The following is a 144,179-nucleotide window of genomic DNA, read 5'->3' on the forward strand; positions in this document are numbered from 1 at the left end:
AGGAAGGGAGCACTGCCAACAATATTTCCAGTTAGAATGGACAGTATATACATGCTGTTCTGGTAATATATATACATATTCATATGGTGAACAAAATCACTCCAAACTTGGGGAGATTTGAGAAATTAAAGGAAAAGAAGGAATGTACTATAATTATATATTACATTATATTAATACAGTGATGGAGGGTTGTTGTTTGTTGAATAGCCACACTTTGTCTGGCCTAGCAGACCCATCAACCATAGGCAAGAAACTGCCCCTGCAGGTCCGTCCTGTGCAGTGAACTGATGGTACGGGCATACCCTGATATCCGGTGGTGTTGTGTACCGGTGGGAGTGTTCAGATAGCGAGCTGCTGGATACTTAAACAATTTTCCCCTTAAGATACTGAAGAAAAACTAGAGATGCGTTCCAGGCCCAAACCCAAACTTTCATATACCTTACTCAATCAACAGAAACTGACACAAAACATCACAGGTAATGTTAGCATCCTAATAAACCATACTATTGCTAAAAAAGAGAACATCAAACATCGTATACAAACATGTTATGGCGATTTATTGATGACAAACCAAAAATATACAAGTCTGTGTAAAGAAAGACAACATTTTCTTACTAGGCTGTTGCCTAAACATTTTGGAATGGTGGTGGTGGTGCAGCACGTGGCAGTGCAGGAAGGCAAGGTGGTGGGAGGTGTGTTGCTGAGATGCACTCAGGGCAACACAGCGAGAGTGGACAGGTGTGGGCCTGGCAGCTGAGGCAAGCAGTGCACTAAGCAAGGGTCAGGGAGAGCAGGGAGATGGGGAGGGAGACATACCTGGCAGTGCTGAGCATGGCGGGGATGGAGGAGGGACGAGGGGAGAAGCAAAAGGATGGAGGAGGGACGAAGGGAGAAGCAAGGGGATGGAGGAAGGACGGAGAGAGCCACGTGCACCACCACATCCACATTCAGGCACGCGCATTTCAAACCTAGGGAGCAGCTGAGTGTTCGGACTAGGGAATCGACAGCCGTTCAGATTGTGGGAATGTTCCTCGATTTCTTTTGTTTGGTGTAGCGAGTGTTCAATTACTGGGTTGCCGGATATCAGGGTATGCCTGTACTTTGCGGTAGACAGCACCTCACAACAGTAAGGTGGGAGGAATAGTGTGGAGGCTTGATTCCAATACAGATGCCATATTTATGTCTCTTCATCCAGTTAACAGGGACACTATAGTAGGCTCCACATCAATCCATTATTTGGTTACCACCCAGCATTGTAAATGGTTTCTTGAGTTACAGGAAACCATAAGGATGTAACATTCAGTGTTGAGTCACATAAGGATGTAGTAGACAGCACTGCACTGAGTGAGTGGATGATGGTTGCCTCCACATACCACCAGATATTGGAAGGCAGTTAGCGCATATGACACATGAAAGTGGAATGAAAAATGAGTCACCGTATACATTGCACAGCACCTCCATGTCTGTACATAGAGCTCTCTCTCTCTCTCTTTATAATATATATATATATATATATATATATATATATATATATATATTATGCAAGAAAGAAGGTACCAAAGGCTAGAAGCCCACAACACTGTTCCCTCAAAGAAATAATAAAAGCAAAATAACAAAGAGCCAAATTGAAGATCTGTTCATTTTGTGATGCCTGGATACAGTGCATTTAAAAGACTGGAGGTCACTGGCAGCAGGAAATATGGACAGAGGAAGACAGTTCCAGAGATGACCTGTTGCATATATGAAGGAATGGGAGTAATGGTTATTAATGAGCTGGACAGGAAGGGGACAAGTGTTTGCTGCAAGACGGGTGCTACGCGCCTGCTTTAGTGGTGGAAGGATACAAACAGTTTCAGATGAGAATGACCACTTAATTTGTGATAGAAAAGTGATAAAGATGCAACAGTGTGTCAAAGAGACAGAGGTTGAAGGGAGTCAGTAAGATGAGGAGAGTTAATGAGATGAAAAGCCTCTGACTCCACCTTGTTGAGAAGAGCTGTTGTGGGAAGCATTCCCCACACATGAGAGCTATACACAACACAGGGGTGAATAAAACTTTTGTATAAAGTCAACTAATGTGAAGGCATAAAGAAGACATAAAGTCAGCATAGCACACCTAATCACTTGGAAGACGAATTTACAAGAAAGGTAACATGATCTTTCCAAGATAAATTATGGGAGAGTGAAACCCCAGATATGTTCAGAGACAATGCAGGGTTGAGTTGAATATTGTTAAAAATTAAACATCTACCTATCTATCTACCTGTCTACAGACAGATAGCTAAACATATAGAAATTCGTACGGGGAAACTGACATAGAGCTTTTATTATTTTGAATAATGTCAAATAATTAAGTTAGCTGGGGGAAACCTACTTACCCTGAGATTGTTAATGGAAAGATGACGGTGTATTCTTAATCATAATAGCAATGACTGAATGTTAAACGAAACAAAAATGTTGTCTAATTGCCTTAATCCTATTATGGGTGGCCACAAACAAATCGCCTCCATGTCGCCCTCTCTCCTGCCGTTTCTCTACCCCCTCCCCCCAGCTCACAACCCCTCTCTCAAATACTTCTCTACTCCATCCCGCCATCTCATCCTCAGTCTCCCCTTCCTTCCCCTCCCCTCCACCCCTCTCACCCTCAGTCTCCTCTTCCCTCCCCTCCCCTCCATCCCACTCATATACACTCTCCTCAGGCTCTCATTCTCCATCCTCTCCACGTGGCCAAACCACCTCAATGTATTTCTCCTAATGCTTTCTATCACATTCACATCCATGCCACAACACTCCTTCATTTCCTCATTTGTCAGTCTGTAACTTCACATGCTCCTCTCAAATAACTCATTTTCACTGCTTTCATTCTTGACCTTTGTCCTTCCAACAAGGTCCAAGCTTTGTTTCCATACGTTAGAGTTGATAACACGATATTATCACACAGTGACTTTTTTACTTCCATGCTCACCTCACTATTTCCTATCATTACTTTCAAAGACCTAACAACCTTTCTTCCCTGCTGTATCCTTTCATGCAGTTCATTTTCTAAACTTCCATCCTTACTCATCACACTGCCCAAGTAATTAAATGCACTCACATTCTCCATTTTCTCACCATCCAGTCTTGTTGTGCATTCATTGATTTAATTTCGCTCAAAGACCAAAACTTTACTCTTTCCTACATTCAACTTTAGATTGCACTGCCTACATGCTTTCCCAAAATTACTGACCAAGCCTCACAGTTCCCCTTCGTCTTCACTTAGCAACAGAGTATCGTCTGCAAACAACAGTACAGGAAGTTTTCAAACAATGCCCTCTCTCATTTGGGCCACACCAACATCCACTACCCTACCTGGTGCCTCTTTTATAACCTCATCTACGTACGTATTGAACAACAATGGAGACATGACACATCCCTGTTTCAATCCAATGGAGAGAGTTCACCATCGACACACACTGCAGCCCTAACGCCCTCATACATACTCTTCACGTCATTCAGCATCTTCCCATTTACTTCGTATATTCTTACAATTTTCCACATTCCTTGTCTATCCAACCTGTCATATGCTTTCTCCAAATTCATGAAGGCAGCATACAATTTCTATCTCTTCTCTAGAAACTTTTCAACTAAAGACCTAAGAATGAATATCTGATCTACACAACCTCTTCCCTTCCGAAAATCTGCCTGTTCTTCTCCAACTAATTCTTCTGTTATTTCCCTAACTCTGTCAGTAAGTATCCTACCATATACTTTTCCTGTTACACTAGAAAGACAAATGCTCCTATGATTACCACATACTTCTTTTTCCCCTTTTCCTTTGTACAGCGGAATAATTATACCCGACTTCCAATCATCCGGGACTATACCTTCCTCCCAGGCCAATCTGCACATCTTCCACATCCATTCTACTACTATCCCTCCCCCGTGCTTCAGCATTTTATCACACACTATGTCAGTTCCTGGGCTTTCCCAATTTTAACTTTCTTCATTGCTTCCACTACTTTCATCCTGCTGACATCTTCCTCCCTTCTCATCTCCCTCCTTCTCCTAGCCATTTCCCAGCCACTTATACTTATATTACTTTCATTGTCTATGCTTAACAATTCCTCAAAGGAAATAGAGAAATTTAAAGAAAAGAAAACGATATCTGCTTAATAAGTGCTAAAGTCAGTAACAACTGGAGGAACTAGGAAGATTTTGCACCCCTTTATCTCACAGCCTGACTGTGTGACTTCCTATTTACATGTCAGAGAGGTGTACACTCTTCTCCCTTCCTTCAATAAGTCACCCTAATCACACTATAGGATAGGGTTATTTCTGTTGTCTTAACATCGCCACTTTGGTCCCTTTCTCCTTCCCTGCTCCAAATGCATCTGCCTTTTCACAATTACTGGCCTTCTGTGATTACAGCGTAAAGGTTACAGTACTGCAGTATGACAGTGACAGTGGTTTGTTCATTGTTTTCCCTCATATTTCTCCTAATGGGATTCATTTAGTCCATTTGTCTTTCCTCATTATTTCTTTTTCCCTTATATCATCTATAATGTAGCACCCTGCATATGTATTGCAGTACTTTAAATATTAATCACAACTTGGATCGAGTAGCTTGGAAAGCTGCCATTTGGTGACCAAGGCTGATGCATGCAGGCATGTTGAAGCTTTTTAACCCTTTCAGGCACAGTCGCGCGATTCGCGTGATGTCGGCTTGCACTCCGCCAGACACAGTCACGCGACTCGCGTCCTTAAGGCCCCTTCAAGGCCCAAAAATATTCGTCAGAAAAAAACTTATAGGCCGATTTGCGTGATTTTTTGGCGCGTCTTAGGGTAGCCAAGGCCTACTGGAGGTAAGTCATTGGCAACACTGCTTTGCCTTATCAGCCTCAGCCCGCTCCCTCCAACCTCAGTGTTTGTTGAGCAGTCAGCCAGTGATGTTTGACAGCTCGTGGTTCCCTTTAAATCGTCCATAATTCTCCTCCTCTTGCCCAAGGCAAAGACCCTATTGAATCAGTGAGATAATACATTGTATGTGAACATATAGTGATGTGATATTGTTGATGGAACATTCATATATGTATTGAAAAGCAATTCTGGCCGTTAGCAATCGTTGGGCCTTGGAGCCAGACACATGGTCAGTGTAGCGGGGTTGCACCACTCCACCCCCCCCCCCCGTAGGCCGTATGGCGTGAGTGGAAATACGTATATAAATGAAGCCAAGGCATAAATATATATTGTGTGAAACATACTGTGGATGGCTTGGTGAAATTATGGAGCCAGCAAGCGTTATGTGTGGCATGAAACAGTGTTGTGAAGGGGCAAACCTGAAGTTGGGAGGGGAGAATTACCGGTGTTTTTAGGGCTGGAATTATTGTGATTCTGATAGTGTAAATGCGTATGGAATTGTATGAAATATACGTCAAACAAGCTGCGAGTTTCCGTGAACGAGTGTGGTGTGTGCTAAAAATAGCGTTGCCTCATACTCTCAGGGAGCAGCTGACTCACACACACACTACATAACTCCTTATCTTCAAATCCGTGGTCTAACTGGATCAACACCCCTGGAGGAAGTGAGTTCTGCAAATCTTGTTGATATATGTAATAATCTATTACCATTACCTCTCACACTTTCAGACAAATATCCATTTTCTCCTACAGATTACACATGAAAGAAAGTAAATCTCCACAGCAGTAACTATAGAAGAGTTATGTTTATGTGTAGTAGGTTATAACAATAGAAAAAAACATCCATGGAAGATGTAATAGTCTGTACAGATAGGGGAAAAGAAAGTTAGTAGCATAGTCTTCAGGCCGGTGTGCGAGGAAGAAACAGTGTGTAAAAGTTGGTAGCGATCGGAAGAGTAACCTCACTTTGTCGGCCAATTACTCGAAAACTATTAGACTTATCGATTTCCTGTTACAACCATCATCAATACCACTAAATTCTACGTAAGATCAATACCAGAATGTAAGCCTTTGGTAGCGTTTTGGGGGTAAAAGGCGAGAGAAATGTTTTTGTTCCTAGCGGTTGTTGTGTGACATGACAAGCGCTCGGAGTAATAACATCATTTTGTCGGCCAGTTACTCGAAAACTATTAGACTTATCGATTTCCTGTTACAACCATCATCAATATCACTAAATTCTATGTATGATCAATACCAAAATGTAAGCCTTTTGTAGCGTTTTTGGGGGAAAAAGGCCGAGGGAAATGTTTTTTTCCCCTCGCGTTTATCAGTGACATTCGCTCGGAGTAATAACCTCACTTTGTCGGCCAATTACTCGAAAACTATTAGACTTATCGATTTTCTGTTACAACCATCATCAATACCACTAAATTCTACGTGTAATCAATACCCGAATGTAAGCCTTTGGTAGCGTTTTGGGGGTAAAAGGCGAGGGAAATGTTTTTCCTCGCATTTGTTATCAGTGACAAGCGCTCGGAGTAATAACCTCACTTTGTCGGCCAATTACTCGAAAACTGTTTGACTTATCGATTTTCTGTAACAACCATGATCTATACCACTAAATTCTACGTATGATCAATACCAAAATGTAAGCATTATGTTACGTTTTGTGCGATAAAAGACGGTGGAAATGAGTGTCTCTTCCCGGCTGTTACCATTGAGAAAGGCTCGTAGTAATACTCTCATTTTCTCTGCCAATTACTCGGAAACTATTGGACGTATCGATTTCACGTTTGAACCATGATGAAGAGCAGGAAATTCTATATATGTACAATACATAAAAATGTAATATTTCTCATAAGAATTCGTGGTTACGTAGACGGGAACATTGCGTACGCCATGCGCGCATCACGAAAGTCAATCACGCACGGAGTGCCTTGTACCTTTTTTCGATTTACTCGAGAACTATGAGGCGTATGGGGTTTTCCCGTCACAGTGGGAAAGCTGGATAATGGGGGCATATTACTATGTAATAAAAACGTTAGGTCCCTGGGAAAACTTAGCTCTCAGAGGTCAGTGAAAATTTTTCGAAAATGGCTCTCAGTTTTTGACCATTTTCTCGAAAAGTATACATCGTATCTAAACCAGATTGGTTTCGTTAGAAAGCTGATGAAATTCTCTATGAAAAAATATTAGATCATTTTCCTGTAGGATGGAAAACATTCAAACGGTGATGTTGGGAAGTCAAAAATGTTTACTCGACATGCCTTCCAGGGCTCATAACTTTCTGTGCTGTTGTTTTCCTGTGTTTTGGTCATGTTTATCAGATAGAACAAACATCCATGCATACCTGGACATAGGTTTCATGGGAATACATTGATTTTTTGGGGGCGAAAATAAGGCAAGAATGTGTTTCATTCGCTCAAATTTGCTCAAATTTGCCGCGCGCGCGCTCACCGGCCGGGCGGCTTCGTAGTCGAAATTCCGGGATCAGAAAACTTATTGAAACTTATCGTGCGCGAAAGGGTTAAAATGAAACAAAGTGAAACTCACCAAATAAGTGCTCGCAGTGGGAAGATATAATGCATGTAAACAAGCGATATTTTATTGATGTTCACCTCCATCCTTATGCAAGCATATATTAATCTAGGGAACCTGTTCAGTATGGGTCAAGTTTGTCTTTGGTATTTCTTCTTCCTCCCGTCCCATCACTTGATGGGCATAAAGATCAGAATGATGATCATGAGTAACACTTTCCCACCTGGATGCTTTGGATTCACAGAACAGAGTCTGATAGAGTGGTAGTTATTGTACTGTCATCATTTACAGGTGTAAGAAGTATGTTTAGAGATTACCAGTATTGTACTTTGCAGTGGTCTGTCATATGCTATGGTCTGGTATGACCTCGGTCCCAAAGATGCCAGACTACAGAAATTACTTGTAAAAATTTGTGCTACTCTGTGTTGAACAGCACTGGCACTGTTATAACCTGTCATAACCCTTGAATCTGGATGATGTCCATTTTATTCGTGCTGCATGACAATTTTATCGAACCAAAAGATCTCTTGTATTGAAAAAGAGTATTAACCTCTCCTGTTAAAACTTCTTCCTAAGGTGAATAAAATCATCAGGATATGGCAAGAATAAAAGAAAGACATCCCCAGCACAGTAAGTTAAATGACTTGTACTACCACAGTCAATCTACAATGCTAAACATGTGTGGCATAATAAAGAGATATCACAGCTAGTCTTATTATTCAAGCCTTTCTTTACCCCAACTCCATTTCTTATGCACAGTACAGGGGGGCCCGTAAATATCATTCCAATCACCTGGTAGTGTCTTATGTACTGCGGAGATAGCTCGATCTACTGGTGTGGGTTGGTAGTGGGAATAGGAAATGAATAAATGAAGCATGGTAGATACTGATGACATTGACTGAACCGTTCCAACAACACATGACAGCTTACCTGGCAGAGCAATGGAGGAGTGTTGTATGGTATATGAGCCACCCTGTATATAATTTCACTCTTACAAACTACCTGGTGGTTTAGTGGGTAATTAAGGCACTTCAGTTGGACTGAGTCAGTGCAGGTTTATAACCAACGTGTGATTGGGGTTTATTTCTCATGTAATGCCACTCAGGGATGAGTGAGGCTGGTCACTTGTCTTAAAAGTCATGATCATCTTGCCTAGCCCTGGGCTCTTACGTTCCTCATGGGGCAACACAGGATTAGATGATGGTGATAGTGGTGTACTGTTTCTAATAATAAAGGTTTAAACAGCACTATTGTATCTCACAGTAGCTACAGTACTGTATATAATGTAAAAAGTTCCCAAATGGCACCTCAATTTTCCTGGTTGCCAGACACTTGTATAGTATCTGTATGGTATATAGGTAAGATTTGTATTCTCCATTCAGTAATGCTATGCAGGTTACAAGGTTTCTCACTAGCACCTTATGTATTCCTGTCTATTACCCACTTACTGCTACACATGACACAGATTAGCTTCATTTTGCATCAAAGGTCGTATGCCGAAACCTGGAATCAAGAAGTGGGATGCAGACCTCCCAAATTTGACAATACAGTAATTTTTGAAGTACTTGACAATGATGGAATTCATCTGGCCTTCCTATATGGTTGCTGACTGCATTCTGTAATGAGATGCAGGCTGACCATAACTAACAATCACAGGTGTTCCATAAAGGACTGTCAAAAAGTAATGTTTTGGAATTCACTTTGCAATGTAATGTTTAAACATACGACCTTTCCACTCAGAAGTATCAGCCACACTAACTAATAACATCATCTGTCCCAGCGATCACTGTGAACACTATCAGAACCAATGGTGTAGGAACCAAATTTTTAGGGGCAGTAGGCTGCACTCCATCCACTGTGGCATCAAAATAACCTAAACATTGTAAAATATTGTTTCAAGAACTTTTAACACTAGTAATTTGACCAAATGTGCTTGATTTTAAATTACACAAAACAGAATAGCACAAGTAAGTCAACACGATAATTCCTTTTGTTTCAGTCTCATGGAAAAATTAATTTTCATAAACTGACTTCACTGCTTTTTACCTTAAAGATTTATCATACAAACTCAAAATATACTTAAGTTAATACAGCATGAGTTCAATGTCATTGCTGATACAGTGAAATTTCTACCTCTTTTCAGAAGTTATGTTGGGAATAGCCTATAACTTATGTACAGTGTGATTATTTTGTTGGCTGAGGTGCAATCTCATTCAGATATGTTTTTGACTGAAACTGTGACTTACATCCTGCAGGTGGAGTGAGGTGGAAACCAGTGAGGACTGAACCAGTTGCTAACATGAACTGCTGATAATGGGATGAGGCAGGACCCCAGTTCAGCTGAAGTTGACTCACAAGAAGGTTAACACACAGCCACAAACACAAGCTACTGCCAGCACCTAACAGACTCATGAAGGACTGTCCTGTGTTTGACAAGTGTAGCACCAGACCTTGTAGCTTGTGTGTGGTTAGATAACATGGATCAGAGGAGGTCAAGTTTTATTAGTGAAAAAGTGACTGTATATTGTTGTGGTGAGGGAGGCTACTTGGTATAACAGGCAAGAACTAATTTTTAACTTTAATAGTGGACGTGTTGGTATGGATACACAACAAGAGGAAGGTTGGAGTGGGATGGTCGGTAGGGAAACTGGGTCAGGAACTGTGGCCAAGTGTAAAAAGATAAGGAAGAAAAAGAAGCACACATGTGAAGAGTGTGGCAAGGAAGTGACACATATATCAAGTCACAGACAAGTGCACAATGGTGAGAGAGATTATGAGTGTGAGGAGTGTGGGAAGCTGTTTAGTAGGAAAAGTCACCTTGATGATCACATTCGCACTCACACTGGTCAGAGAATTCACATGTGTAATTTGTGTGGCAAGACATTCAGTCAGAAGAGCCACTTGAATACCCACACCAAGGTTCACACAGGGGACAAGAGATTTAAGTGTGATCTGTGTGACAAGACGTTTTTACATGATGGTAACCTCAAGAAACATTTGGTTATCCACAGTGGTGCCAGGGACCATCAGTGTGGGGAGTGTGGCAAGTGTTTCACTCAGCGGAGCAACCTCACTACACACAGCCTCACTCACACAGGACAGAGGAGGTTTACCTGTGGCCACTGTGGTAAAGCATTTGGTCTAAAAACGTCCCTCAGAGTACATACTCGTATCCACACTGGAGAGATGGTATATGCGTGTGGTGTGTGTGGCAAGAAATTTAAGAGGACAGTAAGTCTTAAGATGCATACATGTACACATAATGGGGAGTAGAAGTACAAGTGTTTGGACTGAGATAAAGGGTTCCGTGCGGGAAGTCTGGCTGACCACCTGTGAAAAAAGTAGGCTGTCCTAGAGTGTGACAAGGACCAAGATTCACAAACAGACCTATGATCAATTCACTGTCATATGTGGAATTTGTTTTTACAGGAAGAAAAGATGGTGGTGATTCCACAGTTCCCTTTCCTTTTCTTTCCTGCAAAAACAAAACAACTTGCAATCATTTTTCTCATTTTCTATCAGTTTTGGCAAGAACACAAGGGATGGGAAAGATAATGAACTCCCCTTGTCTGGCCTACAAAAACAAATCACATTTACAAGGAAAAGCTTATGTTTGTTTGTGAATCCAGAATCAAAGTGGCAAGAATTACACATCAGAAGTGGCCTACAAGTCACACACTGAAGTACATGTGATTTACTGGATGATATTTTATTTGGCAAAGGAGGCTTTGCAACACCTCTTCCTTTGCAGATTATTTTGTGTTGGGGAGAGCATGCGGAGACCGTCAGGCATGATATGATTGATCTTGTTAGTGAGTCTCTTGAATGTGTGGAAGTGTTTTGTTACCTGGAAGACATGTTATGTAATGGAGGTGAGATTAGAGTGAGGAGTGGGTGGTAGAAGCTCAGGGAGCTGTTGCCTCTCCTGACATTGAGAGGGCTATCCCAATGTGCGAAGGATCTTTGTATGCAGCATGTGTTAGGAGTGTAATGCTGTATGGTAGTGAGACTGGGCAGTGAAGGAAGAGGATATTTGCAGGCTCAAATGCACAGAAATGACAGTGATCGGGTGGATGTGCAGTGCATCCTTGAATGTGAGGCCTGGGGGGGGGGAGCAGCTAGGTTTACAATGGAAGAGTTGAGAGGAAGGATGGGGCTGGAGTGTATTTGTGTTGTGATGAGGAAAGTTAAATTGAGATGGTTCGCGCATGTGGAGAAGATGGAGGATGACAGCTGGGTGCAGAAAGTGAGAAGTGTGAACACTAGGTGTAGAGCTGTGAGAAGCAGTTCGAACAAGACCTGGGACGAGGTCCTAGAGTGTGATCTCATGGATAAGGGACTGAACAGGGAGGCTGCCAGAGATCGAGTGGCAAGGGAGAGCTGCCACTGGGTGACCAAGGCTGACGTATACAAACATATTGCAGCCTTTATAAACGATATGAAATGAAATGAACCCATAGTGCCGGGGTAATACCTTTTTATATACCGGTATTGTTCTTGCCATCTCCTGACAGTTTCATTTAAGGTAACTTAGGACAAAGTCTTTGAACTTGAGGAGTCAGATACAGCCTTAATAAATCTCCTCAATACAAGAGGCCTTTCCTAAGCAAACTGTAACTGCCTGCTAGCAGCATGATTAAGTTAAATAGGACGCCACCTGCAGTCAGTGGGTTCAAACTTGACATTCTCTTGTATGGTATTTATATGATTCTGATACTGACATTATATGTAACAGTAACATATAAGAGTATTTTAAGGTGTAATGTACAAAATAAACTGCTATAGAAGAGGTTTTACAAAATCTCCAAATCCACATAGAATCTGACTTGGTAACCCTGGGTGGGAGAAGTGCTTGAAAGGGTACAACAAGGAAGAAAGGTTGCTGGCTCCTTGAAAGCAGTGATAAGAAACAGGGAAGTGAGCATGGAAATGAAAAGTTACTACATGACAGTCTTGTGATACCAACTCTAAAGAATGGAAGTGAAGCTTGGACCTTGTTAGAGGGACAGAAGTCAAGAGTGAGAGCAGTGGATAAGTTATTTGAGAGGAGCATGTGGAGTCATATGGATAGACAGACTGACAAATGAGGAAGTGAAGGAGCATTGTGATGTGATGTGGATGTGATAGGAACCGTTAGGAGAAACACATTGAGGTGGTTCGGCCATGTGGAGTGAGATACTGATGAGGAGAGTGTATGTGAGTGAGGTGTAGGGGGGGAGAGGGAGGGGGAGGCAAAGGATGAGATGGAGGGATGGAGTGGAGAGGTATATGAGAGAGGGGGGTGTGAGCTGGGAGCAGGGCAGTGAAATGGTGGGGGACAGGGCAAAATGGAGGCGATTTGTTTGTGGCCACCCCTTATGGGATTAAGGCATCTGGCAATAGATAGATAGATGGAACCCTGGGTGGCATCTATATAACCAACATGTCTGGTGATTTGGTGGGTTAAGGTGCTCCAACTTGATGAAGCCTGTAAGGATTCCATATGAGGGATGACTGGGGTTTCTTGCTCACATAATGACACTCGTGGGCAAGTGAGGCTGGTAACAATTGCCTTAAATATTGGGACTAGTAACCTACTCCGAGGCCCATATGCTCCTGTTTATACATATATTGGGCAAATTGGGACTGGATGATGATGACAGTGGTGGATTTCAGCAGGAATGGTCTGGGTGTCAATCTTGGGGCTCTGCTTATCAGTGATTCTTTGACTGGTGCAAGACACTACCCTTCACAGTGGCGACATAATTTCTGTTTTATTCATGGTATGTACGGACAGTTGTAATCAGCTTGGGAGAGACTTACAACTGTACCAGCCAGCTTTCACTGAACCCTTCAATATGAAGGGCTTTTCTTAACTCTTTAAAGCTAGGTGATGTTCTTTTAAGTTCATTCTACCTTCTACCAGACTATTTTATTCAGCCTGGGAGAGCCCCCTGGTAGTGAAGAAGTTAAATGGGTCTACATCTATCCCTTTCAGTTTGACAAGTCTCTCCAAACCTGAACATAATCACCTGGAGATAGAAAGAATAAAATTAAGAACACATTGCCAGCTTCAGGGAGATAAATGAAATAATCACAGAGTAGCAACAATAAAATACAAAAATACATCACCAGATGGAGGGGGTTAACTGTACTGGTAAAATACTGTATAAGAAAGAGGAATAAAAGTAAATGAATTCATACAGTATGTTTATCTTTCTATCCATTGCCAGACACCTTCATTCCGTAAAGGATGGCCACAAACAAACTGCTTTCATGTTGCCCTGCCCAATGCCATTTCACTGCCCTGCTCCCAGCTCAACCTCCCCTCCCCTCTCATATACCTCTCCACTCCATCCCTCCATCTCATCCTTGGCCTGCCCCCCCCTCCTCCTCACTCACATACAGTCTCCTCATCAGTTTCACGCTCTCTGTCCTCTCCATATGGCCAAACTACCTCAGTGTATTTTTCCTAATGCTTTCTATCACATCCAAATCCACATCACAAAGCTACTTCACTTCCTCTTTTATCAATCTGTCTCTCCATATGCCTCCACATGCTCCTCTCAAATAACTCATTTCCACTGCTATCACTCTTGACTTCTGCCTTTCCAACAAGGTCCAAGCTTCACTTCCATACATTAGAGTTGGTATCACAATACTGTCATGCAGTGACTTTTTTACTTCTATGCTCACTTTCCTGTTTCTTATCACTGCTTTCAATGAACCTGCAACTTTCTTTCACGTTGTACCCTTTCAAGTATTTCACCCTCTAAACTTCCATCCTTACTCATCACACTACCATAAGTACCGTAAGTACTTAAATGCACTCACATTTTCCATTTCCTCCTCATCCAACCTAACTGTACATTCACTGACTTCATTTCTCTTGAAGACCATAACTTTATTCTTCCCTACATTCACCTTTAGATTCTGTTTCTTACACACTCTCCTAAACTCACTGACCAAGCCTTGCAACTCCCCTTCGTCTTTGCTTAACAGCACAGTATCGTCTCAGACAACAGTACAGGGAGTTTCCAAACACTGTTGCCTCTCATTAGGGCCACTCTAAAATCCACTGCCCTACCTTGTATCCTTTTAATAACCCCGTCCATATACAGATCGAACAACTGTGGAGACATGTCACAACCCTGTTTCAATCCAACCTTCAACAGAAAAATTCACTCAGTTCACTGTCCTCATGCACTGCAGTCTTAGCACCCTCATACATACTCATTACGGCATTCAGCAACTTCCCATTTACTCCATATATTCTTAATACTTTCCACATTCCTTGTCCATCCACCCTGTTATGCGCTTTCTCCAAATCCATGAAGGCCGCATGCAAATTCTTTCCCTTCTCTAGAAACTTTTCCACTAAAGACTTAAGAATGAATATCTGATCTACACAACTTCTTCCTTTCCTACAACCTTCCTGTTCTTCTCCAACTAATTCCTCTGTTATTTCCCTATCTATATCAACAAGTATTCTATCATATACTTTTCCTATTACACTAAGAAGGCAAATGCCCCTATGATTACAGGGGAATAATTGTACCTGACTTCCAATGCTCCGGGACTTTACCTTCTTCGCAGGCCAATCTGCACATCTGCCACATTCATTCTACTACTATCTCTCCTCCCTGATTCTGCATTTCACCACACACTCTATCAATTTCTGGAGCTTTCCCCATTTTAACTTTCTTCATTGCTTCCACAACTTCCATCCTACTAATTTCTTCCACTCTTCTCACACTCCGTATTTTCCCAGCCATTCCCCAGCCATTTATATTTGCATTACTTTCATCCTCTATGCTCAACAATTCCTTAAACTGTTCTCTCCATCTACTCACTTTTTCTCCCTTCTCCACTGGCAATCTACCATTTTTATCTTCCATTCCCAACTAACTTGTTTACCACCCTTTCTAACTCTCTCTACCTCTTTCCAAAACATTTTCTTACGTTCCTTTCACTTTACACTCAAATTCCTTCCAAATTCGTCATCTACTTTCTTCTTACTCTCTCATTAATCTTTTCACCTCTCTCTTCCTCTCTACATATAGCTCTTTCTTCCATCTCTCAACTTCCTCCATGCCCCTGTTTCTCATCCAATCAATATATGCTTTCTTCTTTTGTGTGACAGCTTCTCATCTCTTCATTCCACCATGCTGTTCCTTGCACCCCCTTTCATCTTCTCATCACCCCACACACCACTTCACATGCTGCACAGATTTCTTCTGTGAATATCTTGCACCATCTGCTTCTAATCATATTTACCCAATTGCTTCTCCATGTCTCTCTTATATTCTGCCTTTTTTCCATCCTTGTATGAACTCCTTCCTCATGTCCTTCCCTTCTTCTATTCCTCCATTTCATTTGAACCTTGACTTTCACCACCACCAAGTGGTGGTAAGAAAGTCCACTCTCCCAACCCCTACAAGCTCTTGCATCCATTCCACACCCTCTTATTCAATCATCCACACATGTAATCAGTCATTGCCTTCTGTTCATTCAGTTCACCACCCACCCTTCTCATTACTCGCCATGTATACCTGTGCATCATTTTGTGTCTAAAGAGGGTATTGGCTATCACCAACCCCCTCCCTGCATGAACGTCCACTAGAGCACTGCCATTCTCATCCACTTCTGCAGGCACATCCCACTCACAGACTACATCCACCTTCACATTCCCTGCTTTTCCATTCATATCTCCAATCAAAAACACTCTCTCATTCCTTTCAAACTTTTCCATGCACGCATCCACATTTGTCCAGAACTCTTCTTTCACTCTACTTGCATGATTTTGCATTGGCACATACATACACAATCACCCACATTTGTAGTCCGACTTACAATCTTATCCACACAGTCCTTGAGCCAACTGATCCATACTCTCATATATTCTCCTTCCATCTCTTGCACACAACAATACACACTCCTTTTGCTCTCTCATTCTCACCCACTCCTGCACATATACCCCATCCATACTCCCATTCTCTCACACTCTCACCTCTCCATTTAATCTCAGTTATTCCACACACATCCATTTTTGCACTCTCAAGCACCTGGACAATCTCTCTCTCTCTTTCATCTCATCATTCGCACCCATTACATTGCATGATACAATCCGTACCATGTCCTTTGTTCAGCCGTTAGTTGTCACCTGTTGGTCAGTCCTGTTCTGAGGCTTCTTGTTCGTATTTTTTGTTGTTTTCTGGGGAGGGGCACTAACCCTCCACCAACCCACTTACTGTAACACAGGGAACATATGTTGGTTGGTTATGTCATCTAGACTATTACCATCAACATCCAAGCATAGCTTTTCACATTAATATGAGGTTGTTGCTGTTGCTGCTGAATAATCTGTCTGTCTAGCTGAGCACACCTGTCAACCGCAGGCAAGCTACTACTCCTGCAGGGCCATCCCATACAGTGAACCAATGTTCCCTGGTGGTAGACAATGCCTCCTTATGGCAATGTGCTCACAGCATGAAGGGATTTTCATGCCACCTGGAGCCAAACCTGTTATTTTGATGCATATCACTATTTTGCCTCTATCTGTAGTGAACACTGGATATGATCCCAATAGGCGATGAAAGTGGGGGTAAAAGTTCTGCAAAGTTTAGCGAGAATTTTGCTTGGGGAGAGGGGGGCTGAATTTGGCCAGATTCCTCCCCTCCCCCCCAACAACCACCTATGGAGGATGTCTAACCTTCTTGGTGACGTACACCCTGTTAAAAAATATCTGGCACCCTTTTGGTGTAAGCCAATATGAAATAAAGGCCTAGGATTCCATATTAACATCACTGCCAAATGCACAAGGATTCACTTTTACAAATTTTGTAGTTCACTACACCAAAGGGTGCTGATTAATCTTTTAAAATGGGTTTACGTACAAATTTTCCTGCTCAAAATCACCAGTTCTGAAACCATCTTCAAATTGGAGAAAGGCTAAAAGCATCAGCATTCACTAGTGAAAAAAATGTGATTTTACTTAATGTAACACCTTCCTAGCTCAGTGGTTTATTGACAGACGATTCATTCTTATCATATCAGAAAGGTTAGTCATTCTACTTTCAAGCCTGGCAAGTACACACATATATTGCTATTACTTATAAGGAAATACTTTTTAAAAATAAAAAAAAAGAGAGAGAGAGAGAGAGAGAGAGAAAATCATCATCTCTAGAGAGAGAGAGAGAGAGAGAGAATCTCTGACATCTTGTAACTTGACTGGCAATCATGAATATTTTTATTCTTCACCAGGGCTTCAGGATTCTGAGAAACTGTAGCACAGTGTTTTGGCTGTTGAACAGTAAAAACTTGATTTTTTTTTTTTTCTGTTCACAATGAATTTTTGTGTTCATTTTCTGTACACACTGAAAGTTTCTACCGTCCAACTAAATAGCTGTCACTGACTGGATAAAGTGAATCAGTGTAAATTTATCAGGGGTTTATTTGTTCAAAATACAGTTATGTTGGTGTTAAATCTTTTCAATTCCAGCTTCCACCCACGGTTGCATGTTCAGTTTGTTTTGAAACTAAACAACTTTCTATGGCTGAGATTGTCAAACCATTCAGTAATTTAAACATTTCAATGAGCTGACGTTGGGTCTGGTTAGTACTTGGATGGGTGACCGCCTGGGAACACCAGATGCTGTTGGCATAACGTTCTCCCTACGTGTCAAGTGGGGTTGGTGGAGGATTAGTGCCCCTCCCTGTAAAACAATTAACTCTAAGCCCTTGGCCACCCTGTTTGGGATACATGGCGTCTGGCAATGAATGAATGAATGAATGAGCTGACCTCAAAGTCTATGAGTTTCTAAAAAAAAACAGCCCCACAGCCCTCAGCTGATCCTGATGACTCAGTTTCCTGATGGATGGAACAATTTTTGCAGCTGTAGCTGAACTCATTCAGGTTGATCTGTCTTTCCTAAATGTTGGTGACCAGAACTATACAGCCTACTCCAGAAGCAGCCGTATTAAGGAGTTATAGAGTGTAAGAAAACTCTCTCTATATTTTTATAACAAAACTGAATGTTGCCCTTGCAATTTCTAGGACTTTTTTCTACTTTGATACACTGTCTGGAAAATGTTAGGTCAATATTGTACTGATCAATACACCAAAGTCATTTTCCAAAAGTAAATACTGTAGTCTGACCTAGAATCTGCATGGCCAATAAGTACCATCTTGCATATCTCCATGTTAAATGGCATTTGCCATGTTTCAGACCATTCTACTAGACTTCACAAGTCTGCCTGGAGTTCTTCAATCCCTTCAAGACAGCTCAAATTTGCTCAAAGTGCAAACTTCTCAGCTGCAGCCCTCAACTTGGTCTCACGTACAAGCACGCCGGGTGATTTTGACCAAACGTTAGGGATCCATACAGCCATTCTCGCTCACCTTGTGGGTTAAAGTCTATTACCCATGTGTGGACCGAGAGGCCGGTGAAACATGGAATGAATTTTTTTTTACTTTGTCAGCTGCCCAGCTGCTGAAGCCAGAGCTTTTATATCCAGTCATGGACAAATAAATCTGGTTACAGTTATAATACAGTAATCCCCGTACTTTCCGGATGCCCACTTTCCAGACACCCCACTTACCGGACATTGTGGGCCTGGACCTTCGGAACCCAAAAAAAAAAAAAAAAAAAAATATCCCCCAAAAATCCAAATTTTTTCCCACCCGTAATTTGAAATTGCCGCGCAGCACCGAACAGCTGGTTTACACCACAGCCCCTTCACCCCTTTCTTCCTCCCCCCTCCTCCTTCCCCTGTCAGGGTTGCCATTTGGTATTTTTCATTACCAAATGTGGGCCAATTTGGCAATGAAAAATTCGTTTGGTCATGAATCAGAATAATGCATTACCAAACGGATTTTTCACAAGTATGAGGATACACTGGATGAAGATGGTGGATTGTTTGCTCTCTCTGATTAATCTGCTAGCCAACATAGCGTGAAAATAATCAACATGCTGTTAATTATGAGAAGAATGATTACATGTATTTCCACTTGTATATATTATTAGTGAAGAATAAATGCTAGCTTTATGAATTTGGTAATGAAAAATTAAATTTGGTAATGAAAATTGAAGAGTTTGTGGCCATTGTGATCTGGCAACTCTGTTTCCCCATCACCAACACTCCAACCAACAATTACTGCCTAACTTTGATGGCGAGTAGATGCCTGTCGCAATGGAAATCACACGTGCTCATTTTTTGTGAATAAACTGCAGTACCTTGCCACTAGACCATACGGGAATTTACAGTGTTGTGCAGTGTTAAGAAATTAAAATTTAGAGCGCAAAGGATTAACTTTGGAGTGCCAATTGGCGGTTGAAACTGGCGGTTGAAACTGGCGTGGTGCAGTTAAGAACAATGTGCAGTGTTAAACAATTATAACTTACAGTGCAAAGAACTAAGTGCAGCACAACACTGGATTACTGTACGTACTTCAAGAGCATTTTCACCACTTCCAAAACCTTAGAAAAGGCAGCCACAAACGTGCTGTAAGTACCCTGGCTGAGGTACAGTCACTTCTAATTCCTCATTCTTTGGTTCCTTTTCATTTATTTCATGCTTTATGTCCATTATTGGTGTGAATACGGTCTTAAATAGGTTTAAATAGGTGCTATGCATGTCCGGTAGGGAGTTGTTTAGGTGGCTTTCAAAGTTAGGCTGGGTTAGGGTCCTTAAGTACCAGTCCAGGAGCTAGGGGCCCACTTTCCGGAAGGGACCACTTTCCGGACATGCCTTTGGCTCTCTTACATCGGATAGTAGAGGGATTACTGTATAGCCAAGGCACAATGAACAGATACAGAGCATGACTGGATATGAGCTGTATGGATTATCGAGGTTTTACTGTATACTTACATATATATATATATCATTCATTCATTCATTGCCAGACGCCATGTATCCCAAACGGGGTAGCCAAGGGCTTAGAGTTAATTGTTTTACAGGGAGGGGCACTGGTCCTCCACCAACCCCACTTGACACGTGGGGATGCCAACAGCATCTGGTGTTCCCAGGCGGTCACCCATCCAAGTACTAACCAGACCCAACGTTGCTTAATTTCGCTGATCGGATGGGAAGCAGTGTACTCAACGTGGATATATATATATATATATATATATATATATATATATATATATATATATATATAATTAAATAGTGCATAAGAGTACATGTAATCATGATTGTAATCATGATTACTTCTTATGTAATCATAATCGTAATCGATTACTCTTACTTTTACTGTAATCATAATCTTAATCGTAATCTGAAGTTTGCAAAGTAATCGTAATTGTAATCGATTACAATACCCCTGTAATCGCCCCATGCCTGATATATATATATATACAGTATATATATATATATATATATATATATATATATATATATATATATATATATATATATATATATACACACACACACACAGTAATACCCTGATATATGATACCCCTAGATGCGATACCCCGGCTTAGCAATGAGGGTACAAATACCACCACACCCTGATACCCGATGGGCGAGCCCTGGTTTAATGATGGACCCTCCGATGTCGCGTCCACAGACAATGGGCTGAAATTTTGAATCGTGCAAGTTACAACGGCCAGCTGAGCCAGCCCGCCTGCCAGGATGCGCAAAAACATTCGCACAGGCCCCAGAACCATCACTCACCCTGTGCTCACCCATATCGCTCTTCTCGCACCGGCCATCTCAGAGTGAGGATCTCCCTTACACTCACCCACCATGCATTGTGTTGTTCCACCAATGTTACGCAAGTTGGTATCGTAGTGCATCGTAACTATGTTCGAGCAGTGCTGTGAGTAGAGCTGTGATACGAATCGTGTGTGGAGTGCAATATTGTGTGATTTTGGGCCCAAATAAGTGAGACAATGTCTGGTAAGGGTGCTGTATGTGGGGGGCTAGTGGTGGTGCTAGTGGAGGCCCTAGTCGTGGTGGTAAGCGGCCTGCTAGTGGTGGTGCTGGTGATGTTCACGCGAAGCGTGTGCATAAGACTGTGTCACTGGAGGTGCAATTAGAAATCCTTAAGCAGCACAAGAAAGGAGAGGGTGCGCTTGCTATCGCCTTGGCTCTTCACCTGGCCCAGTCAACTGTCTCCACCATCATAAAGAAGAAGGAGGCCATTAAGGCTGCTGCTGGGGAGGTTGCAACCTTATCTGCCTCCTGTATCACCCACCAGCGAGAGCTTGCGATGGAGGAGCTGGAGCAGATGTTGTGCACGTGGGTGGAAGATCAGAATTGGCGCAAGGCACCCATGAGCCAGGCAATAATATGCACTAAGGCTCTCTCGCTCTGGGATTAGTTAAAGGTCAGGCGTGATCTTGATGAAAGCGAAACCTTTAAGGCGAGCCATGGTTGGTTTGACTGGTTCAAGAGGCGGGCAAACCTCCACCACGTGAAGATGTATGGTGAGGCAGTGAGTGCAGATACGGTGGCAGCGTCAGTGTTTCCTGACTAGCTGAAATGCATCATTGCGGAGGATGGCTATAATGCGAAGCAGGTGTTGAATTTTGACGAGACTGGGCTCTTTGGGAAAAGAATGTCCTCTAAGACATATCTTGCAACAGAGGAAAGGTCTACGCCAGGATTCAAGGCCTCGAAGGACTGGCTGACACTGCTGCTGGGGAACAATGCCGAAGACGACCTCAAGTTGAAGCTGCTCCAAGAACCCCAGGGCTCTGGTGCGGTATGTTAAGGAGGACCTTGGGGTTATCTGGAAGTCGAACAAGAAGGCTTGGTTTACTTCAGATATCTGTTCATTGTATTTCCACTCGTACCTCTCTCGTGTGCTGAAGAGGTATGTGTCACATGAAAATTTGGTGAATAGATTGCTTGTGATGGTGGATAACGCGCCTAGCCACCCGCCCATGATGGAGGAATGGGCCAGCAATATTGAGGTGGTGTTCCTGCCCTCCGACACCAAGTCTTTGTTGCAGGCGACGGACCAAGGCATGACTGCAGCCTTTAAGGCTTACTACCTCCACCGCACGATGAAGCAGTTGGTAAGGGCCTGCAACAGTGATGACAGGACAACAGTGCAGCAGTTCTGAAAGGGGTACAACATACGCCATGCCCTTGAGAATATTACCGCTGCATGGGATGAGGTTAGCCAGGTGGCGATGAATGGTGTGTGGTGGAAGCTGTGGCCAGAGTGTGTCCACTCCTTCACCGGCTTCCCCGAGGGAGTGCAAGCTCTGCCTGTCGAGCGTGTGCAGCAGGATATAGTGGAACTGTTGCACGAGGCGGGCTTCGGGGAGGCTGACAAGGATGATGTGGAGGAGGTTCTCAAGAGCCACAGGGAGGAGCTCAGCAACGAGGAGCTCCTCAATAAGGAGATCCAGCGGGCGCACCAGGAGGCAGAAGAGGAGGAGGTTGTGCCTGAGGTCCGAGCTCTCTACATCAAAATCCTGAAGGAGATGCTAATGAAGCTGGATGAGAAAATTGACCTAATGAGAACACACAACCCTCACCCAGGATGAAGCAGGGACACAGCTAATCGGCTCAAGGAGAGGATGAAAGTCTACAGGAAAATGCTGGAGGAGAAGAAGAGGGTGGCCAGGCAGACTACGATCAAAGCCTTCTTCAAGCAGGCTCCTACCACATCAGCAAGTCACACAGTATCTCCCCAGCCCTCGACAAGCAGATTATCTCCCCAGCCTTCAACCAGCAGAGTATCTCCCCAACCTTCAACCAGCAGAGAAACACCGAGGGACACCTCCCACCGAGGACATGCTCGCCCCGTTGTGCTGGACCTAACCTCCAGCCGATCGCTGTCTCCCATGTCACCTGTGTCTCCACTACGGGACTCTGCTACTCCATCGCTGCCTTCCTCGTCCTGGCCTCCATCTCTCACACCACTTCGGCCACTGTCTCTGTTTCCCTCACCACGATGAGAGCCACTGCAACTAACTCCATTGCCACCTCATCATTCATCACAGCAGTCTCCCTCACCACCTCACCGAGATTGCAGCTGTCTCCCTCACCATCTCCTCTATCATCACATCGTACTCCAATGCCACCCCCCGAGCCATCACATCGCACCTCATCACCATCGCCTGAGCTAGCACATCACACCTCATCACCTCCGCCTGAGTCATCGCATCGCACTCCATCGCCTCCGCCTGAGTCATCACATCGCACTCCATCGCCACCCCCCGCGAACCCTCCTCTGGAGATCGGGTTTGAGGGCTTTGAGGAGGAGGATTGAGTGTTGGGGAGCACCACATGTCCCCTAGCCTTGGGGAGGATGGCAAGGATGATGACCAGGACCGGACATGCACTTACAAGAAGTAAGTGATGAGAGGTGTTTGGTATTTTCTAACCTATTCCTTATGATTTTCAGGCTTTTAGTGAGTTATTTACAGGTGTTAGGCTTGGGTTAGCTTCCTTGACAGCTGTTAGGCCATTTAGATTGCTTTTAAACCTGTTTTTGGGCTCATCTGGGTGGATTTTGGACTTGGTTTGGGAGGAAACCCAAGGCTGATAAACGGTCCACATTGAAATACATGTTTAAAGTACTCCGACATACGATACCCCGCCTAACGATGGGGTTTTACCTAACCAATTAGATCGTTATACCAGGGTATGCCTGCATATACAGTAATCCCTCTAATATCCGAACGCCCAATATCCGAACATCCCCACTAACCGGACATAATTGTCCCGGGATCCAATATTCCCAAAATGGTCCAAAAACCGCAAAAAAATTGAAAAAAAAACTAATTTTTCCCGCCCATAATTTGAACTTGACGCAGAGTGCAACACTTATTAAGTTACAATGGAGCATAAGTTAGACAAGAGTGCGCACTGTGAAGAGAATGGACTTCTGAGTGTGAATGACTAAGTTCAGTGCAAGACTTCATGAACAGTGTACTGCAAGTGCTTCAGGAAATCCTTCTTACTGTCAGAGTCCGAGAGGAGGCGGTTATTCATCGAGATGGCCATGGACTTGCTGTAAGTAGGCAGCATGTTTCATACTGTACTCTACTGTATTTTCCATACTATACTTACCTCAAACACCTCATTTCACTCTTTTATGTCCCTTATTGGTGTGAATATTCTGTGTCATAGGTTCTATGCATGTGCAGTAGGAAGGTGTTTTTCTGAGTTAGGCTAGGTTAGGGTCCATAACTACCAGTCCAGGATCCAGGGACTTGTAAGTACCCAGAATGTTGAATATTGTATGAACCTCCCTCAAAAACCTCATTTGATGCTTCTTTTGCATTTATTTCAGTCTTTTATGTCCCTTATTGGTGTGATTTGGGTCTTAAATAGGTGCTATGCATGTCCAGAGGAAGTTGTATAGGTGTTTCTCTGAGTTAGGGTCCATAAGTACAAGTCCATAAGCTGGGGTCCAATATCCGGACAGGACCACTATCCGGACATGCCTATGGCTCTATTACGTCAGATATTGGAGGGATTACTGTATATATATAATCTGCAGAATTAGTAGAGAAGCGGCCTGCATTCCTAATGGACCAGATTCAAATCCCAGCTGAGGCAGGGAACAATTAAGGATTTAGATTTCATAAAAAGCTGACTTTTCTGATCTACCTTGAGGTCCGCTGACATGTCATAAAAGTACCGCCACTAATACCAGTACACCAGTCCTGAATGAGACAGCCTTAGCATGTATTCAGTATGGATGGTGGGTGTTAGTGTCGAAGTGGTGACATGTAGAGATGTAGGAGGACTACTGGGCCCCAAGGAGGACTACTGGGACTTGGGGATAGGCCCTGATGCCTTGAGTTGGACACGTAAAATATATACAGTATATATATATATATATATTCATTCGTTCATTGCCAGACGCCATGTATCCCAAACAGGGTGGCTACGGGCTTAGAGTTAATTGTTTTACAGGGAGGGGCACTAATCCTCCACCAACCCCACACACGTAGGGAGAACGTTATGCCAACAGCATCTGGTGTTCCCAGGTGGTCACCCATCCAAGTACTAACCAGACCCAACGTTGCTTAACTTCGCCGATCGGACGGGAAGTGGTGTACTCAACGTGGTATATAGATAGATAGATATAGATATATAGATATATATATATATATATAGATAGATAGATAGATAGATATAGATAGTGTAATGCTAGGTGTAAATAGGCTCGACTTCTCGATCCTAGAACACCTAACGTGTAGCAAGGTCCTCTTTCAAGACCGGAGCTTGGTGCAATAAAGAGAGGCAGGACACAAAAACTTCAGGCAATAACCTTTACACGTATATTACCACAGTCAGACACAGGACAAAGTCAGCAGATATTACAGCACAATATAGAGCAAAGAAATAAAACCTTATCTAGGACATGTGTATCTCGCAGGATACTTGCTTATCTGATATTAATGCCAACACGATTAAGTCTAGTGTATTCAGGGTACAGTGAATATAGGCGCGCGTGCGGCGCGGGGAGTGAGTCTCACAGAGGGGGGGGAGGGGGGAGTGACTTGCGGCGGGCCAGGACAGAGTTATGGTAATACTGGGGATGGGTAAGTATTAACAATTTCAATTAAATATTTTCCAATAGCACAAAGACTTTGGCAATTGATTCTATTTCTGGTTTACATTCACACTAGGTACTGGGGCGGGGAAGTGCCCTAGAGAATTTACGGGTAATGTGAGTGGGGGGAATATTACGAACACTTTCTCGTATTATTTCTTTAGAGCCTACAGTAGTAGGGGTGTATTATTACAGAGAAATTTCCAGGCGGCACAGTCTCACTAGTTTTATATAAAGGACGTCACTCATAAGTCTAGTTCATCAGATCTTGGTTTATACACTCGTCCTTTACTCCTTCACTGTGATCTTACTTGTCCCGATATTCACTATATTAAGTCACTGAATGATATTACACTAGGTTCGGCAAAGTCACACTTAAACTAAATCACTTTCACTATTTCTGGGGCATCACGACACTTATTGAGTCACTCATCGTGGGGGGCAGGGAGGAAAACGCCGGCGGCAATTCTGCCGGGCTAGGGGCACCGCCAAGGGGAGGCGTGCTGAGGGGACACGGGACGACTCGTAGGGGCGTCCTCTCGTGTCCCGGACTACAGGTGGCAAAGGGGCCCGTGGCCTCCGGGCTGGGCTCGGGGGTGTGGCCCTCAGGACTTGGGCCGAATAGCTCCAGAAACCTATGGTGTAAGTCTCAGCCGGAGGTGGGAGTCTTACATCGTCATGGGGGCGTAGGGAGATCACGCCCGGGCGTCCTGGGGAGGGTCGGGAGAGACTGCAGACTGCGGTCTCCAGAGTCTAGGGGCACCAACAGGGAAGGACTGCAGCACTGGCTTACACTGGGGTCCGTCAGGTGAGTCTGCTCCAGAGCCAGGCATAGGGAGCGGAGGCCAGGGGAGGCTGTGAGGCCTGACTGGGCTGCTCTGGTACAGGAGGTCCGGACTCTTGTCTCCTGCCTGGGTGATGACTTACTCCCTGCCTCCTTTCGTCCATGGGACCCGGCAATTGGCCGTGGCTGCCCATGGGCAGGACTATCAAGTGTCAGGGCCCGGCAATTGGCCGTGGCCAGAGTGGGGGAGTCAGCGCACCTCTGTACACCTTCAGAGCGGCAGTGGGCCGTCTGATGAAGGCGGGAGCGGCAGTGGGCCATCTCCTGCTTCAGGAGGGAGGAGCGGCAATTGGCCGTCTCAGGGGCAGCACCTTCAGAGCGGCAGTGGGCTGTCTGGCGAAGGCGGGAGCGGCAGTGGGCCATCTCCTTCTGCAGGAGGGCGGAGCGGCAGTAGGCCGTCCCAGGGGCACCGCCTTCGGAGCGGCAGTGGGCCATCTGACGAAGGCAGGAGTGGCAGTAGGCCATCTCCTTCTACCAGAGGGAGGAGCGGCAGTAGGCCGTCTCAAGGGCACCGCCTTCGGAGCGGCAGTTGGCCATCTGACGAAGGCGGGAGCGGCAGTAGGCCGTCTCCTACGGCCGGAGAGGGGAGCGACAGTAGGTTGTCTCCTTCTGCAGGAGAGAGGAGCGGCAGTAGGCCGTCTCTACAGGGGCGCCTTCAGAGTGGCAGTAGGCCGTCTAGCGAGGGTGGGAGCGGCAGTAGGCCGTCTCTACAAGGGCACCTTCGGAGCGGCAGTAGGCCGTCTGGCGAGGGCGGGAGCAGCAGTAGGCCGTCTCCTGAGGGGCGCTGTCTGGAGTGCTGAGAACAACTCCACCCCTAGCTGATTCAACAATCCCACTAACGGCTGCATGACATAGGGGCGCATGGCCCGGGCTGACATATGTCGTTGTTGCTGGGGATTGCTCCGACTGATGGCGGCTACTCCGTGGGGTCCGTGTGGGGGTGTCGGTATGTTCCTGGGCACACTGGGCTGTGTATCACTTGCCTCGTTGTTGGGGGCACTACGGTATTCCTCTTCTGTTTCCATCTCGGGGGCACTAAGTTGTAAGTCAAGCATTTTACCACCCTCCCCCTGTGAAAAGTCACATCCCCATGGCTGGAGGTGGAATACTTGCGTGTCATGGGTGGCGTACGCAGGCTGGAGGTGTTGCAGCATGGTTTGCCAGGCGATGGTATAGGGGTTTTCCTCCTGCTCCGCGTCGCAGGTGAGGAAGAGCATGGAGGCGGTGGTGGTGGAATGGAGAAGGGTTAGCAGGTGGTGTGGTCCGTGGAGTCTTTGGCTCCTGCCAAGGGTAGGCGCCCATATGGCCCGTCTCATTCTCATCTTGTTTGGTGTGGCTGTTGGTGTGGTCGGAAGCTGAATGCTGGACACCGAGGGTAGGGGCCGGGTTTTGTGCCATGGTAATGCGGCGTTGAGTCTCTGGGGAGGACAGGTGGAGGGGATTTGGGCCTGATGTAGCTTGATGGTGTGAAGTCGTGGGGAGGTGGGTGGTGTAGGAGTGTGGGTGTATCGGGTGGGTGGGCGTGAGAAGTGGCCAGAGCGGGTGGTGGTGGTCTTGAGGGTAGGGGTGGGAGGGGAAGCGGGCGTATGGGGTGGGCAGTGTTGAGTAGGGCGGGTTGTTGCGCGTGTTGGGGGCGTGGTGGGGCGTGATGTTGGTGGAGTGGGTGTACGTATGGGTGTTGGGGAAGGGGTGGTGGTAGTGGGTTGGGGTGAGGGTGTGGCGGCATGGGTGGAAGATGTGGGAGTGGGTGTTGAGGGGGGGGGGCAACGGAGGGAAGGGGTGAGGGTGAGCAAGGGATGGCGGTGGAGGCATCAGGTGAGGTGCGGGGGGTGGTGGCAGCCGGGGAGGCTGAGGTAGTAGGGGGGGTGGAGTGGGAGGGTGAGGAGGAAACGTAGCACTCATATGTGAATGTAGAGGGTGGTACGGGGGCTGGAGGGGGCTGGGGGTGTGGGGCCGGGGCGGGTGAGGTGGGCGTGTGGAAAGGGCGCACATGGCGATTGCGGAGGGTATGGGGAGTGCCGTGATAGTCTATGACCACCTGGTACGGGTTGGGGACGCAGGTGATTGTATGGGGCCCCGTGAAGCGGGGGGCGAGTTTGTGGGGAGTGGGGAGTTGGGCGACAACGACGGTGTCGCCTGGGTTGAAGGGGTTGGAGGCTGTGTCGGGCCCAAGGTCCAGATTCTTTTGTAGGTGGTGTATCCAGCCTTTTGGCAGGTGTAGTGGGTCTGTAGTGGGAGCGGAAGCTGGGGGCTGCAATTGGTGGCATAGGGGTAGTAGGAGGGGAGTTTCCCCAAAGATTCTCTCATGGGGGGAATCCCCGTCCTCTCAGGGGCACGAATTCATGCCCCACTAGACGATTTTCACGTGAGCCGGCCAGTCGTCGTTCTTCGTAGCCTCGATTCGGGTGTGTAACTGATTGATAAGGGTACGATGGCTACATTCACATACGGCGTTCCCTTGTGGCCAGTATGGTGAGGAGTGGGAGATCCTATATCCGAAGATTCTGGCTAGCTCCTCCCAGATCTTTCCAGAGAACTCAGGGGCATTATTGGAATGGATGGTTTGTGGGATGCCAAAATAAGGGAACACGTGTCGGAGAAGGGCATCGGCGACGGCGACGGCATGATGTTCTTTTAGCCGGGCAGGCTACTATGAATTTTGAATACGTGTCCACAAAAGTGATCACATATTTATATCCAGATTTGGGGGGAAGAGGGCTTACTACGTCTATCGCCAGGAGTTGCCAGGGCTTGTGGGCGGTGATGTGGCCCGATGGTCCGGGGATCCGTGTGACATCTTTTCCAAGTGCGCAGGCGCGGCAAGTCTGAATGATTTCCTTGGCGAGGGTGGAGGGATTTGGGGCCCAGTAAGTGTCGTTAAACACCTGTAATATTTTTTTGGTGCCCAGGTGGATGCCATTATGGGCATGGAGGTGGCGCAGGGTGTCACGTGCCGCACTGGGGGTCAGGAGGATATGTCCGGAAGGGGTTAGGAGGTGGTCGCCCTGTCAGCATAACTTGGTGAATAGGTGGGCGGGGATCCAGCGGGGCTGTTCTTTGTGGTGCCAGAGTTGTAGGAGATCCTGGTCTGGCTGTACCGCGTGGATGGGGAGGCGGGAGAGGGCATCGGCATTGGTGTGGAGCTTTCCGGGCCTATAGGAAATTTCGTACTGAAACTCCTCCAGGGTGTTGCGCCACCTGACGAGTTGGGCATTGTGGGAGTACGATTGGCGTAACCACTGGAGTGATTGGTGGTCAGTGATTATTGTGACCTGGGTCCTGGAAAGATAAGCCCTAAAATCTTGGAGGGCCCAGATTATGCCGAGATATTCTCGCTTAGTGGTGGCATAATTCTTTTCAACCGGATTCAGAGTGCGACTGGCGCACGCAATGATGTGTTCTCTGCCGGCTTGTACCCTATCACAGTGAGGGACACATCGGTGTAGAGGCGAAAGGGGAGGGCATGATTGGGAAAGGCTACGATGGGGGCAGAGACGAGCTTGTCTTTTAGCTGTTGAAAAGCAGCTCGCCGGTCCTCGGTCCAGATAAAGGGTTCCCCTTTTCGCGTCAAATTGTGAAGAGGCTTTGCAATCTGCGCGAACCCCTTCACGAAGCGACGGTAATAGGACGTGAGTCCCAGGAAGGCGCGGACGCCGTGGACGTCCTGCAGCGGCGGTATGTCCGCTATGGCACGGAGCTTGTCGGGATCTGGGGAGATTCCTGCTTGGGAAATAGTATGCCCCACGAACGAGATGGTTCTGGCGGCTAGGACACATTTAGAAGGGTGTAGCTTGAGGCCTGCCTGGCGAATTCTAGTGAAAACTCGGCGGAGGCGCTGCAAGTGGTCGGCCCAGGTTTGGCTAAAAACAATGACGTCATCCAGATAAGCTAAACATATTTCCCAAGTAAGGCCGCTCAAGACAGATTCCATTAGCCTGGAGAAAGTGGCAGGGGCGTTGCAGAGGCCGAATGGCAGAACATTAAATTCATAATGTTTGCCATTACTGGTGGAAAAGGCCGTCTTGCCTCGGTGGTCCAGATGGACGGGGACCTGCCAGTATCCAGACTGGAGGTCGAGGGTAGAAAACCAAGACGCCCCGTAGAGGAAGTCGAGGGAATCGTCAATGCAGGGGAGGGCGGTGGCGTCTTTAATGGTAACGTCGTTCACGCGGCGGTAGTCGATAGAAAACCGCATTGTGCCGTCTTTCTTTTTTACTAGAACAACGGGGAAGGACCATGGGCTGGTGGAGGGGGAAACAACACCGGCCTCTACCATTTCGCGCACCTGGCGGTCCTCTTCTTCTCTCTGTCGGGGGGTTCTAATGTCGGGAAGGATGTTGTATAGGTGGGCCTGTCGTATGAATTTCATGCGACAGGTACATGATATGCCCTATATCTGCTGGTCCTGTCGCAAACAAATCCTGGAAATCCAGGAGGAGGCGATGTAGGGTGTCTGACTGCTGGTCAGAGAGATGGTCGGGGATGGGGGGTAAAGGGGTAGGGAAGTGGGAGGAGGATGGAGCACAGGGCTCGGCTTCCTCCATCTCTGCGATAATGAGCCCTTTGGGGAGGGTGAGAGGGGATGGGGCGAGGTTGGCTATGCGGATGGTGGTGTGGTGGGTTGGGAGGAAGGTGGGAGATACAAGGCAGGCAGAAAGGGCTCCGAATGGGAGGAGGGGGGAGAACAAAACGGAGGGACCTCAGGGCCTGTTAAGGGGCACCCAAGCCTCGTGGTGAGAGGGGATGGTAACAGCGGTGGAGACGGTGGCGGGGAAAGGAGCAGGGGTAGTGTGAAAGGGCACTGGAGGGGGAGGAGAGGGGGGGCAGGGGGAGGGGAGGGGAAAGGGGGCACTGGAGGAAGGAAGGGGGCGAATCCTCCGGCCGGGGCAGTGGCGTACATGTGCAAACGGCCAGGGTGGAACGGTGTGGGGGGCGAACTGGAGTTGTCAGTGGCAACAGTCGATCGTAGCTCTGAGTTTTTGGAGCAAGTCCAGTCCTAAATACCTGTCATAACTCTGGCAGGAGGAATAAAAAATGATGAATTGATGTTGGGTGGACACCGGTTGGTGGGTGTCGACCCGTAGGGCCAGAGTCTCCCCACAGATGGGCAGGGGGCCATCCCCCGTGTCCACAAGGTGAGTGGTAGTAGGGTGGAGTGGGCCAAACAGCGATCTGTAGCGGGAGAAATAGTGGCTGTAAAGGTAGGACCAGGCCGCTCCCGTATTGACTAGCAGAGTGGCCTTCACACCGTTTATTATTATCTTGTGGTATACTGGGGGGCGATACTTAGGGGTAATGGCCCCCGCCACCGTGGGTTGGTGCGGGGGCGGGCCTAAAAATCCAGCTGTCTAGGGCTTTCATTCTCCTGTTCCTGCTCCGGTTCTCCTGAATGGGGCTCGTCCATGGGAGTCAGTTCGTCCCCTGGGGCCTCGCCTTCTAAGGACACTTTATGCGAACCCGGGGCTGTGATTCTGCGGCAAGCAGCTTTAAGCTGGTCCCGTATGTCATGAAGGGGGCAGCGGGAGTTGCAGGCTGTGAATTCCCAAGGATTGAAAAGAATCAGATTCGGATTTTCCCAGGGCCGTATCCATGCTGACTTTTTCTGGCCAGGAATGGGACCGGAAATAGATAGTTTTGTGCGTTCCTGCAATGTGTGTCCACGTACCACCAATCAGGGACATGTCCTTCCTGTGCCATATGAATCCACACCCATAATCTCTGAAGCATGAGAGACAGGGCAGTGGTAATGTGGGTGCTGACCTGACGTCTTGCCCATTGGCCCCACATGACACATTATGTCCAGGGCCTGTACATACATGTGTACCGTAGGTTAAGGGGGAAGTTCTAGTATCCCATAGGGACAATCCGAGGCTGTGTTTTAATTACCTTGTGGTGTCTCAAGCTGTGGGCCTCTCTGAGGATTCCCAGAGAATGTCCATTATCCACATGAGTGTTCACGCCCACGTTGGGTGTTAAAATGTGACCTTCCCGAGAATGCACAGAGATTCTCAGCTTGCTAATGTTAATCGTAAATGTAGAGTAGGGTTTAACCAGTAAACTGGGTCCTTTGGCTTAGTGAATTGCAGCGTTTGATGTCCTGCACAGGCGCCCAGTCTTTTCACTCAGTTTGACCACGTTTCCTGGTTAATAATAATGTAGGTTTAGGGTTTAACCAGTAAACTATAAGGGTCTTTTGAGATACTGTCCTGGGACCACGTTTCCTGGTTAATAATGTATCCAGTACAAAAATAATGGCAACCTCGAATGTACAAAGCTTGGCTGTCACTTAAAATTTACGGCTAGGGCGTACTTTTTGTAGCATACATACTGACTGCTAGGCAGAGAAATTGTAAATTAATAAAGATTGTTTGTCTCTCTGACAATTTTGATGCTCCACCTTGATTGCTTTCGCAGGTGCAGCTGGCAGGTGTAGCATTGTCGTGCAAATCAGCTGATCATCTCTGCCGCATGCTGCCACCTCTTCTCTTCTGCCTCGTCGTCATAATTTACTATTGATTTGTATTACATAATTTTACATGTAGGCAGAGTTACATCATAACTATCACACCTACACCGTGTGTTACATACATCACGTTACATAACAATTAGTTGTTAATGTAAATATAGCGAACTTTTTGCCCAGTTTGACTGAGTACAGGATTTTTCACCGTCGTCACGGAGTTTTTTCCTCAAGCTTGCTTCTATTAACGTAAATACGAGGTTTTTACGCTCATGGGCGACTGTGATTTTCTCCTGTGGCAGGGTAGTATACACACCACAATGTGAATCTTGTGTGACTGAGTTAGGATTTTTATGTATGTATATCGAAAAAAATTTTCTGAAAAAAATTTGATTTTGATGAGGCGTAATGTCACAAATTCGTACAAGCGTATTTATAAATTCGTGACATTGTACATCAGTGAGAACACCATGAACTCTAGTGGAATTCCCACTGCGCATCACTCAGTTCAACCGTCCTCGTATTCACTCCGATCGGGATGGTTTTCAGAACATTTCTCACTGTTGCACAAGTGATCGTTCTTATGCATGACATTAGTGCCTTCACTGAGTGATTTATTGTGAGTGTATATCGCTCACTTTCCGTTGACCACTGAAGTTCGAACACGGCCATCCCTCGCCCTCTTTCATAGTTTGAAGTTAGTCAGCTTTGAGTCATCGCGAGAGTAGGATCGTTTGTGCCCAGCGTAAGGCAGCACCACCGTTGTACAGAGAGTTCCTGAATCTCCACCTAGATGGTGAATTGGCAAAGAGGGTTTAGCGAACTGCAGCATCTGATGTCCTGCACAGGTGCCCAGTTCTTTTCACTCGGCTCCCCTCCACTGACCAGTATTTCTTTTCACTTTTTCTAAGCTTAAGTGTGTTAGCTTTTGAATGAGCGAGTGAGTGTATTATTCTTGTTATTTTGAATTCATTTTTGAGACTCATGTAACGTAAATTTATTTAATTGTAATTAATAAATTTACAGTTCTTTTCCTTGAGCTTAATGTAAACTCGTGTGTTATTTCTCCACGTTAAGCTTATTTTAGTTGCTGCTCCTAGTTTGCACAAACACTTTACATTATTCATTACTGGTACTTAGGCCAGTTCTTTTGTATCAAGTTTAAATCCGTTGTGCCAGCCAGGAGTTAATGCACCAGCAAGAACCTGTTTATTATTATTAGCATTAGTTATTGATTATCAGGGGTGGAGTCACTTTCTCAAGAGGCTAACAGTACTACAAACAGCACTGGTGAGAAATTAGTCTCTGCCGTGTACTGTTGAGAAAGTTTATAAATTCTCGTCCTTAGAGAATCGGCAAAGTAAGCTGGAATAAAGTAAAACTTACTGCTTGATTTTCACAAGTCAATTCCTTGTCTCTATTTTCAAGCAACATCTAAGCATTTTTAATATATAAACTCACATCCCCCCATGACAGTCCAACCCCTTTCACCACCTCAAGAGGTGACTGCACCAATTGCTGAAGCATCAGGACCTGCAGCTGGACATCGCCCCATCCATCCCCTACAAACCAGGTGACTCAGTAGTCGTGGCCAAACTACCAATGCCCAACAAAGTCTCGCCACGGTTCATGGGACCCTACACCATCACCCACGTCCCCAACCCGTACCAGGTCACCATCGACTGCCATAACACCCAATGCACTTACCATAATCGTCACGTACGCCCATTCTCAACTGACACCTCCCCACGACACCATCCCCCTACCCCCACTCGCCACACCATCTCACCACCACCCGCCGCTCCAGACTCCGTCAGACTCATACACCTGCTACTTCACACCCTCCTCCTCCCTACCATCCTTCCCCACTCCCTCCTCTCCAGTCAACTCTCCCGCCACACCTCACATCTCAGCTCCTGCCACCACACCACCCCCACAAGTCCAGCCACACGGCCCAGGGACCCCCAGCCCACCACTGGCCACCCCACCATGGCTCCCGTACCACACACCACCCGCTGCCACCTCTACACCAACACCATCCCCTCCCCCTCTCCATCCTCACTCCACGGCCCGACCCGCACCACCTGCCCACCCCCCAACCACCATCCCCGCCGCCCCACCACCAAACACCTGGACCACCTCAGCACACCCAGCCACCACACCACGAGGCAGCACTCCCCCCTTGCCACTCACACCCACCCTTATCATCACCACGACCCGTTCCGGCCGCCTTTCGTGCCCGCTGGCCAGATACTCAATCACACCATCACCCAGTCCCCCACTCTCACCTACACCACCAGGACAGCCCATCCCTGCCCCCAACACATCCCCCATAACATTACCTTTACCCCAGGCCCAGTGGAAACTCCAGCCAGCCCCACTCCTCAAGGAGAAGAGCTGCACCTACCCTCGGTGACCATAAAACCCTGACCACCTCACCAGTTGCCAGCATTCAGCTAAGAAGCACCAACCACATACCACCACCAGCCATGAAGGTATGGTGTATAACCTGGGCCCCAGCCCACGGGAAGAAACGGCGCATCCGTGGGACACGCCACCTCCTCCAACTCCTTCAGGAGACATCCCAGACCTCCACCTTGTACATCACATATGCACACCACCAAGACCCAGACATAGCCACCCCCCACTGGACCACCCTCCACCACCACCTCACACCAGCCCACAGTACCACCACCACGGACACTAACTACCTCTAGCCATGGAGATGTGACTTTCCCCCCCAAGAGAGTGGTACCACCATGATGAGACACCACAGGGATGTTGTGACACCCACTCCAGGAGGAGACCATGGAGGGGCTCTGAGGGTGCCTGCAATACCCAGGCAGTATGGGTCTATGTCCCCTACTACCTTGTGCCCCTATTCCCCGCAACGGACCCAGCGAGAACTACACAGTGCTGGTGCATTACCCTCCAGCCAGACCAGCCCTCGCCAGGTTCGGAGTGGGGCTGATACTTCAGTCCCAGACAGCACCCGAGTGACGGCCACTAGCCGCACTAGGCTTGAGACGGCCACTAGCCGCTCACTAGCTGCATCTCTCCCTCTGTAGAAGCCAGTAACAGCCACTAGCTGCACTCCTTCTGCAGCTGCCTCTGGGAGATGGACCACGGTGACGGCCACAAGCAGCACCAGCAGGCAGATGATGACCACTAGCCGCACGTCGTCTGCCGTTCCCTGGCCTCACAGGACCTTGGTGATGGCCATTAGCTGCACCTGTGAGCAGGTGACGGCCTCCAGCCGCACCTAGCCCACAGTCCACTCGGAGAATGAGGCCTCGGCGATGGCCACTAGCCACACCAAAGGACAGGGCGATGGTTACTAGCCACGCCTCCCCTCACAAGACATCAGTGAGGGCCACTAGCCGTACCTCGCCCACAGTCCTGCCAAGAAGTCGCTCCCCGGTGACGGCCATTAGCTGCATCGACATGAGAGGGACGGCCACTAGCCGCCTGACTCCTGTTGCCCTTGAGTCCTTGGCAACGGCCAGGGAGAGACCAGAAACCACCTGACTCTTGCCCCACCTGACTTCCCCTCCGGACATCGTCCCTTGCTTGGCCCACCCCTCCTGCATCCAAGCAGGCTGCCCCTTCTGTTTTCCCGACAGAGGCAGCCTCCAGGAGGAACTATGCCTGGAGAAGGTCTGGCAAGGCCCTATTATGACCCCAGGGGTTCGAGCAGTGCAGCCGGCGCCCAGGCGAGACCACCGGCTGTTGGATCCCCGAGGGAGAGGATGTCACAGACCACCCCTGAAGGCGACCTGACCCGAGGGAGGCAGCAGTCCCCGGATTCCCCGAGGCACCCCCATAACCCAGGGGTGTGACCTCCCCAGCCCCATTGGATGACAACCTCCCTCCCCAGGGTGGGTGCAGACAAGTGCGCCTACTCTCCCTATTCAGTCCTAGTCCTAGGTACCGAACTCCCCACCGAGGCCTCACTAGGAACAGGTCCCTAATCACGCCGCCCAGCAGCCCAACCCAGATGACGCGGCCCCCGAGAGTGGTCCCGTGCCCTCCAAGGGAAGGCACACCTGACGGGACCCCTCCCACACCTGGCCATCATCTATAGACAGCTTGAGGTCTCAGCAGCCCTGACAGAGTCCTCCAGTCCAGACAGTGCCTTTGAACTTGTATAGTGTAGTGTCTAATTTGTAATTACATTGTATTCAGTGCTGTGTGAATGTGAGATAATATACGTGTAAGGTTGGTTGACCCGAGTTTTTATGCCCTGTTCCTCTCACAGTGTATTCTAGTTCTGGTCTTGAAAGAGAACCTCAGCTCAGCAGCTAGTGTCTCTAGGACGAGAAGTCGACCTAAAAACACTAGCATAACAGTTAGTGTGGCTCTGGAGTTGTGAAGTTGACAGTGTAATTATTTGCTAATTAAAGACAACGAATGTGAGAAGCTTGTGTTAACATGCGAGCACAATGCCCTAGCTGACCTCTTGTTGTACACCTAAAGGCTGCCTCTAGGAAGAACAACTCACTGGGCAACATCCTTTCTACACTGATTTACTGCTGTTGCAGCCTGTGGCAGTGTGGAATGAGGACATAACAAAATGAAAGAAAGATGTAATCATAAATAGTATATTTATATTATATACAATATATACATTAATACTGAGTTCCAGTTAATCTCACTGAATCCACATTAAACTCCTATATTACATTAGCTACCATAAGATAAACTATCTGAATTTAATTTCTGTATAAAGAACTTAAAGGACAACAAAACAATTAAAGTGCTTGGCAAGGCACTGAAAAATTTACATTTTAGAGAAGCCACATCGTTCCACTGTCAAAGATTTCACATGCAAAATCAAAAGAAAAGTTGTTGTAACATTCAAGACTGTTTACACTGGGTGTCTGTTTACTCAGCTATGGTATACAAGATTTGTGCTAAATGCAAGTTGTCCTGGCTCTGTAATTACAGTTATCCAAGCTACATTTGAACACATGGATGTTCTTGGCTTACACCACCTCCTATTCCAAACTGTTCTAAATGCTTTCAATTGTATTATGCAAACTAAATTTTTGCTGCATCACTTAGGCATCTACTCTTCTTCAGTTTATATTCATATCATCTTGTCCTTCCATGATCTATCACAAACAGTCTCCTCTGTCCACTTTTTTCCAGTTTTCTAACTTCTTTAAACCTCTTCCCTCACTTTAGGTTGGTAACTTCAGTTTTTTCAGTCTCTTTTCACAGCACACTTCCCTCAAGCTGGGATCATCATCTGGCCATCATTTGCATCTTTTCCAATTTTTTAATACACTCCTTTAAATAGGGTGACCATACCACAGCTGCACATTCTAGTTTCAGTGTTATCATGGGCAATATTGCCAACCTTACTATCTCCTCATCCATATACTGACTGTAGTTGAAAGCCACTCTTATGTTAGCCTTTAGTCTACAAGATTCTCTAGTGAAAGATCATCCTATCATCCTGAATGGTCACTCCTAGATGTTTCTCCTCCTTCCATTTACTACCATAATTCTTTCTCATTTTGTATTCATAGCTTAGTATTTTGCCACTTATTCCTGTTTCCAGAACACAGCCATGTGGAGAGGATGGAGAGCGAGAGACTAACGAGGAAAGTGTATGCGAGTGAGATGAAGGGGGGGAAAAGGGAGGGGGAGGCTGAGGATGAGATGGAGGGATGGAGTGGAGAGGTATATGAAAAAGGGGGGTGTGAGCTAGGAGCATGGCAGTGAAGTGGCACTGGACAGGGCAACATGGAGGTGCTTTGTTTGTGGCCACCCTTAACAGGATTGAGGTGTTTGGCAAAATATATATATATATATATATATATATAACTTGTTACATATTCAAATAACCCAGGGGTTCTTAACCGGGGGTATCCATACCCCTTGGAGGTATGGGGACAAAAACCTGGGGGTATGGGACTCATTCTCTGAAAAAAAAAAATATAATCATCTGCCATTCTTCCACAAGGAAATATATAGGATTAAATCCTAATAATTTTCTTTCCTGTTCTGTTATTAGTTATCTATATGTTACATAAAACCAAGCTATTGGCATCTTTTGAAGTCATACTGGTGCCTAATAGGACTGGTGATGATGATGATTTCAACAGTCTGGCGAAGAGGGTATGGGGACATTGTGGACAATATACTGGGGGTCTGGACAAGTAAAAAGGTTAAAACCCCCTGATATAACCAGTCTCCTCCATTACCTCTATAGATCAGCACTACAGGTGCACTTTTCCATTTCAGTGGCAATCCTTCTCTGTAAATGAGCATTTAATAATACAGTACAATGAATGAAGTTACAATGGCAGTCAAGCTGGATGGTCAGGAAATGGAAAATGCTAATGCCCTCAAGTATTTAGGTAGCAAGTGTGATGAGTAAGGATGGAAGTTTGGATGATAAAGTGCATGACACTGTACAACAGGAAAGAAAGTTTGCAGGATCACTGGTAGCAGTAATAAGGAATCAGGAGGTAAGCATGGAAGTATACAAGTCACTGCATACCAGTACAGTACAGGTACTGTGATTATCAAACATATCAGAGTGAAGCTTGGACACTGTTGGAAGAACATAAATCAAGAGTGAAAGCAGTGGAAATTTGCTATCCAAGAGAAGCATGTACAGTTATATGATGAGACAGATGGGCAAATGAGAAGGTGAAGGAGCATTGTGGTGTTGATGTGCCAGAAACCACTGGAAATACCATACTCTGAAATGATTTGACCAAGTGAAGAGGGTGGAGATTTTATTTCTTTTTAAATGCAAGGGAGAAGGAACCAAAAGCTAGAAGCCTGCAAATCATTCCCTTGAGAGAGAGAGAGAGAGAGAGAGAAAGAGATCGGTTCATTTCAACATGCCTGGACACGCTGCATTTGAAAGACTGAAGGTCACAGGGAGTAGAAAATACAGACAGTGGAACACAGTTCCAGAGTTGACCTGTTGCATACATGGTGGATTGGGAGTAACGGTTAACTTTTGCATTACAGAGCTGGATGGAAAAGGGATAAGAATTTACTGCTGCTAGATGGATGCTAGGTGCCTGTCGGTTAGGAGGGGGGATGGAAGCACACAGTGCAGAGGAGCAGTGACCATTGAAGTAGTGACAGAAAAGAGATGAAGATACAACAGTGTGGCAAGCCAGTAAGGTGAGGAGAGTTAATAAGAAGAGAAGCCTTTGACTCCACCTTGTTGAAGAGGTGTATGTGGGGAGCCACCCCACACATTAGAGTTGTACTCTAAACATGGGCTGACAAGGAGAGTGTGAGTGAATGAGACGGAGGGGGGAGGGGGAGACCAAGAATGAAATGGAGGGACAGGGTGGAGAGGTATATGAGAGACAGAGGTGTGAGGTGGTGAAAGGGCAGCCTGATGTCAGATGACAAGGTGATATGGAGGTAATTCATTTGTGGCCACCCCTTTCATGATTACGGCATGTGATAACAGAGAGATACTGGTTGTGAACCAACTTCACCAACTGATCTGCATGCTCTTTCAGAGTCAATTTGGTCCTATTGCTTTTCTTGCATCTGTTTACATAATCAGTTGCAACATCTTGTTTCTGTCAACTACTACTCAACTAGCTGATGTCCTCACTTTATCAAGTTCTATACATTCATCTTCCATTACAATTATACAGTACATCCCCCTAATATGCGCCTATATGGGCGGCAGAGGATGTCGGGTAGTAGAAATTCGCATACTGTGAATACACAAACTTATGGGAAAAATTACATATGGGCAGCACCCCCCTTCATGGGCAACCCTTGAGACACCTTTCAGACCTAAGTATTGTACTATACAGGGAAACTACCTAAGACATATTACCTAAGATAATGGAGGGATAGGGGGAGGTAGGAAGTGGGGGTAAAGAGGGAGTAGGAGAGAGGAGGAATGGTGAAAGGGGGAGATGTTGAGTGTAGAGGGAAGGGGGAGGAGAAGCTGTGGGAGAGTGGGAGTGGGGATGAGAGAGCATGGTGAAGGGGAATGATGGAACATGGAAAGTGAAAGAGAGAAAAAGGAAGCAAGAAAATGGCTTTACTAGGTAAATCAACAAGGATATGGCTTAACTAAACCAACAAAAATATGGCTGCTCACCTTTACCCATTATCGCTTCTTGGGGGGGGCAATGTTGCGTACTCGGGGTAACCCCCGGATTTGGGCCACTCTTCGCTGCCCGTCTCGCTTACAAGGAGTTCAATTCACGTACTAATAAAAAATACACTAAAATAAAACAGAAAATAGCTCCTCGCGTACAAGGGGGATCGCGTACTCAGAACTCGCGAACTGTGGGGATGTACTGTATAGTAACTGTTGACATTTCTTCATTACCTACCTCATTTCCTCATCCTTTTCCTTTATCACTGCCCCACATCTCAGTGTCACTATGCTATCCCTTGTCTCCATTTTGCTCCTGACATATCTATAAAACAACTTTGATTCCAACTTACCTTTAGTCACTATATCCCTATCATATTTGATTTCTTCTTTGCTTCGAATCTTTACATACAATAGCCATTTCTTGCCTCCTTGTATTCATTCCATGTTCCCTCAATATCTGCTTACCTTGCTTCCAATGCCTTTACACGCTGGTAATTACGGTACCTTAAACCATCAGTTTTCTTTTCCATTTTAACAGCATTTATGGGACATGTTTATTTATACCCTCATCATAAATTTTCACCAAAACTCAATTCTCATGGATGCTGTTGGTCATTTCCATACCTCCTCAGTTTATGGCTCAAATATACTCTCTTAGGGTGTTAAAATCTGACCTTCCAAAATTAAGTCTATGATGTATATTTCTCGTCTCATATCTCTCCCCAGTACTGCTAGTTCAACCACCAAGTGATACCTTTTCTCCTGGGGCCAATGATAACTTATATAATGCACATCACTAGGATCATTAGTATGTACCACGTCCAACAATGATGATTCATTGTTCCCTCTAATTCTTGTATTTTCCTCAAGATTCAGAGTTAGCATGATTTATAACACCAAATCCATTAATCTGTTCCACAGTAACTCTCCACTAACCCCTGCATTCATTCATTCCCAATTTACCTCCTTGCAGCTGACATCTCCACTAAACACCATTTTGTTCTTTCTTCTAGACAACTCTGCTAACTCATTTAAGGAATCTCATCAGATGTTCATATTCCTCTCATCTCCATGTTCTTATCTGAGGAGGCGTATACAGTACATTACAACTAGCTATATCTAAGGCCGCTTTCACACTAGGCCACTGGTGGCTGCCTCCGATGGCCTCCACTGGTGGCCCACTGTGAAGGGGCCGGCAACTGGTGGCGCCGTATGAATGCTCCGATTTGAAAAAATGCTTTACAGCGAGTGGAAGCAACCGCCAGTGGCGGACACTAGTTGCACGAGTGAGCCACCGCCGGGAGCTGGTTGTCGGCCGGGCAACCGCAGTGGCCTTGTATGAAAGGCTCCATTGAAAACTATGGGAGGCAACTAACTGAGGCCACTGGTGGCGGCTACCGGTGGCCTCGTGTGAAAGCGGCCTAAGTTTCCATCATGTTCCTCTTGCATTTCCACTCCAACACTTCTGTTTTGTTAGCACCAAGATTTACCCTCCTTGTTGTTGTTACTATTATTATTACAGTACAGTATTAAATTTTAGTCATACCCACACGTCTTACAAATTTTCATTCCCTGTTCTTCCGGCACGCGCTGCATGTCTTTGAGCACAGTACCTTTATGCTGATCTGGCTATTTATTTAGTTTCAGTTAGACATATAACATCCAGCTTCAGTTTAATGTAATCTCTGAGCTTGTTTTCTTGGTTATAAACTAGTCCACATTACAGTATATAATTTTGAGGTCATGCAATTCACCTACCTTAACTATTTCCTTTGCTGTCCACTGCCTTAATCCCTTTTGTGTCATTTTTTTTTTTTTTTTTATACCACTTCTTGATGCTCATGCCAACTGATATATATATATACAGTATATATATATATATAAAATAAATAAATAAAAGGAAAAAAATCTGTTCTTCATTCATTCTCATTTTTTTTTAGCTGCATTCTTCAACAGTGTTCTATCCACAAGGAACCTTTATATAAAATTTCCTCAGCAACTCTTTCTGTTTTCAATCTGACTCTTATTGGACCTGTCTCCCCTTAATTTCATCTATCTCTCGCTCCCCATCTCTCTCTTCATTACTGCTTCTCATTGTCCATCTAACCCTTTCTATCTCTTTCTACTGTTTGCTTTCTGTTTTTTCTTATCATCACTATATACAGTACATCCCCACAGTACGCGAGTTCTGAGTACGCGATCCCCCTTGTACGTGAGGACCTTATTTTTTATTTATTTCTTTTTTTAGTGTATTTTGTATTAGTACGCAAATTGAACTCCTTGTAGGCGACGGGCAGCGAAAAGTGGCCCAAATCCTGGGTTACCCTAAGTATGCAACATTGCACCCCCAAGAAGCAATAATGGTTGCCTATGCTCTGCCCACGCTGAACAGTAGATAGCAGCAGAAAAGCCAGCAACACCAGTGATGAGGAGTGAAGATTAAACCATGATGGAGATCACCCAGGTATTGTGTGCCCTTGATAAATTCAAGGAAGAATTCAAGGACATCGAACACTCACATTTGCGAATGGAGGAGATGTCTTCACTGGACAGAACCTTCCGCTACTACACCGACAAGCACAACCAAGAAGTAAACAGACGGAAGCAAACACTCATTACCCGTTACCTTCAGCTTGAACAAAGTGAGGAATCACTCCCTTCAACATCAGAAGAGCCATATCCTGAGGTGGATCAAGAGGCTGATTCGATGTCTGAGGTGTCAGAAATAGACTTTGAAGGGTTTATGAACGAAGTGAGTGCATTAGGTAGTGAAAGTGTTGAAAGTGCTGGTGACGAAAGTGGTGAGGAAGGTGGTGTGTTGGGTGGTGTGGTGGGTGATGCATGCTAGGTGCCTCATCCTGCCTCGGATCCTCTTCTTACCTCCATCACGCCTGTTGTCCTCTTGGGTAAAGGTGAGCAGCCATATTCTTGTTGGTTTAGTTAAGCCATATCCTTGTTGATTTACCTAGTAATGCCATAATCTTGCTGGTTTACTTTATCTTAGGTAATATGTCTTAGATAGTTTCCCTGTATAGTACAACACAGTACTTAGGTCTGAAAGGCGTCTTAAGGGTTGACCATGAAGGGGGGTGCTGCCCATATGTAATTTTTCCCATAAGTTTATGTATCCAGAGTACACAAATTCCTAGTACGCGACGTCCTCTGCTGCCCAGAAAAGGGTGTATTAGGGGGATGTACTGCATATGGTTACACGTATCTTTCTCTCCACTGTGTCTCTCACCACTTTTTATTCTGTGCACTCTTAATAACTTCATTTTCTAATCTTCCCTTTTACATATCAGTTTTACTCTAAATTTTGAGTTGCTGATCAACAATATATAATTTTCCTGAAGTTTATCAACAATTACTTTTCGTCATACTGCCAATGTCTAATTCATCGGGTTGGTCAGGATCACTTGATGGTCATGATCGTCAGCTTTTGCCCTCCCAAATGGGAACTGAGAGTTCATATAGTCCGATCTAAGGGCAAGGCTGTGACCTTTACACATGCACATACCTGTCCCCTTGCTCAAGGGGGACAGTAACAACCCACTTCGTCAGTGAAACTTTTCACAACCTTAGAGGCGCGAACTCCCGGCTACCAGATGGCAAACGAGAACACTACCACTGAGCCAGTGAGTGGTGTGTGTGTGTGTGTGTGTGTGTGTGTGTGTGTGTGTGATGGGCCAGTGTTTATAAAATGTAACAAGAATGTACTTCACAGTAAAAAGTGTACTGCACTGGTAACTGACTTTCTTTTACAAATATATAAATAAATAAATAATGTATAAATAACCTAGTGTATGTGATCCATTTTCACTTACAAAACTATAACACTAGCTACAGTGCATTACCATCTGAAATTCCTACAGTGTACACGTGCAAGTGTCTTTTAACCCTATCAGTCCCATGACATGTTTTTTATCTTATTCTTCCAATCTCCAGTCTCTTGTAATCAGCTTGGGAGAGAGTTTTCAGATAGGAGGGATTATTTTTCAACACCTTCACTAACGGAGATCCTTCCTAAGCTGAATAAAATCAGCTGGTAATAGGATAAATAAAATTTTAAAAAGTCACTGGACTGCAGGGTTTAAAAGTACTCTATTAAAGCATATAACGATCCATAACCATGCCACTCACATCAGTTGCTTGTGCTTGAGAAGGTGTACTCTCAGGCCACTTGTTGACTTGTATTTCTTGCCACACTGGGCACACTCCAGGTCTGCCTCCCCTTCCATGTGGTGTCGCTGGTGGTCCTCCAAACACACCTTATGATTGAACCCCTTGCCGCATTCTGGACAGTGATACTTCTTCTCACCAGTGTGTGTGTACATATGGCTCCGGAGATTGCTTCTGTGACTGAACTTCTTGCCACATAAACTGCATTCACACACCATCTCTCCCGTGTGGACACGAGTGTGAGATCTGAGAGCGGACTTCAGAGTGAATGCCTTACCACAGTGGTCGCAGGTATAATTCCTCACACCTGTGTGCAAGAGTGCATGTGTGGTGAGGCTCCTTCTCTGAGCAAAGCTTTTACCACACTCTTCACACCGATAGTCTCTGGCACCAGTGTGGACAACCTGGTGCTGCATGAGGTGACTTTTCTCTGCAAATGCCTTACCGCACTGGTCACATTCATATCTTTTGTCTCCTGTGTGAACCTTGAAATGCCTGTTCAGGTGGGACTTTTGAGTGAATGTCTTCCCACACACATGACACTTTTGGTTTCTCTCGCCATTATGGGTACGTGTGTGTATATTAAGATGACCCTTTCTACTGAACTGCTTCCCACACTCCTCACACTCGTAATCTCTCTGACCACTGTGAACCAGTCTGTGCATTTTAATGTTCATCACTTCCTTGCCACATTCCTCACATTTGTGCATCTTTTTCATACCCAATAACCCTCCCTCGGCCTCAGTCTCTGACCCAGACTGAGCATCCTCCCTACTGGTCATGTCACTCCAACTTTCCTGTAGTTGCATATCCAGGGCAACACTTCCACTGGCCATCCCACCCCATCCTTCCTGTAGCTGGGCATCCATGGCAACACTTCCAGTGGCACAGTATAAGTGTATATGTACAGTATAATAGTTCTTGCCTGCTGTACCACACTAGCCTCCCTCACCACAACAATATGCTGACATACTCATTCACTAATAAAACAATGACCTGCACTGATCCATGTTAAGCTACAAGGTCTGGTGCTGAACTTGTCATACACAGGACAGTCCTTCAAGAGCCTGTCAGGTGGTGGCAGTAGCTTGTGTTTGTGGCGGAATGTTAACCTTCTTGTGGGTCAACTTCATCTGTACTGGGGTCCTGGCTCAGCCCACTGTCAGCAGTCCACATCAGCTGGTGTGGAGAGCAGACAGTGGAATTCTAGAAGCATTGGTTTTCACTGTTCCCCTTGCCACTCTACCTGCAAGATATAAGTTGCTGTTTCAAAGCTGCTGTTATGGACCTGACCTAGCTCAGAAATGTGATCACACACTATGAAGGTTAAAACCTTGCCAGTTATATGTGACTGTGTCAGCAGATAAGGTTGGTAAGGGCAAAACTGTCATTTCATTTATACACAACATGTAAAGATAACATTCCAGATCACAGGTAAATACTTGATATTATTCATTATATGGCAAAGTAACTCATAACTCAGTGGACAGAGATCTACATCTTTTAATTTTCTTACATGCTGCTGAGCTCCAGGTATTAACCTTGTCTAAAGAAAGTCATCTAGCTAACACAAGAATATAATTATGTAAGTGGAAAAATGGTACCAACCGCAGTTGCCAGACACTTTGGTGTTATTAAATCTCTCCTGCCCATGATGTCTACAACCCTACTTCCTACACAGTGTGAATAGGTCATCAGCACTAAACACCTAGACATCATGGCATGTTTTAAATATGACGTTCGGTGAAACTGTTAAGTCACAATTTACACAGGTGGAGCTAAAGAGGAAGAAACATAGTAAAAAGGATGATTGCAGAAAGCTGTAAAAATGAAGGCTGTAAAAATAAAGTGAGGTTGTAAAGAGGAACATTGTGGCTTTGGGATGAAGAAAAAGACTAAGATTAACCTCTTCTGTCCAAAGACGTATTATTATTTTTCTTCCTGTCCCCAGCTAATATTATTCAGATTAGGAGAGACTTTTCAAAAAGGAGGAATTCAACTCAGGCTTCATTAATTCCTTCAGTATGAGAGGCCTTTCCTGAGCTGCATAAAACTGTTTAGTGCTGAATATAAAAAAAACAAAAACAAAACTAATTGCACTGAAAGGGTTAATAATTGTATGTGGGAAATTATTAATGCAGACAACTGTTTTGCTAGGTCCATATCCTTCCCTTGAATATGACCTGCTGCTGTTGTACTGTCGAAGAGAGAGAGAGAGAGAGAGAGAGAGAAACTCACTCACATGCTTGCTCACTCACTCAACTCACTCTCTCACACACACACACACACACACACACACACACACACACACACACACACACACACACACACACACACACACATGCAATCAAGTTTGGTCTATCTATCTATCTATCTATCTATTGCCAGACGCCATAATCCCGTACGGGGTGGCCATTTGACTCTGAGTTATTTGTTTTACAGGAAGGGGCAATAACCCTCCACCAACCCACTTGACACATAGGGAGCACGTATGGTTTGGTTATATGGTTACCACCCAGCGTTGTAAATGGTTTCTTGGCTTACAGGAAACCATTTGGCTTGTCACTCAATGTAAAGCCACCTGTAACGGAAAGAAAAGCATTAAGTAGTGACAGGAAAGATGGGAGAAATAGGAAGAGAGGAGGGCAGGCACAGAAAAAGAATGATTATTGCTAAGGAAGAAGTAGGCAGCACTACATCAAGTGAGTGGATGATGGTCACCACCTTGGTAAAAGTGGAAAAAAAACAGATCAGGATTATAAGTTAGGAAGTAAAAACCCACACACATCAGAAACAGAGAAGGACCTAGGAGTGATTATCAATAAAAGACTATCTCCAGCTGACCACATCAGTGAGAAGGTACAGAATATGTATACACTGCTTGCAAATATGAGAATAGCGTTTACATACATAAATGAAGACATGTTGAGAAAGATAATATCATTCATTAGACCAACCCTGGAGTATGCATCAGCAGTCTGGAATCCTCATCTCAACAAACACATAGATAAGACTGAAAAAGTTCAAAGGGCTGCTACAAGATGGGTACCAAGCTAAAGGGATCTAAGCTATGAAGAAAGACTACAAAAACTGAATCTGCCAACACTATATTAATCCATATCAGGGAAAGAGAAAATAGACATAAATGAATATATAACCTATGGGGAGGCATCCGAAAGAGGACACTCCAAAAAACTGCATAAAAAGAGAGGCAACAGAGACACAAGGAAATTTAGTTTCCCAAACAGGGCAACTGATCAGTGGAATGCATTGCTGAATGAAACAGTGTGTGCCAAAATAATTAATAAATTTAAGGACATGTATGATAAAAATGGTTAATGCATAGGACAATACGAGCTTGACTCATTCCTGTAAAGATACAATTAGATAAAAACACACACACACACACACACACACACACACACACACACACACACACACACACACACACACACACAGTTCTGGCTGAATGGTGATAAGGCAATGTGTGGTGTGGCAGTGTGTTGAGGCAGTGTGTGATAAGGGAGTGTGTGTTAAGCCAGTGTGTATTGTTTTAGTGTGAGTTGAGACAGCGTGTGTGTGTGTTGAGACAGTACGTGTATTGAGGTAGCGTGTGATGAGGCAGTGCATGTGTTGAGGCAGTGTGTGATGATGCAGTGTGTGTGTTGAGGAAGTATGTGGTGAAGCAATGTGTGGTGTGGCAGAGTGTGGAGTGGCAGTGTGTGGTGTGGCAGTGTGTGTTAAGGCAGTGTGTGGTGAGGGAGTGTGTGATATGGCAGTGTGTGGTGTGGCAGTGTGTGTGTTGGGGCAATGTATAGTGTGGCAGTGTGTGACTGGGCACTATATTGAGGCATTGTGATAAGGCAGTGTGTAGTATGGCAGGTTGTGGTGAGGCTGTGTGCAGTAAGGCAGTGTGTGGTATGGTAGTGTGTGGTATCGCAGTGTGTGTTGGGGCAGTGAGTGGTAAGACAGCACTGTGAGGCAGTGTGTGGTGAGGCAGTGTTGTGGCACTGTGTGGTGATGCAGTGTGTGGTGAGGTAATGTCTGGTGTGGCACTGTGTGGTAAGGCAGTGTCTGACGTGGCAGTGTGTGTTGAGGCAATGCGGGGTGAGGTTGCAAGTGCTGATGCAGTGTGTGGCAAGGCATTAACTGGTGAGACAGAATGCAGTAAAGCAGTGTGTGTTGTGGTGTGGCAGTGTGGTAAGGCAGTGTGTATTGTGTCTGTGTGAAGTGTGGCAGCATGTGGTGAGGCAGGGTGAGGCAGTGTGTGTGATGTGGCAGTATGTGGTTTGGTAGTGTGTGTTGAGGTAGTGTGTGGTGTTTCACAGTGTGGTATTTCAACATGTGGTGTGGCAGTGTGTGGTGAGGGAGTGTGTGTGTTAAGGCAATGTGTGTTGAGGCAATGCGTGGTATTTCAAATGTGGTGTGGCAGTTTGTGATAAAAGAGTGTGATGATGCAGTGTGTTTAGGCAGTGAGTGTTTAGCAGTGTGTGTTTAGCAGTGTCTGTTGGGTCAGTGTGTGCTGAGGCAGTGTGTGAAGAGGTACAAGTAACTCGCACGGAACACGTGGGTTTCGTTCCTACCGTGCCGTGTTAGGTGCGAAATCGCGTATATTTAAACTACTCCGTATTTTGCTCCCTAGACCCCCCAAATGTGTTGTTTTGCTGTTATCTGTCACTGGTAATCACTAGAAAGCACTTTAAGTGGTTAGAAGGTTTATTTAATGTTATAACTCACAATTACAGTACTCCAGAGCAAAACTTCAACACACAAATACTGTACGTAAACACAAGGAAACATTCCGACGCCGATCATAGGTAATCATATAAATCAGGTTAACTGGTACCAGTGCTTTAACTTACAAGTACATACCAGAACAGTACATATTTAACTTAGAAGTGCAGTACTGTGATATCGAATGATTTCAGTACATAATCTGTTAGGAATGGCTGAAAAAAAAAAATGTTATGAATACATTTTCACCTTTTTGATATATATTTATGGTAGTTTCGAGTTATTTTTTACGTTATCGTTGTGCCCATGCTTGGAAAAGGGAGCAAGAGTTGAATTTTCAGTCCTAAATGAGAAAACTGCACGTCCTCCAAGGCTAGACTCTGCCACGGGAGAATAAAGTGGAGGGTCAGTCCGATTAGCAATAAGGAAGTTGTGTCACAACTTCCAGCTCCCACACCACGAGAATGGCTAAAAATAGAATCGTAATGCAGTTTCAGAACTAACGATAAGTCTAATTATTACGAATACAGATACAAAGCAGAAATAAATACGTTTACAGACGGGGAAAACGTACTTCTTCCGTCATAACATGTTCATCTTTCTCTATCATTTTACGTTCATCTTTATCATTTTACCTTGTTATTTTCACAATATATATTGCTGTCTCGTAAACAGGGTGGTTGTTTGTGTTTTGCAAGGGAGGAAAAAGATTGTATTTACTGTCTGGGCTGAGATAATGGGTGTACCTATGTGTGGTTAGGCATGGCCACGAGTGAAAAAATCGTACATCCACTCATCATGACAGCAGGTGGTGAACTGACAGATGATACTTGAGAGGGTGAAGTCAAGATCAGTCTCATGTCCCAGATTTTCGTTCACTTCCCGAAAGTTTATTAACAGTTTTCTACAAGTTGCATTGCATCAAATGATCCAAACCATTACAGCAAACCTGAACAAATAGGTAAAGATACCAAGACAAAAATGTATTTTTCTTTTATTATAAGTCTTTAACGAACAAACAAAAAAGGCAATATTCCGACACCGATCATGGGTAATCATATAAATCAGGTTAACTGGTTACAAGGCTTTATTTAATGCTTTAATTGCTTACAAGTACATACCAGAACAGTAAATATTTAACTTACAAATACAGTACTGTAGAAAAGCAGTACAGTAAGAGTTTAACGAACAAACAAAAAAGGCAATATTCCGACGCCGATCATGGGTAATCATATAATTCGGGTTAACTGGTTACAAGGCTTTATTTAATGATTTAACTTTATTTAAGTGCTTACAAGTACAGTACATACGAGAACAGTAAATATTTAACTTACAAATACTGAACAGTATTGTGGAAAAAACGAACAAATAAAAAAGGCAATATTCTGACGCCTATCAGGTAAACTGGTTATAAGACTTTATTTCTTGCTTTAACGTTATTTAATAGTACTTTAAGTTGCACATAAACTTACCAGAACAGTACAGTACTGTAAATATTTAACTTACAAATACTGTGCTACTGTACTCGGGAATGTCTCACTCACTGAATAATTTCCCGCCTAGATCGTCACGTAATCAAAACAAACCGCGCGCTGCGGTGACGTTCGAGGATTTGATCTTTCAAAGGCCTCTCCTGTGTTAATTTGTAGTTTTCATAATGGTTTTTTAATCTTACGTTGTCTTATATGTATCCCAGCCCTTACCGTGTATAATTGCGAGCGCGTTCCGTGAGATCGTGTTCCGTGCGAGTTACCTGTACTGTGTGGTAAGGCAGTGTGTACTGATGCAGTGTGTGGTGAGGAAGTGTGTGGTGTAGTAGTGTGTGGTGAGACAAGTGTGTTGTAAGGCAGTGTGTATTGAGGGAGTGCATGCTGAGGCAATGTGTGTTAATGAGGTGCATGCTGAGGCAGTGTGTGATGTGGCAGTGTGTGTTGAGGCAGTGTGTGGTAAGGCAGTGTGTGCTGAGGATGTGCGTGTGTTGAGGTAGTATGTGGTGAGGCAGTGTGTGTTGATACAGTGCGTGCTGAGGCAGTGTGTGGGTTGGAGCAGTGTGTGGTAAGCAGTGGTGGGCAGCGCAAACGAAGAAGGACCTTGCACAAGCGCAAAGCGCAATCCACAGTTCACTACCTTGCGCATGCGCAAATGCGCAATCTGACAAATATTTAGCTTGCACAATGAGTTACTTGAGAGGAGCATGTGGAGTGACGTGAAGGGACAGGTTGACGAATGAAGAAGTGAAGGAACGCTGTGGGGTGGATGTGGATGTGGTTGAGAAGATTAGGAGAAATACACTGAGGTGGTTTGGACATGTGGAGAGAATGGAGAATGAAAGACTGACTAAGAGGGTGTATGTGGGTGAGGTGGGAGGAGGGAGAGGGAGAGGTAGACCAAGGATGAGGTGGAGGGATGGAGTTGAGAGGTATATGAGGGAGGGGGGGTGAGTTGGGGGGAGGGTAGTCAAATGGCGGGTGACAGAGCGACTTGGAGGCGTTTTGTCTGCGGCCACCCTTTGCGGGATTAGGGCGTCGGGCTATAGATAGATAGATAGACAATGTCGCAAAGTGCAAACCATTTGCATATATTTTTGGGAATTACTGAAAAATATTGAGATATTTAAATAAAACAGCATACCTACTTTTCATTCATTCATTCATTGCCAGACGCCATGTATCCCAGACAGAGTGGCCAAGGGCTTAGAGTTAATTGTTTTACAGGGAGGGGCACTAATCCTCCACCAACCCCACTTGACGTAGGGATGCCAACAGCATCTGGTGTTCCCAGGCGGTCACCCATCCAAGTACTAACCAGACCCAACGTTGCTTACTTACTTTTATTTATTATTATTATTTTCTATTATTTGTAATTTGTACAAGTGCGCAATCTAATATTTAGCTTGTGCAACGTCGCAAAGCTAGCACAAATCATTTGCATATATTTGTAGGAATTACTGTAAAATATATATTGGTATAATTAAATAAATTACTAAAGTAGCAACCTGCCCACCACCCACGGTGACTGAGGTACAGTAAGTCACTGTCCGGGAAAAACAGCCTATATTTACCAAGGCATTGGCAAAGATCACGTGATTACTGTATCATCAACTCTCTCTCTCTCTCTCTCTCTCTCTTTCCGACAGAGGAGGGAGGGAATGGAGAATAAGAGAGAGAGGAGGGAAGGAATAGAGAATAAGGGAGAGAAGAGGGACGAAGTTTATGCCTTATCTCCTCACTCAAAGGGACGCTCTTTTGCCATCCCCGTATTCATTCTCTCTCTCTCTCTCTCTCTTGTCTTGTCAAGACAATTTATTTAATAATTCAATATAGATATACAATAGCATATGTAATTCTTTACAAAATATAAAAAATCATGAAAACAGAGTATTTAAATCAAATATCCACAGCCTAATAAATTATTAGGCTGTGGATATTTGATTTAAATGTTTTAATGGTTTTTGTAAGGATCTGTTTGTGGTAGGTGGTGGCGACCATCATCCACTCACTTGATGTAGTGCTGCCTACTCCTTCCTTAGCCTTTATCATTCTTTTTCTGTGCCTGCCCTCCTCTCTTCCTATTTCTCCCATCTTTCCTGTCACTTCTTATTGCTTTTCTTTCCTTTACAGGTGTCTTTACATTGAGTGACAAGCCTAATGGTTTCCTGTAAGCCAAGAAACCATTTACAATGTTGGGTGGTAACCATATAACCAAACCATACATGCTTCCTACGTGTCAACAAGTGGGTTGGTGGAGGGTTAGTGCCCCTCCCCATAAAACAAATAACTCAAACTCAAATGGTCACCCCTTACGGGATTATGGCGTCTGGCAATAGACAGATAGACAGTAAGGAATTGCATATGCTAATCTTAATAAATAATGTATTTATTATTATTTACTAATAATAATAATAACAATTTAAAAATGATTAAAAATACATTATCTCTGTTGATGCATATTAAGAAATGCTACTACCCCTTTCTCTCCCGGCTCCCCCCAACAACCAGTGTTACCATATTGTAATGCTAGGTGAAAAAGGCCTGACTCCTCGGTTCTAGAACACCTAACGTGTAGCGGGGTCCTCTTTCGAGACCGGGGCTTAGTGCAATAAAGAGAGGTAGGACACAAAAACTCCAGGCAATAACCTTTACACGTACAGTATATTACCACAGTCAGACACAGGACAAAAACAGCAGATAATACAACACAGTATGTGACAGAAAATAAAACCTTAACTAGATAATTAGTATCTCGCAGGATACTGGCTTAACAAATACTGATGCCAACACTGTAATTCTAGTGGACAGATATACAGGGAATACAGGATTGCAGCGCGCAAGGGAGCGCAGGAGTGAGTCTCACACGGGGGGGGGGGGGGACGTGCAGAGGGTCAGAACAGAGTTATAGTAATATTGGGAGAGAATAAGTATTATTAATCTGAACTTAGTATTTTCTGATAGCAAAGGGATTTTGACAATTGATTCTATTCCTCATCCAGGTTCTCACATACACACTAACTGCTGGGAGGAGATTCTTAAAGGGAGGGTGGAGAACACTGGGAATTCACTGTTTTATGGTAATACAAGTGGGAGAATACTGTTAACACTTTTTCTCTGCTGTTTCCTGGTAACAAAGGACATCTGTATATTTTACTATAGAGAATCTCTCAGGGTAGTAGTCTTACTGATTTTCTACAAGGGCGTCACTCATGAGTCTGATTCACCAGAACTTAGTTTCTGCACTTGTCCTTATTCATCCGCCCGTGATTTCACTCGCCCCGATATTCAACATACATCAAGTCACTGTATCACTGTTACACTAATTCTGGGGCAACGTCACACTTAGCATAAGTCCTTACTAATTCTGGGGCAACAACACACTTAACGTAATTCACTCAAATAGTGGGGGCGGCGGGGAGACACGCCGGTGACAGCTCTGCTGGAATAGGGGCACCGCCAAGGGAGGGCGTGCCGAGAGGGCACGGGACGACTCACAGGGGCGTCCTCTCTCGTCCAGGGCTGCAGGTGGCAAAGGGGCCCGTAGTCTCCAGGCTAGGTTCAGGAGTGTGGCCCTCAGGACTGGGGCCAAACAGGTCCAGGAATCTCTGGCTCAAGTCTCGGCCAGAGGTGGAGGTCTTTCGCCGTCTCGGGGGCGTGGAGAGATCACGCCTGGGCGTCCTGGGGAGGGTCTGGAGTGACCGAGGACTGCGGCCCCCAGAGTCAAGGGGCGCCGTCAGGGAGGGGCTGCGGCACCAACCTGAGCTAGGGTCCGTCAGGTGGGTCTTCTCCAGGGCCAGGCATAGGGAGCAGAGGCCAGGGGAAGCTGTAGGGCCTCTCTGGGGTCCTTTGGTGCTGGAGGTCCGGGCTCTTGTCTCACGCTGGGGCGATGACACTTCCGAAACCTCTCTCTGGCCGTGGGGCCTGGCTATCGGCCGTGGCTGCCCAAGGGCGCAACTATGAGGCGCCAAGGCCCGGCTACTGGCCGTGGCCTGAGTGGGGAAATCAGCGCGCCTCTGGACACCTTCGGAGGAGCTATCGGCCGTCTGACAAAGGTGGGAGCGGTTCCAGGCTGTCTCCTGCAGGAGGGAGGGGGAGCAGCTGCAGGCCGACTTGGGGGCAGCACTTTCGGAGTGGTTATCAGCCGTCTGACGAAGGCGGGAGCGACTAAAGGCCATCTCCTTCTGCTGGAGGGAGGAGTGGCTACAGGCCGACTCCAGGGCAACACCTTTGGAGCGGCTACCAGCTGTCTGATGAAGGTGGGAGCGGCCATAGCCCGTCTCCTTCTGCCAGAGGGAGGAGCGGCTACAGGCCGACTTGGGGGCAACACCTTCGTAGCGGCTACCGGCAGTCTGACGAAGGTGGGAGCGACTACAGGCCGTCTCCTTCTGCCAGGGGGAGGAGTGGCTACAGGCCGACTCCTGCAGGAGGGGGTGTAGGGCGGCTACAGGCCGTCCCTGGAAGAACACCTTCTGACGAAGGCGGGAGCGGTTACCGGCCGTCTCCTGATTACCCTCAGGTCGATGAGACACCGATTCCCTTACGAGGGGTGGGCGGATACCGGCCGTCCCAAAGAGGAAGACACCTTCAGAGAGGCTACAAGCACACTCCTGTTGAAGGCAGGAGTAGCTACAGGCCAACTCCTAAGGGGTGCTGTTTGGAGCTGGATAGGCAGCTCCACCCTGATCTGATCTGGCGGTCCCACTCCTCGAAGGTAGTGTCATCTTCCTGCTAGGGCGACGGTGCGACGGCTGGGTGCTATAGGGGAGCACGGCCTAGGCTGACTTATGCCGCTGTCGCACGGCATCCCATGGTTCGGCTGCGGCTACTCCTCGGGGTCCGGGAGGAGGTGTCAGTGAGTTTCTGGGGGCACTATGCTGTAAATCACGCATTTCACCACTATGCTGTAAATCATGCATTTCACGTATCTAGCATAATTTTATTCTTTTAGCATAATTCTGATCAAACTTTCGAGTCTGGAATATTTTTTAGCATATCACAAGTTTTAGCATAATTCTAGCATAATTAATAATGGAATGGAATAAATTTGGAATAATTTTATAAAAGCTATACATCAGAGAGAGAGGGAGAGAGAGAGAGAGAGAGAGAGAGAGAGAGAGAGAGAGAGAGAGAGAGAGAGAGAGAGAGAGAGAGAGCTGGTCGGGTAGCTGATTGGCGAATGAATGTGTTGCCATACTGATACCTTGAGAACGATATTATGAGAGTACTCTGTAGCTCAGCCAACAGTCTATGAGAAACCATGAGGCAGTTGACTGCCATTCTTTGATTAAAAAAAAAAAAAAAAAAAAAAAAAGTTACACCAGTAGTGGAGTACCACTCCATGCAGTAACCTAGCTATTTCATGATGTCGAGCAAGAGGAAGAAAGTTTGTCAAGAGGATCCAGGATCTAGTACTTCAAAAGCTTCATTTGGCAGTGATTGCTGAATAGCAGTGACCATGATTCTGACGTACCCGAGAAGAAAAAAGAAGCTAGTAAAAAAAGTTACAACCAAACTTTTCGCCCAGAATAGCTGGCTGAAAGTGGCTCATCAGATATACAAAAAACAAAGCATTTTTTAAGTAGTGCAACAGCAATGTTTCTATTCAGCTAAAGTTATGTGCCATCAAGGCTCGGATGGAGAGAGAGAGAGAGAGAGAGAGAGAGAGAGAGAGAGAGAAATGTATTCTCTTATGTAGGGTTCAATTAAATATTTTCATAGTAAACACAATACATAATTAATATGTTAACATGAAGAAATATAGAATTTTATTATTTAGCTTCAAGTTAGCATAATTCGTTTTTTACTTTGAATAATTTTGCTCAATTTAGCATAATTTTTTTCACTGCCCTAGCATAATTTCGTTGTTCAGATATGGCAACACTGCTACCAACTCACCCTCGTGACCTGCCCCAGCCTCCCCCATCCATTGTCCAGCCATGCGGGAAGCTCCCAAGACCACGAGTCCCCTGGAAGACCACGTGTCCCTTGGATTGCACAGTTTGAACCGGGTGGGCTGTGACATGGTGTGAGTCACACAGCCTCACAATACTTCATGTCACTCCCGCCAATCACGCTCTGCCCTTCTCGCTCTCCCAGCCACCCGACCAATCAGGACCCCCCTACCTCCCTCCGCCTCCCGTGTTCCCCTCTCGGCCCACTCCAACTCATACCATCCTCCTCAGCTTGCCTAGTGTTCTCCCTCTCTACCTCATCTCCCGTGACGTGTGTCTGCTCTTCTCCTCACATAATGTCCGATAAATAAAAAAGTCCTATTGACCTAATGTATTTTTTATAACCGTATTAATGCTTTTAGAATGTTTAAATTTGGGGTATAAAAAAAATTTTGCACCACAAGGGGGAAAAAGTGGACTCTAGGCAGGGGTGTGGAGGGAAATAGGGGTTTTCAGGAGTCCCTCTAACATGATATTTGCCTAACGTGAGGTCGGTGCAGAAGCAATAGGGGAGGAATGACTATATACAGTAAAACCTCACCATTAGAGACTAATTGGGGTCCAAACCATTCCGAGAAAAGCGACATCCACACTTCCCCATGCTAATCTGGACTTTTTCCAATATATCGGACATTAGTACGGATAGCATGAACAGTTTTTAAACTGTTTTGACTACCACTGCGGTACTGTACTGTACTGTGTTATAACTTCACTACATTAATCAAATGGTATAATATTAATAATAATACTGTACTGAACACTGATAAACATGTCTTTAATTTACCTTATTGTGGTGAACATAGCTAAAGTGGTTAGGCAGTCCGGACTGCTTCTGGCTTTATTGGACTTTTTCCAATACATAGGAATTTAGTCCGGTAGCTCCTCAAGTCTGATAAAAGCGAATTCCTGTCTATTGAAACCTGTTATATCAAGGTTTTACTGTATACTGTATATTTATATACAGTATATATATGGAGCCTATGTGGTACAGTGGTAGAGAGTGCGTTTTCGTACGAGGGAGAACAAAGGTTCGCGTCCCGCCAGGATAACAAACTTTGGGAGTGTTCACCCACCCACGTACTGCTTTGACAGACATAAGGGTTGAGCCAGTGTCGCGTATGCTTGCACCCAGTCGCCTTGGTGGGCCAATTACACGTGGTTCACAGACTACACACACATCCAAAGCCACTCCAACATTACAATTACACTTACAAGCACTTCTCACCCTACATACAATCTCTACCAGACAGCCTGAGCCACTTGGTAGAGATACAGGTACATAGGCTGCATCATCCCCACTTCGGCTGGGATAGGCTGGTCCTGCAGTGGACATTCAATGGCTGATGATCACTGTGGTGATGATATATATATATATATATATATATATATATATATGTATAAGTGATCCCTCCAATATCCGACGTAATAGAGCCAAAGGCATGTCCGGATAGTGATCCTGTCCGGATATTGGGTCCCAGCCTCCTGGACTTGTACTTATGGACCCTAACTCAAAAAAACTCCTATACAACTCCCTCTGGACATGCATTGCACCTATTTAAGACCCAAATCACACCAATAAGGCACATAAAAGACTGAAATAAATGCAAAAGAACCATAAAATGAGGTTTTAGAGGTGAGTTTATACAATATTAACCCGCCCCATCTCGACGATTTTGGACCTTTTTTTTTTTTTGGCTCAAACATCCGCTTTTGGTGAGAAACATCGAAAATTCATAGAGAAATCGCTCACCTGAGGTTTAAAATACTTGATTTAGGTACGAGTACTTCCTTACCTGACTGGGTTTTCTAACAGGCTGGCACCAAAGAAAACGAGTTCTATGGGAGGGTAACTATTTTATCCACTCATAAACAGTATTTATTTATTTATTTGGTACGAATTTATATGTAGTACAAGAGTATATTGGTTTTCAAACAGTAATATAGGCATTATAAGCATTGTTTCACTCACTAACTCATCACCATTCATGACCTTTTTTTTCCCACATTACCTGATCATCATTTCTGACCGTTTCTTCCTCTAATGCTATGTAAACCTTGTCCTCCACATTGTCATCGATTGGGGAATCACTCTGGCCCTGAATGTCTTTATTGGCCAGGTCACTGGTAACAGGTGCATTGCCAAGACAATGGCGTGCAGGGGGGGGGGAGAGGTTATGCGGCGTAAGGCATTGTTCCTGCTTGGCATCTTGTAGAGGAATAGAGGAAGGTGTCCCGTGTATACATGCCAAAAATCACTCGCGAAATCACTCACGAAAATTGAAAATTGTGCAAATTAGGGACCTTGCAATGTTGCCGCGTTAATTCATGTCGCCAGGACGGCGAGGGTTAAACATTCTGGGTACTTACAAGTCCCTGGCTCCTGGACTGGTTTGAACCGCCAGTTTGCAGTCCACAGTTAATACTCTGCACTCTAAATTCTAATTTCTTAACACTGCACAACACTGTAAATTCCCATGTGTTCTAGTGGCGAGGTATTGCAGTTTATTCACTGTTTATTCACAAAAAACAAGCACCTGTGGCTTGCACTGCTATGAGCAACTGCTCTCGATCGGAGTTTGGCTGTGACTGTTGATGATGGCGGGGTAACAGAGTTGCCAGATCGCAACGGCCACATTACCAATCTCCTCAACTTTCATTACCAAATTTAACTTTTCATTACCAAATTCGTAAAGCTAGCATTTATTCTTCACTAATTATATATACAAGTGGAAATACATGTAATCACTCTCCTTATAATTAACAACATGTTGATAATTTTCACGCTATGTAGGGTAGCAGATTAATCAGAGAGAGCAAATAATCCACCATCTCCATCCTGTGTATCCTCATACATGTGAAAAATCCATTTGGTAATGCATTATTCTGATTCATTACCAAACGAATTTTTCATTACCAAATTGGCCCACACTCGGTAATGAAAAATACCAAATGGCAACCCTGACAGGGGAGGGGGGAGGGGGAGGAAGGAAGGGGTGAAGGGACCGTGGTGTAACAGCTGTTTGGTGCCACGCGGCAATTTCAAATTACGGGAGGGGAAAAAAGTCAGATTTTTTTTTAATTTTTTGCGGTTTTTGGCCCATTTTGGGAATATTGGATCCAGGGACGATTATGTCTGGTTAGTAGGGATGTTCGGATATTAGAGGGATTACTTATATATATATATATATATATATATATATATATAATCCCTCTGCTATCCAATGTAAAAGAGCCAAAGGCATGTCCGGAAAGTGGTCCCGTTCGGGAAAGTGGGCCCCTGGCTCCCGGACTGGTACTTAAGGTCCCTAACCCAGCCTAACTTTGAAAGCCACCTAAATAACTCCCTACTGGACATGCATAGCACCTATTTAAACCTATTTAAGACCCTATTCATCCACTCACTTGATGTAATGCTGCCTACTTCTTCCTTAGCCTTTATCATTCTTTTTCTGTGCCTGCCCTACTCTCTTCCTATTTCTCCCAGCTTTCTTGTCACTACTTAATGCTTTTCTTTCCGTTACAGGTGGCTTTACATTGAGTGACAAGCCAAATGGTTTCCTGTAAGCCAAGAAACCATTTACAATGCTGGGTGGTAACCATACAACCAAACCATACATGCTCCCTACGTGTCAGGTAGGTTGGTGGAGGGTTATTGCCCCTTCCTGTAAAACAAATAACTCAGAGTCAAATGGCCACCCCATACGGGATTATGGCGTCTGGCAATAATATAATAATATATAAAAGACCCTATTCACACCAATAATGAACATAAGGCAGGAAATAAATAAAAAGGAACCAAAGAATGAGGAATTAGAAGTGACTGTGCCTCAGCCAGGGTACTTACAGCACGTTTGTGGCTGCCTTTTCTAAGGTTTTGGAAGTGGTGAAAATGCTCCTGAAGCAGGTACAGTAATCCAGTGTTGTGCTGCACCTAATTCTTTGTACTGGGAGTTATAATTGTTTAACACTGCACATTGTTACTGAACCAGGCCAGTTTCAACCACCAGTTTCGACCGCCAATTTGCATTCCACATTTAATCCTTTGTACTCTAAATTCTAATTTCTAAACACTGCACAATACTGTAAATTCCCGTGTGGTCTAGTGGCAAGGTATTGCAGTTTATTCACTGTTTATTCACAAAAAATGAGCACGTGTGGCTTCCTTTGCGATCAGCACCTACTTGCCCATTTTGGGAATATTGGATCCAGGGACGATTATGACTGGTTAGTAGGGATGTTCGGATATTAGAGGGATTAGCCTACACCTCCCCATTCTGAACCTGTCAGGGTGACCCGATGGCACTTTGACAGGGCAGACTGGGATGGATTTAGAAATTATCTTGCTGATGTTCCATGGCAGTCTTTCTTCTCTAGTGATCCCAATTCTACCCAGTCCCACATTTGTGACTTAATACTAGCTGGTATGGATTTATTCATACCAAGTCAACAATTCACTAAAAGATCAAACTCTCCAAAATGGTTTGATGGCAATTGTGCCAGAGCAACAGCCCAAAAGTCATTAGCATATAACTCTTACTTAAAATCAAAAACACCTGAATCACTCTCCCAATTTAAAATTGCTAGAAATCATGCAAAAGCTGTATTAAATCTATCTAAATCAAACTTTCTTCAAAAGCAAGCATCAAAACTTCTTAACAACCCTAATGACAATAGAATATTCTGGTCAACTCTTAATTCTTTCAATAATAACTTTAACAAGTCATCTTCCATTCCCCCACTAAAATCTTCAGATGGCAATATTACAAATGACCCACGTGGGAAAGCAGATATCTTTGCTAGTACCTTTGCAAGTAACTCTACCATAGATGATACCAGCCAGAATGTCTCAGTACTGGAACTTGATTCTCCCGAAATTGCCCCACTTAAAATACAGACAAGATTTGTAAAATCCATCCTAGACAATTTACCTACCAACAAAGCTCCAGGTCCAGATGGAATTCCGCCAATTGTTTTGAAAAAGTGTTCCCCTGAACTTGCCTCTGTCCTAGCTAAATTATTCAGACTATGCATACGTACTTCTTTATTCCCAAATTCATGGAAAGAAGCCAATATCCACAGTTCCGAAGAAAGGAAGTTCGTCTGACCCCTCCAGTTACAGACCAATAGCTATCACATCTTCTCTTGGTAAGGTATTTGAAACTTTAATTAATAAGCATATTGTTAAACATCTTGAATCCAACAACTTAATTAATGATAGACAATACGGTTTCGCCACAGAAAGATCCACCATTGACATACTCAATCTCTTAACTCATACCATCCATCAATCAATAGATCTTTTTGGAGAAACTCATGCAGTAGCTCTTGATATCTCTAAAGCTTTCGACAGAGTATGGCACCGTTCCCTGCTGTCCAAACTCCCTTGCTATGGACTAACGTCTTTTGTTCCTTTGATTTCTTCTTATCTTAGTGACAGGAAAATAAGAGTAAAAGTAGATGATGTATATTCGAATTTCCACTCAATTAACGCCGGCGTGCCGCAGGGATCAGTTCTGGCGCCAACCCTATTTCTGGTTCATATTAATGATCTCTTATCTGTCACTCACAATCCCATTCACTCATATGCAGATGACTCAACACTACATAGTTCATTCACACTCAGACATCCATTTACAAAGTCTAATATCTCTACCTCTCAACTCAATACAGCCATCTCCATAAATGCAGATCTATCTACAATCAGTGAATGGGGACAAAACAACCTTGTCTCTTTTAATGCTAGTAAAACTAAATATATACAGTTTACCAATAGACAGATATTGCCAGACTCGTACATTACCTTCAGTGCTACTAATATTCCCATCTCCAAAAGTATTGAAGTTCTTGGTGTCTCACTTAACAGTGCCCTCAGCTGGACCTCTCATGTCAGATCACTTGCTAAAACCGCCTCAAAGAAACTTGGATTATTGTACAGAGTCCGTAACTTCTTCGCCGATGAGCAGTTAGCTATAATTTATAAGAGTCATGTGCGCTCTCAGCTTGAATATTGCTCACCCTTGTGGAATGGTTGTGGAGAGGTTGCATTAAGGCAACTAGACAAAATTCAGAATAAAGCTGTTAGAATCATTAACAACCCTGCCATTACATATAAACTACCTCCCCTGCAAGTAAGAAGGAATGTTGCCTCCCTTGCATTATTTTACAGATATTTTTTTGGCAAATGCTCAGACGAAGTTGCGTCCATGGTGCCACCTCTCCATGCCTTCCCTCGTGCTACACGGGCATCTGGTAGCGCTCATGACTGGAATGTCACTCAACCATATTGCAGAACTTCTGCCTATCAGAATTCTTTCATTCCCCGAACTGCATCTCTCTGGAACTCGCTTCCCCAGAGTTGTTTTCCTCCAAATTTCAACCTACAACTCTTCAAGTCTAACTGTTACAGATATTTTATGAACAGAGGACACCAGTAATCTGGTGTATGGATTATTTTTTTTTCTCCATTTGTTTTTCCTTCCTCCGTTCTGTTATTAAAAAAAAAAAAAAAAAAAATATATATATATATATATATAATCCCTCTACTATCCAATGTTAAAGAGCCAAAGGCATGTCCGGAAAGTGGTCCTGTCCGGAAAGTGGGCCCCTGGCTCCTGGACTGGTACTTAAGGTCCCTAACCCAGCCTAACTTTGAAAGCCACCTAAATAACTCCCTACTGGACATGCATAGCACCTATTTAAGACCCTATTCACACCAATATTGAACATAAGGCATGAAATAAATGAAAAGGAACCAAAGAATGAGGAATTAGAAGTGACTGTGCCTCAGCCAGGGTACTTACAGCATGTTTGTGCCTGCCTTTTCTAAGGTTTTGGAAGTGGTGAAAATGCTCCTGAAGCAGGTACAGTAATCCAGTGTTGTGCTGCACTTAATTCTTTGTACTGGGAGTTATAATTGTTTAACACTGCACATTGTTACTGAACCAGGCCAGTTTCAACCACCAGTTTCGACTGCCAATTTGCATTCCACAGTTAATCCTTTGCACTCTAAATTCTAATTTCTAAACACTGCACAACACTGTAAATTCCCGTGTGGTCTAGTGGCGAGGTATTGCAGTTTATTCACAAAAAATGAGAACGGGTGGCTTCCTTTGCGATAAGCACCTACTTGCCATCGAAGTTAGGCAGTAACTGTTGCAGTGTTGGTGACGGGGAAACAGAGTTGCCATATCGCATCAGCCACATTACCAAACTCCTCAATTTTCATTACCAAACTTAACTTTTCATTACCAAATCTGTAAAGCTAGCATTTATTCTTCACTAATTATATATACACGTGGAAATACCAGAACATGTAATCACTCTATCTATCTATCTATCTATTGCCAGACGCCTCAATCCCGTTTGGGGTGGCCACAAACAAATCGCCTCCAAGTCGCCCTGTCCCCCGCCATTTCACTGCCCTGCTCCCAACTCACACCCCCCTCTCTCATATACCTCTCCACCCCATCCCTCCATCTCATCCTCGGCCTCCCCCTCCCTCTTCCCCCCTCCACCTCACTCACATACACTCTCTTCGTCAGTCTCTCACTCTTCTTATAATTAACAGCATGTTGATTATTTTCACGCTATGTAGGCTAGCAGATTAATCAGAGAGAGCAAACAATCCACCATCTCCATCCTGTGTATCCTCACACATGTGAAAAATCCGTTTGGTAATGCATTATCCTGATTCATTACGAAATAAATTTTTCATTACCAAATTGGCCCACATTTGGTAATGAAAAATACCTAATGGCAACCCCGACAGGGGAGGGGGGAGGAGGGAGAAAGGAAGAGGTGAAGAGGCCATGGTGTAAACAGGTGTTCGGTGCCGCGCGGCAATTTCAAATTACGTGTGGGAAAAAATTTGGATTTGGGGGGGATTTTTTTCTTTTTTTGGCCATTTTTCAGTTCTGAAGGTCCAGGCCCACAATGTCCGGTAAGTGGGGTGTCTGGAAAGTGGGCGTCCGGAAAGTACAGGGATTACTGTATCTATCTATCTATCTATATACAGTAAAAGCTCATATTTCGACAGTTTAGAATTCGATGATTCAAATTTAGATGCATTTTGGAGTGGTTTGACTACCTCACTTTTCGATGCAAAATCGTGAATTTTGATGCTGTCACGGGCTTCATAAGCAGAAACAGCCAAAGATCATCACCTTCTTCAGGCCAATTACTAGGGTGCTGCAAGATATAACCATCCAAGAGGGTGAGGAGGAAGATTCTTTTTTTTTTTCTTTTTTTTTTTTTTTATAAATAACAGAACGGAGGAAGGAAAAACAAATGGGTAAAAAAAAATAATCCATACACCAGATTACTGGTGTCCTCTGTTCATAATGTTGACACTGCAGATGTCCAGATACTCAAGGATGATTTTCATTTTGAGGAATTTGGGTTGGATACCTCCACAGAGGAGGCTACTTCAACTAAGTGGTCCACCCCTGCCACACACCACCAACACCAGCCAGCCAAGTGATAATATTCCATAACCTAAGGTTAGTACTGTACTGTACAGTGTGCTGTTACTACTGGCAAGGCTGGTTCACACAAGCAAAATCGCAGTAATTTTTTGCCGGAATTTGCTTCCCGGTAGAAATTCCAGCAACTTTTTTCGCCGGTATGGAGAGACCGATATGTCAGTCTTTTTTTGCTGGAATCGGGAGAAAGAAGCCAGGCCGATTTAAGTGGAAGCACCAAACAAGGCAAAGCTCTGGGAACGAAGACGAATATGACATCTTGTGTTTACACCACTACTACTACTAGTCTCACTTTAATGTTCATTCCAGTTTGGATGTATCTGATATGAGCATGAGTATAAAATTATGAGTATTTAAGTATGAGTTAAAGGTAAAGGCATCTTATACACGATTTATACTAAAGAATATTTATGCATACGGCCCCTGAAGCCACCGGAAAGCTGAGTGACAGTAAAGGCCTGTTCACACAAGCTAAATCGCGGCCGTGAGGACTTATCTTGAAGTAGGAAATGTGCAAATGCAAGAGCTGCACACCTAGTACGTGTATGGGGGTCCATCTTTGTTTGTAAACAGCGCTGCTGCATTCCTGCCTCTGCAGTCCCTGTCCGTGTGAACACTTTTCCGGGAGAAATGCCGAAATCGGCATTTTCCCCCCTCAAACCGGCGAAAAAAACGGCTGCGATTTAGCTAGTGTGAACCAGCCTTAATAAAGACTGTGACAGGATACTGACAAACTTTAACAAATTTTGCTGTATTCTACAGTACAATTCAGTATGGCAATACAGTGCAGAACTACAGTTACTTAACCACATTTATAGTTCATAAAGTTTACAGGGAGTGTGGGCAAAAAATCATGATTTTATGCAGTGAAGTTGGGAGGCCCTGGACCCAAATTGATTTTTCCCATAAGAAGTTCAGTTTAAATTTCGATGTTTTGAATTTAGATGTGGTTTTTTGGTATATATGTCCATCTAAATTTGAGATTTTACTGTAAATATTTATATACATATATATATATATATATATATATATATATATATATATATATATATATATATATATATATAAATAATTTAAAGAACTGCAACAAAAATCACCCAGTGATTTGGCAGAACAAACCAAAACATTCATAATTATGGCCTTTGAGCCTGTGGAGGGTTATTCACCCATCATCTTGGGAGATAAAACCAATGCATTATCCAGGTTACCATAGTTACCTCCCTTATGCATTACCCCTGCAGTTTATTTTATCTAATGACCTACAAAAGGTAGATGGACACCTGAGCTATGTAGCACTTGCCCACACCAGGATTTAAACCCTGGAACTAACAGACTGGTCTTGCTGGTTGTGTTCCATGTCAGAGGGAACTCAAAATGCCAAAACACCAACAGTATCATTTTAATAAGCAGAAAGAAAAGGTACTGTAATGAGACAAATGCCAGAAAGTGTGTGCAGTTCAGCCATTATACAGTTCCTGTTATGTTCATAAATGCCAGTTACTGAAAGTTAGGCGACACAATCAGAAAGCAACATGTTTAGTCCAGGTTAAAATACAGTAGGCTCGCACAGTGCGCGAGAGATTGGGCCGTCCACGACATCGCGCACTGGGAATTCGCGTACTGGGAATACATAATCTTATGGGAATAATTACATATGGGCGGTACTCCCTAATACCTGGACATTTTTAGGCCCTTAGAGACATAAAAAAGGTCGTATTTTGCAGACATTGTACTACAGATATAGCTGCAATAACAAAAATATGGGCAGTCACCTTAACAATGGTAGACAACAGGCCTGATGGATTTATACAACAAGAGTTCTGAGGCGCGGCAACTCACTTACAGTGCCCCCGCCACCACCCCGGCTGCACCACGCTTGTTTAACGGTTGCCAGTGTTGTATTATTCCAGGCTTTGACGAAGAAATTTACGGCCTGTTGAATGTTACATTTCTTCCAGAATGCAGCAACAGTCATTATGGTGGGGGTTGCAGGTATGCCAGGTGAAGCAGGTGAGTCAGGTGGGGCTGTGAAGGTGGAGAGGGAGGTGGCTGGCGAGTCAGGTGGGGCAGTGGAGGATGGCGGTGGGCGAGTCAGGGGAGGTGGTGAGGGGAGGATCCTCCCTCTCCTCCTCGCTACTGCTCACATTTTCGGCAATTTCCTTCATCTCTTCTTGCTTGTTTGTTTCATTCCTCATCTTGTTATGGACATATTGCCAGTATAAAAACTTGGTATTCACGAAATAAACATCATTATTATAGAAACTGGGTATCTATTCTAACTTACTGTTATTGCCGAAAACGTTATTATTGAAGTGGTTATTGGCGATATCTTATTGTAGACACCTCATGAGCACCTTCCCCATGAGCCTCTAGGTCACTATTGGCGCGTTGTGTGGGGGGGGGGTCACGCACTGATGGAAAATGGCGTTTTCAAGTCACTTCTTGCCTCTATCTAGTGTTTTGTGGGGTAAACTCACGCATTCAAAGTTTTTCGTTATGATTTTTGGTCACTCGCGCACAATGCGATTCGTGCACTGTGATGACGCGCACTGGGCGAGCCTACTGTACTACCCAGAATGTTCAGAATCATTTTTTTAAATCGGACAAAGTATGGGACAGCACAACTGCTGAGGGCAAGCTGTTTCAGATACCAATTACTCTGGCTATGAAGAATCTATCATGCATCTCACAGTCAACATGAGGTTGGAAAATCTTCAGGGGATGTCCTTGGGTTCTGGTGGTAGGCTGGAGCTCAAAGACATCAGAAGGCTGGACAGGTGACAGTCCACTGAAAACCTTCCACACCTTATTGAGGTCGGGCCTAGATCCAGAGTAGTAACGCGTGCAGCATGGTCCATGTTAGACAGACCAGAGATTTGTTTAGTCCACTAATGCTGCATCCCCTCCAGCAAGTTGTAATCCCCTTCACACCTAGTGTGCCAAACTACTAATGAACATTCAGTAACTAGATGAATGTGAGTGGAATTCATTGTAACCATGAAAGAAGACTCTCGATTTACCGTACTCTTCAGCAGTTGGATGCAACACCACCAGCTTTGCTGGTAACTGTGCGAATGTGCTGGTGGAACTTAAATGAGCAGTCAACCAACATTCCCACGTCAGTGTCAGATTCTACAAATCATACAGGGAGATCATTCATACAGTAGTAGGAGTATGGGCCAAGGTCTGGTACAACACCATGGCAGAACCTGAGAACCACAGTCTTGTCAGCATTAATTTTGAGGCTAGAGGATTCTGTTCCGCTCACAAGTTAGCTGATGTCCCTTTGCATGGAGGATATATCAAGTAAGGCAAATGAGATGGGGTGTCTGTGATTCTTTGTGTACATTTTCATGTCATCTGTGAATATCTTGAGCTTGCAGTGAAGTCCATGAACAACAAAGTTTATGTAAACAAGAAACAAGGTGGGTCCCAGAACAGCCTTGTGGAACTCCACTGTTCACTCTAACAGAGGCACTCTCAGTGCCCCCAACCAATACCCTTATCATTCTGGCACTGAGAAATTCACTAATACAGGAAATTAAGGAGCCTCTGGCTGCTACTTCAGAAAGTTTCGTCATCAGGATGTCATGGTTAACAATGTCAAATGCTTCTGAGAGATCAAGTAAGATTAAATCTACCATTTACCCCTCATCTTGCCATAAAGTAATATCACTGTATGACAAAAGAAGTTGATCCTTGGCAGATTATCATGCTCTAAAACCAAACTGCTCGGGCAACAGAGGGTTGTTTCCCTCAAGAAATGATTGGAGGGAATTAACAACTGACCTCTCTAAGCATTTGCAGGCTACTGATGTCAAGCTTATTGGTCTGTAGTTGGGGGGGAGGGGGGAACTACAAGGGAGCTTTTCCACACAGAGGGAAGAGTTTCAGATTGGACAGACATTTGAAAAAGGCACAGTAGGGGATAAGCTAAAGATGCACTGTGGTGCTTCAGCAGACACGGGTGTAGACTATCAGGTCCCAGACTACTTGATGAGTTCAGGCCTTGAATGACTTTGATCACTTATGACAGACTGAAGGACAACTCTCCTAGTTCTCTGTCAAAACTCTGGTGGCCTTTGGGATCGTCGGGTCTGAGCTGAGTACAATGAAGAGAAAGCAGTAACAAATAGCTGGGCCATTTCCCTGTTGGTAGAGTACACTTCCTCCGATGCATCCTTGAGTTGTCCAATTGAAGAAAGTCCAACCTTCTTGTTCCAAACGTAAGAGTGAAATGGCTTTGGCTTGGTTTTGAAGTTGTTGATGAGAGATACCTCATACCATACTGTTTTGGAGACCTGTACCAGTACTTAAAATTCCAGTACTAGAAACTTATTTAAGAAAGGTAGACAGAGCTTGAGTAGCAAGTAGCAACACTGGAGTTCTTTCTGTGGGACCAATGCACAGTTTTGTAATGGGTCCATGCGACATGTTGCTTAGCAATACGTTCTCAGGGAGGTTTCACTTTCCATGGGACTGCTGGATACCTGTGAGGTGATAGTGCTGTCTTGGGATATGCAGAGAGACCAAGTGGTACAGGATTTCAGTGTATTTCCTATGAGATTTGTCAACAGATTTGTCGCAAAATTTGTAATCAAAATCAACCTCACTCAGGGCACGGTTCAAGGCTTGGTAGGCTAGTTACCTCTGTGCTACAAAATGGTAACCCTGAGGTGCCGAGTGGAAGTGGGAATACCTTGAAATATATAAGAAAAACTGACCAAGAAGTGGTCACATCTTGGGGGAGGAGGATCAAGGCGTATATCTGCAGCCCTGTCATGTTTGGATGTAAATAGCAGGTGAAGAATATTATCAAAGCATATATTACTGGACTCCATTACCCACTGATGTAGGCCCAGAGAAGTGAAACAGTTCATAAAACTTCCATCATGTGCATCTGTAACTGTAAGCGCCTCTCCTGTCCAATCTATACTAGATAGATTGGGTCTCCCATTAAGATAAGCTCTTTGTCAGGGACATAATTCTCCAAGGATAACAAAAGAGTGTCATCATCATCAGGCATGCTAGAAGGAGGACAGTAAGTCACCAAAATGTGAACGGTATAGTCTGGAACACAGACACTTAGCATGTTATTAACCCTTCGGCACACGAAGATGTGATTTGTGTTCTTTGGGTTTGTCCTGGTCAAAACACGAAGATGCGAATCATGTTCTAAAGCAGAAAAATATTTGCCAAAAAATAAGTTTTCGGCTGATTCACATCAAATTTTAATGCGTCCTAGCTGGCCAGTCTAGCATCCAAAGTGAGCACTTACCAACCCCAGTGGTACTGGCATAGGGTAGAATGAATCAGTATTTCACAGTCTCTCACCACCAGCCAGGCAGAAGGGTAGCACTCCATCCCTCATCCCTTCCTGCCCGAAGCAGAAGCCAGGATTGAAATATCATTACTGTATAAGTGTTTGTGAATATCCTGTGAAGTGACTGTGTCCATGGAACATGCATACAGTACAGGACCCTCGATTGTCACAAAATCTTCAAAAAGTGCCCCTAAAAACATCAACCTAGACCTATTTTGGCAACAAAACAAATTTCCTCACATTGAAAGTGTGTGTTCCTGAGCTTATCTCCAGCTTAGTAGCTCAATTATCTCCAGCTTACATACCCTTTCCCGGAAAAGGCTTACTGTATTTATTATCTGAATATTACGGTAAATTTGAAGTTTCTGTCAGTCAAAGTTATTCTGACATTTTTTTCTAACCTAGCCTGAACTATCCTTGTCTAACTAAACTAACCTGACTGGCATAACCCAACTAATTTGGGTAAACATACATTTTACTTTAGGCAGCTGAAGCACCTTAACCCCTTAACCGCGGGGCGTCACTTTCGTGACGCTTGGGAGCAAGGGATCATACCGCGGGGCGTCGCTTTTGTGATTCTGTGTTATTTTGAATTCACCCGGGCTTCCAAGTTGGGGCTTGTATCATCTATCGGTACTGCCAATGTCCAACACTAGTCAGCACTCCTAATCTCATCTGTACTCCCATCCATTGTTGACAATTTAGCCATTTCTCCCCGTTCTTGACTCCCCTCCCTACCCCCCCTCCATTACCCTATCCTCTCGCCTGCCCGGCCGTGCTACGCTAAGTAAATCTTCCCTGGAATTTTTCACTGATTTCATCCATTGAAATAAGCCCTATGTCCTATTCTTATACCAAATAATATATACAAGAAAGAAATAAGGTAAGTGAGAGTGCCATACACCTGGAATTGGCTAATTATCACCTGACAACACCTCACGTGCACTCGTTCGCTAATTTTCGCTGTTTTTTTCCCCTTGAAATATGCCCTATAATCTATTTTCGTAATAAATATACATGTAAGGAGGGAAGGGAGAACCCTAAGTGATATTTACATTCACCTGGAACTACCTAATTTATAATGTATTGTCTAGATTTCCTGCCAATCATATCAGTGCTAGACAAAGCTGTTTCAAGATATAACATTGGTAGCTCTGAATATATATATCTCCTAAGTAGGCCTCTAATCTATTTTCGTAATAAATATACATGTAAGGAGGGAAGGGAGCAACCTAAGTGATATTTACATTCACCTGGAACTACCAAAGTTATAATGTATTGTCTAGATTTCCTGCCAATCATATCAGTGCTAGACTTAGCTGTTTCAAGAAGTAATATTGGTAACTCTGAATAACCCCTAGCAGGCCTCTACGCTGGTGGTCCTCCGTTATCACTCAGTTCTCTCTCAACTTCCGAAGTGAGAGTACGTATGTTTCTTCTTGCTGACTTCAAGGCCTTTTTCACCCCCATGCAAATGGCCCTGTGACCTTTACCCCCTACTAAACCTCGTGTGGAAAGAGGTAAAGGGCTGACAATTGATAAAAGAGTGACTACGATCTTTCTATTGAGTAAAACAGTGCAAGTGGAATTGTAAATAATGTGTAAATAATGTGTAAACAGCAAGTGAAAGTAATGAATGTAAATATACGTGAACAATGGAAAATAGTTTTATAAGTTATTTCAAGTGACAGTGCACAACACAGTGTAAATAAAATAGAAATGTAAATAACGTAAATAAAATAGAGAACGTAAATAGAAATGTAAATGAGTAGTATTATAAGAATACGAGTATATACCCTAGGAGTAATGAAAGTGAAAGTTTCACTCTAGCATGTCTGAATGCTATGAGTTATGAGAGTGAAGATGAAAGTGACATTCACTCTCAATGCCAGTATACAGGACGAGAAAGTGAATGCTACGTATTTTACTGAAAGAAATTGAATCCCTACAGTGACAATAAACTAATACTACTGAAGGAAACTTATGGATAAAGACTATAGATATATATAAGTGTTATATAGTAATAGAAATATAAAGTGTGAGGGGTTTTATGAATAATAAATGACAGACTACCAAGAGCGAACTAGTGCCAGTGTGATGATCAGACGCGCTCGTAATTTCCATTGCTTTCACAGTGTTTTTTTTTTTTAGTATGGATCCCAAACTACTTGAAAATTGTAGAATAGTGTTTATAGTGTTTGTATCTGGCTGTGGTAATCATATTACGGGTTGTCGGGAAGTGTAAAGTGGAGACTTCGTTACCCTACTTCAAAGGTCTCCACAAGTCCTACGGTAACCGATAAAGGCTCAACAATCATTCCAGGAGAAAGCTGAAGGTATGTGCCATAAGCATATATAATTTTATTATTCTAGGACTAATAACTGATTTTTGGCAAATATTTTTTGAGAGTCTGTCGGAGCCCAAATAACCCCGCGGCACACGCAAGTTACTGGTAAACAAGCCCGCGGTGTAGGGGTTAAAAATCAGTCTTTCTTCAAAACAGTCTTCTGTATTTTTCTGTTTATTGTGGTGGTAGTATATGAATGTTTCACATTTAATTTCTTTGCCCATGGTAGTGTTTTAGCCATATTTCTTAGCCAGTATCAACTCCTGTTTATTTTTTGAATACCATGGTAGACACTTACTCCAACATATGCAAATCTACCAAAATTTATTATTGTTGGAATCCTAATTGCCTTTTAGTACCTCTTCCTATCCTTACATTTTAACCTAACCTAACCAAGCAATTTAGCCTAGCCTAACCAACCCTAGCAATTTAACCTAACGTAGCAGCAGCCAAGTAAGGTTAGTACCGGTAAGTCTGCCACAATGTCAAAAAAATGAATAATTGCCAGTAAAGCATAATGGACATGGGTAATAACATGAAAACACGATGAACAGAAAAAAAGTGTCAAAAGGAAACATCATTTATGCTCGCAAAATTAGTTTTTAAAAAAAGAAAGAGCAAAGAGAAATCACGCAGAAAACATAAATGAATTTGGGTAGATCTGAGTAGATCTGAATGTCTTCCATTACACCTAAGAAAAACAAATATGGTAAGGCACAAGGAACATGATGATGATAGGGAGAATAAAGTCAACAGGAAACAATTGCTTACTATTATGAAAACAGAAAAATACAGGATAATTCTTTACCAAACAGGTTCAGTAGTTCCACCTATATATACTGCAACAAACTCGTGATCTCAAGTAAGTAACTTCGGTACATATGCAACACAGTTAACTGTTGAATTGTGACTGTGAGAAGTGACTGGAAAGCAACAATATATTTTTATGCGTGTGTGTATTTGAGGACGCGGCTAGGTCACCCATGGCAGTGTTTACGAACGATCTCCCCGACCGGCCAGGTTGTTTATCAACCACTGCTCCAACTGGGCACGTCAGTGTATCCCGTGTCAAAGCCATGGGAAACATAATGATTTAACCAAACCTAACCTAACAACCTAATCCAACCAAATTTAACTTGCATCTGACAGTCAGCTTTCAAATCTAAAAATGCGCATTAGGAACATTAACCCGTTAACTGCGCATGGCGTTTTTTTTGGACGTGTCCGTGGTGCGAACATAGGGGTAAAAATGAAATTTCCCGAAGGCCAAATTTTGTATTAGGGATTGAGAGAAAGCATGCCAAAGTATATAGCAACAAAATATTGGCTCAATATTTACCTTGGTAAAGCCATGGATGAACATCAAAGTGTCTGATTCCCTATTGGAATGTATGGTTTTCGGTTTCTTTTTCGGTTTTGAAGGCTCAAACATGCTTGCATGGGTCGGCCTTGGTCACCATGGCACTGTATTCGAAATTCACCTGCGCAGCCAGGGCTGTATTGAGCAGTTGCACTCGGAACAGCCCAGGCTGTATAGAGCAGTTAACGGGTTAAATAATTATGGCCAACTACCGGCAGACATCAGCAGAATTTATGCATTCTAAATCCTCATTTCTAGCTTTCAGAAGAAGGTTTTTAAAAATGCCCAATAGCTGTGGTAATCCTGGAAAAATAACAAGTAGCCTGTGAAAGACTCATTTCAACAGAAAATATGGAAAGGCCACATTTGTTTGGTAAAGAATTACTACAGAAAATGCACCAGAATAGAAACTGAATTGGTAAGGTCCTTCTGCTGCTGAAAATATAACATACACTTAACCTAAATTGTTTGAACGTTTTCCTTAATTAACCTAACCATCCAATGTAACTGGAGGGTGGGACTGGCCAAAACTTGTAATAATTCCAATTTTTACCTATCACATAATACCTTGAAGATATTACCTGCTCCACTGAATGGCCTTATGTCCTGTCATATGAGATTATATATACTTTATCTGGGTAAAATTTGGCAGAAACAACAAACTACAACTGGGCTCTAAGTATTTTGAAGTGCTAAATATTTACCTTTATATTTCGCGTGACAACAGCATTGCAACTACTGTACCAGGAATTGTTGGGGATCTGCCGCAAGTCCTGGCCCTGTGACACATAATTCCATATCCACAATTATCACAGGTGACTTACTAGTGATGATAATGTCCACTGATAACAGCACTGCCTGGCCTAAGCAGCAAATCGGTTGCTGCCTTGCCGACAGCTTTTATTCTCCGACCAGCTGATTGGAAAAACATTAATTATCAGTGAAGCAAATTTCCGCCATCTTCCCTCATCCCCCTTGATGATTTTATGCAACTTAGTTTATTTTCAAGACAACCCTTTCATTTATGGTGCCTCATTACAGTGAATTTCATTATGCTTTTAGGCTTCTTTATCGGAATACATTTCATTGCTTCATTGAGTCATAAATAATTCTCACTGTGTAGCAAAATGGCAACAACAATGCTTCATCTACCATTGAAGCTTTCCTGTTTATAAGGGACGCCACTTGCTAAAAAGTAGCAATAATCAAGCAATTATGCATCATACCTTCGGCGACGAATAAAGTACAGCCAGGAGCAAAAGTACGCCACTACCCCTTGCCGACTGTAGCAATGAAAGATGTTAAAATTTTATTGACTGCATTATTTATTATTGTAAAGGTACAGTATACTGATACACAGACAAAGGTGGCGAGTTATACGAACAGTTTTAACATGACAGCAGTAAAAAATATACGACTAAAGAGCATGAGATGAATAATTAATATCAGGCACGATTTAGGGGGTGCGGAAGGGGGGAGTACATCCCCCTTTTTTCGGCAAACTAATGACAGACTACTTATAATAAAAGTGCAGTGTTATTTACTCAAATATATGTAATAAATAGCTTACATAAACTGTACCATAAAATAATTTTTAAAATGCAGTATAGTGCCACAGGGGGCAAACCAACACCCCTACAAGGAGCCCATGGAGGAGCAACGACAGCGTGCCCGGACTCGGGGTGACAACGGCATAAGTCAGCCTGGGCCACGCGTCCCTATGACCCAGAACTCGCCTGCTGTCACCATAGCAGGAATACCAGACTACCTTCCGGGCGAGCCCTCCCCAACCAACATCAGGGTGGAGCCGTTTCTCCAGCTCCTGCCAGCGCCCGAGACGGCTGATAGCCGCTCAACTCTCCTGAAGGAGACAGCCTGCAACCGCTCTGACGGAAATAAGGAGACGGCCTGCAGTCGCTCCCGCCTTCGTCAGGAGATGGCCTGCAGCCTCTCTGAAGGTGTCCTCCTCGAGATGGCCTATCGCCGCTCAACTCTCCTGAAGGAGACGGCCGGTAGCCGCTATGAGGGAAATCAGGAGACGGCCTTCAGTCGCTCCCACCTTTGTCAGGGGTTGGCCTGTAGCCGCTCTGAAGGTGTCCTTGGGTCAGCTGGTAGCTGCTCCCCTCCCCAGTCCATGGCCAGTAGCCAGGCCTTAGCGACGGCCGGTAGCCATACCCCTAGAAGGCCACAGCCAGTAGCCAGGCCCTATGGCAGGAGACAGCCTGCAGCCGCTTCTTTGTCAGGAGCTGACTCCTGTCCTCCCACCCACAACTCAGAGGGAGTCCCCAGCCTAGAGGAGTACTGGAGAGGCCCCGTGACTTCCCCCAGCCTCTTCTCCCTGCAACTGGCTCTGGAGAGGACCCACCTGACAGACCCCAACGTAGGCCGGTGCCGCAGCCCCACCCTGACGGTGCCAACAAGCACCGGGGACCGCAGCCCTTGGGAACCCCAGACCGCCCCCAGGGACCCCGGGTGGGATCTCCCTACACTCCGACGAAGGAGATTGTCGTCCTCCGTCAGGAGCCAGAGCGAGAAGTTCAGGCAGTTGTTCAGCCCCAACCCTTAGGGTCAAACTCCAGCCCCCAGCCCTGAAAGCACGGGGCCCTTCACCACCAGCAGCCCTGGACGAGATCCCGTGGCCTCTGGAAGTAAAGGCCCCCAGTGGAACCCAGCCCCATCAGTAGTGCAGCTGAGACACCTCCGCCGCCCCTGTACCTGACCGCCACGACCCCTAGATCTGAAAGGAGTGACAGTGATAGCACTACGTCCGTGACTCGGTGATATAAAGACAGCAAAGAATTAATCCGTCACGGAAGTCATTAAGAAAGCGCTAGAGTAATATCAAGGTAGTGGGGTGAGTGAAAGTGACAGTGCAACGTACAGTACGGGTCCAGTATAGCGAATATGTTACCATCTGATCACACTTGCTATTTCTGAAACTGTACCCAGACCCTAGTGCCGAAGTAACACTTACCAACAGTAAAATAGTGCCAACCACCCCACGAGTATATATAATTCAGACTTCCTATAACTGACAGTGCATAAACCTCTGTCCAAGTGCTATTCATTTTGACTCCAGCCGTATCCTGCGTGATACTGATAATCCATATCTAGACTTAAGATTTGTAATGGTCCAGTGTATCTGTATTCGTGACATCTACTTGTTCCACTGTACAACTTAGTAATACACATGTAAGGTTGTTGCCTTGAGTTTTTGTGTCCTGCCTCTCTCCTATTTGTCTAAGCTCCGGTCTAGAAAGAGAGCCCCGCTTCACACTAGGTGTTTGAGGGACGGGAAGCTGACCCTTAAAACACTTATCATTACAGTTTCAATGTTCAACAAGAATTTGATAAGAAAATTTGAGGAATTTCGTCGTGAGCATGAATTCAGACTTGTGATTCAGCTGTTAATCACTACTCTTCTTTTCCGAAGTCGGCCCAGAAAATAGAAGGCAGAATATAATGCTTGCAGAGGATTGTCGGCAAACTCTTGCTCATGGCTGCAGGCCTACTTATACTTTACTAAATATGCCAAATTAAAGAGGGAGAATAAAAAATGTAATCACAGCTGTCAAATGACCCTATATGGACCTATGCGGATATTTGCAATAATGAAGGCAAACCCCGGATTTGCGATGGCCTTTTATCATAGGGAATACCTGTAGTAATTAAGAGGTACAGTCAGTCTGCTCCCACATTACATTCACCTGCTTGACAAACTACACCTATCAATATTTAGAGGCTCGCATCTCCTTTCATGAATTAAGCATACAGACATTCTGTCTATCTTTCTGTTGTCAGACGTCTTAATCCCGTAATGTATGGCTCAGTCAGATTGTCTCCACGTCACTCGATCTGTCTTCTGCCAATTGGCTGCCCTCCCTCCAATTCATATCCTCCTCCCTCTTATATCTCTCCTCTCCCCCCCCAACACATCTTTGGTCTCCCCTTCCTCCTCTCCCCTGCATCACATGTAAAACATACTCTCTTCTAGTCAGTCTTTCATTCTCCATCCTTCCACATGGCCAAACCATGTCAAAGTATTTCTCTTAACTTTCACATCAACCACACAATGCTCCATTGTTTCCCTATTTGTCCATGGCAGCAGCATCTTCAGGACAGCCTTACTGCCCTGGCAAGATCATATGCAATTGGCCTATTGATGCACATGACAATAATGATATTTATTTCATCCTCTTGTGAGGATAAGTGCCACTAGGTATCCTCTGACCCAGGAAGCGTGGTGCTCAGTCATGTATGGACCCTACCTCTCTCTCAGTCTATCCAAAGGCATTGACAGGACCCTTCCTTTCACAATGTAATATTAATTATCCTCACTGTTATCAACAGAGAGCTTGAGCTTCCTCTTATGTTTTCATGATGACCAAAGAGGGGAGCGACGAAATACTGAATTGGCAGTCATTTACTGCACTGGCACCAGATCAGCACTTTTAGAAGGAAAAATATTATAATTTTTATCACTGTATAGGTTCATACACACCTAATTATCTGAAATTTGGTCAAAGTTGTGTGTTTAATTTAACTGCTGATAAAAAAATCAGGATTCAGAGCAACATCTCTTGGATCCAGCTTAGCTTATGACAGTTATAACAAAATCATGACCAAAAGGCTCCAGAAACTTAAAGGCTCTTGCTACATGAGGAGAACTAAAAAATTTGATGCCAAAGTTCTTTCATCACAAGAGACCACAGTACATATGCTGTTTCATGTATCCTAAAGAAACCCTCGAACCTACCAACCACTGGTATGGCACTTTTCTCCTCTCACTACAATGTACATTCTCATATTACAGAATTTTCATCCCCTCTCCCCACCTTCCTTCCCCCGACATTCACTAGACATCTTTATCTGACAAGAACTGAACCTCCCTCCCTCCAACTTTTTTTTTTTTTTTATGCGAGGAAGAAGGAACCAAAGGCCATGAGCCCGCAGTAACAGTTCCCTCCAAGAGAAAAACAAAATACAACAGAGAGCCAAATTCAAGATCCGATCATTTCGAGATGCCTGGACACACTGCGTTTGAAAGAATGGAGATCATAGGCAGCAGGAAATACGGACAGAGGGAGACAGTTCCAGAGTTGACCTGTTGCATAAATGAAAGACTGGGAGTAACGGTTAACTATTGCATTAGAGAGTTGGACAGAAAAGGGATGAGAGTTTGCTGCCAGACGGGTGCTATGCGCCCGTCGTAGAGGTGGAGGAATGCAAACAGACAGTTCAGAGGACCAGTGACCATTAAAGCAGCGATAGAAAAGAGATAAAGATGCAACAGTGCGGCGAAGAGACAGAGGTTGAAGGGAGTCAGTAAGTGGAGGAGAATTAATGAGACGAAAAGCCTTTGACTCCACCCTATTGAGAAGAGCTGTATGTGGGGAGCCTCCCCACACATGAGAGTAGTACTCCACACAGGGGTGCATAAAACCCCTGTATAGAGTCAACAATTGCGCAGGGGTAAAGAAAGAGCAGAGTCGGCTTAGCACACCCAATCTCTTGGGAGCAGATTTTACAAGAGATGTAATATGATCTTTTCAAGATAAGTCCCAAGTAAATGAAACCCCAAGCATGTTCAAGGATGATGCAGGATTAAGCTGAATATTATTAAACATTAGTGAGTATACCTGTGGAAGATTTTGTCGGGTTGATAGGTGTAAGAACTGAGTCTTAGATGCATTAAAAACAACCATATTATTTTTACCCCAGTTAGAGATATGAGCCAAGTCAGACATTAGGTGTGCCATAGCCTCAGCCCTTGTTTGTTGAAGTAACTGTTGAGATGGGCGTTGCAGGAACCGAATGGAAAGGTGAAGGCTGGAGTCATCAGCGTATGAGTGGATAGGGTTAGATGTACAGCTTAGAAGATCACTGATGAATAAAAGGAAGAGAGTTGGTGATAGGACAGAGCCCTGAGGAACACCACTGTTGATAGATCTAGGAGAAGAACGATGGCCGTCTACAACAGTGGCTATAGAACGACCAGAAAGGAAGCTAGTGATGAAGGCACAGATAGAAGGATAGAAACCGTAGGAGGGCAGTTTGGAAATTAAAGATTTATGCCAGACTCGATCGAAAGCCTTTGAGATGTCAAGTGCAATGGCAAAGCTTTCGCCAAAGTCCCGAAAGGAGGATGACCAGGAGTCTGAAAGGTAGGTGAGAAGATCGCCAGTGGAGCATCCCTGTCGGAACCCGTACTGACGATCAGAAAGAAGGCTGTGATAGGAAAGATGCCTTAAAATTTTTCTATTGAGAATTGACTCGAAAACTTTTGAAATACAGGACGTTAAAGCAATTGGACGATAGTTGGAGGGTTGGGAGTGGTCACCCTTCTTTGGGACTGGCTGAATGAGAGCAAACTTCCAGCAAGAAGGAAAGGTACAAGTTGACAGACAAAGGCGAAAGAGTTTGCCTAGGCAGGGTGTAAGCACAAAAGCACAGTTCTTGAGAACAACAGGAGGGACCCCATCAGGCCCATATGCCTTGTTAGTACTGAGGCCAGTGATGGCAGAAAATACATCAGCTGAAGAAATTTTAATGTCAGCCATGAGGAAGTCAGAGAGGGGAAGTGGTGGAGGAACAGCACCGGAATCGTCTAAGGTGGAATTGGAGGAGAAAGTCTGTGCGAAGAGATCTGCTTTATCAGTAGAAGAAATAGCTACAGAACCATCAGAGTAGAAAAGAGGAGGGAAGGATGATGAGGTAAAGTTGTTAGAAAGGTTTTTGGCAAAGTGCCAGAAGGAGCGGGAAGAATTCGAGTTGAAGAGTTGAGAGCATTTTGTACGGATGAAATTATTTTTAGTAGATCGAAGAACAGACTTAGCACGATCCTGGGCAGAAACGTAAAGATGATGTGATTCAGTGGTGGGTTGGCTCCGGTACCTTTTGTATGCCCTCTCCTTGTTGCGGACAGCATTAGAACAAGCGTGATTAAACCAAGGCTTTCTTGCGTTAGTCAAAGGATATGAGAAATGAATGTATGCTTCCATACCCGAGAGAATAACCTCCGTAATGCGCAAGGCACACTCAGATGGCTCACGGCCATGGAAGCAATAATCATTCCAGGGAAAATCAAAGAAGTACTGCCTGAGGGCCTCCCAGTCCGCAGCTCCAAAATGCCACAGACGACGTTTCCCTGGAGGGTCCACAGGCCGTACCGGAGTGATAGGACAGGTTAAGGTGATAAGGTTGTGATCGGAGGAGCCCAACGGAGAGAAAAGATTAACAGAGTAAGCAGAAGGATTAGTTGTGAGGAAGAGGTCAAGTATGTTGGAGCTCTCTCCAAGGCGGTCTGGGATACGGGTAGGGTGCTGTACAAGCTGCTCTAGGTCATTAAGGATAGAAAAGATGTAGGCTTGTTCACCTGGTCTATCTATCTCTATCTATATACCTAGGCTGCTTCCCCCAAGGAAAGGGAGGTAGCTGAGACAGGACGACTCACTCTCCATTTACTCATCCATTCAAACACATTTATTCGCATCTTAGCCCCAAAGGGGAGAACGGACAGATCCTCACCGCACCACACCGCACAAGGGTCAACTGCACAATGCAATCAGTGACATCCGCAGCAGGGCCCGACAGCAGAACTGGTTTACCCCTGCCACATCATAATACACCCATCCTCTTACCCGCACCTGACCTGACTAGCTGATCAGACCAAATGCGGGAGAATATCCCCTCAGGGCTGCGTCATCACTTATTCATTCACAATTTCTCTCCATTTATTTCTGTCACGCACAGCCACTCTTCCTTGCTCAACAGACATCCCTCTCGCATCCAGCGCTCTCTTCACACTGTCCATCCATCCTATTTGTGGTCTTCCTCTCAGCCTTACACCTCTCACATCAGATCTAGTTATCTTTTTCACCAATCGCTCATTATCCATTCTCTCCATATGCCCAAACCATTGCAACACCCTCTGCTCAACTCTACCAGCCATCTCCCGAACCACTCCAGTTCTCCTTCGCACTTCATCATTTCGCACTCGATCCATACGCGTCACTCCACACATACTCCTCAGACACCTCATCTCCATTACATTCACCAGGTGGATCAGCAAAAGGAGAGGAGAGCCAAAGGTGGTGGTGAACATTGAAATCTCCTAGAATGGAGATTTCTGAGAAAGGAGAAATGGATAGAATGTGTTCCATCGTAGAAGTAAGATAGTCGAAGAATTTTTGATAGTCAGTAGATTAGGGGATAAGTAAACAGCACAGATATATTTAGTCAGAGAATGACAGGAAAGCCGAAGCCAGAGTGTAGAGAATTCAGAAGAATCGAGTTCAGGAACACGAGAGCAAGATAAGTCGTTGCATATATATACACAACAGCCACCTTTGGCTTTGAAATGAGTATAAAGTAGGAGGATACAAAAAAGGGTTTGCTGTCAGTTGCCTCAGACAGCTGAGTCTCAGTTAGGAAAAGAAGGTGAGGTTTAGAGGAGGAGAGGTGGTGCTCAACAGAGCGAAAGTTAGAGGAAAGGCCGCGAATGTTGCAGAAATGAAGAAGAAGTGAGTCAGACAGTGGTTCCAGGCACCTCGAGTCGTCACCGGGAGAGGGGCGGATGGTGGGGGCATTTATGGTCCCCCCCCCTGGGGACTCCGAGGCTTGGTGATGAGACGCCATAATTTTTTGAATTTTGGAAAAGGAAGTGTAGTGTGTACTGTGCATGTAGTTTGGTGTAGATAGTTAGAGAAATTTGTACTGGAGAGCATGCTGGCCTACTCTCTGTGTAACTGAGACACTGAAAAAGTTCAGCAAAGGCGGATGGTCAGGAACTAGTCCTGAGGGCTGGTGAAACGGGAGCTCCAGCACTCCCTGACATCAGCTTTCCATCCACCTTGGAAGTACTGCCCTGCTCGACTGGTGCTACAGTCTACTCCTTGTGGTGATCTGTGCGTTAACAGCTATTGCAGTCCCACAGTGACTTTCTCAGGACTTGGACTATTCTATATGCCCTCTAGGACTGCCAAAAGCAAATAGTTTGGATTCCTGTCTTGAGAATAATATAGTACAAAACAGAAAGGAATACGGCCCCAAACCCCTGTGTGGCTGGTGAAGTTGTTAAATGGTTGGTGAGATGTCTAGGGGCCCTGAATCCATCTTATCCTCCTCCCCCTTCCCCCATTGTATGATGGCAGCTCTTACAGGCAGTCCAGAGATCAAAACTAAGTGTAAGAACTATCCTTCAACCTCATCCCTTGAGGCTGGCACATACACCTTCAGACAAAGATGAACTGCAGCAACGGTAACCTGGGCCAGGACAATGGCAGCCATCTGAAGGAGGATTAGACTAATTAAAGTTCCCAAAGTGTATGAACTTTCTGCATCTGCCCTCCAGACTTTCTGTAACATCAGTAAGCTGTCACCACTGGTGTTCCTCAGAATTCTGTCCTTGAACTCTCCTCCTGTTATCATCAGTGATCTGTTTAGCTGCAGCCTTTACCACATGCTGGTGATTCCATCAGTCTCTTCCATCTACTTCTTCAGTGCCACATCTGTCAGAGCAGTCATTGCAATATTCATGGGGTGGGACAATGGTACACCTAATTTCTGATTATCATTTATTATTGATCAGATAAAAACTGCTGGTATTTTTTTTTTTTTTCTGCATCATCTCTGCCCTATTTAAAGCCTAAGAAATGGAATGAGGTAGAATTGGTCTATCTATCTATTGCCAGACGCCTTAATCCCGTATGGGGTGGCCACGAACAAATCACCTCCGCATTGCCCTGTCCCCTGCCATTTCTCTGCCCTGCTCCCAACTCATACCCCCCTCTCTCATATACCTCTCCATTCCATCCCTCCATCTCATCCTCGGCCTCCCCCTCCCTCTCCCCCCCTCCACCTCACTCACATACACTCTCTTCATCAGTCTCTCACCCTCCATCCTCTTCACTTGGCCAAACCACCTCCGTGTGTTCCTCCTAAAGCTTCTTATCGCATCCACATCCACACCACAATGCTCCTTTATATCCTCATTTGTCAGCCTGTCTCTCCATGTGACTCCACAGGCTCCTCTTAAATAACTCATTTCCACTGCTCTCACTCTTGACTTGTGTCCTTCCAACAACGTCCAAGCTTCACTTCCATACGTTAGAGTTGGTGTCACAATACTGTTATGCAGTAACTTTTTCACTTCCATGCTCACTTCCCTGTTTCTTATCACTGCTTTCAAGAAACCAGCAACCTTTCTTCCCTGTTGTACTCTTTCAAGCACTTCACCCTCCAAACTTCCATCCTTACTCATCACACTACCCAAGTACTTAAACGTACTCACATTTTCCATTTCCTCACCATCCAACCTCACTGTACATTCACTGGCGTCACCTCTCTCAAAGACTATCACCTTACTCTTCCCTACTTTCACCTTTAGATTCCATTTCTTACACACTCTTCCAAGCTCATCCACCAAGCCCTGCAGCTCTCCTTCGTCTCCACTTAACAACACGTATCATCAGCAAACAACAGTACAGGGAGTTTCCAAACACTACCCTCTCTCACTAGGGCCACTCCAACATACACTGCCCTACCTTGTATCTCTTTTATTATCCCATCCATGTATGGATTAAACAATTGAAGAATTGGTAACCAGCAAAAAACACAAAAGTAAATGAGCACTCAATCAGTGTACCCAATGAAATGATCCACAAACTCATTAATATGCCATGAAAAAAAAGGGAGATGTTCCCCTGAAATAGAACTTTTTAGATCATATAACCCTGCTAGGTGACAGGGGGGGCTACCCCTCCTGGCATGGCAGCTACCAGGCGTGGCTTGAACTAATGACACCCCGGCCCTGAGTCCGACGCTTTACCACTGTCACTTCGCCCCCCCCCCCCAATATGCCACAAAAACATTCAAAATCCTGGTTCTCCCATACAATCTATGGCAGTTCTCTGTTGCGCAGTGAGAGATGAAGGTGGGCCTACATGCTACATACTAATATAGCGCATTAGCCCAATTGCCCTCATGCAGTTTTTAAATACCTGGTAGTTTAGTGAGTTACAGCACTTATGTCAGATGTGGCCCATTACAGACTACTTCTGAGGGGTTGTTGGGGTTTGCTACATGTGTAATGCTACTCAAGGGCCAGTACCTTGTCACTTGCCTTAAATGTTTGGAATAAGTATCATGCCTCAGGTCTCTATGATCCTGCTGGACAATACTGGATGGAATATATTGGGTGGATGCACATTATGCACATCCGTGGGAGTCATTCCATAACTACCAAGTTGGAATTGGTGCAGTTCTTGTTGTATGCATTTCAGTATGTTTCATTCATCTATTTCAGTCCCTTCTCATTTCCTTCATTTCTTTGGCTTTCACACCTCCTGCTCTCATGCAGAGGGAAGCTTTCATGTGGTGGCATCAATAATTAAGCTACTTAACTGCCTGGTTTTACAAATGTCCCTCATTTATTCCCAGAAAGAAGGATGGTGGACTGCAGGAGAATGGCAGCTTCAGCCTACAGTTTACTGGATTCACTTTCAGATGAAAATGGTCATCATTACTATTGTAGCAAAGGACAGTCAAGGTCTTATTCCTCTGTATGGCTCCATTCATTCCAGCCATTAGGTATGTTTCTTACAAACGTTTAATTCCTTTCACTCTATTTTAACACCTCAGCACAGGGTAGGCAACATTAACATCTGCTACCTTTCCATTCTTCTACCTCTTTGCTTCTGTCACTGTCACATTTTCAGGCACCAGATTCCTGTTTAATGGACAACCAAAATCAACCATGTTTGCTATCAACCTGTTATCATCACTCACATGCAAGTTTTTCAAACATTCTTTCCAGCTTTTCTTTCTCTTCTGTTTGTTGGCATTCACCCACTCACACCCCTTACAGTATATTTTCAACATTTTCCCAGACACATCTCTATGCTTAGACCTCATTTCAAAAGAGTTTTCTATTTCCTGAGTACTGCATATTAATCTTTCTACCAAAATCATCATTTATCTTTCACTTCCACTTCAGTAAACTCTTCACACATTTCTAAGGTCTAAATAAATTCCTTCTTAAATCAGAAATCATTTCTGCATTCACTCCAAGCACTGTATTTATTCTTTCAATGCCTTTTCAAAGTCCATATCCCAACACCACAATATACAGCTGTAGCTACATACATCCCTTGAAATTCTCCATATCATCATCACTCTAAAGGTAAGAATAACAAAAAATGGTTATATTTTTCAAAGACTTTACTTTCGTAAGTCACACATGTCAAACTTTTAGAGGTAAGAAATTAGTATTAAATGGTAGGCAGGCCATCACACAATGCAACTATGTCTTGCAATGTATGCATGTCACAGCAGCTTTGTACTAGCCTCATAGAACAAACATGTGATGTAGTGAAACTGACTGATAATTATGAGTAAAATTGTGGTTGATATGTTGCATAGAAAGCTGAGAAAACTCCCAATACTGCTGGGAAAAAGTAAATATGCAACCAAGATTCATGCATTCTTATTAAACAGTTCACTACCTTTAATATTAATGTCATCATAAAATGCTCTGACACGGCTGCATATCTGTCATTGCATCAAACGGTGTGAGTTAAATGTATTTTCATGTGACACAGGTGTATTCTCAGGGAATCTGAACTTCAGTAGGAAGAGTATGACAAAGGCCTTTATAAAAATCATCTTTATTGTCAAGCGTTTCAACATCATCTTCATGCCATCATCAGTGACCTAAGAGTGGAGCAATACAAATGGTATACAAAAGTAGGAAGTAAAAAAATAACCTGAATACTGTATTCATCTAAAAGTTAAATAAGTACTTAACTTATCATATAGGTTCTTATATGGTAAGCTAAGTACGTATTTACCTTTTAGATGAATATTCAAGTTATTCTTTACTTTTCACTTTTGTATACCATTTGTATTGCTCCACTCTTAGGTCACTGATGATGGCATGAAGAAGATGTCGAAACATTTGACTATAAAGATGATTTTTATAAAGGCCCACGTCATATTCTCCTTACTGTATTTTCATGTATATCACATAATATGGCAGTGAGACTGGCGTTTGAGAGAAGAGGATATAAACAGATTAGAACACAAAGCACTGGGAATGTTGAGATGGATGAGTACACAAAGTGAAAGAACTGAGAGTAGTGTACTACAGGCGAGATTTGGCATATGAAATATATAAATGATGATGCAAACTTTACTGGTAGGTGGGAGCATTCACCATCCACTCACTTGATGTAGCTCAGCATTGCGTGTCTGCCCTTTCCTCTCTTCTTTCCTTCCTCTTCTGTCCTTCTTTCCTTCATTCTTTCCTCTTTCTTCTGCCTGCAGGTGACTTTACACTCCCTCTTGTGTCTTTCTTTCCTCTTCCTTCTGCCTACACTGAGTGACAAGCCAAATGGTTTCCTGTTCACCAGGAAACCATTTACTATGCTGGGTGGTAACCATATAAACATATTATGGCACCTGGTGGTTTAGTGGGTAACTAAGGTGCTCCAGTTGGATTGATCCTGTGTAGGTTTATATCCAAGTGGTGGTTGGCGTTTACTGCTCACATAATGCCACTCAGCGATGAGTGAGGCTGGTCACTCTCATCTTAAATGTTAGGACCAACTTGCCTAGGCCTGGGTTCCTATGCTCCTCATGGGACGACATAGGATTGGATGATAGCTGCATGGATGGATGATGCAAACTTGTAGGTTACGATGGCTTGGACATGTTGAGAGGAGAAGGATGACTTGCTGACAAGAGTAACAACTTGGAATGTGGATGGGAGAGTGCCCAAAGGTGGATAGTGGAAGATGTAGGGTGAAGTACTGCATGGATACCTCCAGGTTTATGGACTGAGTAGGGAAATGGCTCATGATCATAACATATGCACAGCTGCCACAAAATGGTCAAAGATCTTTAAATATAACCATAACCATTCTCAGCACTGATTCAGCCACCTTGAAGATGAATCAGGGTACTTTATGGGTACACAGAGTACCTCTCTCCCTCTAATGCTTGTTGGTGATGGGGGAAGGGAAGGCTCATTGTCAAAGTGAGAATGTTGTTGCCTTTAAGAGTAGAGAGGTGATGGTCGGGGGTGGGGGTGGGGGTGGGGGTGGGGGTGGGGGTAGGGGGATGACCATCATCTGCCATGGCAAACTAGGTGGAGGTGGGGGGATGGGGGTTTGGAATAATGTGGGGATGAGATGGTTTTCTTATGCTGCACAAGTAATGAGATCATCAACTGTAAGTCAGCTGGAGGTACCTGCACCTAAAAATGACTGCTAAAATTGCTTCCCTTTTAAAATATACATCCCACTTTCTAAGCACACATCTTTGAATGTACAGTATGTAGGTCTTTATGAGTTTACAGTTCTTCTCTCTTGAAAAATGTTACTAGCCTGCTTTAACACCTTCAATATGGAGATATCTAATTAAATATTTTCTGTGCTACCAGTAGGCAATTTTATTTTGCTTAAGACAGACCTCAACTAATGAATGTGTTAATGAAGGATATATCTAACTTCTCCAGTTTGAAAAATCCCTCCAAAGCTGACTAAACAATCTGGCTGTAACAATAACTGAATATAAAACATGTCATTGGTGTGATATGGTTATAGCCCTCACTGTGATTATGTCTACTTGGTTACCAAATCTACCATATATTTTTCTTCCAATGAAAAGAAATTTTTTGAAATAAAAGGGTTAGATGTAGCCTCCATTAACTCCTTTCACTAAGAGGATGGTGCTGGAGAGGGAAGCCTTCATGTGATGGCACCAGTATGTTAAGATAGTGGAGTTAACCTGTTGTACAAAAATCTCTTAACTCACTCCCAATCCCCTGAAAGGAGGATGGGAGGCTGCAGAGAGAGGAAGTTTCAATCTGCAGTCCACGGAGTTCACATTCAGATGAACCTGTGGCTACAACAACAACCACCACCATCACCAGGGTGCCATCTTAAGTTGAATGAAACTGTTCGGTACTATAAAGAACAATGACATTGTCATGTGGAATGTGTTGGAAATGGTGCTTGAGGAGAGACACTGGGCTATAGGAAGGGAGATCTCACTGACCACTCACATGACCCTACCACAACCTGAAAATATTATGTACCGGTACTGTAATCTCCATGTCTGTGGTTATCATTCTCAGGCTCCTGTGACTAAATCAGCTCAAGTAAATTGTCTAGGTGTTACCTAGAAAGAAAATACTAGCACTGTCCCAATTATGAGAGGGTTAATGTTGATGGTATTAACAAAATCACACAACTCCGACTCACTCTATGCTAAATACACTGTCTGATGTTGGCATGAACTGCATGTTGTACTGCTCTGTAATTGTTCCTACTATGAAAGGGTTTGTGGTGCCAACAGAAACACCCTCAGGTTTTTATGAATCAGTCCCAGTTGCAAATAATCATCTGGTGTTAGCTGGCAAAGAATACAAGAGTTGCCCTGATCATGAGAGGGCTAAAGTATCTGCAACAACAACTCTTCATGGTACCTTCAAAGAAACAGCGGCCAACTGCACTTATTCTCCCTAGTGAGATAACATGTCATCAAGGGATGACACTGTCAACTGCAGTGAGTGTGAAGGTTCTGATTACCAGTACAGTATGTGCTGCTTCATCATGGCTGGAAACTGAAGGTGAAGCATGGCTGACCATATCAGACCTGTCTTCAAATGTCTTGTGGATTGCATTAAACTGACAAAGCCGTGTGATGAAGACACCTGGCACAGACCACACTTCTAGCTTTTGTCTCCAGTGTGTGCAAACATAAGCCTTTTGAGGTTACTTTCCCCAACTGATTTTTTATCACACATATCACAGATCACACCACGACACATACCACACCACAACACACACTTGACTTCTAGGTTTTCTCTCCAGTGTGTACAAACATATGTCTTCTAAGATTACTTGCCCTGTTGAACTTCTTGCCACACACACCACATGCACACACCATCTCGCCAGTGTGGATACGAGTGTGCACTCTGAGGTGACACTTCAGAGTGAAATCCTTGCCACAGTGGCCACAGGTATAGCTCCTCTTACCCGTGTGAGTGAGAGCGTGTGTGGCCAGGCCGCTCTTATCTGTGAAGCTCTTGCCACACTCATCACAGTGATGGTTCTTGGCACCGGAGTGGACAACCAAATGCCGGGTAAGGTCACCATTCTTTATGAACAGCTTGCCACAAAGGTCACACAGGAACCTCTTATCACCAGTGTGTATCCTAGTGTGGACAGTTAGGTGGCTCTTACAACTGAATGCCTTGCCACACACACCACATGTGTGTTTTCTCTCACCAGTGTGTACCCGTCTGTGCATCGTCATGTTCGACACTATCTTGCCACACTCCTCACATGTGTGCCTTTTACTCTTACCTAACAGCTCTCTCTCAGCCTCAGTCTCTGACCTAGTCTCCCAACTGGCCATCTCACTCCAAGCTGTCTCATGCTGGGTATCCATGGCAACACTTGCACTGATATAGTACACATGTATATACAGTATTAGGTCTTGTCTGTTGTATTTTAGCACTTCCACAGGTACAGTATAAGAGTATATATTAGTTCTTGCCTGCTGTACCTCAACACTTTCACAGGTACAGTACATGTGTATACATATATTAATTCTTCCCTGTTATACCACAGTAGCATCCCTCACCACAACAATATATAGCCACACTCGTTTGATAATAAAACCTTGACTTGCATTGATCCATGTTAGTTAACCACACACAAGCTACAAGTTCTGGTGTTCATCATCAAGTTACCCCTGTCAAACACTGCGCAGTCCTTCAAAAGCCTGTCAGGTGGTGGCAGCAGCTTGTGTTTGTGGCTGAGTGTTAACCTTCTTGTGGGCCAACTTCAGCGTCCTGCGGGCCTGCCTCAGCCCATGTCAGGTGGTGGCAGTAATATCTGTATTTATTAATTTCAATATTCTTGTGGCTCATTATGTGTACTGAGTTCCATTTCATCCCACTGTCAACAGTTCACATCTGTGTTGTTCCTCATTGTCTATTCTAGTCATTTCATCTGCAAGGTAAATCCAGATATTAGTAAAAAAGAAAAACATCTGGAACTACAGTATCACAGTTTCCATCATACTTCACAGAACTGAACCACTGAAACAATCAACAAAGCCATCACAGTTTGTGCCTCTTATAGCATCATGACTCATATCCTATTAAAAAAAAAATAATAGTGAAAAATAATACTGTATATTTTCACATTCCACAGGAAAAAAAAAAAAACTGAATAAAGATAGAATATATCATATTATATTTCCACTCAGTGGAAATATAAATGTGCAGCTGCTAGAGAATCTTACCTAAGTTTATAGTAAATTTAGTACCAATTTTAATTATTCACAGGTAAACCAGGAGGATAACTACTACTCATGTTTTGCAGAAACTCACTGCATCAAATCAGAATTACCTGCCTCATATATAACATCATATTCATGATGATACATTATCATCATCTAAACCTGTGTTGCCCCCTAAGGAGCATAGGAGTCCGGGGCTAGGCAAGTTGGTCCTGACATTTAAGATGAAAGTGACCAGCCTCACTCATCCCTGAGTGGCATTATTTAAGAAATAAACCCCAACCACCCCTTGGAGATACACCTGTACACGCTCAATCTGACTGGAGTGCCACTAAATCACCAGGCTCCATAATTTGGTTATATGGTTATCACCCAGCATAACAAATGATTTCCTATTATACAGAGTCACCCATAGGCAAGAGGAGAAGAAAAGAATGAAGGAAAGAAAGACAGATGAGGAAGTGTAGGGTCACCCATAGGCATAATGTCACACTTCATTTAAAGATCATAGTCCATCCTACCATCTGTATGCCTATTCACTTGATGGCAGCTCTCTACATATCATGCTCTTGAACTGTTTCCTTTCTCAAACCATTATCCTGAAGGTGTGTGTGCAGGACCCCATTTCAAGTCTTCTTTACCATTCCTCTGGGCATTCTTCCCTCAAGATTAATAACTGACACTCCTCGGCCAGTCACCCTCCTCCTTCCTCTAAACACGTCCAAACCATATTAACCTGCTGGTTTGCATCACTGCCCTAATATCTCTTACAGTAAATCTTTCACAGTGCTACTGTCATATCCGTAGGCCTCCTGAATCTGTCGAATTAGTAATCAAACCTCCTCCAATGTGAAACTCAGGTGTAGTACGGTATGCATGACTGCACTGTTACAACAGTATTTTGTGATACCAAGTTACCTTCCGTGATAATGCCTGCCATCGCTATAATGTCAGGGAATGAACTGCCAGTGACACTTCTACCAATCAAGGATAAGGTTGCGATTAAACTGTTACCTGCCCAGTTGTCTCCTGGGGAGGGGGAGCAGTCCCTCATGTCCATACTTGCTACCCTGGCAGTCATGGGTCTTCCCAGGCTCCTCCATAAGGGCTACTTCTGGATGATGCAGTGCCAGAAATAATTCCAGCCCCTGCAAAGGTATATATAGAGTGTTCTGTACATTGTACACACCTTGTATTTTACAAAAGAGCTCATGCCCTACATTCTCACTTGAGTTCCTATGAACAATGCTCTCTTTGAACTGTATGGGTTGCTACTGCACAATTTCTGAATTACAATAAAGGCTCATCCCCTACATTCTTACCTACATTCCAACAAACGGTACATTTATTTTAAGTTTTAAGGGTTACTCCTGTACATATCTGTGTCATATGCATATTAGATGCAGGCAAATACCATATAATGATCTAGAGGGTGCAGTTTTAAATTCTGCGTTCAATGTCTCTATGATGCAAATATATACACACATTATGCTGCTCCAAAACATTGCTACCACTTCTGTCATGTGATATATCACTGTCAATAAACTCCACTTTATGCACTTGGTACTTCCCACTCCACCAAGGTTTGCACAGGAATTATAACTTTCGAGCTGGTTTTTCAAGGACTGGTTTGGACAGGTGTCCTCCTTTCCAGGACCAACTGACTAAAGGCTAAGAACATCCCAGCTGATCTCCCCAAGCTCATGGTCTGGGTGAATGTGACATAGCTACATACATGCAGTGCAGCATTTTCATAACAGACATCTTACCTATATCCTGAGCCATGTGAGCCTGTGATACATTCACAAACCTGCTGCTGAGCCAAAGTCATCCAGAGTACAATGAAGTCACTTGTCTCTGCAGCCACCATGCATGCCACGACACATGACCTACATCTCACACACAGAGGAGGATACCTGTCCAAGCCAGTCCTAGAGAAACAACTCATATGCCTTACCTTACCACACACTGTATCAAAGCACACTGCCACATCACACACTGCATCAACACACACTGCCACACCACACACTGCATCAAAACACATCAATACACTGCCTTGCCACACACTGCCTCACCACACACTGTATCAACACACTACATCAAAACACGCTACATCAATACACTGTCTTGCCAAACAATGCCTTACCACACACTCCCCCAGCACACTGCCTTTCCACACAGTCTCACCACAACCTGCTTCAACACACACTGCCACACCACACACTGCCTCAACACATACTGCCTCACCACACACTGCCTCAGTGCACTCTGCCTCACCACACACTGCTACACAACACACTGCCTCACCATACACTGCCTCACCACACACTGCCACATGACACACTGCCCCAACACATACTGCCACACCACACACTGCCTGCCTCACCACACAATGCCTCAACATATACTGCCACACCACACACTGTCTCAACACACACTGCCTCACCTTTCTCTTAAGGTCCAGTAAGCCTTTGTCTTGCACAGTACAGTACATGACTTTGCCAGCTCAGTTCTGTCATAGGTAAATAAACTAACACAAAATTCTCTACCTGAAGGGTTATTGAGGGATAATTTAACAATTTGGCATTATCTCATAATGCACTTTAAGCAAGTGAATATTAATGTCTGGTGACAATTTTAAGCATCATAAAGGCTCTTGGGCCATAACAGTTAATTTATGACTGAGGCAGCCTTTTTCTTTGGGCTTCATTATGTGAAGGAAATTTGTTTCTCACACATGCCCATGTGACATAACCCTAAAAAATGATGAAATTGGCTTTTACAGTCAAAAATATATATTTTCTCTCAAATGGATGTGTCACATGTGGCAAACAACAATGCCCATCCAAGAAACTCTCACCTCATCTTCCTTTCCACACTATATGTTCTTCACTTTTACCATATGTTCACACAAAACTTAATGCAGACATGGTGCTCCTCTTTTCTGACCATTTTTCATATAACACAGGCAATAGATACATCTGGTTTTTACATGTCTTTCTCAACACTGGTATAAGGTATGGAGAAATGGCAGCTCACTGTCTCAACATTGCCACATGGAGAGAAGAAGTCTTAGATTTTTAAATTAAACCTCATACAGTATACTGTACTATCAGATGTTGAGTGATATTCTTATGGAAGCTTTTGGCAGGCTGAAAGATGGAGGATCTGTTTTTTATGTAACGCAAATAGCAAGATTTATTTTACCCAATTGCAAGGCTTCTTTTACCCCAATCAGAAATACAACAGCTAGTAAACAAAACCAGGGGTACCATATTATCTTCATTTCAAGGTTGCTGAAGTAGCTGCTGTGACTGACATTGTGAAAAGAGAGTGGAAAAGTCTTTGTTGCTTTTTCAATTCCAGTATCATCTGGATGTGAACCCAGTGGAGAAGTGAAGGATGGGGTCATCAGTGTATTAATGGATGAGCAGATATGCATCCCATAATATCACTAATGAATGGAAAAAAGAGAGTTGATGAAAGGAGAGAACAATGAGGAACACCACTACTGACAGCTTTAGAACAATAGTGGCCATGTTCCTCTACAAAGGCAGTTATAGAGCAACAGGAAACAAAGCTAGATATGCATGCATAGTTAAAAGTGTAGAAACTGAAAGAGGGCAGTTTGGAAGTTGAAGTTTTATGCCAGACTTGGCTGAAAGGCATTAAATTTATATGCCAGACTTGACTGAAAGTCTTTGAGACACAAACTGTAATGACTCACCGAAGTCACAACAATCTGTAAGGAAAGTGAAATCACCAGTACAGCATCCCTGATGGAACCCATACCAATAGTCAGAAAGGATGAGAAAGAAAGATACTTCAGAATCTTACTGAGAACAGACTTAAAGACTTTAGAATGGCAAGAGATTAATGCACAGAAGGTACTTGCTAGATAGCTGGGAATGACAGCAAATTGCCAGCATGAAGGGAAGATGCAACTTGATAAACAATGGAAAAAGGGTTTGTCTAGGTAGTATGAAAGCACAACTTTTGAGAACATACTGGTATGGGATTCTCCCTCAGGGCCATATACCTTATTGGTATAGTAATGTAGCAAGAAATGGTAAAAGGTACATCTACAAGAAATTTTTAAACCAGGCATGAGGAAATCAGAGGAAGAGACAGAAGAACAGCCCTGGAATTGTTCAGTGTTGAAGGAGACTCTTTACCCTCCTCAGTATGGTAAGCTTTGGTAGGCCCTTAAAAATCCACTGAATAAGTCAGTTTGGATCTACATAATCCCAAGATCCTTTGGTCCTATGTAACCATGTGACCAATGGATGCCAAGGTTAGGCCTGAAGGATGTGCAAGGTTAGGATTAAAGACTGCCAAGGTTAGGAGTAAAGGATGTTATGGTGAAGTCTGAAAGGTTCTATGGTTATGCCAGGATAAAAGAAGGCAATGGTTTGGTCCAAATGATACCAAGGTTAGGACTAAAGAATGTCAAGGATAAGTTCAAAGGATGCTGAATGCTGAAACTAGAATTGAAGGATAGCACTTTCTTGGATATGGTAGGTTAGGGTAGCTGTGGTCAGTGTAAAACCTCAAAATAATGTATGGTTTACTATTCTATGCAACCAAATTTGGTACTGAAAGAGGCCACAGTTTAGCCTGAAGGATGCAAATGCTATGGTGGAGGGAAAAGAAGGTTAGGATCAATGAATGCAAAGGTTAGGTCTGCATGATGGTGAAGTTAAGGGTTATAACAATTCTAAGTGGCACAGGGGGGGCTCATCACACCTTTCCCTTTGTGATGTATTTTCCATAATATACCTTTACCACTCATTTGTATGTTATTTTCCTTCATTTAATTATCACAGTCAGCATTAATAACTTAAAAGAGGATACTGTAGTGTAATGTGCATAATAAACCAATAAGGAAGAGGTGCCCTGACATCTCCAAGGCCCCTTATAATATGACTTTAATGGTCATATGCTTAAACAATGATGCTGTATGCTTAAACCTTAAATCATCTGTAATTACATTACATGTGGTTAGCTTGCATCCCTTACTAAATAATGCAGTTAGCAATGTTAAGTAGGCTACTGTACTTAAAAAATATTGCAAAAAATCTGGCATCTGCATCCCACTTTGCGATATTAGGTTCAAGCATACAACGTTAACTGATGTCTATCTATCTATCTATCTATAGCCCGACGCCCTAATCCCGCAAAGGGTGGCCGCAGACAAAACGCCTCCAAGTCACTCTGTCACCCACCATTTGACTCCCCTCCCCCCAACTCACCCCCCCCTCCCTCATATACCTCTCAACTCCATCCCTCCACCTCATCCTCGGTCTTCCCCTCCCTCTCCCTCCCTCCACCTCACCTACATACACCCTCTTAGTCAGTCTTTCATTCTCCATCCTCTCCACATGTCCAAACCACCTCAGTGTATTTCTCCTAATCTTTTCAACCACATCCACATCTACCCCACAACGTTCCTTCACTTCTTCATTCGTCAACCTGTCCCTCCATGTCACTCCACATGCTCCTCTCAAGTAACTCATTTCCACTGCTCTCACTCTTGACTTGTTCCCCTCTTGCAAGGTCCACGCCTCGCTTCCATACGTCAGGGTAGGGATCACAATACCATCATGCAGTGACTTCTTAACTTCCATACTCACCTCCCTATTTCTCATCACTGCTTTCAGTGTGCCAACAACCTTCCTTCCCTGCTGTACCCTTTCACGCACTTCATCCCCCAAAGTTCCATCCTTACTCATCACACTACCCAAGTACTTGAATGCACTCACATTCTCCATATCCTCACCATCCAACCTCACTGCACACTCTGTGACTTCATTCCTCTCAAACACCATAACTTTACTTTTGTTTACATTAACTTTCAGCTTCCTCCTCCTACACACTGTCCCAAATTCATTCACCAAACCTTGCAACTCCCATTCATCTTCACTCAACAATACTGTATCATCAGCAAACAGCAACACCGGAAGCTTCCAAATCTCACCCTCATTCATTAGGGCCACCCCCACATCCACTGCCCTACCTTGTACCTCCTTTACGACCCCATCCATATTTATATTAAACAGCCATGGAGACATTACACAACCCTGTTTCAGTCCCACATTGAGATCAAAGAACTCACTCAGCTCACCATCCACTTGCACCGTAGCCCTAGCTCCCTCGTACATACTCTTCACAGCACTCAACAATTTCCCCTCCACTCCATATATTCTTAATACCTTCCACATACCTTTCCTATCTATTCCGTCATAAGCTTTCTCCAAGTCCATGAAGGCAGCGTACACTTTCCTTCCCTTCTCTAGATACTTCTCCACTGAACATCTTAGAACAAATATCTGATCTACACACCCTTTTCCCTTCCTAAATCCCCCTTGTTCTTCTCCAACTAGCTCCTCTGTCATATGCCTAACCCTATCAATGAGTATTCTACCATATATTTTACCAGTCACACTAAGAAGGCAAATACCCCTATGGTTACCACATACTTCTCTCTCCCCTTTTCCTTTGTACAGAGGAACAATTATACCTGATTTCCAGTCCTCTGGAACCCTTCCCTCTTCCCAAGCCAATCTACACAACTTCCATATCCACTCCACAACAATCTCACCCCCATACCTAAGCATTTCACCACACACTCCATCAATTCCTGGTGCCTTTCCCAGCTTAATCTTCTTCATCGCTTCCACTATTTCCGACCTACTGATCTCTTCCTCCCTCCTCTCATCTCTTCTTCTCCCAGCCATTCCCCAACCACTTATACTCACACTGCTCTCACTCTCTACATTCAACAAATCCTCAAAGTGCTCCTTCCATCTCCTCAATTTCTCTCTCTTCTCCACCAACAATCTATTATTCCTATCTTTCACTCCCCTACTATTTCCCCTTTCACACTGCCTTACTTTCTTTACCTCCTTCCAAAACAATTTCTTACTCTCCCTCCATTTCACACTCAGATTCCTCCCAAACTCTTCATCCACTTTCTTCTTACTCTCCTTCACCAGTCTCTTAACCTCCCTTCTCCTGCTCACATATACCTCTCTCTTCTCTCTCTCATCTTCTACCCTACCTCTACTCGCCAACCATTCACCATATGCCTTCTTCTTTTGTTCCACAGCTTGTTTCACCTCATCATTCCACCATGCTGTCCCTTGCACACCCTTGCATCTCCTCCTCACTCCACAAACCGCCTCACACGCTGCGCTTATCTCTTCCGTGAATATCTTACATACGTCTTCCACCCCTTCCATCTGCTCTAGCTCATACCTTCCCAATCTTTCTTCCACTATGCTCTTATACTCTGTCCTCTTCTCACTATCTTGCAATTTCTCCACTCTTCTCACAGGAGCTGCTTCCTCCTGTCTTCCCCTTCGCCTCCTCAACCACTTTCTTTGCAGCTCTACCTTGGCCATCACTAAGTGATGGTCCGAGACTCCATTCCCCCACCCTCTCCACACCCTTGCATCCAACACTTGTCTTCTCATTTGCTCATCCACACACACGTAGTCTATCATTGCCTTTCATTCAACAAGTTCACCATCCATCCTCCTCATTACTCTCCATGTATACCGGTGGATCATCTTATGACGAAAGTAGGTGTTGGCTATTGCCAACCCCTTACCAGCACAGATGTCCACCAAAGCACTACCATTCCCATCTACTTCCGCTGGCACACCCCACTGACCAACCACTCCATCCACTCGTACATTCCCGACTTTGCCATTCATGTCTCCAATCAACAGCACTCTCTCGCTCCTCTCAAACTTGTCCATACATGCTTCTACTCTCGCCCAAAACTCATCTTTCACTCTTGCCACTCGATCCTCTGTTGAAGCATACACACACACAATCGCCCATGCTTGTATACCTACTTTCATCCTCACCCATACAATCCTTGCACCCACTGTTCCATACTCTCTTATATTCTCCTTCCACTTCTTGCTTATCATCAGACATACTCCCTCTCTTGCCCTCTCATTCTCACTGACTCCCGCACATATACCTACACCGTATTCCCATTCTCTCATCCTTTTACCTTTCCATTTAGTTTCAGTCAATCCACATATATCCACTTTTGCATCCTCAAGCACCTGGACAATCTCTCTCTCTTTCACTTCATCATTCACTCCTCTCACATTCCACGTTCCTACTCTCAGAATGTCCTTTGTCCGTTCCTTAGTCGTCAACGTATGGTCCGTCCGGGTCCGAGGCGCTTTGTTCGCTTTTTCAGTTAGTTCTTTTTACGGGGTGGGGCACTAACCCACCACCAACCCTTTTAGTCGCCTCGTACGACAAGCAGGGATACTGGGGGAGTATTCTTGAAACCCCCCTACCCCCAGGGGTAACTGATGTACTGTACTGTACTTAAACAAATTGTGGAATTGACATTTGTGGGATGCCACATCTGTGTAATCTTTGAGTACTAAAATTACTGGAAATCAATGTGAAGTGCAAGACTGATTTTCATAATCAATCTCAGAGAAAAAAAATATAACACTAAACTATACAGCCCATCTTCTTGCACTGTCTGATCATTTATAAAGGCTCCAATATGCTTGTGTGCATCAGCTTTAGTCACCTAATGGCAGCATTCCATGCTGGTTTGATCTCTGGCAGCCTTCCTAATCAGTCCCTAATCCCTAAGGTCGCACTCTATGGCCTCATCCCATGTCTTTCTTGGTCTGCCTCTTGCAATTCTACCCCCCCACATTCACACTTCTCATTTTCCACACCCAACTCTCATCCTTCATCCTCTCAAAATGCTGAAACCATCTCAATCTATCCCAGCTCATCACAACACCAATTCATTCCAGTCCCATTCTTCCTCTCAAATCTTCAATCACAATCCTTTCCCCCTCCCCCATGCCTTGCACCACACATCCATCTAATTATTGTCTTTTCTGTACATTTAAGCCTAGGAACAGCCTCCTTCTTGTCAAGCTAAACAATCTCATCCCATTCCACATCTGTGACTAAGCATATGAACAGAATGTGGAATCCACTTGTGAAGCATACCAATGGCTCAAATATGAAATGTCACAATTCTATTTAGGCATTCAAAAGAAAAAAAAAAAAAAATAGTGTGGTTAGAATCAAAGGATGTAGCCTGTGCAGTCAGGTTAGGTTCTGTATAGTTTTGTGTGATGTCTATGTAATAACACCACCTCATGAACATTTTAATATTGTAATTATTTTCCTCTAATACAGTAAAACCTCTACAATTCGGCATCCTTCAAGTCGGAAACTTCTACAACTCGGGAAGGCTCCATTAAAAAAAAAAAAAAAAAAAAAATCAAAAATTCCCAAAAATGCACACGTGAGAGGAAGAGAGTTGGCAAAAATCCCCCCAACTTGGTAAGATGCTGAGCTGAACCGACATTCAGCAAGAGTAACCCGGCATCACGTGTGCATGGGGATATTAACGAAGCCTGCTGTGTGCCACATGTGGGCCAGTTTGCCTTCGTCCGCCGCCCGTGTTGCATTCTCTCTTCACTCGCTCTGCTTGTGACTAAGTGTTACGCACTCTTAAGTGGATTGTACCTGTAAAAGCTAACCATGGTGTCTCCCATTGCTACCCCAGTGTTTAGTGAATAAGTTCTGTACAGTAATGTTTAGGTGTTTAGTCTTTAGTTCCCCAGTATAGTACACGTCATAAATACATTACAGTATGGCCTTAATAGTGTTAATTGTGCTTTACATAGTGTACAATGTCAAGTACAATACAGTAAAGGTGTGCCCAAAAGTGATCTTGAGCCCCCCTAACACCTCCAAAAACTACCAAAAGTCCTCCTCCATGCCTGCAATACACCCTACAACTGCGTGGAATCATGGTAAGGCAGCTTTTACTGTTTATTGTAAAAACGTTTAATTTTTTCCATTTTTTGTGTGTGTGTGTGTGCTGGGGGGGAACTTAAAGTTCATTCCTACAACTCAGCAAATAGGCTAACTCGGCAAGGCTTGCACATGTATTATGCTGAATTGTAGAGGTTTTACTGTACATATCACCTTAAACTTGCTTCATATTAATTTTTCTTATTACTCATGTATCAGGAACTTCAAAATTTACCTTGCTTTTTCTCTCCTTCATATTCCATACAGTTCATACTTCTGTAAAACTGATTAATACAGTTGGTGTTTTCTGACAGTGAGTCTTTTCACTAAGGGTCACTGGAAAAGCAAGGTTAGGTAAGGTTAGGTTAGGTGGCTCTCGGTGAAAAAAAATGACCCGGCTAGGAAGCTCTTGGTGAAAAGACCAACACATCCTTACCATATCCTTTTTTTACCCCCCCTGTAGAAAAGATGCTGATATTATTCCTTTAATGTGATTTATGTAGTATGTCGATGATAAAATGACAAAATGAGCATACAAGAGAAAAATAAAGTGACTCTTGGTGAAAAGACTGACCCTTTTCTAACCTACAGTAACCTAACTAACCTATTCTGCCTAATTTAAACAGGGAAGTGAGCATGGAAGTGAAAAAGTTACTACATGACAGTATTGTGATACCAACTCTAACGTACGGATGTGAAGCTTGGACGTTGTTGGAAGGACACAAGTCAAGAGTGAGAGCAGTGGAAATGAGTTATTTAAGAGGAGCCTGTGGAGTTACATGGAGAGACAGGCTGGCGAATGAGAATATAAAGGAGCGTTGTGGTGTGGATGTGGATGTGATAGGAAGCGTTATGAGGAACACACTAAGGTGGTTTGGCCATGTGGAGAGGATGGAGGGTGAAAGACTGACGAAGAGAGTGTATGTGAGTGAGGTGGAGGGGGGAAGAGGGAGGGGGAGGCTGAGGATGAGATGGAGGGATGGGGTGGAGAGGTATATGAGAGAGGGGTGTGTGAGTTGAGAGCAGGGCAGTGAAATGGTGGGGGAAAGGGCGACTTGGAGGCGGTTTGTTTGTGGCCACCCCACACGGGATTGAGGCGTCTGGCAATAGATAGATAGATAGAACAACCTAACGGTCTCCTCTAACCTAACCTCATAAACTAACCAAGCCTATCTTAAGTAACCTACTCTAACCAGGGTGTGTGACTATCCAAAATTCAAAACATATCCATTTACAGTACCATGATAAATTTGCAGTTCTGGAAAGTCATGTTTATTCTGACAGCTTTTTCTAACCTACACTAATTTTCTCTAGCTAATCTAACCAACCATAACTGATGAAACTGAACAAACATAACTGAACCTATGTAGCATAAACAAAAGGTGGGACTGTCCAAATCTGCAGTAAAACCTAATTATTATTATAGAGAACCCTTAGTCTACCAGCAAATGCTTTGGCAATAGGGCTGAGTGACTGATTATTTATGGCCACACACCATCATCTCTTAAGGGGTGACCGTTTCTTGTCTTTGAGTTACAGTGTACCCTTCATAATTCGAACTATATAGGGCTCTATGGTAGTTCGACTTACCAATTATTCCTATCTATCTATTGCCTGATGCCATAATCCCGTTAGGGGTGGCCATTTGACTCTGAGTTATTTGTTTTACAGGAAGGGGCACTAACCCTCCACCAACCCACTTGATGACACGTAGGGAGCACGTAATTGTTTGGTTATATGGTTACCACCCAGCGTCGTAAATGGTTTCTTGGCTTACAGGAAACCATTAGGCTTGTCACTCAATGTAAAGCCACCTGTAAAGGAAAGAAAAGCAATAAGAAGTGACAGGAAAGATGGGAGAAACAGGAAGAGAGGAGGGCAGGCACAGAAAAAGAATGATAAAGGCTGAGGAAGAAGTAGGCAGCACTACATCAAGTGAGTGGATGATGGTCGCCACCACCTACCACTATCAATTTTTCCTACTAATTGGAAATAATTGAAAAAATATATATATATATATATATATATATATATATACACGGTATATTACTCACACAGTAGTCGCAAATTATATATGATTACCTGTTTATTAACACTAAATTAAAGAAGCATTTATAAAGCAATAAAAATAAACAATATAAACAATTCAATGCAAGTCACAGGCTAGGCCAAGATAGGTGGTTGCATAGTGGAGGGGTGCAACAGTTAATTATGTAAAGTTCTGCACTTATTTACTTCACTTTACAATCAATTAAACTAGACTGTGGCACTTGGAATATAATAAACTCTAATGTAACCCTTTAAATAAACACTAGTGACTCCTGTCAGAGTTTGACTTACCGGAAATTCCCTTTTCTGCAGGGTTGACATTAAGGTTTTACTGTAGTGTTTTCTGAAGAGGGGCACTAACCCTCCACCAATCTACCTGCTGACACGTAGGGAACATGTATGGGTTGGTTATGTGGTTACCATCCACCACTGTAAATAGTTTCCTGAATTATGGGAAACCATTAGGCTTGTCACTCAAAGTAAAGCCACCTGAAATGGAAAGAAGGGTAATAAAAAGGGACATGAAAGATGGGAGAAATAGGAAGAGAGGAGGACAGACAAAAAAGAATGCTGTACAGTAGGTGAAGGGAGAGGTAAGTAGCAGTACATCAGGTAAAGGTATGATGGCTGCCACCACCTAGTGACTGACTGATTACATTAAACGATCATGGTAGTAACAGAGGTCACTGCCACCAAACAACTGGAGCATAAGCAGAACAAGGATCAAATATATTCATACATACAATATAATAAATAAGACCGTCATCTGACATTAAAATCCCTATTAAATAGTTAATTTACTCTGCCACAGTTCCTGGCCCTGTTCAACTGCCCATCTGCACCAGTATGCTATAGCTGGCTTGTTTTCATCTGAAGGAAGTGGGCCAAACTCACAACTTCAATATCATTAAATTCAATGAGCCATGGTTAAGTGATAGGAATGAGTCAAATCTACCCTTCAGTCTAACCACATTCAGCCGGTTAGAATATATTATGCACTATAGTATTTTCACCTTAACTTGGCCCATATATTCGTTCTTGTACTGCTGTTTCACATATCTCAGGTAAAAAAAAAGGAAAGAAAGGCCATGCTACGGATCTACACCCCATACTTGGCCGTTCTTGACAGCATCAGTATTCTAGTGTTAATCTATTATTACAACTCAAAAGCAGACATAATGGGGGATGTCAGTTTTAGGCCTTGTTAACGCGAAAACAGTATAATATAACTACCGAATTCTTGGTGGGTGACAGTGATGTGTGCACGCTTCTGTAGCCACATCGCTCGTGTGTGTATGTGTATGTGTGTGTGTATGTGTGTGTGTGTCAACGATCAGCTGATTGTCAACATTAACCCCTTCACCCCAATGACTTATGTTTTGCCATTATCAGACTCTATTATGCAGTTTTGGGAAGAATTCTTTAGCGAGGGGGTATATGAAGGCTATATCTAACTCCATTAAAATTGTCTGGAAATGAAAGAATGACAAAATTTTTGGTTCACTCCATCTTATCGCCAAGTTTTTGGAATCGTAATGTGATGTTTATCATACAACTATTTATTTAATAACATACCACCGTGTACAACAAAACGCTTTAATGCTTCACGTCTATACTGAAATGCCCGCCTCCCCGAGACACCCAGGGAAGGCCCCAGCGTCACTGATGTAGCCGCCGCCAGAGCGGCGCTGGTGTAGCGGCAGCCATGTTACACCTCGCCTGTGCCCACGGTTTTTGACCTGAGATGTTCGTTGGGAATGTGAAAGGAGGAAATTGAAAGTAAATGAAAATAAGAGTAAAGTGATGAAGTGTATGAGGTTGGTAGATGGTAGAAGGATTAATATAGTTTTGAATGGTTAGTTGCTTGAGGAGGTAGAGTGTTTTAAGTATAAGGTCACATGATGCTGTGGATGGAAGAATAGATGCGGAAGTGAAGTTTAGTATAAATGAAGTAGGAAAGGTGCTAGGAGGAATGAAAAAAGTGTTGAGATATCGTTCGCTTAGAATGGATGTAAAGAGAAGGCTGTATGAGGGTGTTGTGGTACCGGCTGCATAATATGGGGCCGAAACATTGAATATGGGTGTAACAGAAAGGAAAAGTTTGAATGTAATGGACATAAGGTGTCTGAGGAGTATGTATGGAGTGACGCGTATGGATTCAGTGAGAAATGAAGTGCAAAAGAGAACTGGAATTGTGCGGGAGATGGCTGATCGAGTTAAGCAGAGGGTGTTGCGATGATTTGGGCATATGGAGAGAATGGATGATGAGTGATTGGTGAAAAAGAAAACTGGATCGGATGTGAGAGATGTAAGGCTGAGAGAAAGACCATGAATAGGATGGATGGACAGTGTGAAGGGAGCGTTGGATGCGAGAGGAATGTATGATGAGCAAGGAAGAGTGGCTACGTGTGATAGAAATGACTGGAGAGAAATTGTGAATGAATAAAAGATGACACAGCCCTGAGGGGATATTCTCCTGCATTTGGTCTAATCAGCTGATCAGGTCAGGTGCGGGTAAGGGGATGGGTCCATTACGATGTGTCAGGGGTAAACCAGCTCTGCTGTTGGGTTCTGCTGCAGATGTCGCTGACTGCACTGCGCAGTTGACCCTCGTGAGGTGTGTGCAGTGAGGATCTGTCTCTTCTCTCCTTGGGGCTAGGATGTGAATGAATGTGTTTGTGTGGATGAGTAAATTGTAAGTGTGTCACCCTGTCTTGGCTACCTCCCTTTCTTGGGACAACCAGCCTAGGTATATAAATTTCATGTTAATAATTTGATGTATCATTGTGATAAACTATTGAATGCCCATAAGTACCCAACGGGCACTACTTAGGGTGCCGACAGAAAAGCTCCATTAATGGTGTATAAGTGGACGATGACTCACAGGTGTATGGGTCGACATCCAGTGCCACTAAAATACACACCTCCGCCGCCGCTGGACCCCCCACCCCACTGCCGAGCCGCAGCCCCACTACCACCCCAGGAGGACACCATGGCAGGCCAGGTCAGTGTGAGACTGACCCGGAGCGAGAAGGATGCTGGGGCACCCCTACCTTGAGTCACTCTTCCTCTCAGCTGACCCATCAACAACAATGCAGGAATGAGAGACGACCTTACGAGCGGATCAGCCTTCACCAGGTTCGGGGTGGGACTGCTCCAGGTACAGTCCCAAACAACACCGCAGCAACAGCCATCATACATGCCGGGGAGGGAGTGGCAACAGTATGCCCCTCAGTTGTTTCCCCCTGTAGCTCTGCCACAACAGCCACCGTACGTGTGGGGGAAGGAGCGGCCCCAGTACACCCTTCAGCTGCAGCCACCCCTGGAGACGGCCTTGGAGCGTTAGCTATTGAGCGCGCTCTGACTGGCAAAGGAAGGAGTGGAGCCACGACAATGGCCACAGTACGTGTCAAGGAGGGAGCAGCCACAGTACACCCCTCATCCACTACCTCCTCCTCCTACGGAAGTAACACCACGGTAACAGCCACAGTACGTATTGGGGAGGGACTGGCCACAGTATGCCCCTCAGTTGCTTCCTGTTGGGCAGGCAGAGCCGCGACAATGGCCACAGTATGTGTCGGGGAGGGAGCGGCCACAGTACGCCCCTCATCTGCCTCTTCCTCCTTCAGGAGCAGCGCCGCCACAACGACCACAATACGTGTGGGGGAAGGAGCGGCCACAGTATGCCCTTCAGCTGCTACCCTTAGGGACTGTGAAACCGCCACAACAGCCACAGTACGTGTGGGGGAAGGGGTGGCCACAGTATGCCCTTCATTTGTAGTCTCTAGGGTTCTCCCAGAGGAGAAAGTCCCTTGCACGGCCGGCTCACTACCTCTCAGCTGTGTGGGACGCTCTTCCCTCTCTCCCTCCAGGTGCAGTTCCTTGGAGGTGTTACCATTCCAAGAGCAGTGGCGAGGTCCTGTCCCGGTCCTGCAGCCAACCCCTGAACGACACTGGCCCCTGACGGACGCCCGGCCGAGGAGGCACTGCAGACCACTCCTGATGGAGCCCTGCTCTGTAGGCGACCGCAGCACCCGGACTCCCAGGGCCAGTCAGCAGGCCCGATAGCAGAACTGCTCGAGCACCACTCTCCCAAGGCCCTCTGCCCAGAGTAAGAGGCGGCAGGCCTGCCTACTGAAGCTGTTTGACCCCAGCCCCAGGGGCCACCTACCAGGTCGAGGCCCTCAGACAGGAGGGCCTCTCTGCACCCCACCGACAAGGCCTCAACACGAGAGCCACCTATCAGGTCGAGACCCCCAGATGGAAGGGCCTCCTTGCACCCCCCTGACGAAGCAGCCCCAGGCAGTGATGCCCCTGCGGGTGGTACATTGCCTCATGCAGGAGGGCTCCCCAGAAGGGCCCTCTCCCACGCCCAGACGCCACCTCTGTTAGCCCAGGAACCAGGGGCATAGTGGCGACTTCAATGCACCTCCTGAGTCCCACCTAAGTAAGCAAAAGAGACAGTGACAGTGGGACCATGAGAACATAATATAAAGTGACGAACAGTGTATATCAATACAAGGGCAGAAATCAAGGGTCAGTGAGCACTGATTATAAGACCATTGTGATATATAGAAAATACCGTGACTATACTGGTGGCTCCTCGAAAAAAACTAAGTCCAACCAGCAGAGCAAAACCAGTGAAATAGTGTCGCCGCGGCTGACTATTCTGTGTGACGCAGCTCGTGCCATATCAAGTGCTCAGTGGGACCATGAGAACATAATATAAAGTGACGAGCAGTTGTATATCAATACAAGGGCAGAAATCAAGGGTCAGTGAGCACAGATGGTAAGACCATTGTGATATATAGAAATACCGTGACCACGCTCGTGGCGCCCCGAAAAAGACTAAGTCCAACCAGCAGAGGCAAAACCAGTGTAACAGTGTCGCCACGGCTAAGTGACAATTCTGTGTGCCACGGCTCGCACCATATCAAGTGTATAGTAATATCGACCCAACTGACCCTTTATTCCATTCCCATGTAGTGCATCCAGTTGAGCATATTAAATGAGAGTTATGCTTAAAAACTGACCCCTATGCCGTGCTCTAGTGACTGACAATATCTGTATAAGTGACCACCATTATATTCTGCCCTCGACATCACTGTTGTGTTTGTGCACTTTGTATCTGAAACCAAACTCTGTCACCCTGTCCATTCTGTATCCAGTGTCTCTTTGTGTTTTTATTGTAAGGTGTGTTGAATTAAGACAATAGATGTGTTAAGGTATACTGCCGAGTTTTTATGCCCTGTTCCTTTGTTGGTGCTTTACTTCCGGTCCGGAAAGAGGACCCCGCTCAGTCGCGGGCGTTTTTAGGACGAGAGGTCGGACTAAAAACACCCCGCATAACAGCCACACTGAGGAGGTTGGTTGTGTTGCAGAATAAATGTCTGCGAATGTGTCTTGGAGCTATCAGGTGTACACATGTAGCTCCTATGGAAGTGGTTTTCCCAGCTTAGTCTGAAGAAATTTTACAATTGGCAAAATACAGTGAAAACCCTATCTTTTATCAGTGTGCGTTTCAGATGCTTCAATTTTTCCGTTATGTATTTGTTATGCTGGGTGTTTTTAGTCCGACCTCTCGTCCTAAGAACGCCCGCGACTGAGCGAGGTCCTCTTTCCGGACCGGAAGTAAGCACTCACAAAGGAACAGGGCATATAAACTCGGCAGTATACCTTATGTTATGCTGGGTGTTTTTAGTTCGACCTCTCGTCCTAAGAACACCAACTACTGAGCGGGGTCCTCTTTCTGGACCGGAAATAAAGCACCCACAAAGGAACAGGACATAAAAACCAAGCAGTACACCTTAACACATCTATTACCTTAACTCTGACACCGTGACAATATACACAAAGAGATATTGGATACGTGTAAAGACAGGGAACACAGAATTAGCCTTTAATACAATGGATAAGATTACACACACAGTAAGTCACTCTTCACTTGTACAGGAATATTTAGTACTAATATTACAGTACCCGAATAATATGCCTTGGCAGAGATGGCGTTTAATTTACCGAGTACGTTTCACTAGGGGAGTGGGGGGAATGAATAGTACCATACGTGGGTAGAATGCAGGTCGCGTCATTCGCGGGAGTTACTTAGGCACAGTAGCTCTGGGTCACAGGTTTCTGATCAACCCCGCACGCACCTACTCTAACCCACGTTTTCTTTATGCCCTCCTGTACATGGTATTTTCTGTTCTGCCAGGTATCGGGTCACTGTGCACTGATTATGTCTATAGTCATTTATGTATCATTCGGGCCTGACTCTGCTCTCTCTCACTGTACACTACTGTGGTGATTGTTCACTGTATTAGTCTTATTAATGTCACTACGTACCCGTATTTTCTTTGGGTATCACCTGCTGCGCGTCCTGGGCGTGACAGAGGAGCCCTACCGGGAGCCCTCCTGAAGGGGGCAGCACACTGTCCGTAGGGGCGTCACTGCCCGGGCGGTAGTCGTCGTTGGGGTGCAGGGAGACCCTTCGATCTTGGGGCCTCAACCTGAGAGGCGGCCCTCACACTGGGGCCGCGCCGATGGGGTGCAGGGAGGCCCTCTGGTCTGGGGGCCTCGACCTGTGGGATGGCCCTCGGGACTGGGGCCGAACAGCTATAGGAGGCGGGCCTGGCGCCTCTGGCTCCGAGGAGAGAGAGAGCCTGGGTTGTCTGGGCCTGGGGACTGCTGGCCAGACCTGGGAGTCCAGGGACTGCAGCCGCCTACAGGAAGAAGCGCCATCAGGGGTGAACTGTGGCGTCGCCTCCGTCGGGTGTCCGTCAGGGACAGGGACCTCCCAGGGGTAAGTGGTAGGGTTTGGACTGGGCCACGCCACCACTCCACCAGCACCTCCGGGGAATTGCTCCTGTTGCGAGACAACGGGCGTCCCACGCAGCCGAGAGGAAAGGGGTCGGCCGTGCAAGGGACCTCCTGCTCCGGGAGAGCCTTCAGAGTCACGAATGAGGGGCATACGGTGGCCACTCCCTCCCCGTCACGTACGGTGGCCGTGAACGCAGTTTCGTGACTCCCAGGGCTCGCAGCTGAAGGGCGTACGATGGCCGCTCCTTCCCCGTCACATACGGTGGCCGTGAACGTGGTGCTGCTCCCGAAGGAGGAAAAGGCAGGAGAGGGGTGCACAGGGGCAGCGCCCTCTCCGGTCGTGCTGAGGCCGTAGCCGAGGGTCTACTTACCCTTTCACGCACTAAGGTCATAGCCGAGGGTCTACTTACCCTCTCATGCACTAAGGCAGTAGCCGTGTGCCTGCCCACCTACTGGAAAGCCACTGAAGGGCGTACGGTGGCCGCTCCTTCCCCGTCACGTATGGTGGCCGTGAACGTGGTGTTACTCCCACAGGAGGAAAAGGCAGAAGAGGGGTGCACAGGGGCAGCGCCCTCTCCAGTATGTGCTGAGGCCATAGCCGAGGGTCTACTTACCCTTGCACGTACTAAGGCCGTAGTTGTGGGCCTGCCTGCCCTTCGGGAAGTAACTGAGGCGTTACTCCCGTAGTAGGAGGTAATAGTGGATGAGGGGCGTACGGTGGCCACTCCCCGTCACGTACGGTGGCTGTGAATGCGGTTCCACTAGTCCTCTCTCTGCCAGTTGGGGCGTGTTCAATAACTAATGCCCCGAGGCCGTCCCCAGAAGTGGCTGTGACTGAGGGGCGTACGGTGGCCACTCCCTCCCCCTTCACGTACAGTGGCCGTGATGGCGGTCACAGGGGGAAACAACTGAAGGGCGTACAGTGACTGCTCCTTTCCCGGTACATACGGTGGCCGTACCACGATGTTGCCTGGGACTGACTCTGGATCAGCACCACCTCGAACCTGCCGAGGGTTGTCCCGCCCGCAGGGTCATTGCCTCTTGTCGCTCACCTGGTGTTGTGACAGTTGCGGGGAAGAGGGGCTCTGGGGATAGATGTCCTGGTGACCCTTTTGTCCTGGATCACTAACCCCACCGTGGTGTCCTCCTGGGGTGGTGGTGTGGTAGTGGCTTGGTGGTAGGGTGGGGGGTGGCAGGGTGAGTGGTCTGGCGGCGGTGGGTATTTTACCACCCTCCATCTCGAAAAAGTCATGGCCCCGTGACTGGAGGTGGTATGTTGTGGTGGTGGATGTTTGGTGGGCCGGGGTGAGGTGTCGGAGGAAGTTGGTCCAGTGGAGGGTGGTGGGGTTCGGCTCTCAGTATGGGTTGAGAGTAAGCTGGAGGGAGGATGGGCGGTCTGTCTGGCGGAGGATCCGGAGAAGCTGGTGTGTTGCCCTGAGCCTGACCTGTGGGCAGTCGTGGGGCTGCCAGTGAATTCGGTCAATGCTCATCTCGGGTGGTTGTGCTTGGTGTGGAGGTAGGAGTCGAATGCTGGCGAGTGAGAGGAGTGTGGGGTTTTTATGAAGTCTGGGTGGGTGGGAGGAGTATTGTGCTTTGGGGAATTGGGATTTGGGGAGATTCCATTTTGCCTGGTGGAGGTGTAGGGTGATGGGGGTGGTGTTTGGGGTGGGGGTGGGTTGAGGTGGTGAGTGGGGGGTCCTGTGGGTGGTGGGTAGTGGGGTTGGGGTGTACCTGGAGGGTGGGTGTGACAGGTGTCCTGATCTGGTGGTGGTGGTGGTGGTGATGGTGGGTGTTGGTGGTGAAGGTGGGCGAGCACATGGTGGTGAGGGGGTATGGCCGGAGGCGGGTGGGGTAACAGGAGGGGGTGCAGTGTGTCGTGTGTAGTGAGAATGGTCGTGGGGTAAGGGGGGTGTAGGTGGGCGGGCTGCGGGTTCACGTGGTGGAGTGGTTGCACGTGGTGGGTTGGGCGGTGGTGTAGTGGGTGGGGTGGTGTGTTGGTGGTTGTGAGGTGGGGTGATTGCATGGGGTGGGCTGGAGGGTGATGCAGTGGGTGGGGTGGTGCTTTGGCAGTTGTGCGGGTGGTCTGTGATGGGTGAGGGTGGCGTGGTGGTGTCGGGCGTTGGGCGGCTAAGTTGATGTGGCGGAGGTTGCGTTATAGGCGGTGATGGCGGTGGTGCAGGATCTGGTGGTAGAGAGACGAGGTTAGGTGTGGGTTGGTCAGGGGTGGGGTTGTGGGGTTGGGGGTTGGTGTCGTTGTGGGGGCTTGGGGAGGTGAGGGTGGGTGAGTTGAGAGGCGGCGTGCTCGTGGGGGATGTGGAGGGTGGGGGCAAGAAGGAGTAGGAGTAGGAGTCGAGGGGGTACTTCTGAGAAGACGCCGATGGGCCAGGTGTGCGTGGAGAGGTGCGGGGCATGCGGGTGGTCATTGTTGGAGGGGTGGAATGGGTGCACGTGACGATTTCAGTAGGTGCGCGGTTGTCCGTGGTGGTCTATGACAACCTGGTAAGGGTTTGGGATCCTGATGATTTTGAAGGGGCCATCAAACCTGGGGGAAGTCTTGGTGGGGATGGACAGGTGTGCAACTGCCACTGAGTCGCCCGGCTTGTAGGGGTTGGAGGGGTTGGTGTCCGGTGCAAGGTCTTGTTGGGATTGGAGGTGGTGGAGGCGTCGTGTAAGGTGGTGGAGGGGGTTGGTAGAGGAGGGGGGGGTTGGAGGGTGTATGTGGTGGCGGAGGGGTAGGAGGAGTGGGGATTCCCTGAATACTCGCTCGTGGGGAGTTATGCCGTCATCTCGTGGGCAGGTATTAAGCCCCCATTGAACAATTTTGACATGGGCGGGCCAATCGTCATTGTCTGTCTGCAGGATTCTGGTCCTGACTTGATTTAGGAGGGACCGATGACTCCTCTCGCATATGCTGTTACCTTGGGGCCAGTAGGGGGATGAGTGGGAGATTCGGTAGCCGAATATTTTGGCCAGTTCTTCCCAGACTTTTCCTGTGAATTCAGGGGCATTATCCGAGTGTAGGGCTTGTGGGATCCCGAAATAAGGGAAGACGTGGCGGACCAGGGCGTCGGGAACTGCTACGGCATTGTGGTCTTTGGCAGGGCAAGTGATGACGAATTTTGAGTAGACGTCAACGAACGTGATGATATATCTGTATCCTGCTTTTGGTGTGAGGGGGCCGATGACGTTGAGGGAAAGCAGCTGCCACGGTTTTTGTGCAGTTAATTTGCCTGATGGGCCAGGGGTGCTCATGATGTCTTTCCCTAAAGCACAGGTGCGACATGTTTGGGTGATGTTTTTAGCAATGGTGGATGTGTTGGCTGTCCAATACATGTCAGAGAACGCCTGTAAAAGCTTTTTGGTGCCGAGGTGGATGCTGTTGTTGGCGTGGAGGTGTATCATAGCATCATGAGCCGAGGCGGGGTCGAGGATGATGTGGCCGTCTGTGTCATACAGGTGGTCGCCGTGGAGGTGTAACCTGGCGAATGTGCGTGGCGGGATCCAGGTAGGGCGCTGCTTGTCTTTCCACATTTGAATCAGGTCTGGTTTTGGGTAGACAGCATTGATGGGTAGACAGGAGAGGGCGCTGGCGTTAGTGTGGAGCTTGCCTGGGCAGTATGAGATTTCAAAATCGAATTCTTCGAGAGCTTCCCGCCATCAAATGAGTTGGGCGAAGTTAGTATTGGACTGGCGTAGCCTCTGTAGTGATTGGTGGTCTGTGATGATGACTACGTGGGTGCCGGATATGTAGAACGGAAGTACTCTAGAGCCCAGATTAAACCGAGGCACTCGCGTTTGGTGGCCACGTTTTTCAGGGTGCGGCTGGCACAGGCGATGATGTGTTCGCGCCCGTTTTGTACTTGCATGAGGACGGCCCCTATGGCTATGAGGGAAATGTCAGTATACAGACGGAAAGGGAGGTTGTAGTCTGGGAAAGCAACAACGGGTGCTGAAATCAGCTTGGATTTGAGGTCGTTGAATGCGGTCTTTCTGGTTTCAGTCCAGACAAATGGTTCACCCGTTTTTGTCAGTTCATGTAGTGGTTTGGCTATGTTTGCAAACCCTTTTACGAACCGTCAGTAGTACGATGTAAGGCCTAGGAAGGCCTGGGTTTCGTGGACGTCTCTTGGTAGGGGGATTTAGGCAATGGGATGCAGTTTGTCGGGGTCAGGTGAGATGCCCTCGGCTCCGATCACGTGTCCTAGGAAGGAGACGGGTCGTTCGGCTAGGACGCATTTTGTTGGCTTGAGTTTGAGGCCTGCCTGGTGGATACGTAGGAACACCTGTTTGAGGCGGTGGAGGTGGTCGGCCCAGGTGTGGCTAAAGACGATGACGTCATCTAGATAGGCCAGGTAGATTTCCCAGGTTAAGCCGCTTAGTACTGATTCCGTCAGATGGGAGAACGTGGCTGGGGCGTTACAGAGTCCAAATGGGAAGAAATTGAATTCGTAGTGTTTCCCGTTTGAGGTCGAGAAGGCAGTCTTTTGCTTGTCATCTGGGTGGACGGGAACCTGCCAGTACCCCGATTGCAGGTCGAGGGTGGAGAACCAAGTGGAGCCGTGCAGGGAGTCGAGGGAGTCGTCGATTCGGGGTAGGGGTGTGGCGTCCTTGATGGTGACATCATTTACTCTGCGGTAATCAACGCAGAATCGCATGGTTCCGTCTTTTTTTCTCACGAGTACGACGGGGAAGGACCACGGGCTGGTGGAGTTGGAGATAACGCTGGCATCAAGCATGTCCTGGACCTGCCGGTCTTCCTCTGCTCACTGCTTAGGGTTTTTGGGGCGAGATGGTTGGCGAATGGGTGGTCCGGTCGTGTGTATCTCGTGACTGAGGTAAGTGGTGTGGCCGAGGTCTGTTATGCCAGACGAGAATAGGTCCTGGAAGTCCAGGAGTAATTGTCGGAGGCTGTTGGTTTGGGAAGAGGATAGGTGCGCGGGTAGGTCCGGCAGGGTTGGGTGGTGAGAAGGTGGTGCGTGGCATGGCTCGGCTTCCTCCGTGTCGCCAATGATGAGTCCTCTAGGTAGTGTTAGTGGCGTTGTGGCGAGGTTAGCGACACGGATCGCTCGGGCCTGGGGGGGGAGGAAGGTGGGGGATACTAGACAGGAGGAGAGTGGTCCGGTAGGTAGGGATGGGGGAAAAAGGACGGAGGTACCGGAGGGTCTGTTTAGTTCCACCCAAGCTTCGTGATGAGGCGGGATGGTGACGGTGGAGGCGATCGAGGCAGGAAAAGATGGGGAGGTGGTTGGTATAGGTGGTGGAGTGGATGAGGTGGGGGAGTGGGGGTGTGGTGTGTTGGGTGAGGTTGGGGTGGTGTTGCATGTGCAGAGGTGTTGGGGGACGTGAGTGTTAGGGGAGGGGGTGTATGTGTGTGGGGTTTGTGGGTGGTGGTGTTGGTGTTGGGGTTGTTTTGTTGTATGTTTGTTTTTGTGTTTCCTTTTTTTTTTTTTTGTGAAGGGGGGGCTGGACTGAAGTGAAGGCTGCGTTGATAACAGTCGATCTTGGTGCGGAGTTTCTGAAGGAGGCCCAGCCCTAGGTATCCGTCATACTGACGGTATGTGGAGTCAAAAATGATGAAGGGATGAGTGGTGGAGACTCGTTGATGGGTGTCGGTCAGAAGGGCCCGGGTTTCCCCACGGATAGGCAGAGGGCCATCTTTCGCGTCTGCGAGGTTGGCTGAGGTGGGGAGAAGTGGGCCAAAAGCGGAAGTGTGACGGGAGTAGAAATGAGAGTGCAAGCATGACCTGGCAGCTCCCGTGTCCACCAGTAATCTAGCCTTGACCCCGTTCATGTGAATTTGGTCATAGACTGGGGGTCGGTAGTGATGTGAGGTGGCCCCCGCCACCGTGGGGAGGTGCAGGGGCGGGCCTAAAAATCCATCTGCTGAGTGGTGATGTGGTCGTTGTGCTCCTCGTCGTCTGGTCCTGGGTAGACTGGGGGCGGGGCGTCGTCTTCCTGGGCGTCTTCCTCCAGAGAGGATACCTTCCTGCGCCCTTGAGTAAGGGCTCTGCGTCTATTTGCTTTGAGTTGTTCCCTAATATCGTGCAGGGAGCAGGTGCGACTGCAGGCCATGAATTCCCAGGGATTAATAGAGATGAGGTTGCCCTGGTCTCTGGGATTGGGGCGCCTTCTCTGTGGGTGCGCCCTGGGAATTGTTGGAGACGGGTCCGTGGTGGGTGGGTGGGGCGGTGGTGTGACTTTTGGTGGTGGAGTTTTGGTGGTGGGGAATTTGCTCACCGCGTGTATGGGTTGCGGTGTGGGACGGGCGGCGAGGAGGTGTCGGACGAGTTGTAGGTCTTGATCCATATTCCCCGATGGATCGTAAATGGTGAAATGCTCCCTGACTGTGCTAGGTAGAATTCTCAGCAGGGTGTTGAAGGTGTGCAAATCCCGAGTATTTGTGGTTGTGTCGGGATAAGCGGCGGTGACGAGGCGCCGTGCCTGGAAGAAAGTGTCATCCAAGTTACCGTCGTAGGCAAGAGCGTCGAGCTGAGAGAGAGCGACGACTCTGCCCATAGAAGGCATAACAGCCTGCTTTACAATTTGGGCGAATTGCTCCCATGTTAGTTCTGGGACGACTTTTGTTGCGACAGTGGCGATTATTTTTCCCAGGTTAGGTAGAGTGACGGCTATCTTTTCATTGTCAGAGTCGAACCCGATATCTAAAAGGGGTTTGACCATATCCAAATATACATCTATGTCATATTGCTCCGGGTTGAATTTCGGCAATTGGATGTGAGGTTTGGCTGCCATTGTGCAAGTTTCCTTTTATCGTTCCTCCGTGCTTTATTCTGATCCAGAACCACCGCTGGCCACCAGTGTTATGCTGGGTGTTTTTGGTTCGACCTCTCGTCCTAAGAACACCAGCTACTGAGCGGGGTCCTCTTTCTGGACCGGAATTAAAGCACCCACAAAGGAACAGGACATAAAAATCAAGCAGTACACCTTAACTCTGACACCGTGACAATATACACAAAGAGATATTGGATACGTGTAAAGACAGGGAACACAGAATTAGCCTTTAATACAATGGATAAGATTATACACACAGTAAGTCACTCTTCACTTGTACAAGAATATTTAGTACTAATATTATAGTACCCGAATAATATGCTTTGGCAGAGATGGCGTTTAATTTACTGAGTACGTTTCACTATGGGAGGACATGACCAGGAGTGGGGGGAATGAATAGTACCATAAGTGGGTAAAATGCGGGTCGCGTCATTCGCAGGAGTTACTTAGGCACAGTAGCTCTGGGTCACAGGCTTCTGATCAACCCCGCACGCACCTGCTCTAACCCACGTTTTCTTTACGCCCTCCTGTATGTGGTATTTTCTGTTCTGCCAGGTATCGGGTCACTGTGCACTGAATATGTCTATAGTCATTTATATATCATTCGGGCCTTACTCTGTTCTCTCTCACTGTACACTACTGTGGTGATTGTTCACTGTATTAGTCTTATTAATGTCACTACGTATCCATATTTTCTTTGGGTATCACCTGCTGCGCATCCTGGGCGTGAGAGAGGGGCCCTACGGGAAGCCTTCCTGAAGGGGGCAGTGCACTGTCCGTAGGGGCGTCACTGCCCGGGCAGTAGTTGTCGTTGGGGTGCAGGGAGGCCCTCCGATCAGGGGGCCCTCGACCTGAGAGGTGGACCTCACACTGGGGCCGAGCCGATGGGGTGCAGGGAGGCCCTCTGGTCTGAGGGCCTTGACCTGTGGGGTGGTCCTTGGGACTGGGGCCGAACAGCCATAGAAGGCGGGCCTGGCGCCTCTGGCTCCGAGGAGAGAGAGAGCCTGGGTTGTCTGGGCCTGGGGACTGTGGCCGCCTACAGGAAGAAGCGTCGTCAGGGGTGAACTACAGCGTCGCCTCTGTCGGGTGTCCGTCAGGGACAGGGACCTCCCAGGGGTAAGTGGTAGAGTTTGAACTGGGCCACGCCACCACTCCGCCAGCACCTCTGGGGAATTGCTCCTGTGGCGAGACAACGGGCGTCCCACGTAGCCGAGAGGTAAGGGGTTGGCTGCGCAAGGGACCTCCTGCTCCGGGAGAGCCTTCGGAGTCACGAATGAAGGGCATACGGTGGCCACTCCCTCCCCGTCACGTACGGTGGCCGTGAACGTGGTTTCGTGACTCCTAGGGCTCGCAGCTGAAGGGCGTACGGTGGCCGCTCCTTCCCCATCACGTATGGTGGCCGTGAACGTGGTGTTACTCCCACAGGAGGAAAAGGCAGGAGAGGGGTGCACAGGGGCAGCGCCCTCTCCGGTATGTGCTGAGGCCGTAGCCGAGGGTCTACTTACCCTTGCACGTACTAAGGCTGTAGCGGTGGACTTGCCTGCCCTTCAGGAAGTAGCTGAGGCATTACTCCCGTAGTAGGAGGTAATAGTGGATGAGGGGCGTACGGTGGCCACTCCCTCCCCGTCACGTACGGTGGCCATGAACGCTGTTCCACTATTCCTCTCTCTGCCAGTCGGGGCGCCTTCAATAACTAACGCCCCGAGGCCGTCCCCAGAGGTGGCTGTGACTAAGGGGCGTACGGTGGCCACTCCCTCCCCCTTCACGTACGGTGGCCGTGATGACAGTGTCACAGGGGGAAACAACTGAAGGGCATACAGTGACTGCTCCTTCCCTGGTACGTCGGTGGCCGTACCGCGGTGTTGCCTGGGACTGACTCTGGATCAGCCCCACCTCGAACCTGCTGAGGGTTGCCCCGCCTGCAGGGTCGTTGCCTCTTGTTGCTCACCTGGTGTTGTGACAGTTGCGGGGAAGAGGGGCTCTGGGGATAGGTGTCCTGGTGACCCTCTTGTCCTGGATCACTAACCCTGCCGTGGTGTCCTCCTGGGGTGGTGGTGTGGTGGTGGCTCGGTGGTGGGGAGGGGGGTGGCGGGGTGAGTGGTCCGGCGGCGGCGGGTATTTTACCTTAGCACATCTATTGTCTTAGTTCTAACTCCATACAATACAGAACAAAGAGACACTGGATACAGAATGGGCAGGGTGACAGAGTTACTATAAAGTGTACACAACACAGTAAAGTAGTTAGGGACAAATACAATTATTTCAACACACATGGATATTACAAGTCACTAGGGCACAATACAGTTATTGGAGTTAAGGCACAGTTGTCATTTAATGTACTCGACTGGGTATACTATACGTGGAGGGAGTGAAGGGTCAGATTGGTTGATATTACTATACACATTACAGGGTGCGGGCCGCGGCACACGGGAATGTCACTTACCTGCGGCGACACTATTTTACTGGTTCTGTCTTTACTGGCTGGTTTTGGTTTATCTCGGGGTGCCACTGGTATAGACACAGCACTCTAGTACATCACAGTCACCTTGTCGGTCATGTTCACTGACCCTTGTTTTCTGCCCTGGTGTTTATTTTCACTGATGGTCACTGAAATACAGCATAGTGTCCCCGGGAGTGCTCAATCCCCCACACCAGAGATTCAGCGTAGTGCCCCCGGAAACTCACCAACACCCCCACAAGGACCCCACGGAGGAGCAGCAGCAGCACACCGAGACTCGGCATGACAACGGCACAAGCCAGCCCAGGCCGTATGCCCCTATGACCCAAAGCTGCCCCGCCGTCGCCATAGCAGGAATCCAGCACTACCTTCCAGGTGAGTTTCCACCAAACTATCTCGAGGTGGAGCTGTCTGTCCGGCTCCAATCAGTGCCCCTCAGGAGTTGGCCTGTAGCCACTCCTGCCATCTACAGGAGTGTTCCAGTAGCATCTCTGAAGGGGTCTTCCCTCTTGGGACGGCCTGTAGCCGCCCGCCCCTCATAAAGGAATCGGTCCAGCACCAACCTGAGGGTAATCAGGAGATGGCCGGTAGCCGCTCCCACCTTCATCAGGTGTCCTTCCGGAGACAGCCGGTAGCTGCTCCACACCCCCTCCTGAAGGAGACGGCCAGTAGTCACTCCCACCTTCGTCAGATGGCCAGTAGCTGCTCCGAAGGCATTGCCCACGAGTCGGCCTGTGGCCGCTCCCCACCCCTCCTACAGGAGTCGGCCTGTAGACGCTCCCACCTTCGTCAGATGGCCGGTAGCTGCTCCGAAGGTGTTGTCCCCGAGTCGGCCTGTAGCCGCTCCCCACCCCTCCTGCAGGAGTTGGCCTGTAGCTGCTCCCACCTTCGTCAAACGGCCGGTAGCCACTCCGAAGGTGTTGCCCCCGAGTCGGCCTGTAGCCGCTCCCCACACCAGCAAAAGGAGACGGCCTGTAGTCGCTCCCGCCTTCGTCAGACGGCCGGTAGCCGCTCCAAAGGTGCCGCCCTCGAGTTGGCCTGTAGCTGCTCCCCACCCCTCCTGCAGGAGTTGGCCTGTAGCCGCTCCTGCCTTTGTCAGACGGCTGGTAGCCACTCCAAAGGTGTCCTGAGTTGCGCTGGTTCCTATCCCCCTTCTCAGGCCATGGGCAGTAGCTGGGCCTCGGTGCCTTATGGTCACGCCCCTGGGAAACCATGGCCAGTAGCCGGGCCCCACACCTGGAACTAGGTGAGAGCAGTCCTGCCGCCCCAGCGTGAGACAAGTGTCCTTTCCCCCGACGCAGTGGATGTGGGAAAGTACTGGAGAGGCCCTGTCATCTCCCCTGGCCTCTGCTTCCTACGCCTGGCCCTGGAGAAAACCCACCTGACGGACCCTGACGCAGACCGGTGCTGCAGCCCCTCCCTGACGGCGCCACCTGACTCCGGGGGCCGCAGCCCTTGGGAACTCCAGGCCCCTCCCAGAACTCCCGGGTGGAACCTCCCTATTCCCCGATGACGGAGGCCGTTGTGGCGGTTCCACGGTCTCTGAGGGTTGCAGCAGAAGGATGTACGGTGGCCGTTCCTTCCCCCACACGGACGGTGGCCATTGTGGCAGTGCTGCTCCTGAAGGCGGAGGAGTGGATGAGGGATGTACAGTGGCCGTTCCCTCCCCGACACGTACGGTGGCCGTTGTCACGGTTCCACTCCTCCTGCCTTTGCCTGTCGGTGTGTGCTCAATAGCTAGCACGCTGAGGCTATCTCCAGATGTGGCTGTAGCTGAGGTGTGTATGGTGGCCGCTCCCTCCCCCACATGGACAGTGGCTGTTGTGGCGGTGCTACAAGGGGAAACAACTGAGGCACGTACGGTGGCCACTCCCTCCCCGGTACATACGGTGGCTGTTACCGCGGTGTTGCTTGGGACTGTACCTGGAGCAGTCCCACCCTGAACCTGGCGAGGGCTGCTTGCTCCGTGAGGTTGTCTCCCATTCCTGCGTTGTCACCATCGGGTGGGTTGAGGGGAAGAGGGACTTAAGGTAGGGGCGCCCCGGCGCTCTTCTCGCTCTGAGCCAATCCTGCAGTGACTTGGCCCGCCATGGTGCCTTCCTGGGGTGGGGGCAGGGCTGCGGCTCCTCAGCGGGGTGGGGGGCCCAGCGGCAGAGGCGTGTATTTTAGTATTCATCAAACTTTGGGAAGATACTTGTGTCTGTGCCTGTACCTCCCCTCCACATATGCTGTGACCACTTGCTGCTGTCCTACGGCACCAGGACAATTAGAAAAATTAGTACTGGCAATGTGGCCTGTACCCCCCTGCATCAATACCACCATCTTATGTGGGTTCGGTGGCCACTTGCCATTCGCCTCCACTTACTGACTCAGGAGTTTGGTGTGGGCCTCAGTGACTGACAAATTGGTGAATTAAAATATTTCTTCTTGAGAGCCACCTAACTTCACTATTACTGTCACATGGCTCCCAGTCCCCAAAACCAAGGTGCCGGAGGTGGAGGTCCACCACTTGTTTCGTAACATCATTGTACAGTACATCATTTGGGATCCCACGAAAAGCACACCGATGGCTCCAAGCCACGTGAATGTGTGAGTGCTTGTGTATGGTCGCCTGAATGTGCTCTCAGGTATCAGTTGCCGACTCATACATCTGTGTTTACTTCTGAACTTTTGCAGTTGATAAAGCTATAGACTATGCACTAAATTCTAGACATGAACTGTTTGTCATATTTTCCGACTTGAGGCCAGCCCTTCAAGCAGTTGCCCTGCTTAAGGGGGTCACATTGACGTGGTGGTGGGGCTTGAAGCGTGGCTAACAGTGCCATTTTACTCAGGAGGACTGCCTTTTTTTTTTTTTTTTTAATGCGAGGAAGAAGGAACCAAAGGCCGCGAGCCTGCAATTATTGTTCCTTCCAAGAGAAAAACAAAATACAAGAGAGAGCCAAATTCAAGATCCGATCATTTCGAGATGCCTGGACACACTGAGTTTGAAAGACTGGGAGATCAAAGGAAGCAGGAAATACAGACAGAGGGAGACAGTTCCAGAGTTGACCTGTTGCATAAAGGAAGGACTGGGAGTAGGTTAACTCTTGCATTTGAGAATTAGACAGAAATGTGATGAGCGTTTACTGCTGGATGGGTGCTACACGCCCATTGTAGAGGTGAAGGAATGCATGCAGACAGTTCAGAGGAGCAGTTACCATTGAAGCAGCGATAGAAAAGAGATAAAGATGCAACAGTGCAACAAAGACACAGAGGTTGGAGGGAGTCAGTAAGAGGAGGAGAGTTAATGAGACGAAAAGCCTTTGACTCAGCCTCATTGAGAAAAGCTGTATGTGGAGAACCTCCCCACACTTGAGAGTTGTACTCCACACAGGGGCGGATAAAACCCCTGTATAGAGCCAATAATTGTGGAGGGGTAAGGAAGGAATGGAGTCGGCTTAGCACACCTAAAATACAGTATAATGCCACAGGAGGCGAACCAACACCCCCACAAGGAGCCCATAGAGGAGCAACGACAGCGCGCTTGGACTCGGGGCGACAACGGCATAAGTCCGCCAATGGCGCGCGCCCCTATGACCCGGAACTCGCCCGCCGTCACCATAGGAGGAATACCAGACTACCTTCTGGGCGAGCCTTCCCCTACCAACATCGGGGAGGAGCTGTTTCTCCAGTTCCTACTGGCACCGATGAGACGGCCTGTATTCACTCAACCCTCCTGAAGGAGACGGCCTGTAGCCGTTCTGAGGGAAATAAGGAGACGGCCTGCAGCTGCTCCTGCCTTCATCAGGAGACGGCCTGTAGGCGCTCTGAAGGTGCCCTTATCGAGACGACCTGTAGCCGCTCAACCCTCCTGAAGGAGACGGCCTGTAGCCGCTCTAAGGGGAATCAGGAGACGGCCTGTAGCCGCTCTGAAGTGCCCTTGGGTCTCCTGGTAGCTGCTCCCCTCCCCAGGCCACGGCCAGTAACTGGGCCTTGGCGACAGCCTGTAGCAACGCCCCTAGAAGGCCACAGCCAGTAGCTGGGCCCTATGGCAGTAGACGGCCTGTAGCCGCTCCTCTGTCAGGAGCTGACTCCTGTCCTCCCACCCACGACTTAGAGGGAGTCCCCAGCCTAGAGGGGTACTGGAGAGGCCCCGTGACTTCCCCCGGCCTATTCTCCCTGCAACCGGCTCTGGATAGGACCCACCTGATGAACCCCGACGTAGGCTGGTGTCGCAGCCCCTTCCTGATGGCACCGACAAGCACCGGGGACCGCATCCCTTGGGAACCCCAGACTGCCCCCAGGACCCCCGGTCAGGATCTCCCCACACTCCGACGCCAGAGATCTTCGTCCTCCGTCAGGCACCTGAGCGAGAAGTTCAGGCAGTTGTTCAGCCCAGCCCTGAGGGTCGTACTTTCCCCCCCAGCCCTGAAAGCACGGGGCCCTTCGCCACCAACAGCCCCGGAGAGAGAGGAAGCCCCCGCACATGATCCAGTGGCCTCTGGGTGTAGAGGCCCCCAACGGAACCCAGCCCCCTCAGTAGTAAGGCTGTGACACCTCCGCGGCAGGCTGGGAGTTGCGGGGGGGCGGTGGTGGGTGGCGGCTGGGGAGGGGGTGTGGTGGGCATAGGGGGTGTGGGGGTGTGGGCGGGACATGTGGTGCTGGGTGTGGGAGAGGAGGTGGTGGGTAGTGAGGGGGTGGGGGAGCGGCGGGCAGTTTGTGGTGTCGGTAGGTTGTCAGGTAAGGTGCAATACGGCATGACGGAAGGTGAGGTGGAGGCGGCGGGGGAGGGGGAGATGTAGCAATCGTAAGTGGTAGGGGGGGCGGTGAAGGGGTAGTGGGTGGTGTCAGTAGGCTGTCAAGTAAGGTGCAATACGGCATGACAGAAGGTGAGGTGGAGGCAGCGGGGGAGGGAGAGATGTAGCAGTTGTAAGTGGTGGGGGCGGTGGCGAGGGGGTAGTGGGTGGGATGGGGCGTGGGGTCGGGGCGGTGGGAGCAGGAGTGCAAAAGAGGTGCACATGTCGGTTATGGAGGGTGCGGGGAGTCCCGTGGTACTCGACGATTACCTGATAGGGGTTAGGGACGGGGATGATGGTGTGGGGTCCCGTGAAGCGTGGCGCGAGTTTGTGGGGGGTGGGGAGCTGGGCTATCATAATTGTGTCTCCCGGTTTGTAGGGGCTGGAGGCAGTGTCGGGTTGGAGGTCCAGATTGTTTTGGAGGTGGGCCAGGCGGCATTGCAGATGGTGTAACGGGTCTGTTCTGGGGGTTGAAGTTGGGGGTTGCAAATGCTGCTGAAGGGGCAGGAGGAGGGTGGTTTACCTGAACACTTGCTTGTATGGTGAAATTTCGTCCTCTCTGGGACAGGAGTTGATGCCCCATTGCACAATTTTTACATGGGTGAGCCAGTCGTTGTCTTTGGTGGCTTCTATCTGGGCGCAGAGTTGATTCATCACTGTGTGATGACTGTGCTCGCATATGGCATTTCCTTGGGGCCAGTAAGGGGACGAATGGGAGATGTTATACCCAAAGATATGGGCCAGCTCCTCCCAGATCTTACTGGTGAACTTGGGTGTGTTATCTGAGTGGATTGCTTGCTGAATCAGGGCGTCAGCCACTGCAACAGCATGGTGTTCCTTTGCTGGGCAGGCCTCGACGAATTTGGAGTATGTGTCGACGAAAGTGAGCACGTACCTGTACCCTGATTTTGGAGGTAAGGGCCCCACCATGTTGATCGCCAACAGCTGCCAAGGCTTGTGGGCGGTAATATGGCCCGATGGACCAGCGTTACGGGTGATGTCTTTACTGAGGGTGCACGCACAACAGATTTGGATAATTTCCTTGGCAAGGGCAGAAGGTTTTGGCGCCCAGTAGGTGTCATTAAAGACCTGTAGTAGTTTTTTAATGCCCAGGTGAATGCCACTGTGAGTGTGCAGGTGTCATAAGGCGTTGAGGGTGGCTTCGGGGGCTAGGAGGATATGCCCTGACGGGGTAAGTATGTGGTCGCCTTGGTGATACAGTTTCTGGAAAAGGTGCTGTGGGATCCAGGGGGGTCGCTTCTTGCAATTACACTGCTGGAGGAGGTCTGGTTCCGGCTGGGCAGCGTGGATGGGGAGCCAAGAGAGAGCGTCCGCGTTGGTGTGTAGTTTGCCGAGGCTGTAGGAGATTTCATAGTTGAATTCCTCCAGGGTTTCGCGCCATCAGTTGAGCTGGGCATTGTGGGTGTCAGATTGCCACAACCATTGGAGGTACTGGTGATCCGTGATGATGGTGAATTTTGTACCTGATAGATATGCCCGGAAGTGCACCAATGCTCAGATGATACCCAGGCACTCTCTCTTGGTGGTGGCATAATTTTTTTCCGCCTGATTGAGGGTACGGCTGGCGCAGGCAATAATGTGCTCGCGGCCCTCTTCGACCTGTGCCAGCACAGCCCCGGTTGCAATTGGGGAATCGTCAGCATAGAGCTGGAATGGGAGGGCATAATCAGGGAAGGCCACGATGGGGTGGAAACGAGCTTATCCTTAAGTTGCTGGAAGGCTGCCCGTCTCTCGTCCGTCCAGAGGAATGGCTCTCCCTTATGGGTTAGGCCATGGAACGGCCTGGCAATGTGGGCGAACCTCTTCACCAAACGGCGGTAGTAGGACAAGCCGAGAAAGGCTCGGATCCCGTGAACGTCTTGTGGTGGGGTATGTCTGCAATGGCATGGAATTTGTCAGGGTCGGAAGATATGCCAGCCTGGGAGATGACGTGCCCCAGGAATGAGACGGTTCTGTTGGCCAGGACACACTTGGTGGGCCAGAGTTTGAGGCTGGCTTGTCGGATCCTCGTGAAAACCTGACGGAGGCACTGCAGGTGGTCGGCCCAGGTCTGGCTGAAGACTGTGACGTCATCCAAGTACACGAGACAGATCCCCCATATGAGGCCCCTGAGGATGGATTCCATTAGCCTGGAGAAGGTGGCAGGGGCGTTACAGAGGCCGAAGGGCAAAACATGAAATTCATAATGTTTCCCATTGCTGGTCCAGAAGGCGGTCTTGCCTCTGTCCTCCGGGAGCACCAGGACCTGCCAATACTCAGACTGGAGGTCGAGGGTAGAGAACCAGGAGGCACCATACAGGGAATCCAGGGAGTCGTCTATGCGTGGGAGTGGAGTGGCATCCTTGGTGGTTATGCTGTTAAGCCGGCGGTAGTCAACGCAGAACTGCATCGCGCCATCCTTTTTCTTCATGAGGACGATGGGGCAGGACCAGGGGCTGGTGGAATGGGAGACGATTCTGGCTTTGATCATCTCCTGTACCTGGCGATCTTCCTCTTCCCGCTGTTTGGGGTTCTTCCGCCGGGATGGCTGTCATATCGGTGTGCCCGTTGTATGAATCTCATAAGACAGGTAGATGGTGTGTCCGATGTTGGCTGGTCCCACCACGAACAGATCCTGGAAATCCAGGAGGAGGCGGCGGAGGGTGTCTGATTGGTGAGCGGAGAGATGGTCGGGGATGGGGGGCAGGGGGTCGGGGAAGTGGGAGGGGGAGGGAACACAGGGCTCGGCTTCCTCCATCTCACTGATTATGAGCCCTACAGGGAGGGTGAGGGGCGAGGTTGGCGATCCGGACTGCTGTGATGTGGAGGATGGAAGGTTGAGGGCAGAAGGCATGCCGAGAGGGTTCCAGGCAGCAGGAGTGGGGAGAACAGGACAGAGGTGCCAGAGGGCCGGTTGAGGGGCACCCAGGCTTCGTGGTGGGAGGAATGGTGACGGCAGAGGAAATGGTGGCAGGAAAAGAGGGGGTGGAAGGAGGCAGTGGAGGGGAAGGGGGAAGGAGCGGAGGGGGGAAGAGTCTTCCGGTCGGGGCCATGGGGTGCAGGTGCAGACGGCCCGAGGGGGGGGGGAGGGTGATTTTCGGAACTGGAGCTGTCTGTTGCGGCAATCAATAGTGGCTCCTAACTTTTGCAACAGGTCAAACCCCAGGTATCTCTCGTAATTGCGGCAGGAAGAGTCAAAGATTATGAACTGATGGTGGGTTGACACTGGTTGATGGGTGTCAACATGCAGGGCCCATGTTTCACCACGGATTGGCAGCAGGGCCATCCCCCGCTTCCACAAGGTGAGTAGCCGTTGGAAATAACGGGCCAAAGGTCGATTTGTGACGGGAGAAGTAGTGGCTATACAGGCAAGATCTGGCTGCTCCCGTGTCGACCAGAAGTCTGGCTTTCACCCCGTTCAGCTTCATTTTGTGGTAAATTGGGGGGCGATATTTGGGAGAAATGACCCCCACCACCGTGGGAAGGTGCAGGGGCTGTCCTAAAAATCCAACTGTCTGGAGCCTCCTTCTTCTTGCTCCGGCTCCTGTTCCCCAGGTTCAGTCTCCTCCACAGTTGCGTGTTCGTCCTCTGGTACCTCATCCTCTAGAATGGAAACTTTGCGTTGGCCTGGGGTGGTGGTTTTTCGTCGTGCAGCTTTTTTTTTATTTTTGATGTCATGCAGTGGGCACCTGGAGCTGCACGCGCAGAATTCCCAGGGATTCACTAGGATGAGGTTGGGGTTCTCCCTGTGGCTGGGGCGCCGGTGGGTGGGGTGGGCCTTCAGCTGGCTGGGTGCTGGAGTGGGGCTGGTACGGAGCATAAGCGGACGTGGCTTGACTGGGGGAGCCGGAATTTTTGTGGGAAATTCTCTTACTATGTTGATTTGTTGGGTGCAGGGCGGGAGGTCAGGAGGCGACGTATCAGTTGAACGTCCTTATCCATGTCTCCAGTTGGGTCATGGATCGTAAAGTGCTCTTTGACTATGCTGGGGAGCACTCTCAGAAGAGTATTAAAGGTGTGTTGCTCCCGGGTTTCATCATCTGCCTCCGGGTAGGCAGCAGTGACCAGGCATCTTGCCTGGATTAAAGTATTGTCTAAGTTGCCATAGAAAGTTAAAAAATCCGGTTGGGATAGTGCCACCACTTTACCTAGTGATGGGGTGATGGCTTGGATCACGAGTGTCGTGAAATTCTGCCAGGTGAACCCCGGGACGATCTTGGGTGCTATATTAGCTGCCGCTTTTCCCAGTAGTGGGAGTGTGACTGCAATATTCTGCATCATATGGTTCGGGGTCGAACTTAGGTAATTGCACATGCGGCTTGATTGCCATTTTTCTGTATTTCCTGATTACTTCTCTCGTATGCCCGGGTCAAGAACCACCTCTGTTCACCAGTGTAATGTTAGGTGTTTTAAGGGTCAGCTTTCCGTCCCTCAAACTCCTAGTGTGTAGCTGGGCTCTCTTTCTAGACTGGAGCTTAGACAAATAGGTGAGAGGCAGGACACAAAAACTCAAGGCAACAACCTTACACGTGTATTACTAAGTTGTACAGAGGAACGGGTAGATGTCACGAATACAGATACACTGGACAATTACAACTCTTACGTCTAGATATGGGTCATCAGTATCACGCAGGATACTGCTCGAGTCAAGATGAATTTCACTTGGGGCAGAGGTTTATGAATTATTAGTTATAGGAAGTCCAAACTTTATATATTCGTGGAGTAGCTGGCACTGTTTCATTGTTGGTAAGTGTTACTTTAGCACTGGGATCTGTGTACGGTTTTAGCAATAGGAGTTGCTGTCAGATGGTAGCGAATTCACTATAATAGACCCGTATCTCACTGTGTGGCCGCGTTCGCAGTTGCACTGTCACTTTTACTCACTCCATCACTTTGATATTACCCCTGGTGCTCTCTTACTGACTTCCGTTATGGGTTAGTTCACTGCTCTGCTTCATGTCACTGAGTCACGGACACTGTGCTATCACTGTCACTCCTTTCTGATCTGGGGGTCGAGGCGGTCAGGTACAGGGGCAGCTGAGGTGTCAAAGCCCTACTACTGATGGGGCTGGATTCCGCCGGGGGCCTCTACATCCAGAGACCACGGGATCACGCGCGGGGGCGTCCTCTCTCGTCCGAGGCTGTGGGTGGGGAAGGGCGCCGCGCTTTCAGGGCTGGGGACGGGAGTACGACCCTCAGGGCCGGGGCCAAACAATTGCCTGAACTTCTCGCTCAGACGCCTGATGGAGGATGAAGATCTCCGGCATTGGGGTGTGGGGAGATCCTGCCCAGGGGAGCTGGGGGCGTTCTGGGGTTCCCGAGGGCTGCGGTCCCCGGTGCTTGTTGGCACCATAAGGAAGGGGCTGTGGCACTGGCCTACGTTGGGGTCTGTCATGTGGGTCCTCTCCAGAGCCGGTTGCAAGGAGAAGAGGCCAGGGGAAGTCACAGGGCCTCTCCAATACTCTTCTAGGCTGGGGCTTCCCTCTGAGTCATGGGAGGGAGAACAGAAGCCAGCTCCTGACGGAGGAGCAGCCACAGGCCGTCTCCTACTGTAGGCCCAGCTACTGGCCGTGGCCTTCTAAGGGTGCAGCTACAGGCCGTCGCCATGGCCCACCTACTGGCCGTGGCCTATTGAGGGGAGCAGCTACCAGCAGACCCAAGGGCACCTTCAGAGCGGCTACAGGCCATCTCCTGACGAAGGCAGGAGCAGCTGCAGGCCGTCTCCTGATTTCCCTCAGAGCGGCTACAGGCCATCTCCTTCAGGAGGGTTGAGCGGCTACAGGCCATCTCAGGAAGGACACCTTCAGTGTGGCTACAGGCCGTCTACTGATGAAGGCAGGAGCTGCTGCAGTCCGTCTCCTGATTCCCCTCGGAGCAGCAACAGGCCGTCTCCTTTAGGAGGGTTGAGCGGCTGGAGGCCATCTCAAGAAGGGCACCTTCAGAGTGGCTACAGGCCATCTCCTGACGAAGACGGGAGCAGCTATAGGCTGTCTCCTGATTCCCCTCAGAGCGGCTACAGGCTGTCTCCTTCAGGAGGGTTGAGCGGCTACAGGCCGTCTCCTGACGAAGGTGGGAGCAGCTCCAGGCCATCTCCTTGTTTCCCTTAGAGCGGCTACAGGCCGTCTCCTTGTTTCCCTCAGAGCGGCTACAGGCCGTCTCCTTCAGGAGGGTTGCCCTGCTACAGGCCATCTCGATAAGGGCACCTTCAGAGTGGCTGCAGGCCATCTCAGAGGTGCTGGTTAGAGCTGAAGAAACAGCTCTGCCCCGATATTGGCTGAGGAAGGCTCGCCTGGAAGGTAGTCTGGTATTCCTGCTATGGTGGCGGTGGGTGAGTTCCAGGTCATAGGGGCGCGCGGCCCAGGCGGACTTATGCCGTTGTTGCCCTGAGTCCCAGCACGCTATCGTTGCTCCTCTATGGGCTCCTTGTGGGGGTGTTGGTTCGCCCCTTGTGGCACTATACTGCATTTTAATCTGTAGTCATGACATCTACCCATTCCACTGTACAACTTAGTAATACACGTGTAAAGTTGTTGCCTTGAGTTTTTGTGTCCTGCCTCTCTCCTATTTGTCTCAGCTCCGGTCTAGAAAGATAGCCCAGCTACACACTAGTCATTTGAGGGACAGGAAGCCAACCGTTAAAACACCTAACATTACACTGGTGGACAGCGGTGGTTCTTGACCCGGGCATACGAGAGAGGTAATCAGGAAATACTAAAAAATGGCAACCAAACTGCATGCGCACTTACCTAAGTTCGACCCCGAACAATATGATGTTCACACATACCTGGCAATTATTAAACCTTTGCTGGAACCAGACCTCCTCCAGCAGTGGCATCGCAAGGAGTGACCCCCCTGGATCCAACAGCACCTTTTCAAGAAACTGTATCGCCAGGGCGACCACCTACTTACACCATCCGAGCATATCCTCCTAGCCCCCGACACTGCCCTCGATGCCTTACAACACCCGCACACCCACGACGGCATTCACCTGGGCATGAAAAAACTACTACATGTTTTTAATGACACCTATTGGGCGCCAAATCCTTCCGCCCTTGCCAAGGAAGTTATCCAAACCTGCCGGGTGTGCACCCTTGGTAAAGACATCACCTGTACCGCCGGTTCATCGGGTCATATTACCACCCACAAGCCTTGGCAGCTGTTGGCGATTGACATTGTGAGGCCCTTACCTCCAAAATCAGGGTACAGGTACGTGATCACGTTCGTTGACACGTACTCCAAATTCGTCATGGCCTGCCCAGGAAAGGAACACCACGCTGTCGCAGTGGCTGATGCCCTGATTCGGCATGTGTCCACTTACTTTGGCATCCCACAAGTGATCCACTCAGATAACGCACCCGAGTTCACCAGTAAGATCTGGTAGGACCTGGCCCATATCTTTAGGTATGACATCTCTCACTCATCCCCTTACTGGCCCCAAGGAAATGCCATATGTGAGTGCAGCCATCGCACACTGATGAATCAACTCCGCACCTGGATAGAAGCCACCAATGATGATGACTGGACCGCCCATGTAAAAATTGTGCAATGGGGCATCAACTCCTGCCCTCGAGACAACGGAATTTCACCATATGAGTGAGTGTTCAGGGAAACTCCCCTCCTCCTGCCCCTTTGGCAGCATTTGCAACCCCCCACTTCAACCCCTACAACAGACCCGTTACACCATCTCAAATGCCGCCTGGCCCACCTCCAAAACAATCTGGACCTCCGCCCCGACATTCCCTCCAGCCCCTACAAACTGGGAGACACGGTTATGATAGCCCAGCTCCCCACCCCCCACAAAGTCACGCTGTGCTTAACAGGACCCCACACCATCATCCGCGTCCCTAACCCCTATCAAGTAACCACCAATTACCACAGCACTCCCTGCACCCTCCGAAACTGACATGTGCCCCCCTTTCGCACTCCCACTCCCACCGCCCTGGCCCCCTGCCCCGTTCCACCCACTACCCCTGCGCCGCCCCCCCCTACCACCTACGACTGCTACATCTCCCCCTCCCTGTCTATCTCTCCCTCCCCCTCCCCCGCCGCCTCCACCTCACCTTCCGTCACGCCACATTGCACCTCACCTGACAACCTACTGACACCACCAACTCCCTGCCGCTCCCGCACCCCCTCACTGCCTGCCACCTCCTCTCCCATGCCCAGCACAGAGTGTCCCGTCCACACCCCCGCACCCTCTATGCCCACCACACCCCCGGCCCAGCCGCCACCCACCACCGCCGCCTGCACACACACCCAACTCTACCTGTGCCGCACATGCTCCCACAACTTCATGACTCACTCACCCTACACCCCGCTCCCCACGCCATGCCGCCCACACTCTTACCACCCCACAGCCGCCCTCGTGTGCCCTGCGTACCTCCCACGCACGCCGACACTGCACACCCACATCTCCACCCACTCCCACCCTCAAAATAACCATCACAGGCTCTGGTCGCCTCTCCCTCTCTCCCGCCCTATACACCCGCTCTCCCACCCCACCCACCTCACCGCAAAATCACACCCCTATCCCTGCCCTAAACCATCTCACACTCATGATACACCAAACACAAATCCCGGCCACCTACACTCCCCAGAGACACCACGTTGCATTACCCCGGCAAAAAACCCCACACTCACTGTCCATCTCCAGCATTTGACACATCCATGCACCGAGGACAACAACCAGAGCCATGAAAATTTGGCGAGCCGTATGGGCGCTGCCCCTTGGACGGAAACAACGAGTCCGAGGACCTCACCACCTCCTATGACTCTTCTGCTCCCCCAACCGACTCAACCACCCTCTTCCTCACCTGTGACGAACAACAAGATGAGAACTCCACCCCAGCCTGGCACGCCCTCCTCCAACACCTATAGCTAGTCTACAACACCTACAACACCAAAGTTTACCACCTCCAGTCACAGGGACGTGACTTTTTCCCAGTAGATGGTGGTAAAATGCAGTATAGTGCCACAGGGGGCTAACCAACACCCCCACAAGGGGCCCATAGAGGAGCAACGACAGCGCACCAGGACTCGGGACGACAACGGCATAAGTCCATCCGGGCCGTGCGCCTCTATGACCCAGAACTCGCCCGCCACCACCATAGCAGGAATACCAGACTACTCTCCGGGCGAGCCCTTCCCAACCAACATCGAGGTGGAGCTGTTTCTCCAGCTCCTACCAGCACCCCTGAGACGGCCTGTAGCTGCTCAACCCTCCTGAAGGAGATGGCCTGTAGCCACTTTGAGGGAAATAAGGAGACGGCCTGTAGCCGCTCAACCCTTCTGAAGGAGATGGCCTGTAGCCGCTCAACCCTTCTGAAGGAGACGGCCTGTAGCCGCTCAACCCTTCTGAAGGAGACGGCCTGTAGCCGCTCAACCCTTCTGAAGGAGACGGCCTGTAGCCGCTATGAGGGAAATCAGGAGACGGCCTGCAACTGCTTCCGCCTTCATCAGAAGACGGCCTGTAGCCACTCTGAGGGAACTCAGGAGACGGCCTGCAACCGCTCCCGCCTTCGTCAGAAGATGGCCTGTAGCCGCTCTGAAGGTGCCCTTGGGTCTGCTGGTAGCTGCTCCCCTCCCCAGGTCATGGCCAGTAGCCGGGCTTGGCATCGGCCTGTAGCCGTGCCCCTAGAAAGCCACAGCCAGTAGCCAGGCCCTATGGCAGAAGACGGCCTGTAGCCGCTCTTCTGTCAGGAGCTGACTCCTGTTCTCCAACCCACGACTCAGAGGGAGTCTCCAGCCTAGAGGAGTACTGGAGAGGCCCTGTGACTTCCCCCAGCCTCTTCTCCCTGCAACCGGCTCTGGAGAGGACCCACCTGACAGACCCCGACATTGGCCGGTGCCGCAGCCCCTTCGTGACACGCCGACAAGCACCAGGGACCACAGCCCTCGGGTACCCCAGAACTCCCCCAGGACCCCCAGGCGGGATCTCCCCACACCCCGATGCTGGAGATCTTCGTCCTCCGTCAGGCGCCTGAGCAAGAAGTTCAGGCAATTGTTCGGCCCCAGCCCTGAGGATCGTACTCCCGTCTCCAGCCCTGAAAGCTCGGGGCCCTTCGCCACCCGCAGCCCCGGACGAGATAGAACGCCCCCGCACGTAATTCCGTGGTCTCTGGATGTAGAGGCCCCTGGCGGAACCCAGCCCTATCAGTAGTAAGGCTGTGACACCTCAGCTGCCCTTGTACTTGACCGCCACGACCACCAGATCAGAAAGGAGTGACAGTGATAGCACAATGTCCGTGACTCAGTGACATGAAGGTAGAGCAGTGAACTAACCCATAACGGAAGTCAGTAAGAATGCACCAGAGGTTATATCAAAGTGGTGGAGTGAGTAAAAGTGACAGTGTAACCGCGAACGCGGCCACACAGTGAGATACGGGTCTATTATAGTGAATACGCTACCATCTGACAACACCTCCTATTGCTAAAACTGTACACAGACCTCGGTGCTAAAGTAACACTTACCACCAGAGAAACAGTGCCAGCTACTTCACGAATATATAAAGTTTGGAATTCCTATAACTAATAATACATAAACCTCTGCCCCAAGTGCTATTCATCTTGACTCAAGCAGTATCCTGCGTGATACTGATGACCCATATCTAGACGTAAGAGTTGTAATTGTCCAGTGTGTCTGTGTTGTTGCCTTGAGTTTTTCTGTCCTGCCTCTCTCCTATTTGTCTAAGCTGCGGTCTAGAAAGAGAGCCCAGCTACACACTAGGCGTTTGAGGGACGGGAAGCCGACCCTTAAACTACCTGGCATTACAACACCCAATCTCTTGGAAGCAGATTTTACAAGAGATGTAATATGATCTTTCCAAGATAAGTCCCGAGTAAATGAAACCCCAAGCATGTTCAAGGATGATGCAGGATTAAGCTGAATATTATTAAACATTAGTGGGTATACCTGTGGAAGATTTTGTCGGGTTGATAGGCGTAAAAACTGAGTCTTTGATGCATTAAAAACAACCATATTATTATTACCTCAGTTAGAGATACGAGCCAAGTCAGACATTAGGTGTGTCATAGCCTCATCCCTTGTTTTTTGAAGTAACTGCTGAGATGGACATTGCGGGAACCGAATGGAAAGGTGAAGGGTGGGGTAATCAGCATAAGAGTAGGTAGGGTTAGATGTACATCTTAGAAGGTCATTGATGAATAAAAGGAAGAGAGTTGGTGATAGGACAGAGCCCTGAGGAACACCACTGTTGATAGATCTAGGAGAAGAACGATGGCCGTCTACAACAGCGGCTATAGAACGACCAGAAAGGAAGCTAGAGATGAAGGCAAAGATAGAAGGATAGAAAACGTAAGAGGGCAGTTTGGAAATTGAAGATTTATGCCAGACTCGATCGAAAGACTCTGAGATGTCAAGTGCAATGGCAAAGCTTTCACCAAAGTCCCGAAAGGAGGATTACGAGGAGTTTGAAAGGTAGATGAGAAGATCGCCAGTGGAGCGTCCCTGACGGAACCCATACTGACGATCAGAAAGAAGGTTGATAGGAAAGATGCTTTAAAATTTTTCTATTAAGAATTGACTTGAAAACTTTTGAGATACAGGATGTTAAAGCAATTGGACGATAGTTAGAGGGTTGGGAATGGTCACCCTTCTTTGGGACTGGCTGAATGAGAGCAAACTTCCAGCAAGAAGGAAAGGTACAAGTTGATAGACAAAGGCGAAAGAGTTTGCCTAGGCAGGGTGTAAGCACAGAAGCACAGTTCTTGAGAACAACAGGAGGGACCCCATCAGGCCCATATGCCTTCCTAGTACTGAGGCCAGTGATGGCGGAAAATGCATCAACTGAAGATATTTTTATGTGAGCCATGAGGAAGTCAGAGGGGGGAAGTGATGGAGGAACAGCACCAGAATCATCTCAGGTGGAATTAGAGGAGAAAGACTGAGCGAAGAGATCTGCTTTATCAATAGAAGAAATAGCTACAGAGCCATCAGAGTAGAAAAGAGGAGGGAAAGATGATGAGGTAAAGTTGTTAGAAAAGTTTTTGGCGAGGCGCCAGAAGGAGCGGGAAGAATTCGAGTTGGAGAGTTGAGAGCATTTAGTACGGATGAAATTATTTGTAGCAGAGCGAAGAACAGACTTAGCAAGATTCCGGGCAGAAACGTATGCAAGATGTGATTCAGGGGTGGGTTGGCCCCGGTACCTTTTACAGTCCCTCTCTTTGTTGCGGACAGCATTAGAACAAGAATGATTAAACCAAGGCTTTCTTGCATTAGGATATGAGAAAGGAATGTATGCTTCCATGCCAGAGAGAATAACTTCCGTAATGCGCAAGGCACACTCTGATGGCTCCCGGCTGTGGAAGCAATAATCATTCCAGGGAAAATCAAAGAAGTACTCTCTGAGGGCCTCCCAATCCTCAGCTCCAAAGTGCCACAGACGATGTTTCTTTGGAGGGTCCACAGGCCGTACTGGAGTGATAGGACAGGTTAAGGTGATAAAGTTGTGATTGGAGGAGCCCAACGGAGAGAATAGAGTAACAGTGTAAGCAGAAGGATTATTAGTAAGGAAGAGGTCAAGTATGTTGGAGCTCTCTCCAAGGCGATTAGGGATACGGGTAGGGTGCTGTACAAGCTGCTCTAGATCATTAAGGATAGAAAAGGAGTAGGCTAGTTCACCAGGTGGATCAGTGAAAGGAGAGGAGAGCCAAAGATGGTGGTGAACATTGAAATCTCCTAGAATGGAGATTTCAGAGAAAGGAAAAATGGATAGAATGTGTTCCATTGTAGAAGTAAGATAGTCAAAGAATTTTTGATAGACAGTAGAATCAGGAGATAAGTAAACAGCGCAGATATATTTAGTCAGAGAATGACAGGAAAGCCGAAGCCAGAGTGTAGAAAATTCAGAAGAATCGAGTTCAGGAACACGAGAACAAGCTAGGTCGTTGTGTTCATATACACAACATCCATCTTTGGCTTTGAAATGAGTATAGAGAAAGTAGGAGGATACAGAAGAGGGTTTGCTGTCAGTTGCCTCGGACAGCTGAGTCTCAGTTAGAAAAAGAAGGTGAGGTTTAGAGAAGGAGAGGTGGTGCTCAACAGAGCGAAAGTTAGAGGAAAGGCCGCAAATGTTGCAGAAATGAAGAAGCTAGAGAGTCAGACAAAGGTTCCAGGCAGCTTGAGTCATCACTGGGAGAGGGGCGGAAGGTAGGGCATTTATGGTCCCCCCCCCCTGGGACTCCGAGGCCACGTGTAGTGCTGCCATGATTTTTTTTTTAAATTTTGGAAAAGGAAGTGTAGTGTATACTGTGCAGGTAGTTTGGTGTCGATAGTTAGAGAAACTTGTATTGGAGAGCATGCTGGCCTACTCTCTGTGTTACTGAGACACTGAAAAAGTTCAGCAAAGGGGGATGGTCGGGACCTAGTCCCGAGGGCTGATGAAACGGGAGCTCCAGCTCTCCCTATCATCAGTTTTCCATCCACCTTGGGAGTACTGCCCTGCCCGACTGGTGCTACAGTCTACTCCTGCCTTTGTAGGGTTTGGTATTTGTCAGTCTTGTGGACCATGCACCCCCTACATCACTGGTGGAGGAGGCCTGCTAGTGATGTTGGTCGTCATTGCCCATTTGTCTTCCAGGGCAGGACTATTGTCTCCCCATGTGTTTGCCGTGTGTGGTGTCTCGTAATGCTGGGAGACGGGAGTCCTGGGGGTTGAGTGATGCTGCACACTGCGCCCTGCAGCTAGCAATGCACCTCTTTGGTCCCTTATTCTGGCTAGACGGGCTGTCTGGCTGGGCCCGACTAGGTCAATCAGCTGGTCATGCATTGGCTAGTGTCAAGTGGACACAGGGGGGCCTGATGGCTCCTATCGTCCTGGAGTCACCCTTGCCCGGGTCCCCCAGTGGTTAGCCACATATCCTCTCTCGCTACCTCTGGGGTCGCCAGTAGCGTTCTCCCTGGCATATGACCTCCCCTTGTTGGGCTCTGTGGTTGGTGGAGTGGTGGGGGAATGATTTTTTGTTTTTCTTTATGGCGGATATTTCTAAAACATCAGTTGACGATGCTACATCTGTCCCAGAACGTTCTTCAGACTCTTCCCTTATTGACCCACTGGAGCCTTCTGGGGCCCCTCGGGTCAATCCTCCTCTGCCCCAGCGCTCAACTGGGACAGAGAGGAGGTCACGTTGGGTTGGTTTGGCTCTGAGGTTCGACCCAGGCGACAAGATACAAGAGCCATATGCAAAATATTTGGTGTTGAAATCCTCTGTGTGCAGGTCAAAGGTAGGCATTGACATTTTTTTATTGCATTGTGGCATTATTTCGGTTTGTGTCAGAGAGGCAAATACATGTTTCCAAGAGGATGGAAGCCTCCTTATTGAGATGTCCTTCCCAGAAGAGAGCTCCCGTCTCCTGTCTATGACTACCGTATCTGATCAAAGTGTGTCGTGTGTCCCTCATGCCACTTTTAACCAGAGGAAGGGTATCAATACTCCCGTGACCTCCTGCGCTACCCTGAGACATGTTTATTGAAGGAACTGTGCTCTTCTGGTGTTGTGTCTATTCATCGTCTACAGAAGAAAATTGATGGTGTTTTGACTCCAACTCCAATACTGTTCCTGACTTTTGACCGACTAACGTTGCCTGCTTCTGTGAAACTTGCATGGCTCTCTCTTCCTGTGAAGCCGTATGTTCTGATCCCAAAGAGATGTTTCCACTGTCAGGGGTATGGGCATGTTAGCTGCTTTTGTCGCCATGTGTAAGCTGGCCTTCCTGGTGTATGTGTTTCTTGCGGTTGCTCCTCCCATGCTGGTGACTGTCAGACACTTATCAAGTGCTACCATTGTGGAGGTGCTCAAGCTGCCTCCTCTCAACACTGTCCTCGCTACCTTTTGAGAAAGAGATTTTGTCCATATGTACCCATGAGAAGGTTTCTTTTCCTGAGGCAAGGAGGAGAGTCCAGACTCTATTTTTCCAACCCGGATTTACTTGTGCCTCAGTCCTCTCTGGTACATCTGTATGGCATCCTATGTCTAGGAATCTGTCTCGATCTGTGCCATCTACAGCTCCCCTCTCCTGCGATTTGCCGACTGATGTTGCTGAAGCTCCTGTTGCTTGTGAGGTGAATGGTAACCAGCCTTCTTCACCTATTATTTCTGCCTCTGCTTCAGTGACAAAAGGTCGACACCTTTCCATGGTGGTGGCAGATGTCCATGTCGATGCTTCTCCTCCCGACATATCCAAAACATCCGGCGTCTCTCCTGTGCACGGCAAGCGTCGCTGTGGCTCCTCAGAGTGCTCAGGGACTGAGGCCCTCCCACTAAAGGTTTCTGCTGTGCATCCCTCTACTCATTCTCCCCAGGATTCTCAGGGGTCCAGACGAGTGCAGACTGAGGATAATGTTTTGCTGACGGTCCAGCCCCCACCAGACAGTGGAGACACCTGGCTCGCTGATGCATCTCCTCTGTTGCATGGGGCCTTGCCTTCTCAGGATCCTAGCACTGTGGAGTGAGCTACTGATTGTACTCCTCCTCCTGCTGACCCTGCCTGTTCTGTTCCAGATAAGGCAGCTTGCAGTCCCCTTATCAAGCCATCTATTGTTCCACCACGGAAGAGAACCATTGTCCAGCCTTTTTCTTCTTTCTCCCCTTTGTCGTCTTCCAAATCAGGTATCTTGGGAGCCTCGTTGAAGGGGTTAGCCACAGTTAGGAAACCTGTTACTAAACCTAACCTCAACCAGGTACTCGGAAACCCGTCAAGGTTTCCAGTGTCCAAAACTCAGGTACTGGGGGATGCCCTGATATAACACAATGCCACTATGGGACCTGTAATTCAGTGGAATTGTCATGGTTTACATGCTAGTTGGGAGGAACTGCGTAGTATTATTGCCCAGTTTTCTCCAGTATGCATATGCATCCAGGAGACCAAGGCTGGGGATGCTGCTCATTCCGGTCCTCCTGGTTACTGTGCATTTTATTCTGATCCTCTTCCTGGCCAAGGATATCATGGTAGTTGGTATGCTGGATGTTTTTAGACGACTTCTCGTTCTAAAGACACCAGCGACTGAGTGGAGTCCTCATTCTAGACCAGAAATAAAACACAAAGGAACAGGACATAAAAACTCGGCAAGACACCTTAACACATATATTGCCTTAAACTTAACTTCCTTACAATATACATACAATGGTACACTGAATGTGGAATGGGTATAGTGACAGGTTAGTTAATATTGGTACATTACGTCACATAGACACTGTTATTGCACCTGAGTTATTATACTAGAGAATATCGCATAGGTATGGTGACACTGTTCATATACTTTGTCCCTTGGACTCTGCATAGTACACTGGTCTATTTGCACTTAGGTATCGCCACACACTTGTATATTGCTCTAGTCTTGGGAACTTAGGTACTAACACAGCACTCTGAGTAGATTGGGTTAAAGACACTATATGGGTGATGTTTCTGTCTCACTGTTTCTAGAATACACAGACACTGTCACTGTTAAGTCTCTAATACGACACTGGGGTCTCACTGTGTCACCACTGGGCTGCCTAGGTCTGGGCTTATTCAAGGTGGTGCCCGGGAGTTGGAGGGAGCCCTACCGGTGAGCCCTCCTGCAGAAGGCAAGGGACAGCTCTCAGGGACGTCGTGGCCTGGGCGTGATTCTGGTCTGGGGTGCAGGGAGGCCCTTTCCTGTCAGGGCCTCGACCTGGTGAGGGGCCCTCAGGGCTGGGGCCAAACAGTGTTAGGAGTCGGGCCTGCCACTTCTTACGCCGGGCGGAGGGCTGACAGTGAATGGGGCCAGGGTGGTCCTGTCCTGGGGTCCGAGGACTGGCCCTGGGAGGCCTGGGACTGCTGTCGCCTCTAGGTTGGAGTGCCGTCAGGGGTTGACTGCGGTACCTCGCCTGCGGGGCATCCGTCAGGACCTGCCATCGTCCAGGGCCAGGCTGGAGGGCGCGGATCCTGCTTTCAGTGACAGGGCCTCACCACCACCCTTGGAACGGCAGCACCTCCGGGGAACCACACCTGGAGGTGTTAGGACTCCATATTATAATTACAAATCATAATAGATAGATAGATAAAGAGATAGATAGAGAGACAGATAGAAGCAGGAAGTCGGGTGATGAGAAGGTACTGTGTCTGCAAGAATCGAGCAATGCTAAACATGCTTACACACTCTTAACTCAAGGAATGCTTTATAGGCACACGACAGCGCCTAGTGACCATACACACACATACACACATACTCACACACAGGCTTCTAGAACTTTTCAACCACAGGGAACACACGTGATACGACTCCTGTTTCACCAGAATTTAGGAAAGAGAGCTCAGAAGGAGAGAGGCCATAGAAGCGGCAGGGAGTGGCAAGAAAGGCTTAGCAACTTGGAAGAGAGAGAGAGAGAGAGAGAGAGAGAGAGAGAGAGAGAGAGAGAGAGAGAGAGAGATAGGGAGATAGCTAGCAGGACTCTATACTTCGCTCTGTGTGAGAGACTTGTTAATATTTCCAAGACAAATAAAAATAGTCCCATACTATTCTTTACCTCTCCTTGTCATTGAATGACAAATGGGAAAGAAGATTATCTACTTACAAAGCTACTCAAGTATAACAACCGCTCGTCCACAAGTCTAATATATATAACTTCTCTACAAGTAACTACAAAGTTTTTTTTATGACATTTGGTAGCAGCGAAAAGAACGCACCTCGTCTTCGAATCAACAGTGAATTTCTACAAAAGCAGGCGACACTCTACAAGATTAACTTCAGTTCGACAGTGAACGAACTACAACCATCTACAATCAACTACAAGTAACAACTCTACGAGTCGTCTGTATAATTTTCTACACGCACCTACAAGTAGCGACAGTCTTCATCCTACAACGAGTAAATCACAAGAAAAAAGGACCAAGAATACATCAAGTAAGAAAATACAAAACAAACAAACGAAGAGTGAGACACGACTCATAACTCATAACCACCAGACCTCACCCTCCTCTCTCTGCTACATCCACCCAACCCCCACCGCTGACGCAGGAGTGAAGAGGCCAAGACGACGAAGTAAATACCAAGTCCATATTCACAACTCATCTTACTCACTCGTCTTCACTCAAGTTACTCATTGCTACTCATTCACTCACCACAGCTACCAGTGTGGGAAGTCGACGTCATCATGCGTGCTTGCTGAAAAGACGCCACGTCATTCAACTCACCACCTGCACCATCACTAACACCATTCCAACCACGGTAAAAATTAGTGAGTTACATAATTACTTCATTTATACAATACACAGTGAGAGCCAAAAAACTTCTGCACAAACACATAAAACGTGCTGTATAGTTACAACTTAAATACATATACCTACTTCAATTATCTTCATAATTCAATCATTAAAAACTTGCACCAACAATGAATATTCTACACTGTATATATTCATTCATTTATTATAACATTTATTTACTACCAACGAGTGTTACCATTTATACCTACATAAAATACGTGTTTCATACATACAGCTATACATTATTATATCTACAAAGTGATTAAGAAAATATACCATCACAGTTACTCAGTGAGCGATTAAAAGAACTGTATTAAACATTTATTAATTAAAGCTATCTAGTGGAAACAGACAAATTAAGTTACAAGGAAAAAAAAAAATGGCCAACACAAATGACGTTAGCAAGAATGAACATCTTCAACACAATGATGAAGACAATGATATCCACACAGTGCTGACACATATATTGGCCACGATAGGTACAAGTGAACAACAAGTCAGTGTATATAATTAATACTGTATATAGTATATATATATTTTTTTTATATAAAACAACAAAATATGGGACTATATAATATAATTTTCAGTAATACCTGTGCAATATAAACTAAACTTTAAAAAAGTATCCCAAGGAAATTAGCCAGTAATTATGCAACCATGAACAACATAGAAAAAGCGTACACAAGCGAAGA

General features: G+C 46.6%; 1 protein-coding gene and 2 pseudogenes across 1 annotated transcript; all 3 read right to left on the reverse strand.

Moving 5' to 3' along the window:
- Positions 1 to 20,416: 20,416 nt before the first annotated feature.
- Positions 20,417 to 20,536, reverse strand: LOC145390790 (5S ribosomal RNA; annotated as a pseudogene).
- A 4,815-nt stretch (positions 20,537 to 25,351) lies between these two features.
- On the reverse strand, positions 25,352 to 25,469 carry LOC145390781 (5S ribosomal RNA; annotated as a pseudogene).
- Positions 25,470 to 44,742: 19,273 nt separating this feature from the next.
- On the reverse strand, positions 44,743 to 91,833 carry LOC145390656 (uncharacterized). Its single transcript, XM_080265447.1, has 3 exons — positions 91,250 to 91,833; positions 45,494 to 46,166; positions 44,743 to 44,833 (listed from the first exon to the last, which is right to left on the reverse strand). Exons 1-3 carry the CDS (start codon positions 91,815 to 91,817, stop codon positions 44,743 to 44,745), a joined length of 1,332 nt encoding a protein of 443 aa, XP_080121573.1. The 5' UTR covers positions 91,818 to 91,833.
- Between the last annotated feature and the right edge of the window lie 52,346 nt (positions 91,834 to 144,179).

Source organism: Coenobita brevimanus, chromosome 15 (assembly GCF_032717465.1).
Source record: "Coenobita brevimanus isolate Jiangsu-jjx chromosome 15, ASM3271746v2, whole genome shotgun sequence".
Taxonomy (NCBI): Eukaryota; Metazoa; Arthropoda; class Malacostraca; order Decapoda; family Coenobitidae; genus Coenobita; species Coenobita brevimanus.

Bases quoted from the DNA above. Each gene is read 5' to 3' on its own strand.
- LOC145390656 (XM_080265447.1), bottom strand. From the start codon at position 91,817: ATGTACTGTACCTGTGAAAGTGTTGAGGTACAGCAGGCAAGAACTAAT. The intron at 46,167-91,249 runs GCTATACCTGTG...GTGGTCAGAGAG, and splicing joins CACTCACACGGGTAAGAGGA to ATTACGAGTGTGAGGAGTGT. The intron at 44,834-45,493 runs GTGAGTGGCATG...CCTTGCCCTTAG, and splicing joins CTCAAGCACAAGCAACTGAT to ATCGGACTATATGAACTCTC.